The 144179-nt window shown below is 36.6% G+C and overlaps 7 protein-coding genes and 1 non-coding gene across 15 annotated transcripts; 3 read left to right on the top strand and 5 right to left on the bottom strand.

Moving 5' to 3' along the window:
• The first annotated feature begins 12120 nt into the window (after positions 1-12120).
• Positions 12121-46913, top strand: LOC107793918 (uncharacterized). 3 transcript variants are annotated; one of them, XM_075237462.1, is made up of 35 exons: positions 12121-12429; positions 15660-15827; positions 15942-16031; positions 20934-21070; positions 21167-21257; positions 21370-21452; positions 21593-21694; positions 22511-22663; positions 24314-24378; positions 25916-26003; positions 26099-26177; positions 26306-26414; positions 26521-26580; positions 26712-26830; positions 27631-28009; positions 28110-28294; positions 28407-28479; positions 34961-35111; positions 35204-35373; positions 35591-35938; positions 36413-36580; positions 36695-36988; positions 37593-37769; positions 38526-38789; positions 39202-39300; positions 39415-39599; positions 39815-40150; positions 42013-42166; positions 42313-42423; positions 42956-43123; positions 44366-44447; positions 45278-45430; positions 45513-45625; positions 45705-45764; positions 46423-46913. In XM_075237462.1, exons 6-35 carry the CDS (start codon positions 21383-21385, stop codon positions 46624-46626), a joined length of 4719 nt encoding a protein of 1572 aa, XP_075093563.1. In that variant the 5' UTR covers positions 12121-12429; positions 15660-15827; positions 15942-16031; positions 20934-21070; positions 21167-21257; positions 21370-21382; the 3' UTR covers positions 46627-46913. The 3 variants fall into 3 exon arrangements, with proteins under 3 accessions (XP_075093563.1, XP_075093561.1, XP_075093562.1); XM_075237460.1 differs by having other exon boundaries at positions 12122-12429; positions 21588-21694; XM_075237461.1 differs by having other exon boundaries at positions 12122-12429; positions 21170-21257; positions 21588-21694.
• A 443-nt stretch (positions 46914-47356) lies between these two features.
• On the bottom strand, positions 47357-50527 carry LOC107793919 (uncharacterized). Its single transcript, XM_016616368.2, has 3 exons — positions 50108-50527; positions 48079-48211; positions 47357-47655 (listed from the first exon to the last, which is right to left on the bottom strand). The coding sequence occupies exons 1-3, from the start codon at positions 50266-50268 to the stop codon at positions 47599-47601; spliced, it is 351 nt and encodes a 116-aa protein (XP_016471854.1). The 5' UTR covers positions 50269-50527; the 3' UTR covers positions 47357-47598.
• Positions 50528-58704: 8177 nt separating this feature from the next.
• TRNAL-UAA (transfer RNA leucine (anticodon UAA)) lies at positions 58705-58787 on the top strand. The gene has a single exon. It is a non-coding gene; the product is annotated as a tRNA-Leu (tRNA).
• A 2012-nt stretch (positions 58788-60799) lies between these two features.
• LOC107793920 (nuclear pore complex protein NUP54) lies at positions 60800-67356 on the bottom strand. Its single transcript, XM_016616369.2, has 9 exons — positions 66865-67356; positions 65999-66052; positions 65588-65647; positions 65367-65477; positions 62520-62585; positions 62321-62407; positions 61952-62053; positions 61731-61874; positions 60800-61026 (listed from the first exon to the last, which is right to left on the bottom strand). Exons 1-9 carry the CDS (start codon positions 67210-67212, stop codon positions 60916-60918), a joined length of 1083 nt encoding a protein of 360 aa, XP_016471855.1. The 5' UTR covers positions 67213-67356; the 3' UTR covers positions 60800-60915.
• Positions 67357-69190: 1834 nt separating this feature from the next.
• On the bottom strand, positions 69191-76112 carry LOC107793921 (uncharacterized). The gene is made up of 6 exons (XM_016616370.2): positions 75912-76112; positions 75681-75823; positions 74078-74430; positions 71124-71220; positions 70753-71040; positions 69191-70607 (listed from the first exon to the last, which is right to left on the bottom strand). The coding sequence occupies exons 1-6, from the start codon at positions 76045-76047 to the stop codon at positions 69633-69635; spliced, it is 1992 nt and encodes a 663-aa protein (XP_016471856.1). The 5' UTR covers positions 76048-76112; the 3' UTR covers positions 69191-69632.
• Positions 76113-83619: 7507 nt separating this feature from the next.
• Positions 83620-91109, top strand: LOC107826504 (E3 ubiquitin-protein ligase BIG BROTHER-like). 3 transcript variants are annotated; one of them, XM_075237458.1, is made up of 9 exons: positions 83620-83788; positions 85137-85231; positions 85317-85471; positions 86113-86350; positions 88088-88122; positions 88505-88549; positions 89732-89859; positions 90497-90605; positions 90693-91109. In XM_075237458.1, the coding sequence occupies exons 3-9, from the start codon at positions 85331-85333 to the stop codon at positions 90750-90752; spliced, it is 756 nt and encodes a 251-aa protein (XP_075093559.1). In that variant the 5' UTR covers positions 83620-83788; positions 85137-85231; positions 85317-85330; the 3' UTR covers positions 90753-91109. The 3 variants fall into 3 exon arrangements, with proteins under 3 accessions (XP_075093559.1, XP_075093558.1, XP_075093557.1); XM_075237456.1 differs by lacking the exon at positions 83620-83788 and adding an exon at positions 83798-83913; XM_075237457.1 differs by lacking the exon at positions 85137-85231 and having other exon boundaries at positions 83650-83788.
• Positions 91110-96319: 5210 nt separating this feature from the next.
• On the bottom strand, positions 96320-100158 carry LOC107829016 (pentatricopeptide repeat-containing protein At2g22410, mitochondrial-like). The gene is made up of 2 exons (XM_075237459.1): positions 97636-100158; positions 96320-96728 (listed from the first exon to the last, which is right to left on the bottom strand). Exon 1 carries the CDS (start codon positions 99987-99989, stop codon positions 97776-97778), a length of 2214 nt encoding a protein of 737 aa, XP_075093560.1. The 5' UTR covers positions 99990-100158; the 3' UTR covers positions 96320-96728; positions 97636-97775.
• Positions 100159-101064: 906 nt separating this feature from the next.
• Positions 101065-113010, bottom strand: LOC107764512 (zinc finger CCCH domain-containing protein 19). 4 transcript variants are annotated; one of them, XM_075237466.1, is made up of 10 exons: positions 111203-113010; positions 111011-111090; positions 109606-109790; positions 108059-108977; positions 107797-107924; positions 105454-105513; positions 105323-105373; positions 104255-104325; positions 103527-103663; positions 101065-103424 (listed from the first exon to the last, which is right to left on the bottom strand). In XM_075237466.1, exons 1-10 carry the CDS (start codon positions 112729-112731, stop codon positions 101338-101340), a joined length of 5247 nt encoding a protein of 1748 aa, XP_075093567.1. In that variant the 5' UTR covers positions 112732-113010; the 3' UTR covers positions 101065-101337. The 4 variants fall into 4 exon arrangements, with proteins under 4 accessions (XP_075093567.1, XP_075093565.1, XP_075093566.1 ...); XM_075237464.1 differs by having other exon boundaries at positions 103512-103662; positions 104254-104325; XM_075237465.1 differs by having other exon boundaries at positions 103527-103657; positions 104246-104325.
• Positions 113011-144179: the final 31169 nt, after the last annotated feature.

A 144179-nucleotide genomic window follows, 5' to 3' on the forward strand; every position in this document is an offset into this window, starting at 1 on the left:
GTTAGATTTTTTAGCGTTCAATATCTTTTAATTGTAACTTAGAATACACCATATAAGCAGAATGATCTAAATGGCACCTGTACTTATACCACTTTGTCATGCCGGTCCCCAAACTTAGATAATTGCCAATTGAACACTTATACTCATTCAAACTGTGAATAATAAATGCTTATGACAGGAGGCTGCCAATGCGTGTAATACAATCTCCTACACGTAGGCCGCCACGTCAATAAAATAAAATCACGTAGGCTCCAAGTCACATATTATGGCCACAAAGGATAAAAAAACGGGAAAGGATTATTTACCCTCCCCCCCCCCCAAACCCACTTTTTCCCCTCATTTTATAATTATCCACGTACTTAGGGCTTAGATAGTATCGAACAACAGTGAGTCTCTCCTCTCTTCTCCGTCGTTGTTGCCAGGATTTTCATATGTACAGTTGTTATCGAAGTTTGTGGGGGTAAGTTTTTTCTTCATATTTTGTCTTTATTATTCTTCATTTCCCTTAATTTGTGGGGCTTTTGCTCGGTTTAGGGTTTTTAGGGGAAGGCTGAGTTAGGTCATAATTACTGTGTAATCTCCCTTAATATATGGGGCTTTTGTTGTGTTTTGTTACATGTTAGAGTGAAAACCCTTTTTAATATAGTGTCATGCATGTAATGGCATATTTGGTTATTCCGTTTAGTGTTTTGGTTTTTTTTGTCAAAGCAGAATTTCATCTTAGGTTTATGCATTTTTTTGTGAAGTTTGTTGGGTCTCCTTCTTGTTAGTGGTCCACCAAAGTATTTTTGAATATTATAAGGTATTTTGGGGATGAAAAAGGAATCTTGGAAGCTTTTTTACTTAAAAAATATGTCTTTTTGTTGGTTTATTTATGGAGTTGTGTAAAAGTGCAACTTTTGATAACAAATAGTCATTGATAACACTATTTTTTTGTTACTTTGCAGGTATGAAAAGAAAATGGCTTCAAGCCTAGTTAACCTACAAATCCACCACAGTGGTAATTTTGTATCGCACCCTGACCTAAGGTATGCAAATGAACTAACTTGTCCTCAATTAGCTACAGTTGATATGGATGAGCTACATATTATGTTGTTTCACAAGTTTGCTAGTGACTTAGGATTTTTAGAAGTTGATTTGTTTGGATGCAAAGTTAACAAAAAGGGTGGCTATTACATTTTAAAAACAGATGTTGATGTGTTAAAGTTTCTTAATACATTGAAAGGTGGTGACTTTGTTGATGTTTGTATTGTCCATAAAATTAGTAACCCTATTCTTGTTGAGGACATAACTGAACTAGACCCCACTATACAAATAGATGGGCATGATAGTGGCTTAACTGCTAGGGCTGATGTGTCACCTCCCAACTATGATATAAATATGACTGAAAATGACAAAGATAAGGGTAAGGGGGAAGATATAAATGAAGAGATAAAAGAATCATATGAAGGTGAAAGTAATAACTTCTCATCCTATCACCTTCAAATATTAGAATTTGATTTTGATGAGGACCTTGATGATTCTGAAGGGTCTGACTCACTATTTGATATAGATGAGAACATTGAAGAGTGTAGTGATTTGGAAGATGACTTAGCTGAAATTAGATAGTCTAAACTCAACAAAAAGAAGGATGCCCAAGTAAATGTAGATGAGATACCATCCGGTCTAGTTGGTATAGATTCTGGTTTTGAAGATATGCATAAGAACAAAAGGGGAAAATATGAAGGAAACCTAGGAGGGGATGACCAGTATTTTGATGCTTAGATCCAGGTAGTGAGTGTAGTGATGATGAAAGAAAACTTGTTGGCCCTGATGAAGTAATGGATGCACCAGCTAGGAATCCAAGTAAGAAGGTCTACTTTGACACAACTTACAAAAAATATTATTTGAACTGTATATAATATTTGAGAATGTTGTACAATTTAGGGAGACATTGCAGACATATTCTATTCAAAAAAGTGTGAACCTTAAGTTGAAACCTAATGAGAAGGAAAGGGTTAGGGTAAAATGCACAAAGAAAGGTTGTCCATGGCATATCCTTGGTAGCATAGAAGGTAGCACCGATAATTTTAGGGTGATTACATACTACCCTATCCATAAATGCTACAAGAAGACAAGGAACAAGATGTGTAACCCAGCATGAATTGCAAAGAACTTCAAAGATAGAATAATTAGTGAGCCTCAAATTAAGCTTCATCAGATTCAAGCCTTACTTAGGAAATCATATGGCTTGTATGTGAGTAAAACTTCCTATACAAGAGCAAAAGTGATAGTTATGAAGGAGAATATGGGTGATTATAAGAAAGAATTTGCTAGGCTTCATGAATATGCAGAAATGCTAAAGTCTACTAACCCTGGCACTACTGTAGTGATAAGGACATCTAAGGATTCAATTCCTGGCAAGGAGGTGTTTATGGGCATTTATTTCTGTCTTGAAGCATTAAAAACTGGATCATTAGAAGGGTGCAGAAACATAATTAGCTTTGGTGGTGCATTCCTAAAGGGAACATGTAAAGGTGAACAGCTTTCCTGCATTTCCAATGATGGAAATAATCAAATGTATCATGTGGCTTGGGAAGTAGTTGAAAAGGAATCAAAGGATATATGGTCTTGGTTTATCAGATGTCTCAAGCATGATCTGAACTTGACAGAAACTGAAGGAGAAGGGCTGACAGTCATGTCAGATATGGAGAAGGTATGGTTTCTAATACTCTGTCTTTAAAGTGTAACTGTTTTCATTTATGTTTAAGTTATAACAATATAATGTTGTTGATTGTAGGGTCTTCATCTAGCGATAACTCAGTTATTGCCAAATGCTGAGATGAGATGGTGTGCTAGACATATCTAGGCTAATTGGAAGCAAACTTGGCCTGGTGAGGAAAGAAGGAAAAATTCTGGCAGTGTGCAAGAGATACATTTGAAGTTTACTTTAGCAAGAAGTTGGATGAAATGGACCAGTAATAACTAGAGATTTTGACGCATTTTATACTCTTTCTTGCTTACGCTTTGATTATAAATTCATACAAAATAGTCCCAAAAGGTTCATAAGTTGTGCTTGATTGCAGGTTTGATCAACAAAGTGACAAGATGTCAAAGATCAGCTTAAAAGGAGTGAAACTTGCACTAGTACCAAAGACAAGACATACTTAGGAAAAACAGGCCTAGTGCGGCCGCACTACACTTTGTGTGATCCGCTCTAGGCAGATTCAGAGAGCTGGTATTTCAGGCATTAAGGCAGTGCGACCGCAGAAGGTTTTGTGCGGTCCGCACTGAAGGCAATGTGGCCGCACTACCATTCTGTGCGGTCCGCAGAGCCAAGGTTCAGAGAGGGTGAGTTGGAGCTTTCAAGCGTGTGTAGTCCGTGGTCCAGTTTGTGCGGACCGCACTAGAAGCCTCCGCGGCCGCAGTCCATTCTGTGTGGTCCGCAGAGCCTGAGTTCAAAGAGTCAAGTTTTCAAGTTCAAGAGCCTAGTGCGGCCGCATACCATTTTGTGCAGTATGCACTAACCCCGCAGGGGTATTTTTGTCCAGATTTTCCAACTTAGTATAAATAGATCCTTTTTCTATTTTTAGGGTATCAGATATTGTAATACAGTAGCTGCGCTCGTGAGACGACTCTTCTTAGCCATTTTGGGCATTTTTACCTAGTTTTCATCATTGAATCTTTGTATTTAACTTAGCAATTAATTTATATGTGTTTATCTTCATCTATTTCTCTGTTTTTCTCTTCAAGCATGAGTAGCTAGACCAATTAGCTAGGGTTGTGGCTCAACCTTAGTATGGGCAATTGATGGGTGTTGCAATTTAGGGTTAGATTGACTATAGGTGTTTGTTATTTGAGTCAATTTCATCGTTTAATTACTGAATTAGTGATCGCAAACACTAGTTTGTGCTAAGTTGACTTGGGCTCTTCTTGAGAAAGAGAGCCCAAGTCTCCGAAAGTGATCCAACAAGGAATTGGGATGGACTCAAGAGAATTAATAGTCTCAATTAAAGGGTTAAACCTCGAGAGAGTAATACCCGACTTGAACCCTAAGTTGCTTGAGCAAATTTGCATACCCATTGGTCTTGAGAAAGTCAATTGGCAAAAATCACTTGAACCACCGAGAGGTGTAGAGTGGGTAAAATAGTGCAATGGTTATATCATACTCCCCAATCATGTCAATAGAGCCTTAGTTTCAAGTACTCGTCAATTGACCACCTAGGTGGATGCCACTACCCTAGTGCTTTTAGAATATTTGAACAACCCGTAGCATTTAACTCTTAGCTTAATTTACAATTTGTAGTTTGTTAAAAGTAGAATTATAAAAGAAAACCCCAAAAATTATGAGAAGTGCAATTTGGAATGCTACGCAATCCTAGGCTAAATAGACACTCAATTCCAATTTTAGCTCTCTGTGGATATCGATCCCGACCCAAAATCGGGTAAAAGCTATTGCGACCCTCTCTCGCTACTTATTAGTGGTGCGGAGTTGGCTGCGATCAACCAGCTGGGGGGAGATATTGTTCAAGACTTAGTGAAATACAACAAAGAGACATGGTGTAGGGCATACTTAAAAGAACATAGTAAGTATGATGTAGTGGAGAACAACATGTGTGAGGCATTCAAGAGTTGGATATTGGCAGCTAGGAACAAATCTATCATTACTATATTAGAGGAAATTAGAATCAAGTGTATGGAGAGGATGAATAGCATGAGAGAGTTTCTGAAAAATGGTCGGTGATATATCACCCATGGCTATGGAAATACTTGGAGAGAATGCTCAAAGGGCAGCCAAATGTGAAGTCAAATTTAATGGTGAAACAAGATATGAGATCCAGGATGGGCCATATAAATATGTTGTTGACTTTAAGAGGTATTCCTGTACTTGTAGATCATGGCAACTCAAAGGAATTCCATGTGCACATGCAATTACAACAATGCATTATAAGAAATATGAGGTTGAGCCATATGTTGACCATTGGTATAAAAAGGATACCTACCTTAAGGTATGTAGCAGATTCATTCAATCTTTAACTAGTATGAATTTGTGGCCAAAAAGCACACTACCAACTGTTGAGCCACCTGTTATAACTGCAATGCCAGGAAGGCCAAAGAAAAAAAGGAGAAAAGCTGCTAATGAACCAAAGAAGAAGTTTGGTAAGGGTACAAGGATAGAGAGACAAATGGGATGTTCTTTGTGCAAGACTCTTGGACATAACAATAAAGGATGTCCATCAACAGTAAGTATTAATGTTTGTTTTGTTACTAATGTTGAAAGAATTCAATTACTAGTGATAGTTTTGTTATGTATATGTAGAGAAACCAAGGGGGAAGGGCTTGAACTAGTTCAGTTGGAGGTGAAACTGCTGAAAATACTTCATCAACAGTAGCAGGTGGAAGTGCATCGGCAGCAACTGAAAATGCATCAGTAGAAGCAGCTGGAAGTGCATCAACAACAGTTGGAAGTGCATCAGTACCAACAGCTGGATCATCAGCAACAACTGGATCAACAGCAACACCTTCAACTATGGAAAGTGGCACCTTCACTCCACCAATCACTGATCCAAGCACACAACAATCAACTAATGTTGCAGGAGGTCCAAAAAGGAAGACCAATGAGCCTGGAAGAGGTGGTGCAAATGCAGGGTCTATGAGACCAAAGGCATCAGGATATGATGTGCTATTTGATTCAAGTGGTACTGTAATACAGAGGGTAAATATTTCCACTCAATTACACAATCAACATATATGGTTTACTACATAATCTCTCACTCACAACCTTTTATTTTTGTGCAGTCTGAAACTACTAACAGAGTGGTACACAATCCTTCTACACTCATAAGTTCTGCCCCTACCAACATTGAACTTAGGTTCAAACCACCTGGACAAAGTAGAAGGGTTGATATGCAGTTACACAAAAGCAGTTGTAAGAACAGAGTTACATAAGGGCAAACTCTGCTACAACCACTCAAGCAACCACACCAGTTACACAATCCACACCAAGCAGCCAAGCCATAACAGACATTAATTGAAGTGCTCAACTGATATTTACATATTTTGAAGACTTAATCATGTATATTTTTATTGACTGTGGTAGACAATATTTTGTAAAGCTACTTCATTATGTATGTTTTTGTTGACTGCCTATTGTTGCCAATATTTTGTAAACCAACTTCCTTATTTTGGATGTTCTATTAACTGCCTATAACACAAGCCATTATACTAGTACTTGTTGCTGTAATGGAGCCTTTGTCAATATATTCCATGAACAAAATTTTACATAAACACAAAATATGTAGCCTAAACTCAGGAAATAAGAAAGTACACTATCAATCCTAAACATATAACATAATAGCTAACATTAGAACAACTACAACCGCAATTATAATAGTAGCAACTCTGAACTTCGACCTTCCTTGTCTTCTTTGGCAATGACATCGATCACTCTTCTTAATAAGAGCCGCAAGAAGAGTCTTGTAGTGTTCTTCCTCAATCGCAGGATCAACCCATCTAAAAAAGCCACAACTTTCACCAATCTCATATCTTCAGCAGCCCAGGAACTTTCTTCCAAGATTGGTGGGTGTTCGTGACATTTTAAGATATGCAGCAAGTCCACAATAACATAAAGGTTCCTTCTTCATTGTTGAAGGAGAAGAGGCGGCAGTAGCTTATTTGTTGCAGGAGAAAAAGAAAAAAAATCGACTTTCAAAACAAAAGGAGATGGCAAAAATTGATGGGCAATGAAGAATCACATGAAAAAATATATTCTATTTTCACTGTTGAAGCTAACAAAGAAAGAAGAAAGCATCAGATTTGGATAGAAATTAGCTTCTATAATGTTCAACAATGGAGAATAAGGTAGAAAGAAGAAGATGGCTGTTAAATAGGCTAAATTATTACCATTAGGGCTTTTTAAATTGTCTTCACGCCCCTTACAGGCGTGTGAATCATGCACTGAAGCCACATATGACACATAGGATCAACCACGTTGGATAAGCATTTATTATTCACGTTTTGAATGAGTATAAGTGTTCAATTGGTAAATATCTAAGTTTGGGGACCGACATGACAAAGTGTTTGAAGTACATGTGCCATTTAGGCTATTCTGCCTACCATATAAGCAAATATATTCTTTTATTATTTCATTTCTTGTTTATATGATTTTGAGGAGAGCCTCCTCCATCCGACTTCTCTCAGATATTTTTTTTACACGAAAGGACTTGACTAATCCTTAATTAGGTTTTGGATTTCATGTAATTTATTCTTTTTCATCATTAATGTATCTCTTCAAAATTAATAACATACTTACATATAAAACGAATGTTGAAATGAAATATAAATTATTTTTTCAGTCGACGGAGTTAGAAATGGACCCTTAACGAGTGAAGCTAGACAACCTCCACAAAAGCTAAAATCTAAATATATACTAGGGGTGGCAAAATGGTTAAAAGAAAATAGTTAATTATCCATATTATCCACTAAAAAATGGGTTGGATAATTAACTTTTTAAAAAGAGAAACTTTCAGAAATCACTATGTTTGAGTGATTATTACCTAGTTGTAGCTACCATTTACTATATTACTTCATATAGCTATGTTTTTAGATTTTTTAGAGTGTATTCAGTGTATTTAAGTTACTGTATTCATGAATACAGTAGCATTTCTAGGCGTGAAACAGGGGATTACAGCTAGACAAATTTTTGTATTCGAGTGTATTCGACTGTATTCATGGCGTGAAACATGGGATTACAGCTGGACGATTATTGTATTCGACTGAATTCGACTGTATTCACGGCATGAAATAGGGGATTACACTATTTTTAAACAAAAAGTGAATCAATTAACATAATAGACTCCTAATATAACTCAACAAACTCAATTATAAATTCGAATACATAAATACATCTGAATATATAGATTATATTAATTTTAAAAAATATGAATACATCTATGGAACATAGCGAGACAATGAATACAATTGAATACATGGAATTCCGCGAGATACTGTGAGACCCCATGTTTTTTTTTATCTTCTCTTACGTAATATACGTAATGTGGCTGGGTTATATTAGGTATATATGATTGGGTATAGCACATTGGGAGAATAAGACTGAAAATGTGTGGTAATATCAAGGAACTAACTAAAGCTTTAGGTCAAAGGAATCCCTTAAACAAAGGTTCGTGGTTAAAGAAATGGCTCGGGTAGCACCCCGCGCGTTCGGAAGGTTTAAGTTAACTTGCACCTGTGGGATAAGACTAAGAGTGTCTAATATGCTAAGAATAGTGTATTATGAGGTATTATAATATCACACGGGTCACATGTTAAGTTTTGGAGTCAAGCAAGTTGCGAAATAAAGGTCGACAAAAGTTATCGTAAATTTCTCTAATAATTTTTCTAAACTTTGGGTCAAATTTATCAGATCATTTCTCCCAATATATAATGATTTATGGGACCCACAACCTATTAAATTGAAGTTCTACAAGTCTAGTTTGCAACCAAAAAAACCTCACATCAAACGGACATTGGAGTAAAAAGTTATGACTGTTTTACTCCGGACTGTCCAGGCTGAAACCGGGTCGCGAACCGAGTCGGGTCAAACAAGTGGTATAAGTCGACAAATCCGACTTGTAAGACCCCAAAACATTTTATTTTCGTCCCAAAACAGTGAGGGAGCTGAAGAGAGGGTTCCATGGTGTTCTTTAGTGATTAAAGTATGTTTTTAATGATTTCTACCGTTAAAGTTTGTCCCAGTGCTTTGAAACTCAATCTCTACGCTTTGCAATCGTTTCCCCCTTCTATTAGCTGTGTTTGGAGCTATTTTTGGAAGATAGGAATTTGTTGTTCTTGCTGGTTCTTCGGGCTTTATACTTGATTTTCCAAGTTAATCATCTTGGGACTCTTTTATGATCGTTTTTACAAAGTTCTACGGATGTTTCGTCAAGTTAGAGTCATATGGCAAATCTGCCGATTTAAACTCAATTATGAACTGTTTATAGGTGCGTATAAGCTGCATATATATAGTGTTTGCGAAGATTAGGACGTAAGGAACAACTTTTGTGAAGGAATTATAGGCATTCACACGTTCGTTGGAAAGGTATGTTAAGGCTAAACTCCGTCCTTCTTTTTTGCACGAATTCTTAGAAATTCCTAAGACGTCAAATGTGATATTTTACTATTCTATTGCTAGAAAGACCTTATGTGAAAGACATTGGGATCATAGCTGAAGTATTTTCATGATGCTATTAGGTTGATATTCTACTCGTTCGGTTAATTAGGGTATTCGACATCTATATATGTAATTTTGTCGGCTTTCTTATCCATATGTCTATATATATGAATTCTTATTCATCTTTGGGTTGTGTGATTAAACAAAATAAAGGCATTTAGTATTTACAATTAGTCCTTCTTCCTTGTTAAAGTATATTTTAAAATCTCTAAAGTGACACATCGATTTCCAAAAATCTCAAATATAAATTTTACGTTTAAACTATTAAAACACTTGATTTTTGATATACTTTCCTTTACTAATTATCAAGAAATCAGGTATAAGGACTAAGTGAACCACCTTAAGCCTTTTTATGAACATCTTCAGAGTTAAGTTATCTTTCTAAAAGTCGAGTTAAGTTTTCAAGCTTATTTATTCAAAGAAAACATATGAGGTTCCACGAGACAATTGTATGCGATACGAAAGTGATTATGAGATCATGAGGATAAGAGTACCTGTGAGCCAAGATTGGCTAAGTTCTTGTTATGGCCTATTATGTGCATTCAAAGTTCATATCATACATGACATATTATGCATGGATTTCGAGCTATAATCGGAGGCAAGGGGCCTATTTGCCCGAAAAACTATATATATTGTACAGATAGCCACAAGTTGGCAATATGATACTGGTTAGCTACCGGGAGAGACCGCCATTGCTAGCATTTGGTTGGGTATGTCATGCATTTGCATCAATATATATGTATTCACGACATACGCTTACACGAGCATACCATGCATAATTGATTACTATGAGGTCGGATGTCGGCATGGAGGCTATAAGAGTTTCAGTGTCAAGTGGTTTCACTATTATTTTTTTTACATAAGCTATGTATGATTCTACTTTCTTCCTTACATACCAGTACATTTTTATTCGTACTGATGTCCCGTTGCCTGGAGACACTGCATTTTTGTTTCGTGCATACAGGTCCAGGTAGGGACTCTGATCGACCCCTCCGCTAGGATTTCGGGGTTCAACTGTGAGTTGGTAAGCTCCACCTCTTCCTGGAGCTTTCATAGGATGGTTACTTTTGTGTACAGTTTGGGTATAATCGGGGCCTTGTTCCGACAGTGCTTATGACACTCTTAGAGGCTATTGTGGACACAGTATTTTGGGTTTCTTTTTGGAGCTTTCAGTATCCAGCCCATAGGCTTGGCATGTATATATATGTGTGTAGGCATGTATGTTCCCAATCGCGGCCTCGTCGGCCAACTAGTACTTTATTATTTTGGCTCATCTACCTTTGTTTATATGGTTTATTGTTATTCAGGTCATGACTTTAATGGTCCAGGCTTAGTATTTCAGATGTTGTACTGCTCGATCTGTTGGGCCCCAGTTTAGTTAGCTAGTATGTTTAGTGGCTAACTCGATCAAATACAGTATCGAGTGCCAGTCGTGCCTCCCCTATTTGGGGCGTGAGAAATACATTGAAATACAATGAAAAAAAGACAATGAATACAATGAAATACATAGAATACAACGAGATATATTGAAATACAATGAAAAAATCGGTAACAGACTCTTCAAGTTGCTCAGTCCCAAAACTCCGAATACAACGACGTACATTGAAATACAATGAAAAAAAGGTAACAGACTCTTCAAGTTGCTCAGCACCAAACTCTGTCGTCTTTGTTCAAGAATAACCCTAATATCCTCTCGTCGATATCAGATTTCGAAATTAACACAGCGAGATTCTATTGTCGGTGTAGAATCAGTTTTAAGGGGTCATGATTTTTGTTTGAATTGTTGGTTGGTGAATTAAGAAAAACGAAAGAGAAGAAAAACGGAGGGTACGAATGGATCGGTTACGGCGGAAAGGCCGTGGAAAGCCCGATCTAGTAATATGTAAGAATTTCTCAAAAGTTTGTTTTTCTAATCAACAAAACAAACAATTGAAGAGAGAGGGTGGAGAAAGGGATGACAGCGTATTTTATGAGAGAGAGAGCAGCGTATTTTATGGCTTAAAGGTAAGAGGTGACCATAAATAGATATTTGGCTATAAAAATCAAAAGGTAGTTATGAAATATAATTTTTTAAAATGGTATTTATTTAAAATAAATAAGGTATCAACCTTTGCTATAGGAGGTAAAAAAACGAGTCAAATATGGATAAAAACCATATTATCCATTTAGAAAATGGATAACCAATGGATAACTAATGAGTTTAACTTTTACATTTAAAAAACCTTAAATTGGCGGCAAGTTCCCAAAAGTGATCATATTACCCATATTATCCGTCGGTTAACCCATTTTTATCCGTATTAAATATTGACCGAGTCGAATAATTTATCCATTTTTTCATTATCTGTCTTCGGCCCGTTCCATATTCGATCCGCCTGCCCATTTTGCCACCCCTAATATATACTATTAATTTTCACACCCATTAGCACATCTTGGTGCTTGTTCAAACAATTTATGTGAGTTGATAAGTATGAGGGGCGAAAATAATTAGTGACACATGTCTCAACTTCTAAATTGCACTTCGAAATGTTTTCTCTTTTTTCTCTTTTTTTTTTAATTATTGGAAAGAATGAGAGTGAATAGTTAACCACTTGAAAATTAAAAGAAAGACTAATAAGACTGTACCCTTAAAAAAAAGAAAGAAAGATTAAGGGCTCGTTTGGTACGAGGGATAAGGGATATTTAATCCTGAGATTAAATTTGAGATGAGTTTATCCCACGTTTGGTTGGAATAAAATCGTGTTATAACAAATCTCGAGATTAGTTATTCCAAAATTGTAATGTTATTTTTATCCTTATAGGAGGATGGGATAATAATCTCGGATAACTAATCTTGGAAGAATTAATCCTGAGATAAGGTTTCCCAACCAAACAACCCCTAAGGTTATATAATGCAAGGGAATTTCTTCTTTTGCACCAAAGTGGAATTAGCTATCCAATATCTTAGGGGGGTCTCATTAAGTCCAGGTACAATACCTACATCAACCGATCTTCACAAGAAAAAACGAAAGAAAATGGCGGACTCTTCTTCCTCTTCTACAACGACGTCGTCTTGGGCATCTATGCTCACTGGAAAATCAGACGCTGAGATAGAGGAACTCCTTGATCGAATGCTCACAAGGCTCGCACTTTGCGATGACTCAAAACTACAAGACTTGCTCACCAAGCTTCTCCCTCTCTCCATTGCTTCACTTTCCTCGTCTGCCCCTCTCGTCCGCAACAAAGTAATTACTCTTTCTCAATTTTCTCTTTTCAATTTCTGTAATTAGCGGTAAAATTTTATAAAGTACTTAATAATTTGTGTGCATGATAAAAACTTTAGCTTTACTCAGTAGAATTAGGTCGGCAGAGGTAAAGGATGTCATGAACAATACAAGGATTAGAGAAGCTTGTAGTTCAGATAGAATTCTCATAGAGGTATGGAAGTGTCTTGTAGTGATTGGAGTAAGATGGCATACCAAGCTATTTAATTCTATACTTAGAAGTGGTGGTTGCCCGATGAGTGGAAAACGAGTACCCTAATTCCAAGTTATAAAAAATGAAGGTGACATTCAAAGTTGTGCGAACTAAAGATGAAGTTATGGGAAAGAGCGATACAACGTAGGCTATATTTTGCTAAGGAGATTGATGGAAGTTTATGCGAGAGGAAGAAAGATTTGCATTTTGCACGTTGTGTTTATTGACCTAGAAAAGACATAATAGAGTACCAAAAAGGTTCTTTGGTGGGTGTTGGAGAAGAAATGAATTCATATTGAATATATAAATGTCGTAAAGGACATGTACAAAGGAGCCATCACTAGCTTGAGAACAATAGTAGGAGACATAAAGGAGTTTCCCATAGTCGTCGATTTGCACCAGGGATCAACATTAAGCCCGCACTTGTAATTACAACACAGTACAAGATGAGATCCCATGGTTAATGCTAATTGCCGACGAATTTTGTGCTAATTGATAAAATCAGCGAGGATAAGTAGGAGTAAGACTGAATATATGCACTAAAAATTAGTCAATATAAAAAGAGTAAAATTGAGTTAAAATCAGATAGGATTGCAGTTCCTAAATGCAACCAATTTAGATTTCAGATATTTGGCTCGTTATTCTAGGAGAATGGACCTATGGGTCACGAGTTCGGGTCTTGGAATTAGTTATTGATGCTAGCATCAGAGTAGGCTGCCTACATCACGCCCTCTTAGGGTGCGGCCCTTCCCCGGATCCTGCGTGAATGCGGGATGCTTTGTGCACCGGGCTGCCCTTTTTATTCTAGGAGAATGGAATGTAAAATCAAAATCGATTGGTTGAGGTGGGGAAGTACTACTGGGTTGTTACATAATAGAAAGATGCCTACCAAGTGAAAGGTAAGTTCTATAGAACTACTATAACACCAACAATGTTATATGTGAGAATGTTTGGCCGCTAAAGTTCAACATATCCACATGATGAGTGTCCTAGAGATGCAGATGCTAAGGTTGTTGTTATATAATATTAGAACTAACATTCATCGGAAGTTCAAGTAGCACATTTCTAGGATAAAATGAGAGAAACTCGCTTGAGGTGGTCTGCTCATGTTCTGCATCAACCTCTAGATGCAACTAGGGCTGCACATAGTTTGGTAAATACCGAATTACCGTACTGAATCGAAAGTTTTGGTATTTGGTAATCGATACTTTGGTATTTGGTTTAATTTCTTTTTTAAAATTGATATTAGGTATGGTTTTCGGTATCTAAAAATAAAATACTGACCGTACCGAAATATATACTAAATTACACAATTCACATAATATTGATTATAACATAAATATTAAACTTCTAAATTTTACTTTCCGTTAGTTTTATAGTTTTCTTTAAGCTTTACCATCTTTTTTCCCACTATACTTGCCTTTCCCTCTTTTCTTGGGCTGCCTACTTAGGTTTCAATCTTTCTCCCGTCTAGGTTTAGCTTTTTTGCTATTTTTTTCTCTCACTATATTATAGTAATATTTTTATTTTCGTATGTGTGAGTACTTTACTTAAGAATATTACAGTCTATGGCTTTATAGCTGAACAAACCGAAATTACCAGAGCCGAACCATACCGAATTTAATTAGGTATGGTATTGGTATAGCATTTTAAGAAACCGAATACCGAACCGAATGATCCAAATACCGTACCATGGTTTAAATGACGAACATCCCTAGATGCAACGGCCTGTAGAAGTGAAACCACAGTAAGGATGAGGTAGACATAAAATCACATGGAAGAGAGTTGTCTCGAAGGACCTATAATTTCTTGGGATCCCTGCAGACTTAGCGAAAGATACGCCATAGGGTGCAGTGATCTATACGGGTGATACCTATTAGTTAAGAATATGTTTTAAACAATAAACATGTGAGCACTTTTATGTAGGTCCTATTCTTTCTAGAGATTTATACAATTAGGAAATGTAGAGAACTTCTAATAGTTTTCATTTGAATTTGCATGATATCGACATGAGATGAGCCTACATAGAGTAACATGGTTAGTAAGGATTCATATAGCGGATCCTAACTTGTTTGGGATTGAGGAGTAGTTGTTATTGCTGTTGTTATAATCATTCTTTTCCTTTTCAAGACTTATACCCAAATGGGTCTCTCGATTTTCTCCGTTTTTGATCCTTAGTTACATCATCAGCTGTTTTCTGGGTCTCTCAATTTTATCTTTCCTTGATTCTTAGTTGCACCATCGAGCTTTAAATTTTTTGTCACGTGGCAAGATTATCAATCAATAAACTAGCCTCAATTGCAAACTAGAAGCTAGTTGGGATACTTTATTTTCATTCAGCTGCAATCAGGTTTATTTTGTTCCAATAGTAGTAAAAAGAATATTATTTCAGGGCTGAAGCAGTAAGAGTGTATAATTTTGGCTGGTATTGTGAACTCTGGTTATTATTAGAACTTCACCATACAAGGGCAGCATGCTTCTAGCTTGGGATGATTCATGAGTCTTGCACTTCATGGCATGTTGCCCCATTAGCAATCATGTGGGTTATTTGGATGGAGAGAAATAGGAGAGCAACTTAAAGGGGTGGAACACGATTTTATAAAATTGCAGAATAGTCTTTTGTTTCTTGTTTCTTTTTGGTGTACTCATGAGGATCGAGGTCCCTATATGTGTAGAGGATTGGGTCTCTTTTGTTGAGTACCATATTTTGGTGTAGGTTCTGTTCTTTTTGGGATACGGCTTGTAACAGGGTTTCCCCCAATTGTTAATAATTTTGTTTGCCTTACCAAAAATAATGAGTCTTGCACTTCATTTGACGTTGTTTGCATGTATAATCTGTTCTCCTGCATTTTGAACGTATGCGTTTTCTTTAATTGCATTCTCAAATTTGACTTCCATGGTAGTAGGTCTCTTTGTTCCTTAATTTTTTCTGATAATGCTGTTTGTTCCTTCAAATTTTTGAACACATATGAAGTTGTACTTGTGTTCTTTCCATTAGGTACTTGAGATTCTAAGCCATGTGAACAAGAGAGTGAAGCACCAGCATGACATTGGTTTGCCATTATCTGATCTGTGGCAGTTATATAGGGAATCTAATGCCTCATCAATGGTTAGGAATTTCTGCATCATGTATGTTGAGATGGCAGTTGAACGTGCAAGAAAGGAGGTCTGAATTAAAATTTTGGCTTCACATGAAGAGAAGCTCTCAGAAGTTATTTACTTATTTTAGTGATTTGACATCATTAATTAATCGTGCTGATTCCACTATCTGTTGTTTCAGGATAAAGAAAATATGGCACCTAGCTTTTTAGCTAACATTTCAAAGCTACCTATTCAACATCAAGACATACTATTGAGGGTCATTACCAAGGTAGTCCGATCGTCTCTATCTTGAAGATATATGGTTCTTCATTCTCCTTTTAGTGGTGTATGGTCGTCAGGATCTACAAGAAAGATATCGGAAGACCAGTAAGGAAAAAGAGAGTTACCCTACTGGTGGTGTCTAGTTGTCTGAAAAGCTTGTGCGAAAGTTAGAAACTTAGAGGACTACATTTCATAATTAAGTATGTCTGCTAAATACCAGCGCAAAGCGCCCATTACGCATGTGCTCCATACCATATGTGCATAATTTTGATGTATATTTTCGTAAAACAGAGTGAAACATATATATGCAGAAGGTAAACTGAAGATATTATTATATCAATATTATTTCCAGGAAATATGTCTGAAGTACAATATTGTTTCTTGACAAATTTGGCATAAATAATAATGACCATTGTTATTACTTCATGAGTGATTGATAATATACAAGACAACGATGCAGCAATTAAAAAATGACATGTTATGGTGGTAGATGAGATTTTCCTGGAATCTCTTATGAGTTGAGCAAGGAAAACATGGGGAAGTATGGGATAGATTTCTTTCTTAGGGCACTGCAAAGTTACTCACACTTTCGCTGCCCTTTCATGACAGCCAAACATCCTCTTTCGTGTCCTTAGCTTGCATTTTTCTATGTTCTCTATGCTCTGCATTCTGTTTTGGGATATTATTACTATAAAATTAGCTTTAGGTTGGAATATATATATGATAATTCCACTGTAATTCTGTCTGATGAATATGTTCATCTTGCAAGTTTTGTTTGGGGGATGAATGACCCAAACAAAAGGGCCATCATCAAAGTGGGAGTTAGAGAGTGGGCGTGCTAACCTAATTTGTTTTCAGGAGACAAAAATGGAAGTTTTGTCGGATGTGATTGTGAGGAGTGTTTGGGGAGGTAGTTGGGTAAAATATGACAGGGTTCCAGCCGTGGGAAGTGCCGGGGGGCATTCTTCTAATGTGGGATGATAGAAGCTTGGAGGTAAAGGAGATTAAGAAGAGAGTTTTTTCTTTAGCAACACTTGTCAAAGATAGAGTGAGTGGGGTGGAGTGGGGATTTCGGGGAGTGTACGGACCGGTAGGAGAAGGGTCCAAGGTGTTTTCTGGGAGGAACTGGCCAATGTGATGGGGGAATGGGACATTCCATGGGTTCTAGGGGGGACTTTAACACTATTAGATTTCCGGAGGAGAGATTAGGGTGTAGTCTGATTTCGAGGGCTATGGAGGAGTTTTCTGACTTCATCAATGATCACTTTCTCATTGATCTTCCTCTGTCAGGGGAAAGGTTTACTTGGGCCAGGGCGGAGGATTCCAACTCAAGGTCTAGACTTGATAGATTTCTGATATCGCTCTCTTGGGATGAGCTGGTGCCGAATGTGCTGCAGATTCCTTTCCCTAGGCTGACTTCGAATCATTTGCCTATCTTGCTAAATGGATGCAGAGGGAGGGGGTTGCGTGCTCCCTTCCGATTCGAGAACATGTGGTTGAAAGTGCCAGGATTTGGTGACAAGGTGAAAGAATGGTGGACAAGCTACGGGGTATCAGGGACACCTTCATTCCGTCTTTCTAAGAAACTTAAATTGCTCAAGGGAGATATTATTAGGTGGAATAAGGAGGTTTTTGGGAGGGTAGAGGTTAAAATGAGGGAGCTTATGCATGAATTGGGGGAATTAGAGAGGGGAAGGGGCGAGGGAGTTAGATGGATATGAGAAAGCGAGATTGGGGGAGGATAAGAGGGAAATAGTCGAGTTAGCAATAGCTCAGGAGATTAGTTGGCGACAAAAATCGAGGGCGCTCTGGTTTAAGGAGGGGGATTCAAATACCAAATTTTTCCATAGGGTGGCGGTTGCTAATCGAAGGAGAAACTTCATAGAATCCTTAGTTGTGGATGGGGTAAGGATTGAGGGAGAGGGGGAGGTAAAAAGGGCGATAGTGGGGTTTTATGAGAACTTATACAAAGAGGAAGTTAGCTGGAGGCCGACTTTGGGGGGAATAGAGTTCAACCACATAGGGGAAGGAGACAGTGAGTAGCTAGAAAGGGCTTTCGAGGAGGAGGAGGTGCACGAGGCTGTGTCGAGTTGTGCTGGTGATAAGGCCCTCGGGTCTGATGGTTTCTCCTTGGCCTTCTTCCAGCTCTGTTGGGACACCATCAAGGGCGAGTTGATGGAAACCATTGAGTACTTCCATGTGAATGGTGTTTTCGAGAGAAGTATCAATGCTTCTTTTATCACTATTGTGCCTAAGAAAGAAGGTGCATCTTGTATCAGAGACTACATGCCTATTAGTCTCGTGGGGAGCATTTACAAGATTATTTCTAAAGTTCTTTCCAACTGACTCAAAAAGGTTCTTGACGTGTCTATTTCGTCCTCCCAAAATGCGTTTGTGGAAGATATGCATATCCTGAATGCTGCTTTAGTGGCAAATGAGCTTGTAGACTCCAGAAGGAAAAATAGAGAACCCGGCTTACTATACAAGTTGAACCTTGAGAAGGCTTTCGACCATGTCAATTGGGAGTTCCTGGATTTCATTATGATGCGGATGGGGTTTGGGGCAAGATGGAGGGGATGGATCAAGTTCTGCATTTCCTCAGTCAGATTCTCTGTCCTGGTTAATGGTAGCCCGTGTGGTTTCTTTGGCAGCTCCAGGGGTCTCAGGCAAAGTGACCCCTATCCCCCATGCTATTCATTCTAGTGATGGATGCTCTGAGTAAAATGATGGATCGTGCGGCGGGCGGAGGCTTCTTGAGAAGATTCTCAACTCCGATCGGGGTGCTCAGTGCCCGAAGAGTCTCTCATTTGCTCTTTGTGGATGACATCCTAGTTTTCTGTGATGCCGATATGGATCAGTTGACCTTCCTGAAGCAGGTCCTGCAGTGGTTTCAGAGAGTATCTGGTCTCAAAATCAACCTCGACAAGTGTGAGATTTTCCCGATGGGTGAGGTTGCTAACATTAATGCTTTATCTTATGTCCTCAGATGTAAGGTGGGCTCCCTTCCCACTACTTATCTGGGTCTCCCATTGGGTGCTTCGCATAAGGATACTACGGTTTGGAATCCAGTGATCGAAAGGGTTGAAAAAAGATTAGCAGGCTGGCAGAAACGGTACTTGTCAAAAGGCGGTAAGGAAGTGCTTATTAAAAGCACTTTATCGATTATTCCCACCTATTACTTGTCCCTGTTGCAAGCTCCTGTGAGCATCACAGAAAAACTGGAGTGACTCAAAGGAATTTTCTTTGGGATGCGGCGGATGGAACCAGAAAGTTTCATCTAGTGAATTGGCAGACAGTCACTTTCCCAAAGAAGTGGGGGTGGACTTGGAGTAAAAGATCTTAGGGTATTCAATGGGGAAATGCTCTATGGAGGGAGATCATAGTAGAAAAGTACGATTCGACGGGAGGGGGTTGGAGGACCAAGGCAATCACAGCACCTTTCGGGTGTGGCATGTGGAGGAGCATCATGAAGAATTGGGAAGCCTTCAGTGGCAACATCACTTACAGGGTGGGAGATGAAAGGAGAATCAGCTTTTGGAATCATAGGTGGTGTGGAGAGGATACTCTGAGGGTCTCCTTCCCCCACGTCTTCAGAGTTTCAAACCAGAAGGAATTGATGGTCCAACAGATTCGTAAGAAGCATGGGACCTTTCATTTAGAAGGAACATGCAAGATTGAGAGATTGCGGAGCTCCAAGATTTGTTGACAATGCTATATGGGCAACACAGGCCCCAACCATCTTGTGATTCTTGGAGATGGGGTTTGCGTGGCGATGGTTTGTTCACTGTAAAGTCCTTTTACCAGAGTATGTTGGTGAGAGAGGAGGCCACTTTTCCATACTCCTCGATCTGGATTCCTAAGGCACCCACGAAGGTGTGCTTTTTTGCATGGCTAGCGGCGAGGGGAGTGATTTTGACTGCTAAAAATCTGTAAAAGAGAGGAATTACACTTGTTAGTTGGTGCTACATGTGTAAAAGCTCAGGGGAAGAAGTTGATCATCTTTTGTTGCATTGCCCTGTGTCCTTGGCTTTGTGGAGGGCAATCCTGAATCTTTTTGGTGTTCAATGGGTGATGCCAAGCACCGTAAAGGAAATGTTATATAGTTGGGCCGGTTTCCGTAGAAGAAGAAAGCAAAAGGCGTGGAAGTTCGCCCCGTTAGCTCTCATGTGAATAGTTTGGGGGGGAGAGAAATGTGGGAGCTTTTGATGAGATTGGGTCTCCTTCTTCACATCTTAAGAATAGTCTTTTATCTTTGATCGCTTTTTGGTGCACTCATATAGCCTCTACTTGTATAGAAGATTGGGTGTCTTTTGTAGAGAATCATGTTCTGATGTAAATTCTCTACTTTTTGGTATATTTCCTGTTTACGGGAGTTCTCTCCCTTTTGATTAATCCAATTTACCTTTTCAAAAAAAAAACATAGATAGTGTTATGAGGAAAGACCAACTATGAATCAGTGAGTCTTATAGGTAATTGTCCAGACAGTAGCTAAATTTCAGGATAAAAGTCTGCTTTCCTGGTTAAAAAAAAAGCCGGCACATTAAGTTGCTCATTATTTACCTAACATGGCCATACTGTTGGGGAAAATTCCTGAAAAACATTTGCATTATACTAATGATCTCTGTAAATAATGGTTTCAATGCCGTTGAACAAGTTAAACATGTCAACAATTATAGTTAATAGATATCGAACTTCATGTGGTGCTTATGTTGGCATCAATTTTCTCTGCTTGTATCTCTAAAAGTGATCTTTGAGAAGTGCAAAATTTCAGACTTGTTACTTCAGTGAAGATCCTATGATAGAATGTTAATAAGTGCTTTATCAATCATATGGGTTCAATTCACAAGACAAATAGAAGACGTTGACCATATCTGTGCTAGCTTCTAGCTGAAACCTTCTCTGATTTCAGGTGATTGGAGAGTGCCATTCTGCTCAAGTAAGTGATGAAGTAGCTGCAATGTATCGAAGATTTGGTGGTCTGCCAGACCACAAGATATTTCTTGAATTTTGCCTACACATGGTTTTATATCAACCAACTTCTCAAAGGTTGGGCTAGAGTTTATATCAGTATATAGTTTAGTGATTTTGACACTTGAGAAGCTAATTGACTAATTTGTTGTAAAATAAATTTTATCACTACAGCAGCGCTTGCCCTGCTGGACTTTCGATTACTCAATGTGATCGTGTCACTGGGAAACGACAATTGACAAGTGACTATTTAAGAAATGTGAAGGTGATTCGGTAGCTTAACCTACCATTCTGTAAATATTACATGGATAGATTGGTGGCCGTATCTTTTGACCATCTGAAGAGAATTTATTGTTGGTCTGTCTCTCATTATGCAGTTGGGAATCTTGAATGTTGTCCAAGCCATGGAACTGCCTACAGAACTTGTTTATCCCCTTTATGTGTCTGCCTCTGCAGATTGGTACTTCTTGTTTCTTTCAAAGCTGATTCTGTAGAACCTGATGTATTTAGGTTTTGTTTTAGGTAGTTGAATGTTTTCGCTTCCATTTGAGTTTCAGAACAAATAACATCAGCTTCTTTTGTTGTTTTTCGAAAGTCAAGAGTCTATTGTTAAGAGAGGAGAGGAGCTTCTGAAGAAGAATGCTTCTGTTGTGAATTTGGAGGATGCAAACCTCGTGAGCAAACTGTTTGTGCTATTTAATGGTATGATATACATTATGTTAGAATGCAACTTGTTTTACCCTGGTAATTCGACTTGCTAACTGCAGACTTAACTGTCTTAGGCTGCCTGACATGACTTCATAGTCTTCATTGTGATGTTTTGCTTTTCAAACTTAATGCTTCTAGACTACCAGGGAACTGGAAGTAGACTTTCAAGAACCCAAAACCTGGTAATTGGTATGATATTAAAAAGATAGCTTTATCTGTTTTATGGCAGAATAGTTCTGCGCACTATTAACCTATTTCAACACAATAAATAAACAACAACATGCACAATAATAGTTTTGGTTCAAACTTCAAACCATGAAAGCCCTGTAATCCTTGGGTTAAACCATGTAATATAGACTCTTAAAATGAAATATTCACTAGTATAAAAATAGCAGGGAAATGTTTCTCGCCTGAATAACATGTTGACAAATATTAGACAATTTATGGAAGCAAATAGGCATGCAATACGAGAAGGCAAAGTAGCATTTCTTTAACATAAATACTTTTAATTTTCTTCAGATATCATTACTACCATAAGAACAGTATCATTTAGAAAGTAGTTAACATACACGTGAAGATAAATTTGTTGCCCCCCAACGTACAATGTCCAACAAAAAGCTGCACGGCAAAGGGACATATCTACAGAGGCTCTTGGCACCAGTCACTCACTGGTGTAATTGAAAATTATTTCTATAAGTTTCTGTCTTTTCTTGCCTCATGTTTGATTTCTGATGCATATATCTTTGTGAGGAAGGAATTATTTTCCTCTTATCATTTGCAAAAATGCTAATGATGTAGCTGTATTTGTAGGTACTGCTGGAACTGACCAGATTCCACCAGAGTCTAGAGTCAGTCCTGGAAATCCATCTTTGAGAGCAAAACTGGTGTCTATTTTTTGCCGATCAATTACAGCAGCAAACAGTTTTCCGTTGACTTTACAGTGTATTTTTGGCTGCATATATGGTAAAAATCCTCTCTTTGGTTTAGAATATGGGATATGTTCATAAACCATTATTGCGTCTTGTATAAAGCATTCAAATTTTCTCAAGGGGCTATAGAAACATCCAAAAACTTCATTTATGGTTTGCATTTTTTCTTCAAGATTGTGTGCAGGTATTTTGGCTTCTTTTATACACATGATATGTAGGATTTAAGCTCATGATGACTCCTAGACTGAGATTTCTACTAGTCTCGAATGATTATTTTTTAGCATTCTGTGATGTGTCCGTGCATTATTTTTGGTCCTAATTTGGATAAAAAATTGGTCTTTTGGTTATGTTTATATTTTTCTATAGAGTGGGCTACATAAAGGATATGTTTGTGCTTAAGCATTGTTTTGCTTGCGTGGTCTGGTTCTGTTGCAGAAGAGGTACCTTTTGCTTTGGCCCATGGGGTTTACTCTTGGGTTTTAGAAACCTCTCATGGAAGCAACCTTGCCTTTACTTTGTAAGAGCCATTGCCTTAAACTTCATAAGATCCACTGACTTGCTTTATGTATGGAAAATTATATAAGAAATAAGAACTTTCTATTCACCTGATTCTCGACACAGTTAGGGGCTCCTTATACAGGAGTTGTACTTGCAATCTAATAAAATAAGATAAGAGATTTATTCTCCACTAACGATAAGGGAAGTAATTATCTCCTATAACTAAGTAGATATTAAGAATCATAATAGGATATTGGGGTAATTTTAGAGACCTCTCTTCAAGCTTGTCTTTGTAACATTGGCTCCCTCGTGGTTTGAGATATTACTAGTACCCCCTTTATTTTGATTTTCTTGTAACAATACATGATTTAAATAGTAATTTTTTTTTTATAAATTCCAATTTCTAGCTTTATTTACCTCGTGCCAAGTTTTGTGATACAAATATTCTCATATGTGATGCAATGACTATGAAGTTGTTGGCAATTCTTTCAAGCGATAAGAGATGTATAATTTTTTTTTCTTGTATTTGGATTTTTGAAAGTCAAGGGTAAAGCTACATACAATCATTCTAAATAGTGGTTTACCATAAAGTTTGCCTTTGATACTTCTAAAGTAAACGCTTATTGATGTGCTCTTTTTATTTTTGCATGTTCTGGTGTATTTTTCTTTTTTCCCTTGTGCGGATTAACCTTTCCTAATGCGGTACTTTCTTTCTTATACACCAAACGGGGCATAAGAAACAATGCTTAGATGATGGGAATCAAAGAAAGAAGAGTCCACTCCTTCAATTTGGGCCCTTTCCCACCTACTTAGTATGAACTATTTTTTAAGCTCTGAAGGTCTTCACCTGAAGTGCTTCCATAGGAACTTGCGACAAGTAACTAATTTGCCAAGTTTTAAATATTGAGCTACATTAAGGAGAATTTCCTTGTTGTGTTTTACTTCTTCTATATATCGAGCCTCCCAACCAATTTGAATTCTCAGGTGGTGTGCCTTAGCTTTATGTTTCAGTTTTCTACTTATGCTACCTCAAGTTTAAAAGCAGGTTTTTCTGATTTGCTTGTTATAAAATGCTGCATCTTACTTTTATTGCAATAGTATTTATTTAGGATTTTTCTGTCATTTCTTTGAAGTTTCACTGTTACTACTGTAGAGGACAAGTCATTTATACTTCTTGTTTTTATAGGAAGTAATACAACATCAAGGTTGAAGCAGTTGGGAATGGAGTTCACTGTATGGGTCTTCAAGCATGTAAGATTTCATGACCTATAAGAATCTCCCACGATATGATGATGCTCAACAATCCCGTCATGTGCTAATAAAGGAACTCAAGCATTGTCCAACACAGGTTAAAGAAAGATGTGGGAAGTGCGATAATAATTAGGGGTACTTGGGAACATTTGTTTCTAAAAATTAGAAGACTCCTTTACATGACTATTAGAGTATTGGAATGTTTTTACTATATAAGTCGAAGTTCATTTCACTAGTTCACCATGATGGTGCCAAAGTATATGCACAATGCGGCTGTATGGGCTATTCTTGATTTTCTGACCAATCTATCCAATTATATGTGTAAAAAGGTTTTCTATTTACACCAAAAGCATAAATGAAACAGGGAAAAGCTTTTCATATTCCTTTAGTTCTTTCCATTGCATTGGAACATCCTCCTAACCCTTACATTCCAAATTGTCTAAGAACTAAAGGAATATGAAAAGCTTTTCCCTGTTTCATATTCCTTTAGTTCTTTCCATTGAAACAGGGAATATTACGATTGTGAACAATCGAGCCAATGAACCCTGTGGAGTTACCTTTCTCCTTTATAACGCCTTTATGGATACACCACCCATAAAAGCTCGTTACTTAATGTGAATCATCCATTACGTGATGTCCTATTTATAGCAATGATCACTTTCCCATAATGCATCCAACCTATATTAGGATGTTAATTGTTAATATTAGAATAGACTTTTTGAAGAGTTAAGTTATTAGTTAGTGTCCAAAATGTAACAAATATATTGATTCTTAAGTTTGACACTTTTTGTTGATAGGGTAAGTAATTTTATTAAAACAATCAAAAAATTAAAAAATAATTTTATTTATGGTGGGGAAAAATTCCCGTGTACAAGTGGTATACCAAGGGTAGAGAATCCACCACATAATATGAGATTTTTTTGAACAACACCCAATCTTTTATACACGCTAGAACAGCGTGGGTGCACCCAAAAAATAGGAATCAGATGCTATTTCTTGAGATGTACAGTCATTCTCTTCCATAAAAAACTCTCCTCTTCCTTCTGAATCTCTAGCTGGAGAGTGGCACTTTCACTGTGCCCGGCATCACCCATTGCATCCCGAAGCATTTCAAAATTTCACACCACAAGCACACTGCCACTGGACAATGTAGGAGGAGGTTGGTCCACATCTTCACCTGAGCGTTTGCATATAAAGCAGCAGCTAACATATGTAATCCACGTTTTTTCTCAAAGTCTCAACTGTCAATATAGCTTCCCTTGCAGCCAACCTGGTGAAAATTACACCTTTCTTGGTTCCCTAGGAATCCAAACTGAAAAGTGCCGAAAACTTGACTCTTCCCTCACCAAGAGCTTATAATACTCTTATAATACTATGACTTTACAGAAAACAACCATCTCTTCCCCCCCTCCATGAGTTCTGATTAACATGAGATACACTTTACGTGTTAAGCATTTCAACCGAGCTTCAGAATTCAGCTACTTCCCAATTCTGAAGGGTCCTTACGTTCTGACAGTTTGTTATCAAATAAATGCAGGGAGCAATGGACCAATTGAGGCTTATGGGCCCTGTTATACTGACTGGAATTCTGAAATCTCTTGATGGTTATTCAGCATCAGAGTCAGGTGCTATTGCTCATATAAAACTGAACTTTGTTCAACTAGGCCATTTGAGATTGATATAATTGGTTTAGTATAATTTTTAACAAGTATATGCCCAGATACTATTGCACGGGAGACCAAATCATTTGCCTTCCAAGCAATTGGCTTGCTTGCTAAGCGGATGCCTCAACTTTTTAGGTATGTACATTATCTGATACCTCTTTTCTTTTCACTCTCTCCCTCTCCCCCACTCCCGGGGCCTTTCTTCCGTTTTCAGATAAAGTAGATATAATTTTGATGTGCCATTTTCTTTTTAATTTTTACAGAGAAAAAGTCGATGTTGCTAGAAGGCTGTTTGATGCCCTGCAATCTGAGGCCCAATTTCTTCGTCTTACTATTCAAGAAGCTACAAATTCCCTTGCTTTTGCTTACAAGGTTCTACATATCAGAGCTGTCAACACTATATGTTGCTTATTTAAATTTTCTATTGTCTCCACCCTTCTCCTTTTATTACATCTTCTGATGGATATACGGTTTCCAGGATGCACCACAACATGTATTAAATGATCTGGAGTCGCTTCTTCTGAGAAGTTCTCAAGTGGTAGGACCCATTTGTAGCATTGTTTCCTTTAGTTCTATTGTTCTAGTGTTACGGTTGTTCCAGTTAGTAGAGACTATTAAATAGGGATGCAGGCTGTTATTTATTATTTTATTATCTTTCTTTTTTAAAAGGAGGAAAGCGAAGTGCGCTTTTGTGCTATCAGATGGGCGACCTTGTTGTTTGACATGCAGCATTGCCCAAGCCGATTTATTTGTATGCTTGGAGCTGCTGATCCTAAGCTGGATATAAGGTTAGCTTATGAGGTTTACTGGTTAACATTAAGTGGAGACACTTGTTTATTTGGCAACTGTTGGATATCTTTATACAGTATTCTCCTTACGGTCCAGAATGTATTCTTGCATATTTAGAATCTTTGTACTGTTTCGTAGATTCTCTGAATAATTCTATCAATCACGTGGAGTTATTTCTAGAAAAGTATATTTTGGCGTGGGCAGCTCTACTCTTTTTGTACCATTTGTATACCGGAACTTAAATCCCACGACATTTATCATCTTTTCTAGAATGGATTGTTTTAGTATTAGTGCATGCTGAAATTTATCTAAGTTCACTCTGCTATTTTAATATTCTGGCATTTGATCTAATTGATGTGAATCTCCTAATGCTGGAAAAAGAGAGCCACATGGAGTGAAAAGGCATGAAGCTTTTTCTCAACTGAAAGTAAGCTAGCCCATAGATAGTCTGAGGATTCTGGGTCCAGGATTGCAAAGATGAAGCCAGAAGAAAATGGCTTCCATTAGTTCCCTAGGTGTTTATCTGGAAAAACTCTCTTAGACCCCTAAGATTTCGCTGCTGATCTTCTTTATCCTTTCAAGTGAGTGCTGTATAATAGATTAGTAGTAAGTAATGGAAAGAAAGCAGGAAGTAACTCACAAGAAAAGACATGGTATACCTCATTGTTGAAAATAATTTCATCTTTTATGGTTTCTGTTCAAGTGATGTCTGATATATTGTTTGTGATTTCTTGGATGGGTTAGTATCTATCTCCTCTTTCTGTACAGTCTACAAATGTGCAGCTTGTACTTTTTGTAGGGAAATTGCATTAGAAGGTTTGTTTCCTGATGAAGATCAAAGGAAAGCAGTAAGCAAAAGCCTCGACTTGAAGTACCCAAAACTTTCTGACATGCTAGACTATATTATCCAACAGCAGCCAGCTGTGTTGGATTCTGCTAGTGTGGGAGGTCCAAAGCTTCATTTTCCATCTAAAGCTTATGTGGCTATGATCAAGTTTTTGTTAAGGTGCTTTGACGCAGATATGAAGCAAAATAATTTGGTAGAAGGTGCCGATTTTTCAGTTGCAGTTGAGAGATTATGTTTGCTTCTAGAACATGCAATGGCTCATGAAGGTTCTGTTGACCTGCATGCTAATGCCTCCAAAGCTCTTATATCTATTGGATCTCATATTCCCCAGGTAGGCGGACATTTGCCGTGAATGGTAGGAGATATCAAATTCTGGTTTTGTATCTGATATATGGATTCGGGAACTTTTGGTTTACTAATATAATTGACAGGTGATGGCTTCACGATATGTTGATAAAATCACATGGATGAGGCAATTTCTGGGACATATTGACTTTGATACACGCGAATCTATATCTCGTTTAATTGGAATTGCTTCCTGCTCACTTTCTCTTCACAGTTTGTCTGATCTTATAACTGAGTTGATCTCCACAATTGGTGCAGCACCTAAGTTAAGGTTGTAGCTTTGATTTTAAAACATTTAGCTGCCTTATCGCTTCTTGTGAATCGTCTCCCTTTTGGAGCAACTGCGTTAGTTTTCTTATGATGTTCATTATCAATTCTTCCAGGTTTGAGATGCAGCACGGCGTGCTATGTACTTTAGGATATGTTACTGCAAATTGCATGTCAAGAGCTGTTTCTGTAAGTTTTTTGTCCTTCGGCATTTCTCCAAAGTGCATCCAGGTGCTTTTGTTAAATTTCCCTGTCATTTGATGTAAAATGCGTGGTAGAACAATATGCTTACTAATTTGTAGCATCAGCAGTGTATTTGGTTCATATGGATACTCTCTTTGTTACTCGAGTTTAATTGTCATATTTGTCTTATATTTGTGTTAGAAAGTGGACGTTGGGCTGTTACTTTGTCTTTTACATGTGGGGTAATTTGCTTGACAGGGTGATAGCTAGTTTAAGAGGAGAGGCGTTGCAATCACCATAAGAGACACAATCTTGTAGGAACAAATTCAGTACTAGTGTGTGACCATCTTGTCCAAAAGCTTAAGCTATTAGAGAGAGCACATTTTTATTCATTTAATCATGGCTTCAACATGTGGTCCCGCATGTGGGGGCTCGAGTTTTTTCATGGGCCAAGCATGTGAAAATTCTTTTTGATGTGTTGGTGGGACTTGAACCCAGTACCTCTACCTGCACAATACCATGTTGAAGTTTTTGACCATCTCATCTAAAACTTTAAGCTGTTAGAGAGAGCTGAATTTTTGCTCATTTAGTTATCTCTTCAATATTGCCCTTCACGTGTGTGTCTGATTTTTCTATGCACCAGACGCGTGAAAATTCTTTTTGATAATGGATGACGGTGAGACTTGAACTCATGATCTTTCTTGATCTACTACCATGTTGAAGTGTGTGATTATCTCATCTAAAAGTTTAAGTGGTTATAGAGAGCACACTTTTATAAGTTTATTCATTAAATTATGTTTTTAACATAGGTGTCCCACATCAGTGCATAAAATGTGTTGTTTTCTCTTTATATGGTTTTCGGCAATCCTCACCTCATGAGCTAGTTAGGGTTGCGTTAGGCCCAAGCTCAATTTCGTATCATGGCACCAGAACAGACTGTACTTATTCTTGGTTTACTTAGTTTTAGGGCCCCATTTAAGTGGTTATAGAGAGCACACTTTTATAAGTTTATTCATTAAATTATGTTTTTAACATAGGTGTCCCACATCAGTGCATAAAATGTGTTGTTTTCTCTTTATATGGTTTTCGGCAATCCTCACCTCATGAGCTAGTTAGGGTTGCGTTAGGCCCAAGCTCAATTTCGTATCATGGCACCAGAACAGACTGTACTTATTCTTGGTTTACTTAGTTTTAGGGCCCCATGTTATGTTGTTCCCGTCCCAAATGTCAGTCCTGGGCATGTAGGAGAGTTAAGTTTCTTACATTGGAGGAGAAAATGGAATGTTGAGTTAGGCCCAAGCTCAATTTCGTATCATGGCACCAGAACAGACTGTACTTATTCTTGGTTTACTTAGTTTTAGGGCCCCATGTTATGTTGTTCTCGTCCCAAATGTCAGTCCTGGGCATGTAGGAGAGTTAAGTTTCTTACATTGGAGGAGAAAATGGGATGTTGTCTCCTTATATAGTCTTGGCAAACCTCACCTCATGAATTAACTTTTGGGTTGAGTTAGGCTCAAGGTCCATTTCTTATAAAAAAACAAGTTCACACTTGTTAACTTGAGTAACCAATCATTGAAATGAAGACCTAAAATTGACCAATAACTAGATCAACCACAACAACAACTACAACAACAATCCAGTGAAATCCCACAAGTGGTGGCTGGGGAGGGTAGTGAGTACGCAGATCTTACCCCTACCCCGAGGGAGTAGAGAGGCTGTTTCCGAAAAACCCTCGGCTCAAGTAGACGAAAAGAGACAAATACATCAGTACCATCAACAGAAAACATAGAAATAATAACGACATAAGAACCAGAAAATAGATGAAAAGCAATAACAATAACAAGTAAATAAGGCCCTATACTATGGATGACCAATAACTAGATCATGTTGAAGAAATGAATACAGTCATGTGCTTAATGATGATTATGACAATTCTAATTGTGAGGCTTGTCTGGCAAAATGAGAGACCAAGACATTTGAAAAACTGTTATAAATATATTATATTATGGATGTTCATTTAGTACTCCGTTTTAAATAAGCTTCCTGAAGAAGCTTATCCATACGAGACTCCATCGTAAATATGTTTATCTATTTAGTACTCTATTGGAAATAAGCTTCCTGAAGAAGCTTATCACTTCGGTACCCGGTTATGGATAAACATTACCCCGATAGAAGATTATCCATACCGGGTATAATAAGCTTATCCTTTCGATACTCCGTTATGGATAAACATTATCCGCGGTAGAAGATTATCCATACCGGGTACAATGAGCTTATCCTTTCAGTACTCCGTTATGGATAATCATTACCCCTAGTAGAAGATTATCTATACTGGGTACAATGAGCTTATCCATTCAGTACTCCGTTATGGATAAACATTACTCACAGTAGAAGATTATCCATATTTGGTATAATAGCAGCTTACACAGCAGCTTCCTTCCTTCTATAAATAGAAGAGATTTCAGTTCATTATGTACATCAGTTTGAATTCGAATAATATATAGTTTCTCTCTATACTAGTCTTTACTTTACGGTCTTTATTTTATAACACGTTATCGGCACGAGACTCTGCCATCTCGAGCAAATACTTTGAAAGTATTAGAGGTACGAACTTTCTTTTCCTAAATAATGTCAAATCTTTCTAAACTTGAATTTGTAGCCCTGGATATATCGGGCAAAAGCTACATGTCTTGGGTGCTTGATGCTGAAATTCATCTTGATGCAATGGGTCTGGCAGACACCATCAAAGACAAAAATCAGGCATCAAACCAAGACCGTGCCAAAGCAATGATATTCCTACGCCATCACCTTGATGAGGGCCTGAAAATGGAGTATCTTACCGTTAAAGATCCGGTCATACTGTGGAATAATTTGAAAGATAGATATGACCACCTGAAAATGGTCGTTCTTCCACAGGTACGATATGATTGGACTCATCTAAGGCTACAAGATTTTAAATCTATCAGTGAGTATAATTCTGCTATGTTCAGAATTATTTCCCAATTGAAATTATGTGGTGATAATATTACTAATCATGATATGTTGGAGAAAACTTTCACCACTTTTCATGCCTCGAATATGCTCCTGCAGCAGGAATATCGAGAGATGGGATTTAAAAAGTATTCTGAACTTATCTCACATCTTCTTATAGCCGAGCAACATAATGAGCTATTAATGAAAAACCATGAAAGCCGACCTATTGGTTCTTGTCCATTCCCTGAAGTGAATGAGACGAACTTCCACCAAGCTAAACGTGGAAGAGGTCGTGGCCCCAGTCGTGGTCATGGCCGTGGTCGGGGAAGAAACCCCAATCATGGTAATAATAATGCACCAAAGAAGCCTCCTCACCACCAGCAGTGGAAAAGGAAGGAACAAAAGCATGAAGCGGTGCAAACGCCAAATGCAAAAAATACATGCTATAGATGTGGAGGAAAAGGGCACTGGTCATGTATCTGTCGTACGCCAAAGCACCTGGTTGAGCTTTATCAAGCCTCCATGAAGAAGACAGAGAAAAATGCTGAAGCAAATTTTATTTCTGAAGATAATTTAGACTTCATGCATTTGGATGTAGCTAATTACTTTGCTCTCCCAGAAGGAGAAACAAGTCATCTAATTGGTAATGAATCTGTAGAAATGTAAGTATTTTAATTTTTATTGTTTGTAATAGATAGTATGGTTATGTAATTGTTGTACATAAATAAAAGTTATGCTTCGTTAATGATGTTTACTATAATATATTTTATTTATGTCATTTTGAAGAATATGGATAATCCTCAAATTATGTTTGGATCAAAGACAAATCATGAAGATATTTGTGTTATTGATAGTGGAACAACTAATGCCATATTCAAGGATCAGAAATACTTTTCTTATTTGCATAAGGAAAAAGCAAATGTTTCAACAATTTCTGGTAATATAAGTTTGATTGAAGGCTCCGGAAGAGCCATTATATTTCTGTCTAAGGGAACAAAACTTATTATAGACAATGCATTGTTCTCCTCCAAGTCCCGAAGAAACTTGTTGAGTTTTATAGATATCCGCCGAAATGGGTATCATGTTGAGACAATAGATGAAATGAACAGGGAATATCTTTGTATTACAAAGAATATTTCTGGCCAGAAATGCATTGTAGAAAAGTTACTAACTTTATCTTCTGACTTATACTATTCAAAAATTAGTACAGTTGAAGCATACTCTATCGTAAACCAGAAGTTTGCGGATTCAAATAGTTTTGTGCTTTGGCATGGCCGTTTGGGCCATCCTGGATCAATAATGATGAGATGAATTACTGAAAATTCGAGTGGGCATCCATTGAAGAACCTGAAGATTCTTACAAATGACGAATTTTCTTGTGATGCTTGTTATCAAGGCAAAATGATCACTAGACCATCACCAATGAAGGTTGGCATTGAATCCCTTGCCTTTTTAGAGTGTATACGTGGGGATATACGTGGACCTATTCACCTTCCAAGTGGGTTGTTTAGATATTTTATGGTCCTAATAGATGCATCTTCAAGATGGTCTCATGTGTGCCTACTATCATCTCGCAACCTGGCGTTTGCAAAGCTATTAGCCCAAATAATTCGATTAAGGGCACAATTCCCAGATTATCTTATAAAAGCTATTCGCCTTGATAATGCTGGAGAATTCTCATCTCAAGCTTTTGATGATTATTGTCTATCAGTTGGGATAAAAGTTGAACATCCTGTAGCTTATGTTCATACTCAAAATGGCCTTGCAGAGTCATTTATTAAACGCCTGCAATTGATAGCAAGACCACTACTTATGAAAACAACATTGTCCACTACTGTTTGGGGCCATGCTATCTTGCATGCAACATCACTTATCCGTATTACTAAATATGTGTACTCTTTTTCCTTCACTAGGATTTTTCCCACGTGGTTTTTCCTAGTAAGGTTTTAATGAGGCACATTATCTTTTAATGAACATCCAAGGGGAGTGTTATAAATATATTATATTATAGATGTTCATTTAGTACTTCGTTGTAAATAAGCTTTTTCAATGAAACTCCGCCGTAAATATGTTTATTTATTTAGTACTCTATTGGAAATAAGCTTATCACTTCGGTACCCGGTTATGGATAAACATTACCCTCGGTAGAAGATTATCCATACCGGGTATAATAAGCTTATCCTTTCGATACTCCGTTATGGATAAACATTATCCGCGGTAGAAGATTATCCATACCGGGTACAATGAGCTTATCCTTTCAGTACTCCGTTATGGATAATCATTACCCCTAGTAGAAGATTATCTATACTGGGTACAATGAGCTTATCCATTCAGTACTCCGTTATGGATAAACATTGCTCTCAGTGGTATAATAGAAGCTATAATAGCAGCTTACACAACAGCTTGTAGTAGCAGCTTGCAGTAGCAGCTTATACAACAGCTTCCTTTATTCTATAAATAGAAGAGATTTTAGTTCATTATGTACATCAATTTGAATTCGAATAATATATTAGTTTCTCTCTTTTTTTTTGGTAACTAACTTCTTTATATTAATCACCAAAAAGTATTTACATAACAAAGCAAAGCTAACACAGCTTGCTAATCTTTTGCTTACTCCTTATACTAATCTTCCTAGAAACATAAACTACACACATAATGTTTGTTGCTAGGAGTGACTCTAGCACTAACTATATATGCTATATCTTTTGAAATTTGCTCCTCGTTTCTGCTCTTTTTCTCAAATACTCTTCTGTTTCTTTCAAGCCATATATGATAAACAGCTTCTGCATACATCATTCTGAATATCATCGCATAAGCAAGACTTCCCTTTTGCTTGACTTATGGTCCATTGAAGAAACTGCTGCCAGTTGCCATTTCCCAATTTCTGTCTTCCAAGCCATCTGCACATTGTGTTCCACACTTGGGTTGCATAATCACAATGCCAGAATAGGTGATCTCTTGTTTCCTTTTCTTTTTTACACATCACACACTCAGGTTCTACATTGACCTGTCACAAGTCATTAACCTGTCCTGGATCATCAACCACATGATGAATTTTGCTTTTGCCGTTGCTGCATTTTGAAACACCAATGTCTTCCATTCCATTCTTCTGTAATCTCCCAGTAGGTGCAAATTTGCTTCTGGGTCATCAGTTTCTCTCTATACTAGTCTTTATTTTATAACAAAAACCTTATAGTGCATGCTTTTTAGAATAGCCAGATAGCAAAACCATGGTGTATAGGCTAGCACAAAGAAATTTGATGCTGAGATGGGATCTCACGAGCTCTTTGATTGTGTTGACATTGTTGAGAGTTATCTATTGCTTATTAAACTTAGTAATAGAAAATATGCAACCAAAAAATTTGGAGATTTACTATCTTAAATGTTCAACTTGTGGATAAACCTATGCACTAACTGTTTATTTCCTTATAAAATCTTTTATCTATTGATTTCATTTAGATGCTTTTTCATTGGTTACATGGATCATATCCATGCTTTCATTTCTATGTGACAGATCCCAGAAACTTTACTCCAGAGTACACTTAAATGTTTGGTCGATGTTGTCAATTCGGAGACTGCCACACTGGCTTCTTTTGCAATGCAAGCGCTGGGCCATATTGGAATTTGTATCCCATTGCCTCTCCTGCTCGTAGACTCTAGTTCAGGTATGTTTGTATATTTATTGAGGTCACTATGGAATCACTGTATGTGAAGCATGTTGCAAGATAATTTATACTTAACATGTGTAAAACTGCAGTTCCTATATTGGTTGTCTTGCGTGAAAAATTAAGCAAGCTGCTTGCTGGTGATGACGTGAAAGCAGTTCAGAGAATTGTTATTTCCTTGGGGCACTTGTGTGTCAAGGAGTCATCGTCTTCACATCTAAATATTGCTCTTGACCTGATTTTCAGTCTTAGCCAGTCGAAGGTAGGTGAAATTTCCTCCAGCCATGGCCCTAAAAGAGTTTCTCTATATTCATGAAGTGCTCAAACACTCTTGTCTCTTGCTCAAACTGGAGGAAAATACCTTCTTAGTTGTGTTAATATCACTGTTAGCTCACATCTTTCTTGTGCTCCTAGCTGCATACATTGAGTTGTCATTATTTCATTTCCATCTTGGTTTCGTATTTTTGTTGTTAAATTAGGTAGAAGATATCTTGTTTGCTGCTGGGGAGGCATTGTCATTTTTATGGGGTGGTGTTCCTGTTACTGCTGACATGATTCTTAAGAGTAACTACACTTCACTTTCCATGAGTTCGAACTTTTTGATGGGAGATGTGTCTTCTTCAATGCCGAGCTCTAGCTGTGTGGACTCTGAAGCCAATGAAGAAGGCCATGGTACAGTTAGAGATGCAATCACTAGAAAGCTTTTTGACAATCTATTATACAGTAGCCGGAAACAAGAGCGCTGTGCTGGCACTGTCTGGCTTTTGTCACTGACAATGTATTGTGGTCAGCACCATGCTATCCAGAAACTGCTTCCTGACATCCAGGTATGTTGTATTTAACTTGACTCTGACAGTTCCATATCAGAATTTTGTATTACATCTCTGAGAAGAATCTAGAACTGATCTGGGGTTGAGGCGTGAGTTATTGTTGTTATATACCTGGGAAAAGTTTCTGCTCAACAGTATCGCTTTTCAGCTCTGATACCCTTTTCTATATTTAGCTAGCGTGATAAGCTGAACACTCCCTTAATTCTGGTGTCAATCAATCCATTAGCTGCCCGAACAGCTTCTAGTATTTCTCTTCCCCTGATAAATGCAGTTTTAGTAACTAAGCCGCCACAACAGCTTCTAGTATTTCTCTTCCCCTGATAAATGCAATTTTAGTAACTAACTAGTGGAGTATCTTTTTAACCTTGAGGCCTATGCTTCTGCAATTATCTTAAGAAATCAAAGTAACCCTCTTTTACTTTGTTGTTTCCAAAGCAAAACCTTTTATTGCTGACTATTGTTTTATTGTAGGAAGCATTCTCTCACCTTCTGGCTGAGCAGAATGAGCTTACCCAGGAGCTGGCATCTCAGGGGCTTAGTGTTGTATATGAGATTGGCGATGCTTCTATGAAGAAAAACTTAGTGAATGCTCTTGTTGGCACTCTTACTGGCTCAGGGAAGAGGAAAAGAGCTGTTAAGGTTTGATGACTGCTTTTGTCTTGCTAAATTCTTTACCAATCTTTTCCTGTTGTGTCTTTTTTGTCTCTACCCATTTTTTGCTCTGAAATCAGTTTTTTCATTTTGTTTGCCTAGCTTGTAGAAGAGTCTGAAGTGTTTCACGAGGGTGCAATTGGTGAAAGTCCTAGTGGAGGGAAATTAAGTACTTACAAGGAGCTTTGCAACTTGGCAAATGAGATGGGGCAGCCGGACTTGATTTATAAGTTCATGGACTTAGCCAATTATCAGGCATCTTTGAATTCTAAAAGAGGTGCGGCCTTTGGGTTCTCCAAGATAGCCAAGCATGCTGGGGATGCTCTGCAACCTTACTTGCGAGCTCTTGTTCCAAGACTTGTTCGTTATCAGTATGATCCTGATAAGAATGTGCAGGTACTTCTACATAAGTGCTTGTGTGGAGCCGATATTTCCTGTATCCCTAGTTTGGTAGGGGCTTAGCTTAATAATATTCTTGCAATCAATCTTAAAGATCATTTTGGCTGTTCTAGCTGCTGTATGTGAACTATTTAAGCTTGTTATTTTTTCGTTTTTCTAAGAATTAGTGGTAAGAGGGAAAGAAAGGTGGTTGCCATGCAACTTGCTATTGTTAGCCTTTTGTATTAAAGAAGTTGATGTCCTACTGTCTGTGATCGTTTTGGCATTTCTTCTGCTATCTGAGAACTGTATAGTTGGTTATTTTATGCTTATGCTTTTCTCCGAATTTGTGGTAAGAGGGAGAAAGGGTGGTCTATGCAGTTTCTTATAAAATTACTTTTTATATTAAGGAAGTTGATGTCCTACTGGCCGCTGTGATTGCCGTTTATAGTTGACTACGTTTTATTGCTGTTATATAGGTTGCATTTTTTACATATCATATTTCAAAATTTTCATAGTGCTCTCTTATTCTTCTCAGTGTGTATGATTTTTTCTTTGGGGTGGGAAATTGGTGTTTTGAGGCAGTTTGCCCAGTTTTGAACTACATCTTCTTTTCACTTAGGATGCAATGACACATATTTGGAGATCACTGATTCCAGATTCAAAAAAGACAATTGATGAGCATTTCGATCTTGTTATGGATGATCTTTTGACTCAAAGCGGATCCCGACTTTGGCGATCACGAGAGGCTTCTTGTCATGCACTTTCCGATGTAATCCAAGGACGTAAATTTGATCAGGTAAAATCATTGTTTGTCATCTTATGCGCAAGGAAATAGCACTTGTATTTGAGAAACCATTGTAATGGTGATTAAAGTGGCATCCAAGAGTGTGGCCTAGTGTATGATGAAGTGAGTCAAAACGACCAAATCCCAGCAGAGGAGAAATCACTAGGTGATTTCTTTCCTTTACCTAAGCTTTGCGGGGAAGAGTTACCCAGTACGTGTGCTGGTGGGAAGTATCAGGTAACCAGTGGAATAATCGTGGTGCGTGTAAACTGGTAAACCATGATTTAGAAGTTGGTGAAAGTTTTTAATTTTTATATACACTAGGAACCATGCTATATGCAGCCATGCATGATCAAAACAATTTCATTTGTCAGTCTTGTCAAAAGAAAAGGAACGAAGAATAAAAGAAGAGAAAAGAGATTATTTTTATTTAGGTACTTCTCCAAAAAAAAAAAGAGAAGGATTGTTGTTATTGAGGTTATCATACTTGATCTAAACTTGGTCTCATAGAGAAGGTATTTGGAGCATCACAGAAGTACTTATTTTCTGTAGAGAAACCTGGTAATTCCACTCTGCATTGCTTGCGAGGAAGCAATTGATAAATAAGCTTTTCCTGGAGTTTTTTCTGTCTTGCGTTGTTATAATTTGGCATATTGTCCATATAATTTAATTTGGTGTGCTTGTTGCTCTGTTGATTCATGGTATCCCTTATTGCAGAGAGCATTATTGTTGCCTTATCTGACAAAGTCAGCATTGCATATGTTATAGGTTGAGAAGCACCTAAAAAGAATATGGACTACTGCTTTCCGTGCAATGGATGACATAAAGGAGTCTGTACGAAATTCGGGTGACAGATTATGCCGGGCTATCACTGCTCTAACACTGAGGTTATGTGATGTTTCTCTCACACCAGTTTTGGAGGCAACAAAGACAATGGAGATTGTGTTGCCGTTACTGCTATCTGAAGGCATAATGAGTAAGGTTGAAAACATTCGGAAGGCATCCATTGGAGTAGTTACAAAACTCACGAAGGTTCGCTTTTGGTTTTACTTCTAACTAGATAATTGAACTGCTGAATCTGTCTTGTTGACATATACCCGCAAGGCCATCTGCCTTTCCTTCTCTGTTAATCTTTTCAGTTTGATTCATTAGGGTGTTTCTGTTCAGATTTGATTGAGCAGAATTCTCTTTGCTTCGATATGCAATATTCTTGAATTATTGCGCCATTGTTGAATGCGGAAGTTCTTGTCTGGCAGTTGACAATCATCATGTGTATATGGTAAAAGATGTTTTAGATGAAAGAGAAACTTGCCTATTCCAATCTAGGGGCCATGCAAATATTCCGCCTTTTCCCTACTTGCATGAATCCAATAAGTTTGTTTTGATTTCAAGCCTGCATTTTACTTCATCGACTTTCTTTTAACAGTTTGTTCAATAATTGCAGGGTGCAGGTATTGCACTTCGGCCACATCTACCTGATCTAGTTTGCTGCATGCTTGAAAGCTTATCAAGCCTGGAAGACCAGGGGTTAAATTATGTTGAGGTGTGGTTAATACTGTGGTTTCTGATTTTACTGCTTTGGTACTTTTTATTGTCTGGAACATAATTTTATTTCTCTTTTCGTTTTGTATATTTTCCCACCTGTCTCTTATCTCAGTTGCACGCAGCAAATGTTGGAATACAAACAGAAAAGCTTGAAAACCTCCGTATATCAATAGCAAAGGGCTCTCCAATGTGGGAAACTCTTGATCGTTGTGTCGATGTTATTGATTCCCAGTCATTGGAATTATTGGTACCTCGTGTCGCTCAGTTAGTTCGTGTTGGTGTTGGATTAAATACCAGGTATATTGCAGGTTCCATATGGTAATTTACGTGGGAAATGCAATTTGGTTGGATTTTTGTATGCATTTATCAAGTTCTCTCTATCGTATGGGTCACCTTAATGATTATTTACTTTTCGTTCTAAAAAATTGAAGAGATTCCCATTTGTTTAGAGGTCAACTGCCATTGATCTAGTTCTTAAGTCTAATTCACTTTATTTGTTCTCCTATTTATAGGGTTGGTGTAGCAAATTTTATAAGCTTGTTAGCGCAGAAAGTTGGTGTAAATATCAAACCTTTTACAACCATGCTACTGAGACTTCTATTTCAAGCTGTCAAGGAGGAAAGAAGTGGTACATCAAAACGTGCGTTTGCAAATGCTTGTGCTACAGTTCTGAAGTATGCGACTCCTTCTCAGGCCCAGAAGTTGATTGAAGACACTGCTGCTTTACATCTTGGAGACAAGAATGAACAAATTTCATGTGCAGTTTTATTGAAATGCTACTTTTCCACGGCTGCTGATGTTTTGGGTGGATACAATGATGTGATTGTGCCAGTTATATTTATGTCAAGGTCAAAATCTCTCTGTCGTTTCTCTGTTTCATAGTCTGTGATGGTAACTGTTTATGTACATATTTACATTTCCATTCTTTGTTTAAACAAGATAACACGATGATATATAAATTCTTGATAATTAAGTTTGCATCATTTTCTACAGATAGATACCGTGGTGCAAGAAGTGATAACAAGTTCTAACTATACTTGTTCTTGTGTACTCGGACAACGCTAACTTCTCTTGACACCTCAAATGTTTTTTCTTTTAGTTTCTTTGTTACTTATGTTACCCCACAGAAATTGCCTGTTGGCGGCTCCACTAACAGTCTAGCAGTTGACTGGTGTTTCCAAACATCGCTCTCTTCCTTAAAGTTCATTTCTTCACATACACTTATCAGGTTTCAGAGTTAAACAAGAAGAGAATAAATGTTAGGCAGTATCCCTGTATTAAGACACTGCTCAAATGATGCACATCTATTGCCTGATTACGGCTTGTTGAATGTGAATCTTTTGCAAGTTCAGAGTCGTACTTAGATTTTTGCTACTGCACAATAGATTTATCGCAAGTGTTGATTCTATCTTGTGGATTTCCTCTGTGAGATGTCAGCTTTTATAATGTTAGGAGTTTCCTCTTCTTAAAGGGAACTTCTTAGAATCAATGAGTCTTCTTAGAATCAATGAGTCTGCAATGTTTATCTTAGAAAGCAACATGATTTCTGTTCTGCTAGAGTGGTCAAAGCTGAAATTTTGAACTGTCAGAACTACATTAACTCTAGCATCCTCAAGAAAAATGAAATCTGATGTCTAGAAAATTTACAACCAAGGCTAGAAATCATTCCTGAAGCCTTTAGATTGCATAGGATAGCAAACAAAAGAATAATTTAGAGTCTCTGCTTCAAACTTTCTTTTGGTGGATTCTATCATCTGCTTCAAATACATAAAATAATTTTAAGTCCTCCCTTCAAACTGGTATATCTTGGAACCGATTATCTTAGGACCCTATATTCTCACATGAATGGCAATTTTTATTGCCCCACTCTCAGAGTCTTGATCTTTGGGAAAAGTTTGTTAGCTTGAGGTCAGGTTAACACCTGCTTTTAATGTCATTATTACATACTGTTTCTTTGTTCTCTTTTTGGCGAATTTTTGGTACTGGCGGGTTTTGCTGTCAGTTTCTTCTGTCAATTCTCTGTAAGAATATGCCTTCTTGTTTCATTATTTTTTCCACCAAAATTTATACGTTTTCTGTTGTCAAGTGTTGCTCCAGTTAATTAGTGGCATTATTACTTCTTGTTTGAAGTCCATTTGCAATATTATTCAAATAATCCTGATATCTTCTTCCTTTGTGGTTTTGAAGCCTGTGCCTCATTTGTTGGCTACTTACATTGAAAGTCACCTCTTTTCTTTTCAAGTCACAAGCCTCTTAGCTGGTGGACCAGATCATTGAATTTAGCAAATGTTTCATCTTTGTGGCTGTTCTTGCAATTTATCTCATTGAAAAAGGAAGCTATGTGGCTTGACAACTGAGAGAAATGACTATTTGATGATACAAGATATCTAGGACCCCTTTTTAACGAACGTTTTTATATGTTATTTTTAGAAGAAAATTTATGAAGTTCTTAAACTTCTAGTGGCCGAACAGCCTGATGTAGTCAATGTGAACTCTGAACTTACTGATCTTTCTACCTCCACTTTTCTTTTCCTCTTGTTTTTCTGAATTTACTTCAGGGGGTTGAGGATTTGCCTTTCTTACATGCTGATACTTGTACAATATTTGCATAACTGAACCTTGTGCTTGTGCCGCGTGCTCATTTGCGGCTCCTAACTGTATTTTCAATTGTTAGTGCTTATCCGTTGTCACCAATAAATATCTTATGCAGATTTGAAGATGAAAAATCCGTTTCTGGTCTGTACGAAGAAATGTGGGAAGAAAATATGAGTAGTGAACGGGCTACTCTTCAATTGTACTTGGGGGAGATCGTTGAGCTTATCAGTGGAGGAATTATGTCATCCTCATGGTCTAGTAAACGGAAGGTATTAATGATGTTCTTATATTCACTCCTTTACCTAGACGAATACATGAAATTTAATCATCTGCGTTTTTCCCCTTTGCACCTTAACTGAAAAGGTATTTTGGGTAGTCTCTGGAGTTATACTATCCTGCTTATTTTCTCATGCAGGCTGCTCAGGCAATCAGTAAGCTATGTGACACCCTTGGTGAGGTGGTATCCTCACAGCACCATGTTCTGCTCTCATCTCTCTTGAAGGAAATCCCTGGACGCCTATGGGAGGTATGAATTGGTAGTTTTTCTTTTGCGTAACTGGAATTGTTTCCTCTTGTTCTCTCCATCCAAAGCTATGTGTATTGACTATATCAGTACACTCCAAATGAAAAAATTTATTCGAATACTACATGTTACAGTATATTATTGAGGTAGATAAAAGTTTGGGTTGAGATATCAAATACCAAGTCGGACACGATTATTCTAGGGTGGTTTGAATCCCAGAAGGGTTAATTTATCACCTGGATCGTTTTAGTTAAGCTTTATTGTTATTACTGTCACTTTAATCTTTTCCAGAATATTGTGAAAAGTAATCCCACTGCTTATGATACTTCTCGAGTAAATATTCCATTCAGATTTTCACAGTTCTACTTGTACATGACTTGATCGCATACAAGATTTATCTTCTCATTTAGGTGGATTCACAATTGGTGACCATGCACTAGGAATGAATGGACATCACGCTTGTACCGAGTATCGTTCATTGTTGCATTGTTGTGAGAAGTGATGTTTAACAGGAAAATGTGTTGATATGTTGCAGGGAAAGGACGCAGTACTCTGTGCGTTATCTTCACTCTGTATGTCGTGTCATAAAGCAATTTCTGCTGCTGATCCTGACTCTCCAAATGCCATTTTGAGTCTCATATTATCTGCATGCACAAAAAAAGCCAAAAAGTACCGTGAAGCAGCTTTCTCCTGTCTTGAGCAGGTAAATAGGCACTCTGGATGTTTATGCACCTTTATTCATGCAGGCAGGAGCACATGAATTTTTTTGCCTGAAATGTCTAACAGCAGTTGTGTGGATATTTTTCAATGAATTATTTTCATTTTTTGACCACTGATTACATGGAAGAGTCATTTCAAGACATAACACTTTCTTCCCTTTGGGAGTAATAAGGTCAAATAAAAGTCTTAGGACTTGCAAAATTTCGAGTCCCAATTCCCACTTAAAAAGAAATTGAAGATCTTAGTGAAATGACTTATACCTTCATTGTTGATTGCTATCAAATCATTCTTCTTCTTCCATAATCCATTAGAAATGCTAAGATAATGTAAATATAGAAATAACAATTTACTGAGAAGCGGGTATTGAAAAGGTACTGATATGTGTCTTTGTTGCATAGATATACTCCAGTAGCAGTATGTGTGTTCTATAATGGTTCAAATCCTCATTAAAACTTGTGCTTGTAGTGTTGTAGAGTTTGTGGCAGTTTAATTTTCATCAAACCTTCAGCTGAATTTAACTCCCTCCCACATCCCTCTTCCAGAAAAAAGACCCCCAAGAGTTGAAGAATGCTCAAAAACCTTAATCTATGTCTAGAATGTTCAGCAATTTACACCAAAGGGATTAAAGGTGAAACTTTTCTGCTGCAAGAAGTGGATAACCGGATAGATATAGCTTGATCTACTAAAGATGAAGCTATCACTCAAATAGAACACTTGTTTCATTGTTAAGCTGGAGCACTGATTTTCAGCCAAAGGGAGTCTTGAGGACTCCTTGCTACTCAATCATGAGTTCAGGATAATGTTTCAGAGATAGCTCTCTATCTGAAGGAAATTTTAGGTCATATGGTATAGTTAACATGGTCAGTGAGGATTCATGTAGCCAATTCCAACTTGCTTTGGGTTGAGGTATAGTTGAAAAAGCAACGAACCAATATTATACTGCTGTATGAAAGTTACAGCATATTAAATGCTCTTCAGGATATAAGTTGGCCAAGATAGGTGGATTTTAGTACATACGTTGGATGCTGATATGGATGATCTTTACATTGTTCCTTGCTTTCCATATCATTACAAAATAATCTAAGGTCGAAAGCAAATCACTTTTTCATTGTCTAAATTCTGCCTTTTGTTATCTAGTTTAATATTTGATCATTTGGAAAAATGTCTTACCATTCTCGTGTTTCATGGCATCAATACTATTTCCTTTGCTCTACTCTCATTTCAGGTTATAAAGGCATTCAATAATCCAGACTTCTTCAATAAAGCTTTTCCACAATTATTTGACATGTGCAGTCTGCAAATTAAAGGTATTGCATGAATTATTTTGTTTGTTACTGGCCTCATGAAAGATATAAAATAGGTAGTGTTGCATATTTGAGCGTGTTTGAATCCATTTTACGTCCAATATTTTAAATTTCAGTTTCAGCCCATTCAAAACTTTCTTGTTGATTATAAGTCTTCAAGTTAACATCTTTGTGAAACCTCTGGGTTACTTTTACTTTTGGTATTTATTAATATAACCTCTTGCAGAAATGCAAAGTAAGGTTGCGTATAATAGACTACCCTTCTTTGGATCCCGCGCTTAGCGAGAGCTTCCTGCACTAGGCTGCCCTCTCCCCTCTCGTACCCTTTTCTTAAAAAGACAGAACCTCTAAGCATCACAACATGCTTCATTGTGGGGAAAAAAAGGAGTTCTAGTTTTAGAGCTTCCTTGTGTTTTTTTGCCAAATTGTGGTGAAAAACTTTTGTAGTACCAATTGTGCCCTGGGCATTGGGTGCATCAGCCTAGACCTTGAATTTGAATAAACTTTTGCAAGTCACTTTCCATCTTTACCTATCTTGTGGGTTTATCCCCCCCCCCCCCCCCCCCCCCCACACACACACACACCCCAAAAACAATTTTTATAAAGGCTATAGGTCTCAACAACAACATACTCAACGCATTCCCACAAGTGGGGTTTGGGGAGAGTGGTATTTACATAGACCTTATCTCTACCTTGTGAAGGTAGAGAGGTCACAAGGTAGAGAGGTGGTTTCTGGTAGACCCTTGGAAAAGATGGAGACATGATTCCTATAGGTCTCTGAAGGAAAAGATGGAGAAATGATTTATCTGATTATGTCTTTTTATAATTTTCAGGAGACGACGAGGATTTTTCTTCTGCACATGACAAGATAGTAAATTGTGTAACAGCAAGCATTTACATAGCACGCGCAACTGATATTATTCAACAGCAGAAGAACTTGATTGATTTTTTCTTAATTTCACTTTCACCTAACTTTCCATGGGCAGGTATGCCCCTCATAACATTCTTTATCCTTATCAAGAGAGTAATAGTTTTCCCTGTCCTGATATGCTTGTTTCCTTTCTGCAGTTAAAGTGTCTGTTTTTTCCTCAATTAAGGAGCTATGCTCAAAGCTGCACACAGAGACTGTTGATTCTCAGGATACTTCTCAATATACCAGCATAATTGCTTTTGTTCATGAGGTGATTCATATCCCAAAGTTACATTTATGCCCTTACTAGTGTACCTGGATTCTAATTGAAATTCTTCTGTCACTTCCAGTTGTTCTGCAAAACCTCTGTGAAAGTACTTGAAATTATACAAACAGTAAAAATTGCTCAGGTATGTCATCTTCACTATACTGTTAAGCTTATCAGAAAGAAAATGTATTCCCTTTTCAGATGTGTCATTAGTATTATTTCATCTCGTCCACTATCTACACCTGATTGTCCGCTGTTACATTGAATGGAGCTCTCTTCATGTTGGTGTCTCTTCCTACCTTCACTTTTTTCCAGTTGCGAATTGCGATATCATCCTCCTCACTTCACCAATTCAGCTAATTTTCCCTGCTGGTTAGAATCAATTAAGAATAGATCGCGGTTGTATACTTGTTTCTCAGCGGTCCTATCTTCTGGTCCCCCAATCTTATTCTATGGTGATAGAAGTTAGTAACCTTTTTGTGGATTTGACATCCTTTCTGATCCCACAAGGTTCCCACAGCACCATTTAGCAGTTTCTGCATTGAAACAGAAACGTGAGTGATGCTGAAATGAACTCTGATCTCATCATCCATTTGGCAAAAGCTCAATCAAGTTATAGCAGACATTTTTATGACTAGTATTTGCAATCATAGAAATTTTTTTTAAGGGAAAGGAAAGGATATCCTGTGGTTTCTTGCTCAGTTTGTTAGTTCTGGGGGTGATATTTTTTCAATCGAGTTATATATATATTTTGATAGTTGATTGTGCACCTAAAACATTCTATCCGTGCACAAACTCAGGTTCACATTGCAGCTTCAGAGTGCCTTCTGGAAATGGTGAACTTATTGAAAGCTACTGGACAGTTGCCTGGTGGAGAAGTGGCAGTCAGCCGCGAGTTTGTGCAAGTCTATGATGTGGAAAAGAATGAGCATGCTAAGTCTTTGCTCAAGAGATGCATTGACATCCTAGAAAACCTCGAAAAAGAGCACAAAGTTTCAAGTTGAATTCAGTGATAATATCTGGACGACAGGGATACCCTTCGCACGAAATGCAGAACCCATTGCAGCTGCATTGAATCTGCTAGAGGCTGCACTCACCAATGGGGAAGAGAAGATAGGTAGCTAAAAACAAAAATTGAAATTCAAAAGATCTTGAGCTTGTCAAGCAAAGCTGAACTCTACTATACTATAATGTAATGACAAGTCATTTATTAATGATTATTATATGATTGCATGGAGATCAATCATGTAACTTCTAATTTTTTGAGTCAATGAAATTTCTAATTATCTCTTTTTGGTGTACTCATCCTTTCTTTTTTGTTATTTTCAGACTATTGATCTTGAACAGTTAAAATTTATGATTATTTAGGATGTCACATTAGCTAGGTTATATTTTGATAACTATCTAAAAGTTGAGGATCAAGTGAACTCACTGGTAGAATTGCTAATGTTACATTTGATATGTATAAAGTTAAATTCTCAACAGTGAAAATGTCGTGCTTTTCTATATCATTAATCCATTGAACTACTAGTAACTTCAGTTTGAAAAAACTTAAAACTCAAATACTATTTTGAAACAAGATTTAAAAAAAAACAAGATTAATGATAAGAAATAATAATAATAATAATAAATGGTGGAAACTGGTTCAGCATTCAGTCCTTATTTTTTACATCCTTTTCATAGAGATTTCATTCTATACTTCACAATGATTCGGAATGTTCGAATACAGGAGTATTTAGTTTAATTAACCAGAATGGATCATCAAAACAAATACAGAAGAATTCAACTAGTGTAATGGCTTGTCTCTTGCTGTAAACAATTAATGACTCTCCTCTCTCTTGTTGTGAAGTGCTTCACTTCCATGAAACAAGACTGAAATCTCTCTTTCAACAATACCCAACTGCAAAATTTGTCCATTTTGCCTTGTAACAGAAGTCGCGATTCTATTTACCTTCAAGTGGTTCTCAAAGAAAGTCTTAGGACGGCTCATAAAGACCCAACATATGCCCATCCACACACCTCAATGCAGCAACCTACAAGAGCCATGTACGGTTTATGAATGATGGTTGTAAACTAATGCTGATTGCAGCACAAAATTCTGAATCAATATGTAGACAACAAGCGTAAACCAGTAATAGATTGCCAGTTAACAACTATAAGCAAACCATATAGATATGAACCAATCCTAAGCAATAACACAGCTTTATAACACGGGAAAGAAACTTATGTCCGTTCAACTTATAATGGTTTAGAGCAGCAGATCAAATTGCAATCTCTTTTTATGCTAAAAAAGGAAAAAGAAAAAGAATGCCAGAGTCGTGAAACAGAATAGCACAGCTAGCAACTAGGATAAATAGTTCAGATTATTCAATAATAATATTACTACAATAACAATGATGCTAATGACTTAAAGCGACAATAAGAGTAGACGAATAACCTTATGAAATTTTGGTTACCTTTCCATGGATTTCATATTTGATGGGGCCATCCAACTCAGCACCTAAAGCCAATAGCTTAGAAACTGAGTTATTTATATCAGCAACTGTAAAGGACAGGAGGGATGAGTATCCCTTCTGCACAACAACGTCACTGTAAAACTAAAGTTAGCAGCTAACCAGTTGTATGATGTTCATTAACAAAAAAATCAGAATCACAAACAGGAACAGAGCGACCAATTGATACAAACTAATTTTAATCAGTAAGCAAAGACAGATAATTGTCATAGTTGTGCCAGTTTGAGCTGCAGGCTAAAACTTAAAACTATTGCACGCAATATTGTCAATCGGCTACTTAATGAAGTTTTGACAGAAGAACAAAAAAGAAAAAGGACCGTAGGGCCATCACACACATTCTCGGGTCCTGAGATCATATATTAAGATCTGATGATTGGATAGAGGAGCAATGACTTAAAAAGCAGCTGAATACAAGCCACAGAATACAGTAAGCCAATGATATCAAACTACGCTACCATATGTTCAAATGCAAACTAAACAGAATTCTTGACGAAGCTGAAGGCATATCCAGGACTGTAAGGGTGACGCCATAAGAGTTGAGGTTTATCATAACTCGACCTTATCTTGACAAGTACAAACTCTATCAAATGGCAAATCATCCTAATACACACTGAACTGGAGTTATACTCTATCAAAGGAGATTCACTGAGTAGCCTTGACATCAGTAAAAGAAATGATTGGAAGCCAATCTTGTTATCATTAATCTACAATGCCTAGTCCAATAGGAGTTGATTTTATTATTCCTCCTCTTAAACCAAATTTCCTGTCAGAATTGGCCATATGTTATTCCTTGATCAAAAGCTAACACAGCAAATATTTAACTCACTATGATGTAAAAACAAAAGATTTTCTATCCAACTAACTCTAACGAAAGATAAAATTCTTTTTTTTTCTTAAAGTATATTAACCAATGATCTAAAAAGACATGCCAATAGCAAAATTACTAGCACATTAGGTGAAAAAAGAATTCAATCGAGTCAATGTTAATCTCCTTAAACATCATCAACCAAAGCTGCATTATTTTCTTTTTAGGCAGCCAATTAAACACTGTATTATTTTATGCTGGAACTAGTTATTCCAAACCATAAACCAATCGATCCCTTACAGCTGGTTCTAAAAGATCATAATCATCAGCTGTAATGTTTAGAGGATTAATCGAACAAGTTATTGCTATTTTACCCTTTTGGATGGGGCGAAACAGCTGCAATGGAAAAAAATCCTGAAATTCTTAAAAACCAACTAACTTTCAAATCCCAGAACCCAAATATGTGAACTTTAACACAACTTGATCAACAATCAACTGTTTGGTTAAATGGGTGTCCAAGAAAATGAAAAAAATACAGAAATTCTCAAAAACCACTAAATTGCAAATATAACCACACTAAAGTCTAAACTACCCAACCCCAAAATCCAATCGATCCCTTACAGCTGGTTCTAAAAGATCATAATCATCAGCTGTAATGTTTAGAGGATTAATCGAACAAGTTATTGCTATTTTACCCTTTTGGATGGGGCGAAACAGCTGCAATGGAAAAAAATCCTGAAATTCTTAAAAACCAACTAACTTTCAAATCCCAGAACCCAAATATGTGAACTTTAACACAACTTGATCAACAATCAACTGTTTGGTTAAATGGGTGTCCAAGAAAATGAAAAAAATACAGAAATTCTCAAAAACCACTAAATTGCAAATATAACCACACTAAAGTCTAAACTACCCAACCCCAAAATCCAAAATGTGAACTTTAACACATCTTGATCGAAAATCAGCTGTCTGATTACATGGGTATCCGAGAAAATGAAAAAATACAGGAAATTCTCAAAAACCACTAAAATTTCAAATATAACCACACTAAACTACCCGACCCCAGAACCCAAAAATGTGAACTTCAACACATATTGATCAAATAACAATTGTTTGGTTAGATGGGTATTCAGGAAAATTGGAAAAAGGGAGATAAAAATAAAAGACCTGGGTGAATGCATGAGAGCAAGTTTGAGGGGCCCAGATTGGAGCTCGGCCCATCTATGAGTACAGACATTAATGGTGAAATCTAAGCCCTCTGAGTAGAATCTTGCTGCTTTTGGTACGTCCTTGTGTAGCTGCAATACCCATCTCAACGATGCCGCCATTTTTACCTGTGAGTAGGGCTGGTTTGAGAACCGACAAAATCCGACATAAAGAAAAAATAACTTAATTAATTCGGTTTCTTTTTAGAAAATCCATCCAAACCGAAAAATAAATATTGATAAGCGACAATGTTTAGGAGCTTTCGATTACTGTCAAAAGGTGTTTGAACTAAATCCTAAGAAAAAAATTAATTTTTCTTCAAAACTTTTGAATGCAATTCTCAATTTACAATAGTATAAACTTTTTTATGTAGTCCGCTATAGTCCTAATTACAAGAAAAATAACCATGTGTTAGTTATTTATCCATTATTATCCAAATTTTATTTAAACAGATATAGTCAAATTCTTTCATGATTATCTAATTATCATGTACTCCAATAGTTATGCTTTCAAGCTTAATTCTACTTATAGTAAAATGTCACTTATATTCTCAAATACTCAGTCAGTACCAAAACAGTCTCTTAAGGAAAAAAAATTGACTATCCAAGAGTCAAATAAATAAATTACGGTTAAGATCTCTAATTCTTTTAAAAATCTTATAGTAATTTACTTCAAGAAAAGTAGTACTCATTTCGATCCATAATAAGTGACACTTTTGCTTTTGATATACCCCTTAAGAAAATACTAACTCCTGAAGAAAAAAAGTATTTTAACTAAATTACCCTTAATTAAAAATTTTACTTTCATTGATGTCCGTAAACTAATCCTATTATCTCAATTAATTTTAATGCTTACATATTAAATTTAGTTGATGCACTCGAAATTCTAATTGAATAGTAGTATATATCACCAATAATACTAAGTGAACATAAAATTATGCCCAAATGGTCTCCTGACCACTTAAACTTATACCAGTTAGCAAACCTGATACATGAACTTACATTTTTTTCATTTGAACACTCCAACTTGACGAAATAGATACTAATAAACACTTTCTATTGAACGTGTTCGCCAATTGCTGTGACATGAATGTTATGTCACATATTTGGTCTTTATTACATGACATGTGGATTTGTGGGTCCTATATTATTAAAAAAAATAATCCTTAAAATTTTTAATTTCTTTTTCTTTCTCTTTTTCTCCACTGTACGCAGCCAATAGCCCACCAACAACTCCAAACCTCAGTCATTTTCAACCACAATCATCTTCTTCCTCTTACATGAAAGCTTCGTATTCAAATCATAATCATCTACCATTGAATCACATCCCTCCCCCCCCTCACCCACCCTTTTCCAGTAAAATTTATTGTTGTTCCACCAATCTAAATCATCCAAGAAGCCAACAAATATTTATTTCAAAGTATTTCACTAAATGCCACCGGTATCAGAGCAACCTAATTTTTTCTCAATTCACATTTGCAATCTATAATTAGGTGTACTATAGAAGGAAGAAGAGAAATGGAAAAGAAAGAAGAAGAGAAAGGGGGATGATGACAACGAATAATGGATGGAGGTACTAGTTAAAGAGAAATTGAGGGAGGGTGGGACGAGAAAGGTGAGTGGAGAGTAGCAAATAAAAGAAAAAATTATTGAATGGGAAGAGAAAGGGAAAAAGACAGGGGGGAAGGGGAGGGAAAGTAGGATAGAAAATGAAAAAAATTTACGGGAAAGGGGTGGGAGTTCGCTTGGGAAGATGAGAGAGGTGGGAGGGGAGGGAAAAAGAGAAAGGTCTTTTTTCTTTTTCTTTCTCATTTATATTTTATTCTATTTCTAATATTTTTTTAATAAAAATAAAACTATCCACGCGCCTTGGTAGCGTGATTTGCGCACAATTTAACCATGTCAGTTATGCCACTTCCACATAGGCTTGGTCAATGGTCATATGTATTTATTATACCGTTATTATATCACCAATATAAAAATATATGTCATAAATAATTACTTAAAATAAATTAGATGCACTAAATTCTGATTTTGTATGTCAATAAAAGTAGAGTTGGAACGGTAAGATACAATAATTTAATTAGGACTAACAATGATGTGATAAGTCACCTTGTGGCTCACTCTCTACTTGATATTTCTTATCGGCGAATACTGATTTTTGCCTTTTAAATTTCGGATTTCAGTTGGATTACTAGCAACTACGGGTAAATCTAGAAATATTTTCACCTTCATATGGCATTTGCACCAGATTAATACTATAGTTTAATTCTTAGTGTAAACTTGGAAAGAGCTTGGAAAAATTGCAGTTGCCGTAACAACAACAAACCCAGTATATTCTAACAAGTGGAGCTTCTGAGGAGGATAGTGTGTACACAGACTTTAAAGGGAAAGATTGTTTCCGGTAGACCCTCGGCTCAGGAAAGATAAAGGGAAGGGGCAATGACAATGACAAGCAAACCAATCAAAAGACCAAGCGAAAACACAAAACTAACACTAGGTAGTGCAATTAAAAAATCGAACGAAGGCAATAACAAGTGATAATAGAAGTCTAAAAATACAAAAATAAACGAAAGACACTAAGTGATGTACTAAAACTACTGTAACAAATAATGACAAAGCTCGACTACTTAACTCTCTATCTTAATTCTCAACATCCACCCCATTCATATCTATGATCATGTCCTTTGCGAGCTGGAGCAATGTCATATCATGCCTAATCACCTCTTCTCAATACTTCTTCGGCCTGCCTCTACCTCTCCGTTGCCGTCCAAGGAAAACCTCTCACACCTCCTCACCGGTACATCTGTGCCTCTCTTCTTCACATGCCTGAACCATCTTAGTCTCGCCCCGCATCTTGTCCTCCATATATAACTTAATGTTTTCATTCTCAAAAGCTATTGTTATTTATAAATGTCCATTTCTATAATACAACTTAGAGAGGCAGATAGTAGTGGAAGATAATTGAACTAATTATAACACTATCTCTAATATGGTATAATATGAAAAATCAATAAAAAATTACAGAGGAAATTAGTTACACTTGATTATTAGAAAAATATCTTATATTCATCCTTTCCAACTCATTTGTTACATCATGTCGACAATTACATAACCCTACTCTCTAGTTTAAAAGGAAAAAGAAGTGAATTCTTAAAAGAATCTTTAAAGATGCTACAATTTAGTTAACTAATAATGACCGAAGAGCTAAGAATATATTTTTTTGGCAAGAATGTAATAAATCATTATGCAAGAAAAATAAATTTGAGCAAAATTTAAACTTGTACATTGACTAATTTTTCTATAACAAGAAAAGTTTAAATTTAATAATTGGTCCCTGGCGTAGCATGGGCCAAACGTAACTAGTAGGGATAGAAATGTAAATATAATAATTTTTAATGGGTTAACGGTTCACCCCATAAGAAAATTGATTAATCCGCCCCACACCATTAAATTTATAACTATAAAATTTCAATCATTCACTAACCGTTAATCCCATAACCTGATAACAGTAAATCGATAAGCCAATTTTGCATTTGGGTTATCGGTTACTGTTCGATTTTAAACAGCCCTACCTGGGAGGACATAAGATACACTTTGCTCTTGAAATTAGCGGCTCAATCGGGTCAGGTCAGGTCAGAAGAGATGGGTCGAAGATAAAAATGTCAATAAACCTTGGTGATATAAATTAAGAAGTCAACGATTGAAAATGAGTGGTAAAAAAATGGAGAATGAGATTTTTTTTATTGGACCAATAAAAAAATTATTTTTGTGTGACCTATAGGTTACGAGTTCGAGCCGTACAAGTAGTCATTGATACTTGTACTATGGTAGGTTGTCTCCATCATAAGAAAAGTAGATTATCTTCTTCGGACCCTGCATGAACGCGGGATAACTTATGCATCGGATTACCCGTTTTTTATTTTTCACATATGCGAAAATTAGCATATATAAAATTCCAAGGACATCACCAAGGGCATATTTTGCATTTAAGGCCCATAAAACACGAATTCAGGACGATTCACAAATTTTAGTGTGCTCCATGCCATCTGCATGAAATCGGGTGATCGATCCGGAATCTCCAAAAATTTTGCGGACCTATAAAAATGACCTAACGAATAATAATCATCGCTTCTCCATGATTGTTCCTCGTTTTTTGGCGTTTTAGGACCATAAATAGAAAATCAAACGATTCCCAGATTTTCATGTGCTAAGTCCACGCCATCTGCATGAATTCGCGCGACCGACCCCCAATCTCCTAAAATTTTACAGGCCCATAAAAAATTACCTAATGAACAAGTCATTGCTCGCAATGACCTTTCCTAACTTTTTGATGTTTTAGGCCATAAAACAGAAATTGAAGACGATCATCATATTTTGGTGTGCTATAATCCACGCCATATACATGAATTCGGACGACCGTCCCTCAATCTCCTAATATTTCACAGGCCATGAAAATGATCTAAATGAATAATAGTCACTGCTTCGCCATAATTGTTCCCATTTTTTGATATTTTATGATCATAAAACTGAAATTGAGGACAATTTACAATTTTTCGTGTGCTATAGTCCACGCCATCTCATGAATTCGGATGGCCGACCCCCCAATCTTCTAATATTTTACGGGACCATAAAAACGATCTAATGAACAATAGTCATCGCTTCATCATGGTCGTTCCTCGTTTATTAGCATATCAGGGCCATAAACATGAATTCAGGATGATTCCTTTATTTTCATGTGCTATAGTCCACGCCATCAATATGAATTCGAGCGACTGGCCCCAAATATCCTATAATTTTGTCAGTCCATCAAAAATGACCTAATAAACAATAATCATTACGCCTTGATCGTTTCTCATTTTTTGGCGTTTTAGGGCGATAAAATAGGAATTCAGGACATTTTTCATATTTTAGTGTGTTATAGTCCACGCCATCTGCATGAATTTGGGTGATCGGCTCTAAAACTCCTAAAATTTTGTGGCCCATAAAAAATGAACTAATGAACAATATTCATAGCTTTGCCAAGGTCGTTCCTCGTTTTTTGGCATTTTAGGTCATAAATAGAAATTCAAGTCGATTTACAGATTTTTCGTGAGATATAATTCATTCCATCTCCAAGAATTCGGGGGAACGACTTTGAATCTCCTAAAATTTTGCGGCGCCATAAAAATGAACTAATAAACAATAGTCATCGATTATCCATGACCGTTTCTTATATTTTGGCGTTTTAGGGCCATAAATAGGTGCAGGATGATTCTTAGGTTTTTCATGTGATATGTCCATGTCATTTGCATGAATTCGGGCGACAGGCCCCAAATCTCCTAAATATTATGGGTCCTTCATAAATGTCCTAATGAACAATAATCATTGTTTCACCATGACCATTCCTTATTTTTTAGCATTTTAGTGCAATAAAACAGGACGTCATGACGATTCATAGATATTTGTGTGCTATAGACCACGCCATCTACATGAATTCGGGCGACTAGCCCCGTATCTCCTAACATTTTGCGGGATCATAAAAAATGGCCTAATAAAAAATAGTCATCGTTTTCCCATGACTATTCCTCGTTTTTGGCCTTTTTGGACCAAAACATAGGAATACATAATGATTCTTAGATTTTCGTGTGTTATAGTCTATGTCATCTGCATGAATTCGGGCAACCGGTCCTGAAACCTTAAATATTTTACGGGCCCAAAAAATAACCTAATGAACAACAGTCATTGCTTCTCCATGATTGTTTCTCGTTTTTGGGATTTTGGACCATAAATCATGAATTTAGGACAATTCCCAAATTTTTGTGTGCTATAGTCCATTTCATTTTCAAGAATTTGGGCGACAACTCTGAATCTCGTTAAATTTCGCTAGCCCGTAAAAATGAGCTAATGAACAATAGTCGTTGAGTCTCCACGACCATTCCTCGTTTTTTTTGCATCTTAGGCCCATAAAACAAGAAAGCTAAAGATTCTCAGGTTTTTGTGTACTATAGTCCACGTCATCTGTATGAATTCGAGCGATCGTCCCAAATCTTCTAAAGTTTTAGGGGCCGACAAAAAATGATGTAATGAACAACAACCATCGTTTTGCCATGACTGTTCCTCTTTTTTGGCATTTTAGGGACATAAAACAAGAATTCACGCTGATTCGCAGATTTTCTTATGCTATAGTGCACGTCATATTCATGAATTCGGGCGATCTTGCCCCGAATATCCTAAAATTTTGCGGGCCCATCAAATATTACCTAATGAATAATAGACATCGTTTTGCCATAACCGTTCCTTATTTTTTGGCATTTTAGATCTATAAACCATGAATTCAAGATGATTCCTAGATTTTCGTGTGTTATAATCTACGTCATTTGCAAGAATTCAGGCAACGAGCCCTTAATTTCTTAAAATTTTGCGGGCCCACAAAAACGACCTAATGAAGAATAGTCATCACGTGTTTCTCGTTATTTGGCATTTTAAGGTCATAAAATAGGAGTTCCAGATGATTCCCAGATTTTTGTTTGTTATAATCCACGTCATATGCATAAATTCAGTCGATCGGCCTCGAATCTCCTAATATTTTGCGGGGCCATAAAAAATGACCTAATAAAAAATAGTCATCGGTTATCCATAGCCATTCCTTCTTTTATGGAATTTTAATATCATAAAACAGGAATTCAGGGTGATTCACAGATTTTCGTGTGCTATAGTCCACGCCATCTGCATAAATTCGGACGACCTTCCCCGAATATTCTATAATTTTGTGGGCCATAAAAAATAACCTAATGAACGATAGTCATCGCTTCGCCATGATTGTTCCTCGTCTTTTGGTGTTTTAGGGCCATAATACAGAAATGTATGATGATTCCCAAATTTTTGTGTGCTACGGTCAATGTCATGTGCATACATATGGGAGACATGCCCTGAATCTCTTAAAATTTTGTGGGCCCATAAAAAACGATCTAATGAATAATAGTCCTAGTTACGCCATGATTGTTCCTTATTTTTTGGCGTTTTAGGGCCATAAAATAGGAATTCAAGACGGTTTTCAGATTTTCATGTGCTATACAGTTCACGCCATCTACAAGAATTCAGGCGACCGGTCCAGAATCTCCTAAAATTTAGCGGGCCAATAAAAAATGACCTAATGAAGAATAATCATCGCTTCGCCATGGCTGTGTCTCGTTTTTTGGAGCTTTTGGGCCATAAAACAGGAATTCAGGACGATTCTCAAGTTTTCGTGTGCTATAATCTACGCCATCTTCATGAATTCGGCGACCGGCCCCGAATCTCTAAAATTTGGATGACCCATAAAAATGATCTAATGAATAATTATCATCGCTTCGCTATGAATGTTCCTCATTTTTTAGCGTTTAGGGCCATAAAACAGGAATTCAGGACGATTCCCTGATTTTTGTGTGCTATAGTCCATACCATCTGCATAAATTCAGGCGACCGACGCAAATCTTCTAAAATTTTGTAGGCCCATTAAAAATGACCTAATGAACAATAGTCATCGTTTTACCATGACCATTCCTTTTTTGACATTTTAGGGCCATAAAACATAAATTCAGGATGATTCCTAGATTTTCATGTGCTATAGTCCACGCCATCTGCATGAGTTCGGGCGACCGACCTTGAATCTCCTAAAATTTTGTGTGCCCATAAAATGATCTAATGAACAATAGTCATCACTTCTCCATGATCGTTCCTCATTTTTTAGCCTTTTAGGCCATAAAATAGGAGTTGAGAACGTTTCCCAAATTTTCGTGTGTTATAGTCCACGTCATCTGCATGAATTCATGCGACGGGCTTCGAATCTCCTAACATTTTTCTATTACCATCAAAAACAATATACAGTATAATTACTACCTTAATACACAACCAAATAATTACAAAGCATAGTAATTATAATAACATGTTTTTTTTGTACACATGTGTTAAACATATAGATAAAGTCACTTCAAAAACAAATCAATTATGAGCTAAAACTTGATACTTATATAGGCGAAGAAGTAGAAAAAAAATATTTATACGCTAGTATTATCAAATAAATTCAAATAGATGAGAAAACAAAATCACATCTACTCACTTAGATGGAATCATTGTTTTACTCTTTCTATCCGCATGACTGTTTTCTAATATTGAGTAGTCTGCGTCACTCACATCTCATGTCTTATGAAGGAGCGATCACATATAATGATCATTATGAAAAATCCAAAATTTTTATAGATAGAATCAATCATAAATTCCCAAGTGCGGAGTCAATGGAATCCAATACGTAGATCAGCTAATAAAAGAGTAAAACAAAAAGTATGCCATAATATATTACATACGTAGTTTATTTTTATTTTGAAAATGTAATTGCTTTCTCTTAATTACACATAATTTCATGTTAATCACTTAATTATTTGGTCAAACAACAAACTATATCCCATTACGCCTAAATTCAATTACAAAGTGGCTTTACAAACATACCATAAAAGTTAAAAAGTTTATAACGAGTGAAGGTGTAGAAACATTGCTGTTTAATTGTAATATTTTAAATTTGATCATTATATTGTTATTCAAGCTGGTTTGCCCGAGTGGTTAAGGGGGAAGACTTAAGATCTTCTGCACACAAGTGCGCATGGGTTCGAACCCCATAGCCAGCAATTACTTAATTTTTTTGGAAGGCTTCTATTTCTCCTCTCTCGTGAGCTAAACATTTTTTTTGGTTAAACTAACTTGCCTGCTGATTTGACGATAGATTTTTCTTGTGCTCAATGTACCTTCTTTACCATGTGGAGCCACACTGTAATTTAAAAGGATTATAATTCCGAACCCATAAGGTTCAAATCCTAATTTCACCTTATTCTTTTTTGGTGAAAATGATATCAGGTAATCACTTTTAAGTATGTTGTTTAAAATATATCCACATTTTACAATGTATATAAAGACTAGCCAATTTCGCTCAAACTTCAGGACACGGCAAACCTCAAAGTTCAAACTTCAGGACATTGTGTCCTAAAATTCGAAAATTGTGTCCAAAAGTTCGAATCTCATGTCCTGAATTTTAAATTAGTAGTTCAGAAATTCATGACACTTAATCCTGAATTTCAAATTAGCAGCTCAAAAATTCAGGACATAAATTCAAGATACTTAATTTTTGATGTTTGGGTGAATTGGCTAATCTTTAAATACATTGTAAGTTGTGAATATATTTTAGATAGCGGGGTTAAAAGTGACTATTGTTGTACTTCACCCTTTTCTTTACCTTACACTGTTAGAAAATACAGTATCACTCTCACTATATTAACTACACCAATATGCAAATATGTTTCCAATCTAAAATGAAGACTGTCCCCGTGAATTTCAACCAGTCTGGTTTTGATCATGTTTACGTTTACTTTAAGTCCAATGTTTTTTTACTAGAGCCATCAAAATGTGCTTCGACCATGAGGCCAGCCCAACCAAGCCCGCTATTTGGGTAGGGCTAGGTGGGGATTGTTTTAGCCCATTTAAAACTGAGGCTTATAAGTCTGGCCCAAGTCAGCTCGCTGGCCCTTGAGGCTTGACAGAGGCTGGGTCTCGTGGACCAAAAATTAATTAAATTCATATTTAAATATTTAAAACAAGTAAAAACTAAAAAAATATTAACTATAATCCAGATTTTCCAAGAATTCTCATTTATCCTTTCATATCAGCTAGAATTTATATTTTTGATATGCATATAGTATGACAAGATTAGTTTTTCTTTTGTTTAATTAACAACGTACTAGGAAAGTTTTAAGTGGTCAATAATAATTTTTTTCAAAAGAAAATATTACTTTAAGTGGGCAATGATCAATTTGGTTACTTTAATATATTATTAATTATTAAATTGCTCTTCAGTATAGAAAAAGGTCAAGTTTTAATACCCAAAGAATCTTGAAAAACACTAACAAATTTCACGAATTTTTAAAAATTCATGGACTATAATGATGAAATCAACAAATAATGTTAAACCTAAATTAAAAAACCTTAACATATAAACTTATCGAAGCAATTCCTGAATCTAAGGAAAGTGAAAAAAAAGTACTAAATAAATATTCATGTAACGTTAAAAAAAGAAGAGCTCGAGATATAGAGAATTTGCATTTCAATTACGAGATTCCTTATCAACTATGAAGATTCTTGTACGCTCTAAATAAACAGAAGTCGTTCATATGATTAAGAGATTATGTCACGAAAAAATATCTAAAAATTTGAAGAAATATTTTTTCCTAAAAAAGTTGAAGGGTCAGCCCACCCTAGCCCGCAGCCCTCTTAGGGCTGGACTGGGCTAGCCATTTTAAGGCCCATATAGATGGAGGGCCAGTCGTCCTAGCCCATCAAATTTAATAGCCCACGAGGCTTGGGCTAAGCTAGCCCGTTTTGACAGCGCTAATTTTTACGAATCATCTTATAACTCATGCAAAAAGAAAATATAAAAACGTTCTAATTTTTTTTTCTCTCTTTATCTTACTTTATATAGTAATAAATTAAGATGGACTTAAATGGAACAACATTGAAAAGTGATATTTCGTAGCTGACCTCAACTTATTTGAGATCAAGGCGTAATTGTTGTAACTTCAACATCTAACCGAAGTAAGTTCATCGTTCCTCTAAAAAAAAATTGCAACTCTATCAACATAACTCTGCTAGCTGAACAAAATTCGATGTCCTACATTGATTTTAAAATGTTCACTTTTTACCGTCTAACACAAAAAAAAACATGAATATACAAGCAAAACAGAATCAATTGACAAGGTTGTTTTATAATCAGTCTTCCACCATTTCTGTTTCCTCAGCCATTATGATCTCCACATCCCGGATATCTCGCTTCAAAACATTGCCAAGCCTAGCAATAGCCTCAGTTTGCTGTTGCAAAACCTGCCAAATGAAAGATTTTCATTAGTCTACAGAACCACTGACAACCACCACTTGCAGTAGATGTAGGTGATCAGACATGAAGTAAAAATCAGAAGAAACAACAGTAGTGGAAGTCGGATGTGAGGTTGCGTCTGCTAAAACATTACAAATTTCAAGGATGTTCAACTATGATATGTCTGAGCCTCACTAATTCGCTTCCCGACTAAATTCATCCAACTATATAAACAGGGCAAACTCGTGATAGTAATTAAACTCTTCATTTTTTTCTCGTCCTTTTCCCTCTTACCTAATTCGCTTTACATCTTGTTCACTGACAGTCCCCTTGCAAAGCAGATACAATATTGAGTTTAACAAGTACCGTGGCAGGAAGGTGATAGAGGCAAAGTGCACATATTGGGATATAAGCTTAGAGCAGACCTGACATTCTCAATATGGTTACAAAGTGCTATACACAACCACAACTTACAGATAGTCATGAGGAACATCATTTAGTTATTATAGATTTATAGCAGACAGAATGTTTTGTCCATAACTCCTGCATGTAGAGGCAAAGAGCACATATCACACCTTTTATTTTGGATAAATTAAAGCAGATCTTACACTTGACAATATGGTTACCAGGTGCGATTGGACAACCACAACTTACAGAAAGCCATAAGGAACATCATTTAACTTATGTTGTCAACAGAATGTATTGCTCATACCTCCTGCATGTCAGTAAGACTCTGTTCATGAATTTTAGTTGAACCAGGGAGATAAACAGAAGCACTTCCAAGGCCATTTTGAACACGGCATACAGTGAGCAGATTCTGAACCCTCCTAGAAAGCTCTGCTCCAGATCCTTTTAACTGTAAGTAGTGTCTGTTTCTCAGAAGTCTTGACAGCCAAAAAGCGCTCAACAAGATTAAAAGACTAGGCTACTAACCTGTCTAGTGATGGCAGTCAACTTCTCTGCCAATTCAGCTTCTCCTTTCATCAAAGGCAATCGACAACCTTTACCTTCCAGTGCCTCTAGTATTCTCATTACCTGTAGTACAGACGAGCCAGAACAACAGTATAATAAGCATAACTGCATAACCTAATAGTGCAAACAGGAGTCTTACGTAATTATTTTAATGGAAGCGAAAATCAGGATGGTGGTGATCCTTGACCACCATTAAAACGACACATTTCACAGATAGTATGCTTAGCTAATTTGGTTTAAGCAAATGACAAGTTACTAATCACTGCTAAAGAGAAAAGTTTTTACTAATAGAAAATTAAGATTATAAGAAAGGCCAAATAAGAATCGCACCCTCAAAAGGCGTCTTTGAAGACCTTGCTCTTTCTGTCTCATTCTTTCGATCCAGGGAAGGGTATCAGCTTGGAAATGCCTTTGCAGCTGCATTAATTGAAAGTCAAGCCAGCAAGGGTAGCATAATGCACAGACAATAGAAGACACTTATGGGACACCATGTGCAGGCACACAATAAGAGAGGGGAAAGGAGACGAACCGTTTTCACATTGTTCTGTGTCATTCGCAGCCTCTCAGCATCCGAAACTATGACTTCATCTTGCAGCTACACGAATTCAATTGAGAAACATCAATTACCAGGAACCACAACCCATCCCCACCCTAGAACCCAAAATTTAGACGAAAAATCAAAACAAATGGAAGGCCACCATTAAAATGAGAAAGTATGACGCAAGGCCATCTCAAATGATTGAAACGCCTCTCATATAGGGGCTGTCATGAAAAGATGAGAACAAGAAAATCCTAATATTAACCTCGCCGGCAAAAAAGTAATTTAACTAATTAATTATAATTTAACTATATCTATAGAACAGCTATAAGACCGGCAATGTTATATGGTAGTGAGTATTAGGCTGCTAAAGTCCAACATATACACAAGATGAGTGTTCAGTCGTACAAGATTAAATAATTTTACCAATGACCACATTCGCCAGAAAGTATAAGTAGTACGCATTAAGGATAAATGAGAGAAGGTCGCTTGAGATGGTTTGGCCATGTCTTGAGTTGACCTACAAACACACTAGTGAATTAAGGTGTTAAAAAGGGACAGGGTAGACTTAAAATCACATGGAAGGAAGGTGTTTCAAAAGACCTACAAATCCTTGGAATCAATGCAGACTTAACTAAAGATAGGGCACAATGGAAGAAAAATACCCACATAGGTGATACCTACTAGTTAGGAATATGTTTTAGAGTTGTTACAGAATTTTTAATATTATTATTATCATTACTATTATTATTTATAAATACAAATATTTAATTTACTTTTCTCTTTTACCTTATTTTGGTACGGTGATGATATGAGTCGAGTATAAAGAAAGAAGTGAAGAATTATACCGTTGAACGCAATTTCTTTAGGATTGAGGCGTAGTAGTTGGTGATGTTGTAATCAAGAGCTATGATAAACACATGCATCAAGCCGGGATGGTTTTTCTACAGGCTTCTACAAGCATTGTTGGCCGACAATCAAAGATGATCTAATGTGCGCTATTAACCATTGCACATAGTCTGGAGCATTTTGGGAGAAGCTTAAATTCCTCGTATATTGCCATTTGGAATGACGTATCGAAAAGTATCTAATAGGAAATGGCAACACCTTTCTTTAGGTGGTAGAGTTATTTTGATAAACAGCGTTCTTGAGCGCTTCCCACTTTTACAGTCTTTGTTTCTTGACCCTGCTTCAGATTTGAAACGTATGTACTTATGTATAAATTGAGAAGGGAGTGGCAAGGCACAAGCACTCCAAGGCGTTTTGCCTTGCAAAGTGGAATAATGATACGAGAGACAAGAAAAGTGGAGGAATTGGCATTAAAGACTTAAGGATCACAATGTTAGTCTCTTGATGAAATGGCATTGGAGGTTTAACAAAGAGGACAATGCATCTTGGAAGAGGATCTTAGCTGATAAAATACACTCTGATGGACTCCCTGGCGCATTAAAGCTTCAACTGCTCCTCATTTCAGAGTCTAGAGGCTTATACAAGCACCGATATAGCTCTGAATCAAATGTGAGCCTCCTGGTGGGTTGTGGTAGAGATATTAGATTCTGGGAAGATGCTTGGTTGGGACATACTCATCTTAAGGATCTTTTTCAACTTAAATGGAGAAATAAAGATTCATGTAACCAACCCCAACTTGTTTGGGACTGACGTGCAATTGTTGTTGTTTCATAACATCTCCTCTATGCACAATGTTGTAGTTGCTGATACCAATCAAAAAAGATGTTGTAGTTGCTGAACTCTTTCAGATATAGAATAGGAACCTTTTTCTAAGGAGAAACCTATGTGACTGGGAAAATGAAAGAACATGCTCCCTTTTAAGTTCACTTAGCACTACTATTTCAAATCAGCATAAGGGGGACTCTTTCAAATGGAAGGGCCACTCATGACTCAACTGGCAATTTTTTCTGCTAGGTCTTGTTACTATCACTGGAAATAAAAATCTCTGGCCTTGAAGGAAGATATGATATAAGAAGACTCCTTTGAAGGTCTCATGTCTTGCATGGCTCGTGGCCAAGGAAGCGTGTCGCACTCGGTCAAATCTCCAGAAAAGAGTAATGCAATTCTGTAGCAGATGTTCCCTTTGCTAGAGAACCCTGGAGGGTTCTGTCACCTTTTATTGCACCGTAAGATCTCTTGCTATATATGGAGCATGTCTTCGCAATTTTTGGCATGACCTGAACAATGCTCCACTCTATTTTGGACTATTCGGATAGCTGGAGCAAAGTGGTAATAAAGAAGAAGGCATGGAAACTTTGGAACACTATAGCCTTGGTCATTTGGTGGAAAATCTGGACAGAGAGAAACAATAGAATTTTAAAGGAAACGGAGAAATATACACAGCCTTAAGCACAGATGTATTTTTTGCTAGCTTTTTTGTGCAACGTGGTCATTGTAAATGATGTAGATTCCATAATAGCAATGATCGTGGATTTGCACAATCCGTAAGTTTTGATGCACTATCTTAGTATTGTTCATATTCTTATACAAAATAAAATATTCCTATTCGGTAAGGTATAAAAGTATGTGGCATATGGTAATTGCACAAGGTGTAGGATGGGTACCGATATTTTTTGCAGACATTCTTGTGTATTAAGGTTGATAATTGAAAAAAGCGATATCAAATAAGAGTTGGGTATTTATAAAAGAAAATGACTTTTGCGGTGGAAGAAGTCATTTTCCCATTTTAGTTGAAATAATTTTTCTTGAAGAAAACATTTTCCAGATTTCAAGGAAATGAACACCAGAAATAATCTCCCTAAGGAAGATATTTTGGAAATCAGTTTCTGTCATACCAAACACACTCCTAAGTGATTAACTTGAAAGTACCTTGAGCCGATCGGAGAGATCCTTGAAGCCATGAACAAGCTGAGGCCACAGGCGCTCACGATCAGTACTCTCCATGCCTTCAAGTTTTCCCATTGCCTCTGCCCACATAATCTACCAATCCAAACTAATTCATCGTACTTACCAAATATTCCCAGCAAGAAACAAGGAAAGAAACAAGGATACCCATACTGAAATGAAAATTTGAACCATATTGAACTCACATCAGATACACCAGCAGGTTTCGACCTATATTGAGGTTCCGTCACACTGAACAAAAGATGCTGCAAAACCACCATAAATACACATAAATGACGAATAAGTATAACCATCTGTAGACTATACACACCAAAAGATGGAAGCCTTCCAATCATGATTTAATAAAGACTGTAACTTTTCTTTTTTCTTTTATCAGGTACAAAAGACTGTATATTTTAACAACTGACATATCAAAATAGCCAATTCTAAGTTCATATATATCTTCACAACGCTAGCGAACAGCTCCAATATGATAGGTAAATGATTCAGTGAGTACTTCACAAGTGACAATGTACTATTGTGTGATCTAACAATTTCATTTAATTCTGTTACCTCTCCAAGATAAGCTAGCCTAGTAGGAAAAGAGAAAATCAAACCTTGAAAGCATACTTAGTGTTCCCGGCCTCCTCCTTGTATGCATCAACAATTGCCTGATACAAATATAACAAACAAACTGAGTTTAAGTTGCAGTAGTAACTCCGAGAATAAGCATTGAATAAAATGGAAAGCAACCTGCTACGAAAAGGAAAAACATGCTATGAGAGATGAGCATTGGTTCTACAAAGAAATCGACCCTTGGGGAGACAGCCACACTTAAGGACAGCTCCTTGGCGGTGACTCCCCTATCCTTTCAATTTATTGTTTCCCGTGTCTTCTTTATTGAATAAAAGGTCCAAAGTTGCCTATTTTGTATGTCCAAATCAGGACCTTCCGATAATATTTTTTTCCTGTCCCTGGTAGTAGTTTCCGCGAACATTAATGGTTTTAATCATGACATGCTCTTTAGCATCAACCACTTAATGTTTGAAGCCATATAAGGCTTTCTTAAACTACTAAAAGCTTTTTACACAAATCAGCAATTATGTCAAGCGGATTCAAATAAACCTCAGTCATTGGATATTTTGCACTATTTTATATAATAAAAAAAAAAGGACAAGCCGGTGCACAAGGCATCCTGCGTTCATGCAGGGTTCGGAGAAGGGCCGCACCCCAAGGGCTGTGATATAGACAACATACCCTACTGCAAGCATTAGTGGCTGCACACGGCTCGAACCCGTGACCTTAGGTCACACTATTTTAGATAATAGGCAAATTAAAATTAAAGGACAGCTGTATGTTTCTTGTGTGACAGAATTAAGAAATGTATCCGCAAGAATGGGCATAAGGTTTGCATACTCGCCTATAATAGAAACTTCTAAAATAAATATGATTTGAGATTAAAAAAAAGAAAGAAAATTAGTACCTGTAAATCCCTATCAGCGAGAGAGAAAGGGAGAGGAGCAACAGGAGCCATCTGAGTAGTCAATTGAGCATTATTAGCGAAATTAGGTTGTTGACCAAATGAACCAACGGGTGGTGTGGAAAAGCTGAAAGGGGACGCCGAACTCTGAGGTGTTTGAAATAAGGAAGTTTGTTGTTGTTGTGGCTGTTGTGAGAATGGTGTTGAAAATAGTGAGGATCCAAAGCCAGTGCCGAAAGAGGAAGTTGACGGCGTGCCGAATGCTGGGGTTGAATTGGACGGAGTGCCAAATAATGCTGGGGAGGAAGAGGGAGTGCCGAAGACGGAGGAGGAAGTCTGACCTCCGAACATCGTTGTTGGAGTAGTCGACACCGTAACCCTAGTCCTTGCTTTAGCTTATGGAGTTGAGTGTAGTGCTACTGACTTTCCGCCATTTTCTTTTGGAATCCGCCTCTGTCCTTTACTCTCTTAAATTTCTTTTCAAATTCTTATCAAAGAAACAAAATTTTGGTTTCAACTATTTAGGACCGTTTGGCCATACATTTTGCCACAATAAACTTGGATTTTATTTGCCAAATACATATTTGGTCATAAATTTTGCCTATATTTTGGCAAAATCTCAAATCCCAAGACCAGCCAAAATCCTTACAAACACTAAGCTAGCGTTTGGTCATAGATTCTCAAATTTGTTTGAAAAATCTGATTTGGGTGAAGATTGGTTTGAAGATGAAAATGTGTTTGATCATGCGTTTTCAAAACATATTTCCCAACTTTATTTTGGAAAAATATGTATATAATTCCCAAGTTTTGAGATTTTGGCCCAAAATCAGCAATTGGGGTGATTTTGGGATTTGGGGTTCAAGATTTGGGATTTTGCCAAAATGTGGGCAAAATTTATGGCCAAACATGAGTTTGCCAAATAAATTCCAAATTTATTTTGGTAAAACTCATGGCCAAGCGGGTCCTAATAATTATATACATGTTTTTCCAAAATAAATTTGGGAAATATGTTTTGAAAATGTATGTCCAAACACATTTTCATCTTCAAACCGAACTTCACCCAAATCAGATTTTTCAAAACAAATTTGGAAATCTATAGCCAAACGCTAGCTTAGGAGTTTGGATTGGTTTTAAACCGGTCAAATCAGCTTTTAAGTTATTTTTAGCTTTTTCCAATATTTGGCAAAGTTAAAAGGTATTTAAATAAAAGTTGTTTAAAATAAATCAAAAGCAACGAATTAGGCAATCCCCTTATTATTTTTCAGCTTAAAAATTATTTCTGCTGAAAACTCATTTTTTTAAGCCAATCCAAATGGGCTCTAGATAAGCCCGAGTAAAATCTCTCTAATAAAGGTCACTCCACACTTAAACTCATCTGGAATTCACTTGTTAAGGGGAGTCAAAATATAAATAAGTAAGCAATAGCAATATTTTTTTGGTTTCTCTTTCGGTATTTAGAATTCGATTAAATCCAAATACGTGTCGGAAAATCCCATATCGGAGGTAAAGGACTTCCTAACACATACGACTTTATATTCAAAACTCAAATTCGAAACCTCTGGTTAATAATGAAAGAACTTATCACTCCATCATAATCCTTGTTGGTCCACATTGACAATAAAAGACACAATTACATGCTAAAATTATATTGGAAAAAGTTCAAGACAATTTTTTATGAAAAATGGAGTTACTTAAAATCAAATTACATGTAACGATTTACTAGTGTCTGAATCACTTAGAGAGAATTTAATACTTTAATTTAATGTTGATGGATGCCGAGAGTTATACTTTAGAGCTATAGGCTATAAAAATGGATATCACAACGGACTATTTCGGCCAACTCTGTATGTTGTTAAAGAAACTTATGGAATTCAATATTGTTTAAAGGGTAGTTGAAGGAAGGAGGAAATCCACTAATAGTGAGGGTGAAAGAAGTAGGTTTTTTTCTCAATGTCTGTTAGTTTTCTAACAGAAGTGGGTGTTTTCTGTTACTTAATGTGCTCATATTTTATAAACTTAAAGGACAAATGTTGCTCAGAGCTATTTAAACGACAGAGTTAAACTTACCCTCAAGATAATTTTGGCTAAAAACTCTAAAGAGCTCAACAAGAATAAGCTTGAATGCATTGAGAAAGAACTCAATAAGAATAATATCAGTATTGATGATAAGTAAAACAAGTAGGGAGCATCACAGTATGCAATCACTTGGAGAAAAAATTAAAAGCATCTAAAATCCAGTTTTGAATTGATATTAAACAAAGAAGTGAAGACGACCACCGACCTTGCAGCACCTATGATACAGTTGAACTTAGCATAGGTACCATATCAGTAAGTTCATAAGACTCACAGATTATATTAGTAGATATGTAAATTTATAGTAAATCCTTATATTGTGTAGACAACTACAACCAATGAAGTCTGTCAAATACCTAAAATATCAAAGGCAAAAAAAAAGGTCTAGTGTTCAAAGATAAAATGGACCTTGCAGCCACAATGCTAATAGTTCAGACCTAACAGAAACCAGTAACTGAGGCCTTTCCTAATTTGATTAAAGTAAATTTAAGTGCAAACATCAATGCCTCCCAGCCTCCCCTACAACCTTAAGCATGAAAAAGCACAAAAAGCTAAGAATAGATAAATGGACACCTTAAACTCTTCCATGTAAAATTTTTAAGGCCGAGACTAACTTATGTTGTACAACAGAAATGCTAAAAGAATCAGGGAAAAAGAATCCACGGAAACATAACAAAAACCATTGGTTATCTGTCGGATTACTTCCTCGATTTCTTCCTTGATTTGGATGAAGCCTTTGGTTGCTCAGTGCCTGCATTCTGAGAGGCTCCTTTTGGATTAGCTGGCTGGTTTGACTTCGTATCACTACTGCTCGCTGCCTCTTTAGCCACTGCACCCTGAGAACCTCTAACCTGAGCTGCTCTCTTGTCCTTTCTCTTTGGTCTGTAACTAGACCTCTCCCTCTTGGGAAGCCACCTTTCTGGATCAGGTGGAGGTCCTGGATTGGCCGGGTCAAAGCCCTTTGGATATTTTGGCTTTCTCTTCCTCTTTTTCTTCGCCTTATCCTTGTTCTTTGCTTCATATATTTCAGTGGCAGCAGCAGTTGGACCTTTCTCGGCATGCTTGGCACCAGAAGTTTTCTCCAAACTGTCCACATCTATCGCTTTCAAACCAGGTAGTGGTTTTAGCTTCTTTTCGTAAGCTTCTGCTTTCTCAATATCTCCATGGGCAGCAGTCTGGATCAATCCAACTAAAGCTTCAAGACTTCCATGGCTTTTTACTAGCTCCTCGTACAGCCGTGCTGCCTCCTCCTTCCTTCCATGCCTGAGCTTGAAAGCAGCAGCCTCCTGCATGATGATATTGAGCTTATTGTCTTCAGTCATGGCATTTGACCACCACCTGATTGCGGAATCAAACACAGCATCGGCACCATCGATATCTCCCGCTCGTTCCTTGAGAGAAACAAGGGTGGCAACAGTTGCAGGTTTGTGTTGAATGTCGGGTATTTTTGCCAAGGAATCGGCTGCAATCTGGGGGTGGCCAGCAGCTGCAGCTACCTGAGCCCTTGCAAGTAGGATAATATTGGACTTGTCAGGAAACCTATCTGCATACTGTCCAAGTATTTCTTCAGCTTTAGCAGCCTTGTTCTCTCTCACATGTACAGCAGCTTGAAGGAGTACAGGCATCAAGCTACCAGGGAATATCCCAGGTAGAGCACCAACGAGTTCTCTAGCCTGTAACGATCAAATGACAAAAATAAACATCTAAAAAAGAATGTGAGGATAAACAGTAGCAGCTGGGTGTCTACTCCTTGTTTATTAATGCATCAAATGATAAAAGGAGAACTATCATGAACAGATGCAACATCTCAGAATATACCTGATCCATCTTATTAGAATGAAGAAGAAGCAGCACCCTATTGGTGTATATTGCTTCCCTTTGCTTCTGCGAGAGCTTCAAGTCCAGTCCCCGAGCAAGCTGCAACTTCTCTGGTCCATCACTTTTCTCAATTAACTTATCAAGTTTCCTTAGGCCATCAGAGACGTCTTTAGGACCCTTTAAAGCAATGAGATTATTTACTGCCACCGCAAGTGAAGAATCGTCAGCCAAATTTCTTTTGACAAGATCAGTATAAGCTGCAACAGCCTCTTGGGTGTTCCCTAGAATCTGGAGGAGAAAAAAAGAAATTTGCATAATTGCAACTTATCGAAGGAAAAGAAGACTAGCCAAACTCATGTTAAATAATTTACCTGTTGTACATATGCAATTTGAACAGCTATAGGTGCCAATTCAATTTCAACATCATCATCAGCAAAATTCTCTTCCATTAGTGTTTCCTGACCAATTCTGTAATTTCAATGTCCAAAATAAGATATTCATCTTTAGTTATATTTTCATTTCATTCATGCAGAAATTAAGTTTCACAGAGACTGGCAAAGAAGTGCAATGTTTTTCGACATTTGATTTGAGACCTCTAAAAGTACATAACCAACAACTTCTTCCAAAAAATAGGTCCCAACAATTGAAGTAAACCTTAAATAGACGAAGGAAGACAAAATTTCATTCTACGACTATTCCAACTGAATAGAGCAGAATGCAGTTTGTCGGGCCCGGAACCAAAATATTGTAAATTTTGACTCAAGAGACAAAAATAGTTGGAAAAAAATGTTGAGGACCATATTATGTGTAACACATACCTTAACGGCCAGTTATCCCGTTAAGATATAGCGCATGTAATATATGCGCTATACTCGGTATTTGCAGCCATAATAATTGACTGCATAGAGCATCAATTATATGCGCTATGCATACTCCTCCCAATCATCTGGTATGTTCTTTATTACAAGAAAATCACATAAAACGTGGTCTATGAGTTATCTTTTCAGTATAATTAACAATTTAACTTGGAAATTAGCCCATGTAACTCTGTGAATTTTTGTATATTCATGTATTTGTGATATATTCATGTATTTGTGAATTATTTTGCTCTCTGGCAAAATCTGTATTAGGAATTAGTACAAATATTTAAGGGTAAATTGATTGAGATAGGTATGTAGTTTTCAATATCAGAGTCTACTTTATCTTCTAGGGAACATACTTGTCGATAGTATAAAAAGTTAGGCTAATACTTTACATTTTAGAAAGAATGTCATCATTTGTTCTTTGGGAAAGTCATCATTTCTAATTGCCCAATACAAAAAGGTTTTCAAGTCACTCAATTCGACTATTACTGCATTAGATATCAAACACAAAATGATAGTTCCAATGTTCAACCAAAAACAACCCTTAAGTTTAGCACCGATACAAGTATATCATGAAGAAGGGGGAGGGGTATACATAGCGCATATAATTGATGCGCTATGCAGTCAATTATTATGGCTGCAAATACCGAGTATAGCGCATCTAAAACATGTGCTATATCTTAACGGGGTAACTGGCCATTAAGGCATAGCACATGTTTTAGATGCGTCATACATAATATGGTCCTCAACACTTTTCCACCTATTTTTGTCTCTTGAGACAAAAATTACAATATTTTAGTTCTGGACTCCAATTTGTCCCTTGTCACATCTCACAAATATTCAAGTTGCCTGAGATCTCTGGCGACAAATAATAAACCACATTACAATTGTATACAAGATATAGATAGAAAATCATCCTACAAAACACAACTTACAATTTACAACCTGATATGGTAATTCCCCTATTTTATGCTACCTCATCCCCTAAAAAAAAGACATAACTTGAAAGAAAAGGCAAGTAAAAATTTGAACCAAAAGAAAAGGGAATTCGACACTAAAATATTGTAAATTTTGACTCAAGAGACAAAAATAGGTGGAAAAAAGTGTTGACCATATTATGTATAAAGCATCTAAAACAGACGTTGTACCTTAACGTACAGTTACCTCGTTAAGATATAGCGCATGTTCGATGCGCTATACTCGGTATTTGCAGACATAATAATTGACTGCATAGCGCATCAATTATATGAGTTATGTATATACAACCCCCCCCCCCTTCATGATATACTTGTATTGAGGCTAAACTTAAGAGTCGTTTTTGGTTGAACATTGGAACTATCATTTTGTGTTTGATCTCTAATGCAGTAATAGTCGAATTGAGTGACTTGGAAACTTTTTTGTATTGGGCAATTAAAAATGATGACTTTCCCAAAGAACAAATGATGACCTTCTTCCTAAAAAAACTTAGTATTACCCTAACTTTTTATACTATTGACAAGTATGTTCCCTAGAAGATAAAGTAGACTATGGCATTGAAAACTACGTACCTACCTCAATCAATTTACACTTAAATATTTATACTAATTCCTAATACAGATTCTGTCAAAGAGTAAAATAAGTCAAAAATTCACAAATACATGAATATATGACAAATACATGAACATACAAAAATTCACAGAGTTACAGGGGCTAATTTCCAAGTTAAATTGTTAATTATACTGAAAAAATAACTCATAAACCACATTTTATGTAATTTTCTTGAAATAAAGAACACACTAGAAGATTGGGAGGAGTGTGCATAGCAATCAATTATTATGGCTGCAAATACTGAGTATAGCGCATATATTACATGCGCTATATATTAACGGGGTAATTGGTCGTCAGTCAAAATTTACAATATTTTGGTTCCGAACAGAAGAAAAGGTTCCTGATATGAAAGCATCATTTGCATGATCCTGGAAATTGGAAGAGGTAGAGTACTTCTTTGATTACTAATAAAAAGTACAGTAGACAAAATAAGAAGATATAGAAGCTTTATAGACATTTTAACTCCCAAGGTACAAGCACTTTGACTGTAACGGCATGTGTATTCTATTATTGTCAGCATGTGTATTCTATTATACTAGTTCTGAATTGTGAGTCTATCATTTCTAAGAGGTTAACAAACCAACAAAAGTTTAACCCAAATAAGAAAATACAAAGATACTTGAGATTCTAGAGAAGTTCATAGCGACAAAAATATATCAATAGCTAAAGTACATCTTGCTACCAACTAAAACCCTCCAAATACTTCCCAAGTGAGGAAGTTTCTGGTGCTTTTTTACTAGTCATAGATTGTGCATCATCAAGTGTTAACAAGATGGATAAAAGTCTTGCAAATAAAGCATTTCAGGGCCTAACTGAATCTAATTCTTCCATGGTGCATTTATAAGCTATTAAAAGCTTAGTAGGGGCAAACTTACCTTCGTGCTGACAATAACAGTTGTTCTGCATCTTTGTACTTCTCCCTTTCAATTAAAGAGCAGGCAGCGTTGTAAGCCAATTCGAAACTGCTAGTTGCTTTAACTCTCAGTGAATCCAAGGTTCCCTGCACTTCGGAAGCCCTTCCAGCAGAAACTAGACCAGCAACAAGATTTATCTCCAAGGAGTCTATCTTGGACTTCTGGAGCTTTTGATAAATATCTACAGAGGCACCCATCTTTCCTAAACGATATAAAATCTGAGATTCCAACAGCATTGATTCATCACTTCCTTCATGCCCCTTCAAAGACTCTAAAGCCTCATCCAGTTTATTTTGTCGGTATAAGCAATATGCCTTACAAGGAAAATGGAAAATGTTAATAAGAGAAACAAAATCCAAAATTGAAGAGAAACGAACTTATTTTTCTTTTCATCAAGTAGAGGAGATATGCAGTAAAAATAAAGCATATATATGTAAAAGATTTTGCAACAAAACTTCAAAAGGGGATCTGGTATGATCCAAGCTAATTTGGCACTGAAAATAAGCTTATGAAATGGTTAATATCCTAGTAGAGAAGATCAGATCAGGACTGATGACTGCTCTCATATTTCCTATTACTAGAAGTCAATCAACTTCCTAAGAAAGTTGGATTGCCCTTGGGAGGAATCCATAAGGATGTTTCGGTTGTAATCGTATCATTCAGGCATTCGATACAAGACTATAGAAAGAGGGCAGCCTGGTGCACAAAACATTCCCGGTTCACATAGGGTCCAAGGAAGGGCCCACCCCAAGAAGGTACGATGTAGGCATAGCGTAACACAAGTGTCAATCAATGGCTGATTTCACGGCTCAAAGTCGTGATCACGTCATACGGAGATAGCTTTACCGTTGCTCTAAGGCTTCCCTTCAATACAAGACTACCAGAAGAAAAGATCATTGGCGCTAAAATGCTAGGAAATTGATTTATCATAAGAGTGTTCTAATTTGCCTAACAACATACTTTGTATCTTCCGCTCTTTCTCCTCTATTCTTTTCTTAAAGATTGATAATAATATTTGCAAATAGAATAGTGCTCATGATGAAATTTTTGGAGCGATCAAGATTTATAATTTTGTATAAATGGCTAGGGCAACTGGGCAAGTGGTATGGGAGTTAGAAATTGTTGTAAAGTAAAATGACTTCCGCCCATAAGAGAGAGGTCAGTTTTCCCCTTTAACATGAGAGTTTAAGTTCTATGCACTAGTAGTATCCAAAAATATTTGCACAATCAAGTCACTCATCAGGTAATTAAAAGTAAATCTCTTGATAAGTATTACTGAAATTCGTAATATGGTAAAAATGGCAACTAAACTCGCTATCAAAACATTAAAATTCAGTAACAGGGTAAAAAAAAAACTCTCTACATTTACAGTCTTCAGTAGAAAATTCCATCATACCAAGCACACCTAAGCTCCCATTTTCCAATTCCAAAATCAAAGCAAAACCTAAAGCTCCCTCCCCTTCCCCAAACCCCGCCCTCTCCCCCCACACACACGCACAAAATGCCCAAGTGCCAATTACCTTTAATTTATACATAAGGGCTATCAGTTCACAACATACATTACCTTAAAGAAGCTAAGATCAACAGAAGAAGCCTTTTTGCTAAACTCTTTAATAGCAACCAATGCTTCTTCTATACAATCTCCTTTCACTAACGCCACCACTTTACATCGTATCGCGTCCTCATCTCCAGGCGCAGCAGCAATAACTTCAAATAAAAATCATTAAAAAAACAATAAATTTCATTAAAAAATTCATTAAATGCAATTTTGGATGGAAATTCGAATTGAACTGACTTTGATCAGAAACTTTGACGGCTTGTTCATATTCGGATCGTTGGATGTGGCGATTGAGCGAAGTGAAGAGATCTTCAATGGATATAGCTGCGGTAGCAGCTGATGCCTTTGGTTTTTCTTTGGGCTTCGGAGCCATTTGTGAAGCGATTCGAGATCTTCTCCTTCTACGACTGTTTTGAGAATGAAGAAATGAAAAGTCAGAATTGAGGAGGGTTTGCTGACTTGATAATCTAATTTGGGCCTAGCTCGGGTAAATAGGTTTGGGCTTATCTTTGGGCCCAAACCCAAGTACTAGTGAGCTGTTGGGCTGCTCGCCTGCTTGTTGAATCCAATCCAAGTACCAGTGCGTAACTCTTTGCTTTAATAAATTAAGGAAGTCACACATTTGTCTGCTCGGCCAAAAATATTTGCAACACTAACCAAATATACAAAAAATATACATTGATTGCGTTAATATACAAAAAAATATATACATTATCGGCTATTACGCAGCATCTAGGTGGGGTTATCAGAAACAACGCAGGAGATAGGGTGACTGGTTTCTACGACTATACTTATGCAGCATCTCCTATCCTGGATCCGAGGTCGTTGCACGAACCCATATACATTAAATCTTGGATCCGCCTTTGTTCACTATCATCGTGAAGAAGGAGGGGATGAAGACATATAACTAATTAAATGGTAAGTATATTCCTTCATCATTAATCTCAGAGGTTTAGGATATGAGATCTGGGTATAGACTATAGAGTCGTCTTTATTAAAGTACTTTAAGTCTTAATGCGAGACTTTCCGACGCATGTTCAAATTTAATCGAATCTTAATACGGATACCGAACACTAACTAGGAAATACAAAAAAGTATAGAGAATATAAGTGGGGTCCCTTGTATCTAGAGTTGCATATGATATACATGTGATTTCATAACTTTCATACACAGTCACTGCCATGTCTGCCGACAAAAGGAATGAAGGAATATAATGACATGACAAACATTCCTTCCATTGCACGACAGTTTTTGTTCTCTTCCACAGTGACAATGATTCACATTTTCACAGGTAATGCTTTTTGCCTTTTTGATTGTCTGATCTATCAACCACATGTAGGTCACTTAGCTTTTTTTGAAGAGAAGAGAGGAGTTGAATGGAGATGGAAGATAATTCAAAAGAGGAAATCATGCTTCCAATTTTCGTTCGTTTAGTTAATTTTCTGGGGAAATAGCCGGAAAATAATCAAAAAAAATCAGTTTTTGACTACATTCCGACCATTATTTAGGAGTAGTCGGAAAAAACAACAATAACAACAACCAGTAATAGTCTCATTGATGGGTCTGGGGAGGGTAGAGTGTACGCAGACCTTACCCCTGCTCCGGAAGGTAGAGAGGCTGTTTCCAGGAGACCCTCGGCTCAAAGACACAAGATCGGTCGTAAAAACAGAAACCGGACAAATAATATCAGCACCATAAGCGACAATAAATAAGTGGAAGGACAATAATTATGGTAATAATAAAAATTAAAAATAAAAATAAAAATAAAACAAAAAAGTGTGATGGAACAAATACCATTATTAGTACTATACAAAACACTATCACAAAGTAGGTCAAAAATACTTACTGTTTACTGTGGTCGAAACTTTTCGACTCGCACAATTTTATTTGCCAAACGACCAGAAAACAGTCGGAAATCTTTTATTTCAATTTGTTTGTCTTTTAACGAATTTTATGTGTAAAAAAATAGAAAGTATATAGGGAACTAGCTAGGGGAAGTGACAAATCTATGAAATATAATCGAAATAAAGCAAATGATCGATGTAGAAAGTTGGATTATACCAAGCAATTTCACTATTAGAAATTCGCTATTTTTCGTCTATCAAAATAGTCGGAAAAGTACCTATTTCGATTACTTTCCGACTGATTTAGAATAATCGAAAAATGTATATTATTTAATTCTAAAATTTTCGATTGTTGTAGTCGGAAAATGTCAGGACCATGTGGTCAAAAGTGATTTCACTTTCCTGTGTTATATTCCGACTACAATAGTCGAAAAATTATATGCACGGAATTTTCCGCGAAACTTTACGATAATAGTAGCCGAAAACATAATCGGCAAATTTCTAAAAGAAAAAATATAAATATGAATATTCCGACTACTACTGTAGTCGAAAATTTACGACTGACATTTTGTAATCGGAAATGATAGTCGGAAAAAAGTTTTTTTCTAGTAGTAATTACGCGCAAAGTTCATCTCATTTCACCAGTACTCTTTTCTCTTAGAAATATCACTGAATCTCTTAACTACCTCATATTTGCATTTGATCATTGAAAAAGAAATGAAAATTTGAGGACATGTTTCTATAGTTTTTCTTTGTTACACCCATACTTTAAAAAAATTATTCTAGCAGCAAGAAGCATACCTAAAAAAGGCGTTCCAGTGTACGAAATATCACGCATTCACGCATGATTTGAAAAATGGTCGCATCCCATTATATCTTGATACAAACGTCAGTGGTTGATTCCACGACTCGAACTCGTAATCTATATGTCACAAGAAATAACTTTACACAGACAGTACTATACTAATCATGCAATAAGGGTATGATGTAATGGAACAAAATAATGCTAAGGTATCAAAGAGGGAAGAGCTAAAATTAAAGTTTTAAATAAGACTAAAAATAACGTACGATATTCACTTTGTAACACTTGTCACACAAAGGAAATTTAAGAGCACGTTTGGACATATAAAAAAAACACTTTTTCTCGAAAAAATTTCCTTTTTTTTTTCAAATCGTGTTTGGACATAAATTTCAAATTTCACTTAAAGATGAATTTTGAAAAAACTTCAAAAAACTATTTTTCAAATTTTTTTCACTCAGATCACGCACAAAAATTCAAAAACAATCCAAAATTATATTCATGTCCAAACACAATTTTAATTTTCAAATACCATTCACTTGAAAAAAATATTACTTTTTTTTGAAATTTTACAACTCTTATATCCAAACGCCCACCAAGTTTTTTTTCCTTTTTCTTTATTTATCACTCACCCTTTCTTTTTAATTTGTTTTCATTCTCTTCCTTATATTCTAAACCTATAAGGCTATATGACTTCCATGCATGAATTATGATTATGGTAGTTCTTAATATCATAGTTAGCGAATAGGCTATTGCAAAAATAAAATTGAAAATAAAATTAAATAGTGTGTAATTAGTAATTTTTCCTTAAAACTTTTCTTTTATCTACGCACTCAAATACTTTAATTAATTGACATTTAATGATTTGTTGAGTCGTTTTACCTAAAACGTAACTGTTAGAAGTCCAAATCATCACCTCATGATAGTCGAACTTAATCATTTCTCAAATCTCAATAAATAGATATGTGAAAAAACGGATCATGTTAATTAATGGTGCAATAAAAAGCTTTTACACGTCCATTGTAATTTGACAAACTCAAAACATGTTAATTAGCCACTCTTTTTCTAATTAAGTTACAAGCTAATCAAGGTAGACATTTAGCTGTTACTCCCTCCGGTCCACAATAAGTGATCAACTTACTTTTGGCACGCCCATTAAGAAAAAACTAAATTCTATACAAAAATACCTATTATGACTAAACTACTCTTAATTAAATATTTAATATGAAGAGTAAGAATACTTTTTAGGGATACGTACATAAGGGTAATTTTGGAAAAATAAATTAATTTTTTTCTTGATTATATAAATTGACACTTATTTTGGACCAAAATAAACAAACAAATTGGTCACTTATTGTGGACATGAGGGAGTACTAACTATTAGTTTTTTTTATTACATGATTATATAAATGACTTATTATATTGTGAGTAAATAAAATTAAACTCAATAATTTTTAATTCTTAACATCGACCATTGACTTCTAGCTATGCACAAAGGCCAATATATAACAACAATATATATACCCAGTATAATTCGACAAATCGGGTATGAAGAGGATAGTGTGTATGCAAATCGCAGACCTTACTTCTATTTTGTGAAGGTAAAAAGGTTATTTCCGATAAACCCTGAACTCAAGGAAAACATAATCCCAACAATTTTGAAGAGGATAGTATGTATGCAAATCGCAGACCTTGCTCCTACTTTGTAAAAGTAAAAAGATTATTTCCAGTAGACCCTGAACTCAAGTAAAACATAATCACAGCAATTTTGATTAGCTAATATGTCACATCATAATATGTCATATCTTAATTAGGAGATTAGTTACAACTAAGTATGGAAAGTTCCCCTTGAATTTGATTAAAGCATGTGGGGCTAAATTCTCAACGAACCATAGCCAATTGCTAACTCCCTTTTAGGACAAGAATCATTCTTTGGTTATCTTCCTTTTCTACCATATGGCCCATATATCAAAGAAAATAAACACAAGTACGCCAACTACTTATTCGAATCCTAGGATTTATTGTGGGGTCCAAAGCCAAAATAGGGAATGAGAGTCTAGGAGTATCAGTAAAATTGTTTCCGTTTGAATTACTGATCATGGGTTCGAGCAGTGAAAACATTCATTGATACTTGTATTAGAATAGACTATCTATATCACAGCCCTTGGGATGCGACCCTTCCCTGAACCCTTTCGTAAATACAAGATATTTTATGCACTGGACTGCTCTTTCCAAAGGCAAAGTTGTATAATCAAACATTTCTATAACAGTCTCGTTTGTTCTGATAATTTTTGGCAACAATAGTGAAATGTTGTTATAAAGGACATATACTATAACATAACATAATAATCAATTTCGAGAAAAACTTGACTTTTATAGTGAATGACTTTTATATAGGGACACTGTTATAAATATGTTTGACTGTACTATTCTTTAGTTCTTTTTAGGAAATTGTAAGTCAACATTAGACTCTCTAAAATGCAGCTCTCATGACTGAAGAGACAATAACAAGTTCAAAATTGTGAAATTTACATTTAAAAGAGATTAACACATTCTAATATGTTACCATTATAATTAGTCTGAATTTGGAACTGAGTATAAATTTGCAGTTTTTTCGTGAAAAACACAAATGAACTATTCGTGAGTAACGATAGGTTAGAAAATTTCGTAATTCGTAAATAACAATTGCATACATTTGAAAGGTTGATATTCAGAATGTACACTCATTTATATCTAAGATTTTCCTTTTTTAAAATGAATTAGGAAAAATGATTTTCTTATAATAAGTTTTTGGTTAACTACTTTAATGTATTATCGAAGGTTTTTTTTTTTTCTTCATGAATTGATAATCCACAGTAAAAAACTAGTAGTACTATGTTTTATATAGAAGTGTCATTTTCTCTTTTCCTTTCTTCAGTCAATATGAAGTTTAGAAAATCTCTTATTTTTCTTATATATATATTGGACAAACCGTAAAGGCAAAGCCAAAAGATAAAGCTATAGTTTTCCACTATATGAAAGAAGTAAAGTACAAGAAACCGGTAATTGCCTTTTTTCTCATATTCTTCTACTTTTTTCTACTGCTACCGTAAAATAACGAAGTGTAACTAGCTATTTATTTGTTGTGCGAATAAAGTTTTACATTAGTAATTTATTCAAAACTTTTATATAAGGTATATGGATATTTTAATGGCGTGAGTAGAGACAAATCCAGGATGGGTTCAGCTTTTAAAATTTTTAGCATTGAACTCATATTTTACCTATATATACCATGCAATTTTTTGACCACCGTTAAGTGAATGTAACTTCGTCGCTGATATATATATATATATATGTATGTATGTTATTACAAAAATTATATAAATTCTATACATTTTTTCGTCTAACAAATATAAATAGTTTATGGCATGGACTAAAAGTAAAAGAAATCCAAATTAATTTGGAAACCGATTACCCAGTTATGAAATTAGCTCACCCGCTTGTAACAAAGTACATGCTGTTCTCAAAAAGTGACACGTGTTTGTAACCCGTGATTTGATTGGTCGGTGATTTAACAGATCATGCACTGTTGTGCATGGGTTACTTTCTTTTTACGTGGTCGGTAACGGAGTTTACATGCCTCTGTTAAGTCCTATTGTCCTACATAAATATGTCACTATTCACGCACTATGTGTGAGTAGTTCGCGCGTGGAGTTCTGGAGGAAATTAATTTTTGTGAATTTTTATCTACACTTACATTAAATTAATGAATACAATAGATAATTTAAATCCAATGAGGTCAATAGATTTCTTTTATAATTGTGCGTTTGGACATGCAGTTTGTGCGACTTCGACTAATTTATAAATATGTCTACACGCGGAACTTTGGAGTAATGGTAAAATTGTCTTTATGTGATCTATAGGTCTTGAGTTCGAGCTGTGGAAACCTTCACTAATGCTTGCATCAAGGGTCGGCTCTAACCTTATCACATGTAAGGTAGCCTTAGGCTCCCAAATTTGGGGGCCCTATTTTTTTTTAGAAATAATCGGTTCATAGGTATTTAAAAAAAAAAATTTAGAATTTTTAATATAAAACTAGAGTTTTCCTATATTAATTGTCTCAAAAAAGAAGTATTTTGAAATTATACTCCATTAATAATACCTAAGATTAGCAATGTCTCAAGAAAGATTGAATGAGTTGGCTATATTATCAATTGAAAAGGAATTATTCGAAGAAATTGATAATAAAAAAATTATTAATAACTTTGCATCTCAAAAGACTAGAAAAATGTACTTCAAATAAAAATATATATCATAATTTTTTTTTAAAAAAAGTTAGGCCCTCACATTAAACTTTTGTTTTAGGTCACACATGCGTTTGAGCCGCCCTTACCTAGATCCTGCGTAAATGGGAGATGCTTTATGCACCAGACGAATCTCTTGATAGATATGTCTAATCACTTAATCATGGTTGAATAATATTACATATTTTACCTTAATTTTCAATTATTAAGGTTCAATTATTTGAATTAACGTAATCACTGTGTGCTTAACTATTTACAAAAATTCTCTTATATCCTCGTGGGTGCAAAATTGTTTTCCTTAATCTTCCTTTCTCACGTGGACTCAAAACTCAATTTCTCGAGTAGAATGTCTTAAAAGTTGCACTATTGGTGAAGTTTTTGCATGGATTTGACCCTTCATTTACCATATAAATCAGCATCATCAATTAAAGATAGACAAGTTGAATCCAATGGGGTTAATAGATTTTATTTTAATAGCCATGTATTTGGACCAGATTGTGCGCACTTTGATTAATTTTATAACATATTTTATCATGGTAACTATGTCCACCCTGATCCGAACAAGTAAGAAAAAGTCACCTAGTATTGAGAACCAGAGCTTAGATCTGGTTAGTGTTCAATATTTTTCCATATGTTTTAATTTATGTGAACCTATATAATTAGTTGCTGAATTTAAGAAAAATGAGAAGACTTTTGAGGCACATACATTTTGTGTTATTGCATAAAGGCAAATAGTTTTCAAATATAAAAATAAGTCATTATTTTTTATACGGACTAAAAAGAAATAAGTTCACATAAACGGACAAAGTATATATTTATAATCATAACAATCTCTACAAATTCAAATATGAATTTGTGCCTAGCTAGTCACACAAATAATTTTTATATTATAATCCTTGCATAACTATCACAGATCCTTCTTTAAAAATTACGTAAAAAAGAGATAAGATAAAAAAAAATTTTACAGCCGTAGTACACAGAGCTTAAAGGTTGTACTTTATTCCATATCCATCTTTATAGAAGTGATGAGAGAGAGAGAGAGAAAAGGTGAAAAAATAAACTGAATTGCAACGCTGTCTTCATCTTCTCTCTCTCATGCCATCACACAAAAGAGACACAGCAAAACCGGAAAGAAGAGAGAGACTTTGATGAGGAGCTTGACGACTGCATACAAAAGGCAAAGCAAATGTCGGTTCTCTTTATTAATTCTCACAATATATTGTTCCTTTCTTCAACTCTTTATCTTCCTTTCATTTTAATTCGGTTCCATTCGATTTGATTCAGTTTTAGCTATTATTACTTGCTTTTCTATGGTCAGCTCCGAATTTCTCTTCTAAAATGCGGTGTAAAATTCGTTCGAATTGTTTTTTTGTGATCTGTTTAGTTGCTGAGGAAATGTGCCCTTTTTTATGTGCATTATGTGTTTTTTATAGCAAAATCAAGGAATTAATGATAGGTTATGGAGCAGTTTGGTTTTAACTCTGAATTTTCTCAAGTTAAACGTGCCGAATGCGGTGTTAATTTCGTTCGAATTGTTGTTGCAATCTGTTAGGTTGTTGAGAAAATGCTGGAAACTGTTTCCACCGGAAATCGGCAAACTTTTGTTTTTGTGCGTTTTTTATTTTTTGAGGTCCGAAAATTTTCAACGAAATGTGCAAATGCGGTGTTAGTTTCGTCCGATTTTTTTTTTTTTTTGGTTGTGATCTGTCCGAATTTCTCAACTGTAATGTGCCAAATGTGGCTTTTTTGTTAACAGCAAAATAAAGGAAATAACACTAATAGGTTATGGAGCAATTTTGGTTGTTATTCGGAGCTTCTCAAGCAAATGTGCCAAATGTGGTGTTAGTTGCGTCCGAATTGTTGTTGCCATCCGTTTGGTTGCTGAGAAAATGCTGTAAATTCTTCCTCATAAAAAAAGATTAAATTTTTGTGTGCATTCTGTGTGTTCTTTTGCGAAATTTAAAGAATTTTGATTTAGCTGAAATTTGGTTTTGCTCCAAATATTTTCAAATATAATTTGCCAATATGGTGGTAATTTCAGTTGAATTGTTGTTGTGATATGTTTGGCTACTGAGAAAATGCTGGAAATTGTTCCAACAAAAAAAATAAAAACGGAAAATTTCACTGTGCATTATTTGTGTTTTTTGCAGCATTACATTATGACTGCGTGATTTATTTGAAGTTTCTTGATGTTGAGCAGTCTGCTCTTAGCTCTGAATTTCTCAAGTATAATGTGCCATTATGTTGTTAGTTTCAAATGAATTGGTGCTGACCTGTTGCAATACATTTTGGTTCCTGAGAGAGTGCTGGAAAATATTTATACTGTTTTTGAAGAGAAGTATAATGTGCCATTAGTTGTAATTTTCTGCTTTAAAAAGCTAATTATAATCTCTTGATATTAATTGTTTGCTTCTTGGTTTTTCTCTCTCGTTAATCTGTACCTGCAGACATATAGTATATGCATTTTGTCTTCTAATCTTTTTTTGGTTTGGTTTACAGATGATGTTAAAAGAAACTGATTCTTTTGTTTTAATAGGATTGTCAAATCTGAAGAGGATCCACATTGCTTATCTTGAAATCTGAGTTTCATATGTTGATTATTCATCTCTCTGCTTTCCTGAAGAATTAGTGGTAAATATGATTTATGGAGTCTTGTAGTCTTCATAGCTACTTTAACTTAAAGAGTTGATATGGAAAATATACCAATTTGTTGCAGACTATTAATCCACCATGAACTGGAATCAGCAAATGGAGATTCATTATGCAAATGCGGCTATGCCTTATAATTCAATTGGAAGCTTTATGGATTTCTTTGGAGGTGTTACATATGACCATGTAAATTATATATTTGCCGATCCTCCCTATGGTCAGGTACATTCAGTAGTTTTACAGCAATTAATCATTTTTCGCTCTACATCCCTGTGTGCATTCGCCTACTTTCAATTTGACCCTGCATTTCCAACTTCTGCCCTTGACCCTTGTTATGCAGGATTGTGCAAAATAACCTGTACAAATGAGGGTACAACTGGAACAATAATCAGTTTTAAATTTGTAGAATTAACTTTGCAACCCTGGACATTTTTGTAAATCATGATTGGATAAGCAGATATTACAAATAGTGCTCATGAATATGAAAAAAGAAATACTGTGAGAAAGTGGAAATTTGTTTATCAAGTATATGCTGTTATATTATGTACATACATTTGTCTAGTAGTGTGCAAAGAGAAGATCCAGAACCATGCTTTAGTACACATGTACTACATGTATCAACTGCATAATTAGCAACTGTGGAATGGACACTAGCTTTCAAATTGCTCTAGCAAACTGAGGAAATCTGCTAATTTTATCTAAGCATATGAGGGTCTTAGATTTACCTTTGAATATCATTTACCTGCAACCTGTACATTCTCTTCATGCATCTTTGGTTTCGTCTATATCAAATTGCCAGTCACTTGGAAATGTAGAACAAAAATTTAAATAACAGTGCCATATGACTTCTCTGATCCTTGCAGGAGAGTTTATACCCATCGATTAGTACCAATCCATACAAATTTGGGTACTCCGAAGCAGGTAGTTTCTCATATTACGAATATGGTCATGAATATGTGGTGAATGATCATGTATCTGGAATCGAGGAGCATGATAGGCATGTAGAGAACCCTTCAACCACCACTGGTTTCCAGAATGTAGCTGCAAATGTGCATAGAGAAGAAATTTCAGGCTCCAATTCTCGCACTAATTCTGTGGAATGTAAGTTTCCTTTTCAGTCTTTGTACTGTGGCAGATATGTACAAGTTTTAAAAAAAAATCCAACAAAGTAGAATGTTTTAGCACAGCCGTTGTGCTACAAATATACAATATGTTACCATTCTCAAAAAAGTAGAATCTTGAAAGCCTATGTGTAGGGAAACATCTTCCACAGTTTCTCTCTTTATTCTAATTGCATTGTGTATATGACTAAATATTGTTTGGAAAATGCACCGGGAATGATCTAATGATCACTTGCCATGAATATATATTTTTTGATTGCTAATTGATGAAAAAACAACCATGAATTACCTGCATTAGTTAGCACCCTTGCAGTTCATTCCTACTGTATAGATATCTCCATGTTTTTTTTAAAAAAAATTTACTATTATTTTTGACTATTTAACGAACACTAGATTACAGAATATCACAGCCATTTGTATACTAGGATCAACCCTTTAAAACCATAATTCTATGTCTTTACACCTTCCTTCCTTTACTCCTATAGCTCTGAGCATCAAGGACAGGGATTTACTGTTCTTTTGTATCTCAATGTTAGATTTGGTTAAAAAGGTGAAATGACAGCACTCACCTTCCAATTGTCATCTTGCTGTCTTGAAAGCTGTTGAGCTATAGCCTCATGTTTGAACAAGTCTTCCGCAATGCCCACTCAAAGTGCATTAGTCAACCAACAATATTTGACTTGGATGGATTAGAAGAAGGCCATCCAACACCATAAACAAATTCCTCTTGTCTGATAACTCCTTTGAATGATTCATGCTCATCATATGAGATTGGTGGTAGCCTGTGGTCTGCACTAGTTGACTCAAATTGATCCTCTGAAGGCATTGGAATGTTTTTCTGCTGTTTCAGTAAAAGAGACCTCTGCTACAGGATTTCTGAAGACCATCTCTTTTAGTACCGATTTTGTATAGACAATGCAAATTGCTGGTCCACTGCCAACATTCTAGATTGGGCAGATCCTTTATCAAATTGAAGATCTGCCTGTAAATACATGTTATAAGTCCGTGGAGAGTGATAAAATGAGTTTGTTTATGAAATAAACAAAATATTAGCACATTATACGTTCCTAAGTCAAAGTGATGGTGCTAAGTTTTTTTGTTACACTCTCTACATCCGCTTCCCTCTGTTCTCTAGTCTCTAAAACCTTCTGCCTTGCTGCTTCAATGATAAATGTTATTCAGAAAGCTCAGTGGCTTTTTCTTCTTTACAATAACTGGTTACAACTTACAAGTTCTTTCTGTTTTCCATATATCAGTTTCTGAAAGTTATGTGAGTAACAAAAGTAACCAAAGGAGCATACAAGATGAAATGAGCAAAATAATTGGTCGTAATGCCTATAACTGTTTAGCTGCAAATCAGACTGCCCAAAGAAACATAGTTGTACCTAATAATGATAGTATCCTTTTGTAAGGCAGCTTTCTAGAAGCATGTATTCAGTACATTCTTCTATTATGCATTCTGTGCTGCAATCTATATCGATTATACATCTGAAATTTGTGATGGAATAGAGTTTAAGAAGGAAATAGGTCGATCATTTGATCTGAACGCAGCAAAAATTGTATGGAATATGTCAGTGTTGGATCTTATGTCTTTGAGTATTTGCAGTCTCATTTGTTGTCGTTTTTTGCTGCTGTTGCTTGTGCCTATTCATAAAGAGCTTCCTGCTTTTATGATACTTCAGGTTATGACTAAGCTTGTCCCTTTGCTCTTTTTCAGGTCCTAGGGGTCAAATTAATACTCGTGACAGTGAGGTATGAAGTTATATTCCAAAGTTATGTTTCTTCTCTTTCATGCCATGGTCATTAGTCCAGCTGAAGTATAACCACCATAACCTCTACTTTCTTATTCATAGTATCTGCAAACTACGAGAAAACTGCTCTCTCTGTTGTGGTTGTAACTATAATAATGATTTCAAAGCAGACAAATGATATAACATCCGGATGTTTTAAATAGTATTAAACTACTCTTTCGACGAATAAGGAAAGTGTAATAGTAACAAGAGGAGTCTTGCATTTTCTCTTCCTGCTGATGTTTTCAGGAAGTGCTACTGGCTTCTAAGTAAGCATAAGTCATGTCCTCTTGTGATTAGAATTACTGACTAGTTTCATTCATCTATTTTGTAAATTAATGCAGGTTGTTTGGCAAGATAGTATCGACCCTGACAACATGACCTATGAGGTTTGATTTGTAAAATTTCTGTCATCTCCACTTAATAGACTTGTATTATAATTATCTTGTGCATCATCTAATAGTATCATTATCTTGTGATCCATTTGAGACATCGAGAATCTCATGTCGGAGTTCTTTTAGTAATATCTTGAATATTAGAGGCAGAGAATTAGTTGTCAAAGCTATGTAGGTTAATGTGAAATATTTATTGCCATGAGAGTCCTGTAAGATACCGTATATTTTTTCGGGTCTCTCTATCACCTACGAGTCTAGATGGAGCAAAATGGATAGTCAGGATTCATCTAGCTGATCCCAGCTAGCTTGGGATCGAGAGTTAGTTGTTGTTGTAGACATGTGATGTGCATCATTGACGAGAATGGTGGCTTGGTGTCAAATGAAAGATGACACCGACATTTTGTTACAATTTTTCGTGATTCAATTTTGATAGTGTCAACACTGTTTTTTCGAGGTTGAATTAATCATCTTTATAATTCTTTTAAGGTCCTCTAAACAATGAATTACTCGATGCAGCCAATGACCAGCAAAGTGTTGTTTTGAGAGCTTCCCTCAAGCCACGAATTGAGTGAATAAGCTTAGACCTACTAATACCCGAACTAGTGTATGATAAGATTTCCAACTGCATCAGATCATCAGTTGATCTGCAACTTCTGAAAAATCCTTTGCATGAACTACATGTAAAAAGAGAAAAAAATAAGAGAAGGAATATGGAAAATCAGGAGATTATTGAGTTTTTTTTTTTGTTTTTTTTTTTGATGAAAGAGATTATTGAGTTTATTCTTCTTTGCTAAAGAGTGCTTTGATGCTCACGGCTCCCTGTGGAAGTTTTCATATCAGGTCGTTCTCATCATTGAACCGTTTTTTCATATAGAATACAGTCATGATCATGATACTATTTAAGCAAATTGATTTAGATATCATATTAGAAATATTATGGCTGATGAGTAGTGTAACTGACGGGCCTGCATTACATACTGTCCAGTGTTCACATTATTCTCTGCAGATATTCATAGAAGACAATAAATGATTTTTTTCTTTTAATGATTGTTTCCTTTGTTTAAGTGATGATCCGTAAGTAATGTTTTAGTTTTTCTTTGTTTTGGAGTATTTGAAGATTTATGTTGGCGACTTGGTAAAACTTGTAGTTTTAATTCTATGTGGATTGAATTACAGGAATTACTTGAATTGGGGGAGGCTGTTGGAACTCAAAGCAGAGGTCTTTCCCAAGATCAAATCTCCTTGCTTCCGATCACAAAGTTTAAGTGTGGCTTATTCTCAAGAAAGAAATCAAGAAAGGAAAGGTAGAACGAACCCATCGAGAATCTCTTCCTATAAATAAGGGAAACTAATGGAAAAATGAACAATGTCTAATAATCCTATAGCTATGGCATAATAAAAATTTTATTCGTATGCTTCTTGTTCTGTGCTGATTGTTATGTTTTCTTCAAAGTATAATAGGCTGGTGGGTTGTCTTTCTATGTGACTAGTTGTCTTTTATGTTTCTCATCAACAATTTTCTTCATCTGAATAGTGCTTAGATTTCTAATCCTTATCCTTTTGAAGTTAAATATAGATATTTTACCACAGTATTCTATATTACCTAGTTTTGGGTGGTATCACCCTTTTATGTTTCGCATGCACATATTCTTTTCCAGACTTCCTCTGAGAGATGTTATTTTCTGCATATTGTGGAGTTTAATATATGTATGTGTCGGTGTTTGTGTTTATTTGTTTGTTTGGTTTGTTTATTCCCCATAGGTAATTGAATTCTGAGGTAACTGAATGAAAATGTCATCTTTGCCATAATTATCTATTAGTACTAATATCCCGAAAATATTTATTATTGTCTATCATGATTATCTTTGCCTAGTATTGTGGGCAAGGTATTGTATCAAAGCGTTTTCAATGATCACAATAGATTCTCCTTCTTATTTCCAGGTGTGTCATCTGCCAGATGGAGTACAAACGAAATGACCGACAGATCACTCTTCCCTGCAAACATCTCTATCATGCTGGTTGTGGCAGCAGATGGCTAAGCATCAACAAAGTAATGAATTGAACCCTCTAAAAACAATTTCCTTAAATGCATCATTTAACATGTACTCCATTGCTAAGTCATTCATTAATGTGTTAGGCTTGCCCAATTTGCTACTCGGAAGTGGTGATTGATACATCGAAGCGGGGAAGCAAATAACAAGCACCATAGGCAACTGGTGTCATATTTTTCTTCTTGGTCACAGCATTTTCCCTTTTTTTCTTTCCGTTCACGTTCTCCTTATAGATCTTAATTTCCCGTTGCTTCTGTGTTACATTAGAGAAATATAGTCTAGTGGTAAATAAGAACAGAAAGAAACACTGCGTTTGACAGTTTCGTTAGGAGCTTAGTACCACATGTTCTGTTTTGAATATTAGCCATGATCTCAGAACTTTGTCACAGAAAGAGGATGTTTACTTTTATTTTCACTGTCCTGATTCTATTGCCTGGGAGAAATACAAAGAAGAGGAATGAACCATTTCTTTTTCTTCTTCTACCTCAAATATATTCTTGCGAGATCTGTTCTTGAAATGATATTTTGCAGTTGAATTGTTTTTCATATTGGGTAAACTCTGTTGACCTTTACAAGGGCTTGTGTAGATGTACTGAAGCATTCGACAAAAACATTTGTGATTGGTCTGAATGGAATTGGAAAGGCAGCAAAGAGACAACCGTTGGGTATTAGTGAAAGTGTGATTTTGATAGCGTTTGGACATAGATTTGATTGAAACTTGAAAAAAGAGTTTTTGAAATTGTGTTAAAAAATAATTTTTGAAAGTTGAAGTTACGTTTGGACATGCATTTTATTTGAAGAAAAGTTGAAGTTTTGTGAGTGGAAGAAAAAATTTTACCCAAAAATTGCCCTAAACCAGTTTTTAGGAACTTGAAAATTTTTGAATTTTTTTCCCCAAGACATGATCATATTTTATAAACAAATAATGTTTTCAATTTTTTTTAAAAAAAAAAATGAAGCCAAAATCTATGGCCAAACGGGAGAGGAAAGGAAATAAAGCAATATCCGAAATTCACTTCATTTGCACTTGATTTCTGCTCCCCTACAGCTGCATTACAGGTCCACAGCTGAATTAACTTATTTACCACCGAGGGCTGTGGTGGACTGGTGGGATAGTTGAACTTCCTCTAAACTTAACTAGAGTTTTCGGGTTCAAGCCCTCGAAATGCAGAATTTTTATAGGGAGCGATTTATCTCTTTTTTGGACTCAATTGGCACAAATTAGAATTAATCAGATTAGTGAACTTTAGAATTAAACTGAAAAAAAAAAACATCTTATTCCGTTTGCTTATCTAAATCAACAAGGTCAATTCTGCCAATTAGTCCCTGCCAATGAAACTTCACATTAATCACTGTATTCCCCCATTTAAATTCACCTTAGATCAACACTATATAAAATAAACTAGAAAATAAGATTTAAAAGTACTAGAAGCTTGTTATGTTTCCTATCGGCATAAGAATCTGTAATAATGCATAGGATCTACGTAAATACATTATCATGACTAAACTCTGCTCCTGAACTTGTTTACATTGTCGATCCCAAGTCCGAATAAAGAAGGAGGATTGTGATAGAACAGCGAGCATAAAACTAATCAATTCATGATGTATCCTCACAATGTCAGTAAGAAGTATGAAGGGGAAAAATGAGTTCAGACCCAAATTGCACCCAAAGTCTAGTAATTGTTCTTTCTTGTCATTTATCTTGTTCCAAAGTATATGCCTGAATCCAAATCAGTTTGTAGATAGTACCATCTTTGCACGTTAAATTCAGTTCTCTCTGATAGCGATTCAGATCACCTCTCCAAGCTTGTTTGATCTAATTGTATGAGACAATCAATTATGACAAGTCGACTGATACATAATATTGGCATTTGTAGATAGAATTCGTTTGTTTACCGATGAACTCATCCTCAATGTTGTTTAAGCTCTCCAGATGCTCCATTCTGCCAATTAGCCTCTGCAACAATGTCTAAAACTACTAAGCGGATGGAGTGTTGAGAAACATCCGGATAGCTTCCGAACCCCTCTCATCCGCTAGACTTTCTCATCCCATTGTAAACAGAGTCATGGTAAATTCAAGTTCTAATATTGGATTATTATGAAGGGGAGCATTGGTGTAACTGGTAAAGTTGCCTTCATATGACCCGAAGGTCACGGGTCCGAGCCGTAGAAACAGCCTCTTGCAGAAATGCAGGGTAAGGCTGCGTACAATAGACTAAGGCTGTATTGTGGCCCGGGACCGGCCCAGTACCGCGGGCCTAACGGGCCGGTTCAACCGGGCCTGGGCTCTAGTGGTGCAAAAGCCCGTGGTGGGCCGGTTCAAGCCAATTAGCCCGTGAGCCCGGGACCGGCAGGCGGGCCTGGGCCGGTTCAACCGGGCCCAACGGGCTCCAACGGATAATTTTTAATTTTTTTTTTTAAAAAGACCAACGGTCAGATTTTAAAAATCTAGCTGTTGGCCTTCAAAATTTATCTGTTGGCCACTTTAAAAAATAGTCATTTGTCCCCCAAACTTTGCTTTAACCCCAAACTTTTTATAATTATACTTTTTCCCAATTCTCAACTATAAATACACCCCTATTCTTTCATTTTTACTCACAAATTCATTAATCTCTCTCTAATTTTCTTCTGTAATTGCTTACTTTATTATTGCAATTTCGTGAAAAATTGTGAAGTTGGTGAATTGAAGTATTCAAGTCTTCAAGTCTTCAACGATATTCAATTTTCAAGAAGTTGTTCGTCAATTCGGTAAACTCGTTCCAACTCTTAAGTTTTAATATTATAGTTTTGTTAGTTTTATTTAGTACAATTATAATTAATATGGCATTTTCTTTGAAAAATATTTTTGGTGGTAAGGGTAAGGGAAAATCTAAAATTGGTGAATCTAGTAACCAAGCTACTACTCTTCCCCCGGCTCCCCGACCCATACCTGTTACCCGTCCTCCTCCACCTATTATTCTTGATAGTGATAACCCTTGTTTTCAATTTTCCGATAGTCAATTTTGCCATGATGTTGCACCGGGTCAACAATTAAATGAAGAAGTTATGAATGCTCTTTATCCTAATGAAACTATCTTTGAAAATGATGAGGAAAATGATGATTTAGATGAAACGCAACCGGATTTAGATGATACACCTACTAGTCCTGTTAATAACCCAACTGATGCCCCGCCTGACCCTCCTGTAGTAACCCCTACTTTTAATACACAAACTTCTAAATGGCCCGAAACAAGGTGATAATTTTGGTGATAATTCACAACTAAATGAGCTTCAAGTTTATTTGTCGCAGGGACTTGAATCAGAGAATCCCGACGGCTCCTTCGATGTTTTGGAATGGTGGAAGGACAAACAAAAACACTATCCGGTTCTCTCAAGGATGGCTCGAGATATTTTAGGTGTTCAAGCTTCAACAGTGGCATCGGAGAGCGCATTCAGTCAAGCGAGGCTTCAAATCGGTGATCATAGAGCGTCTATGAGGGAGAGCTTGGAAAAATCAGTACTCTTCAGAGATTGGATCCGTTCGGAAAGAAGAAATTTTGGACTTGCACAATCACAACCGGAGATAGATGAAGCTTATGAAGAAATGCTAGCGGAACTTGCGCAGGATGCTGCTTCGCCCGGAAGCGGTGATGAACAAGCTTCTTTTCCACCACCACCGACGGAAATTCCTCCATCTCTTGAAGGATTTATGAGATTTGTTAGAGATAATACATAGACTAACATGTAACTTGTATTTTGGCACATCTTCCTTAGTTTTTTTCCTTTTAATGGTGGTATTAGTACCTTGTTGTGCTCATTCCATTGGGGGGAAGGAAGACTGAGAAAGATATTGCCATTCTTTGTTAATGTCGTAATAGTAAAATATATAAGACATTCCCTTGAATATTTCTTTGCAATTTATTTTGTGTTTAAATTTGATATAGTATATATATTATATATCTAATACATATAAACTATATATATATATATATATATATATATATATATATATATATATATATATGTATATACATACATACATACATACATACATACATACACATATATATAAACATATATATATATATCTTTAATACACATGGCAAAATACATAACTACCCACCTGACCTATGACCCAAATCCCCCTTACACACTTTCTGTGGATGATAATAATATTACACACGCAACCTTTCTAAAGTGTAGCTAGTACACACCACTTTTTTCTTGACCAGCTTTTCAAAATATGTGTAAAGTCACGCGCCAATAAGGTCGCGACACGTGTCCTAACTCAAGAAAAAAAAAGAAAATACTAAATTTACACCAATTGATAATATTTAAAAGAAAACAAACAAAAAAGAAACAAAGCCCCCTCCCCCACGTTTCTCATCTTCTTCTGAACCCCATACCCATCGACCTCTTCCTCTAAACTCCAACAGTCATGGCAAATCCCCACCAGAACAAAATATTAACATGAATCAAGAACCTATCCATATAATTGAAGCACCCAAACTTATCAAATTTTGAAATTTCTATTTACCAAAATTAAAATCAAAATCTGCAACCAAAATCAAAGTCAAACTTATTTTATCCCTTTATTCCGGTCACACGCTCCTCTCATTATAAAAGGAAAAAGAAAAAAAAGGAAAAGAAAAAACTTGAAAATGACTAGTTTACCGGCAAGCTTCTCGAGTAGAGAAAACGATCGAAGTAATTATCCAATGAGATTGAGTGAACAATACCTTGAGAAAAGAAAATGGAGGCTAGAAAGACATTTTTTGGTAAAAAGAAAAAAGATAAAAAGAAAAGAATAATGTAGGCCATCAGATCGACTTTATTAAATCTGAGTCGTTGGAATAAAGCTGCAGATAGGCATGTTGACAAAACATGTATAGATCTGACGTGCTCACTTTATTTGTTAAACACGCACGCCTCATCTGACAAAAGTAGTGTGTCTTAGACACACTTTAGAAAGATTGCGTGTGTAAAATAATTTTTGTTTGCAGAAAGTGTGTAAGGGGGATTTGGGTCATAGGTCAGGTGACAACTTATGTATTTTGCCTAATTTAAAAGGTGCATACATAGATTTGTTGTTATATACATATATGTAAGGTAATATATATTACATAAGGCAATATATAATTATATATACACATAATACACCCTTATATATACATACTATATATACTATATATACTATATATATTTATATAGCTATATATAAGCAATTTATACTAGTATATACATATATAGTTTACAAGAAAGTGCCTTACATAAAAAAAATTAAAAAAATAGCCTATATATATATATATGTGTGTGTGTGTACATACACATATATATATAAGGCAATATATATATCTCTAATACATATAAACTATATATATATATAAGGCAATATATATTACATAAGGCAATAATATTACATAAGGCAATATATAATTATATATACACATAATACACCCTTATATATACATACTATATATACTATATATATTTATATAGCTATATATAAGCAATTTATACTAGTATATACATATATAGTTTACAAGAAAGTGCCTTAGATAAAAAAAATTAAAAAAAATAGCCTATATATATATTACATAAGGCAATATATAATTATATATACACATAATACACCCTTATATATACATATTATATATACTATATATATTTATATAGCTATATATAAGCAATTTATGCTAGTATATACATATATAGTTTACAAGAAAATGCCTTAGATAAAAAAAATAGCCCAAAACGAAAAAGCCCGTTAGGCCCGCGGGCCCGGCCCATTTAGCCCGGGACCATGTGGGCTTAGGACCGCCGCGGGCCGGTTCCACACATTGGGACCGTTTGGCCCGGGACCGCCTCAGCCAGGCCCGTTTGGCCCGGGCCCGGACCACAATACAGCATTACGATAGACCCTTGTGGTCCGGCCCTTCCTCGGAGCCCGCGCATAGCGGGAGCTTAGTGCACCGGGCTGCCTTTAATATTGGATTATTATCCACTTCTGGAAATCCTTGTACCGGGGTTTGTATTTGGCTACTGCCAATATATGCTGAGAAAATGTTCACAGATAAAACCTTTTAGCTCATCCATCATCTCATCATCCTTCTACCTGACCAGCTAACTGTGGTCCTGTGCTCCTGTTTGAAAGAAATTCAAACATTTATTAAGTATATTTCACATTACAACTATTCTTGTGGGATGTCAACATTTGGCACCAACGAAGAGGGAAAAGAAAAGGGAGGGAGAAATGGCGACAGAATACTTAGGCCATGTCTTGGACAGAAACGAAAGGCTATGAGATTTAAACCTTCATATGGTGAATGGTTTGATCATATATTATACTTCTGGACGAAATGATCTTGTGACACTATCTTTCCTTACAACTCTTAGGGGCCGTTTGGTACATGGGATAATGATAATAATCCCGAGATAGAATTTGAAATTGTATTTATCTCGTGTTTGGTCAGAGGTATTAGCTAATCCGGGGATAAATTTTACACTAAAGTGGTGGGATTAACTATCTCATATTTAAGGGGTCGTTTGGTGCAATGGTGGGACAAACGACCCCTTAAGAATGGCAAGTATTAGCTGCTACGATCTTTGAGACCCATTAGCATGTTTTCCATAATCTAGGACGACGATACCCATAATGGCAACTACGAGAAAGAGTTTAAGAATTAAGAAAGCAACAATTGAGCTACTTTAAGAGCTAACTTTTGATAACTTTGTCTCTCCAAATCTACAATTAAGCTACAAGATGTGATATAATAGGAGTAAATTTTCTTCACTGACTTAGCAAGAATAACGACAGGATTTTGATTACATCTTCAGCTTAAAAGACCAGGATGACCACTATATTGAAACAATGAGTTGAGTTGCATAACTAAACTGCCAAAATATGACCTAAGAGTTGGTCAACATAACAGGAACTAATTTAGAAAGAAACAAAAATTGCATCTAGCAAGATACCAACAAATATTCAGATAATATGGTCTTAAAATGAGCCATGCTAATGCAGAAGTGTTCAAATGCAAGTCACAATACCTCAGCAGGACAAGGAGTTGATCAAGTGTCAGGCTCATGGCCTGACGATTGCAGGTCAACTCCTGTCCCCTCCTAATCATTGGAACATCGTCGGGGACCCAAGCTTTTACGTAGCTTAAGCAGGTTTGGCGACATATTTCTTATGTTGCGCAATAAACATCAGTATCATGTAGGAGGTCATATCCGATAAATGGAAAATAATTAACTATTTCCATATGCCTCGTTAAGTGAATCAAACTTTCATAAATCTGATCGGACTGTGGATGTGTCTTGTCTCTAACAATAAACTCAGAAAGTTTTCCATTTACTTCAATGGAGCTGCAACCAGGTGTTTTTTCTAATCCTCTTTCATCCATCATCTTCCTAACATCTCGTGCCTTATGCCGCATATTTGCTTCAACATACATATTACCAAGTAAGACATAAGTTCCACTATCAGCAGGGTCAAACTCAAGAAGTTTCAGAGCTGCCTTTTCCCCTATCTCGACGTTCCCATGAACTCGACAAGCAAAAAACAATGCTCCCCATATTGAAGCATCAGCTGCCATTGGCATTCTCTGGACAAGCTCATAAGCTTCATGCAAAAGCCCTGCCCTTCCCAAAAGGTCCACCATACAACAGTAATGTTTAGATTTAGGAGGAATTTTGAAATTTGCGCTCATTTCAGCAAACAGCTTTCGCCCTTCTTCAACCAAACCTCCATGACAACAAGCTGATAAGACCCCGAGAAGGGTGACATCATCTGGTATCAAGCCACTGTCAACCATCTTTGAAAAATATGATAGAGCATCATGTCCATTTCCATGAAATGCTAAGGCACCAATTGCAGCTGTCCAAGTCAATGAGTTTTTGACGGGCATCTCATGAAATATTTGAAGTGCCTTTTCCACATTACCACATTTGGCATACATATCAACAAGCGCAGTACCCAGTGAAACGGTTAGACAAAGCTTATGTTTTTTGATGTAGTGGTGAATCCAAATCCCAATATCAAGTGCGCCAAGTTGTGCACAAGCTGATAGGCAACTAAGCATAGTCACTTCATCAGGTTTTACATTCAAGGTTTGCATTTTGTGAAACAAAGCCAGCACCTCTTTACCACGCTTAGCTTGGACATAACCTCCGATCAAGGCATTCCACTGTACAATAGCTTTATCTGGCATCTCATTAAAAAGCCTCCTCGCTTCATCCAAAAGCCCAAGTTTAGCAAACCCACTAATCATTGTAGTCCAACTTACCATGGTCCTCTCCTCCATCCTATCAAACAAAGCCTTTGCTTCATGTAGACTCTCATTCTTCATATACATGTCTATGAGTGCATTGCAAAGTGGTATGCTAAAATTCAAGCCTATATCCATAACATAGCTATGTAACTTCCTCCCTAGCTCCAAATTCTTAAGCTGACCACACGCCCCTACTATCCCAATAATAGTAACTTCATCGGGCTCCACAGATGCCATTTTCATCTTCTCAAATACCATCAACGCCTCCCTCGGTCTCCCACTCCTAACATAACCATTAATCAATGAATTCCAAGAAACCAGGTCCCTCATAGAACTTTCATCAAACAGCTTATTTGCATCCTCCAACTTCCCACAGGATACCAAAAAATGAATCATTGCATTGAGCACAAACACATCATGATCATGACCAAACCTCAAAACATGCACAAAAATCTCCTGTCCCATATAATACAAACCCAATCTAGAACATATCTTAAGCAACAAAGGAAAAGTATGATTATCAGGCTTCAAACAACTACATTCACTCCCTTTAGTTATGAACATCTGATTATACGAAAAAATTGAATCTTTGGGGTTTTCACTTTCACTACAACCCCTTATATCCATATTCCTAGAAAATGTATTTGGGTTTTCCATATTAAGCATTTGTTTGTACAAAAAGATTCCATCTTTGGAATTTTCACTTTCACTACAACCCCTTATAGCCATATTCCAAGAAAATGTATTTGGATTTTCCATATTATACAAAATCTTTTTACAATAATGAAGATTACCCTTTTCTGAGAGGGCACAAAAGGCTATTAAACGACTTGAAGCAAACCCATCTGAGAATAGGCCAGTAATAATCATCTGAGACTGAATTTGTTTGAGTTGAGTCATGTATTTGCATTTGGTTTCTAAAAGAGAAAGTAGTGGATTGGTTTGGACAAAAATATGATTTGTCCTCCATTTGCATTGGGATTTTTCAAGTTTGGTTTTGTAGTGGGGTAATTTAGAGCAAGGGATTATAGAAGAAGAATAAAAAGAAAGGATTTTAGAGAGTGGTTTTAGTCTAAAATGGTTTAGTGATTTGTAGCAGTTGATGTTGAGGGATGTAGAAATGATGTGCATCTTGGGAAGATTAAAACTTTCGCCATATTCAGCTGAAGAAGAATGAAGACAGATTTTATAGGACAAATTTGGAAATTTTGGTAACAGATGAACAAATATTCAAAAGGATTGCAATTTGTTGAAAAGGAATCTGGTTAAAAAAGAAAGGGTGTTTTCAACGACATTTTGGTTCTTTGTCCTTAAAAATAAAAATGACATGACCAAAGATGAAAATAGAGGTATTTTTACTCTTGGGAGAATTGTCAAGATACCGTTATAACTCTCTATAACAACATCTTTATATAACAGTCATTTACCGTAAAAGCCAAGTTCTCCTCAGAATCGATTTTTTAAGTTATATTTTACCTATCTATAGCAAAATGCTCTTTATAAAATTACCCTTCTATAACAGCCACAGAGAATCATTAAGATTACTAATAACAGTTTTAAAAATATGCACACAATCTTTTTCATTAAACAAAGTTTCTATCTTGCATAAGATATAAGATTTGAAGATTTGCACATAATATCTTTTCCATTGGACAAATTCCAAAAAATATTTAGATAGAAAATTAAACTATTAAGCTCTTAGATTGTCTTTAAGGGAAAACTATTGATACCTTTTTGCTGAAAATTTGAACGCGAATCTTCGCCAATTCAAACGTTATATTGCTAGTAAGAGAATAAATCTACAAAGCAAGCTACAATTACAATGTTCTTCCATCAATCTTAAAGGAATTTATTTTTCTAGGTAGCTCTAAATTGCCTGTTATGTATTAGCTTTCTTTTATATATAACATTAAAAAGAAGAAAAAATTGATTTTTAGATAATTTTTATCTATAATAGGTAAAAAAAAAATTTTAACATCAAATGTTGTTATAACGGCCATTCACTATAAAAGCCAAAAAATATCAGAACAAACGAGGTGGTTATAGAGAGGATTGAGTATAAGTAGAAATCTAATCAACTAAAGTCGAAAAAGAGAAAGCGGTCTACAATTGCCCTTTTGTGCTAGCTTAAACTTCATGGTTTAACTTGAATGGACTTTGTGCATTAAAGGCAACTTTCCAAGTACAAAGCATAGTACAACAGGGACACAGAAACTAGGAGAATATATTGCATAACACTCACCTGTGGCTTTATTAGAAGCTGATAACATAAAATTAACAAAAAAAAAAACTGATATGGAAGCAGGCTGACTCTAGCTACTGGAAAAGACTGTATCAGATCAGATGAGAGCTGAGCTACTAATCTGCACAAGTTTTACAAATATAGAACACCAAAATTGCCTATATACTAAAAGAAAACTGAGACTAAATCACTGTACAAAATCACCTTTCTCCTACTATTACTACTTGTTCCTCCTGATTAGTTATGAAGAAAATTGCATCTAGGACCCTTTATACATCGACCACTCGGATAATATGGGCAGGGCTTATTCTTGTTGAAGCCACCTCTAGATGAACCTCCAGGCCCTTTATTTCCAAAAGACGATTGCCTATCCCAGTTCCTACTATTGTAACCAGAATTACTACCATGAGATCCTTTGTCCCTCTGACCCGAGAATCTCCCATCTTGATGGTGATCATTATTTCTTGTCCCCCGACTTCCACTAGGTGCGCCCCTACCTTGATTTGAATCTCCTTGAGATGGTCCTTGGATATGTGCTCCAGGATTTCCAGTTCCTATAGCCGCCCACCCATTACCAGATGTAGGCGCTTGAATAGTTGATCCTGAGCTCACTGTTGGAGCGACCCAACCTGGATTGGCATTTCCAGGCGCCAAGCCCTGAACGCCAGGATTCCCTGATTGTGCAACCCATCCGGGGTTCGGATTCCCAGGAAGTGCCCCAGTGGGAACCCACCCAGGATTTGCGTTCCCTTGAGGCATTGCTTGAACAGTCGCTCCCCAGTTCACATTCATGATTGCTGGTACAGGTCCACCCCAGCCCACATTTGGATTTCCTGGCATCATACCCCAGCCATTGTTATTTTCAGGTCTTAACGCTGAAGCAGAACTCATATTCTCTTGCAAACCACCCCATGGAACGTTAGGCATAGTTGTAGGCTGTATGTTCTGTTGGCTGCCTTGAGCTGGAGCTCTCCAATAATCAGGTTGAGGCAAAACTGAGGCACCTGCATTTGAATAATTTCCAGCAACATTCTGAACAGATGACGACATAGTACCCCAGTTACCATATCCCTGGGGCTGCCCTGGTGCCAGAACAGAAACATTTGGCTCTCCCTTGGAAGGTGCAGCTGCAACCCAAGTATTGACATCCACATTAGGGTTCTGCATATCAAGCGATTCTGCTTGGAGAGCTGCTGCATCCCATGCACCAAGTTGGCTATTCATCACTGCTGTATGTTGTTCGCTACTAGCAGCAAATGACTGAGCATTTTGCAAAGAATATCCAGACTGTGCAGCAGTTACCTGCTCAGAAGTGGGCGCTAGACCAAAATCACTACCAGAATTCACATTATTACTATCCGATCCCCTAACTGAATGCACACCAGAATTTTGAACAGAAGTAGAAGTATGAATCCCACCATCTGGTGGAGCGGGAGGAGATTGGAGAACTCTGTTACCACTAGGATACAAATTTGCAGCTGTAACAGCAGATCCATCTCCTCCAACCCAACCGGCAGTATTCTGCTTTGGAGTAGGAGAAGGGAGATTCATAGAATCATTGTTACTCCAACTCTCCGTAGAAAGAGCAGACACTTCACCAGAAGAAGTCATTCCACCTCCAGAGGGAACCAAACGACGAGAATTCTGAGATCCAATATTCTGGTCGACTTGAGGTCTCTCTCCATCTTGTTTTTGCAGAACAGTTGTTGAAAGTATATTGTCAACTGCTGATGGCACTTTCTCAAACCTCCCTGCCAATGCATCAGTCAAAAGAATAGATTCCTCTTGTTTATCCGTAGTTTTCCATATTTTCAATTCAGCAGGGAAGTATCCTGTATTGCTCCATTTACGCAACTGAACCATAGAAAATGGTCCCTGTATTTTACCAGAAGGATCCTTGTAATGCCACATTTTTTCAGCTTCATTGATCTTGATGGAAGTTTCTGCAACCTTACTCTGGAGTATAGCTGGAGAACCTACCGATGACACACCAGAAAATGATTCCGTTCTTGACAAAAATTGGCTATTCCGTCCAGTTGGGTCGGAATTAGCAGCAGACGTCAGCTTCTCCAGATTCTTAGATTCTGTCTCCCTATCTCTTCCTTCATTCCATGTATCTTCATTCAGTCCCCCTCCAGAGTGCGCACCATCTTCACTTCTGCTCAAAACGTTTTTACCAGAGGAACTCCTGTTTAATTCCAAGTTCTTTGAAGAAACTTTTCCTACAGCCCCCCAGGATTCTTTTGGAGAAAAATTGCTTCTTGGAGAAACTGGCGCACGTCCTCTCCGGCTAAAACTTGAATCTCTAGACCTCATGTAAACATCTGCATGCAGAAGCAGCAACTTCCAAATTATACACAGCAAGTTGTATTAACTATAACAGATGAAGAAGAAAAGGGAACTAATAGAACCTCGTCTATCATTACTTTCACTATCCTCATCCTCAGACTCGTAGCTTGGGTCCATTTTTGGATCTGCATGTATTTCTGGAACTTCCTCAAGTCTACGCTGACGCTCATCGGGAGTCTTTAAGAGCTGTAGTTTCTCTACACATTCTCTAAGTGTAATCATTAGTTAAGGAGTATATAAGAGTGACTGATTCAGCCCAAGCGACAAGAAGCAAAGACTAATAGAAGGGGGATGGGATAATTGCTTCTAAAGGTGTCATCTTCTGTTGTGTAGGTGGATCTCTCCATATTAGATCTGGACAAAACAATGTTCAAGGTCCAAAATTCAAACAATGCCAAAGTGAGGATAAGTTTATTAAACAACATAAAATAACAATTAAAAGGAAACGTTTTTAAAAAAAAGGAAACACATGAATTACTGCAAGAGCACAGAACACTCATAATCTAGGGATTGAATCCTAATGCAAACCCAGCCATGACCTGAAGTACATATGCTTAAAAAAAAAGCAATAATAATTTTCATAAGCAAACTTTATTCCATCCTATGATATCAAGGAAATTTTGTTATCAGGCCCTAGCAGGATAGCACTACACACAATATTTGGCCTAACGGTCCTGCTCCAGAGAAAAAAATGAAAACCAAAGAAGAATTTATCTGTCAAGCAAATATTGCATTGCAGTTTGATATTGGCAGGAGGGAAAGGGAAACAAATAGAAATGACAAAATTTTGGCAAACAAAGGATATTCCTTCTTGCGTCCTTTCTCACTTGCTCGATCACGAAGATGACTGAGACGGAGTATCTCTGACTCCAGCCACTGAACATGAGCAAAAAGAACCAGGCAAGATATATTAGAACAACTTGGGAACCCATTAGAGGACGGTTAAAAGCAGAAAGAATCCATCAGAAGTGCAAAACCAAAGAACAAAATCAGAACAGAGCATAACCTGACACAATTCTTTTCACACCAAGTGGAATAGAACTTTTTATGCTAAAGACCCTCAAAAAATAATCAACTTTTAAAAAGTCAATAAAAAGATTTTGACACCTAACCATTATCGTTTGTTAAACAGGTTGAAACTGGGTAACTGAACTCCATAAGGTTTATGGTAGCCAACAAATGAGTGTATCTCTGAATTCTTATAGAGGTCAATAACCATGGCTGGTATATGTGTTGACGAGACTTCTCCAATCCTCAGAATGCTAAAGGGTAAGTACAAAGATCTAAAACCTACAAATTTCCCACTTCCACTTACAATATCGCATTCAATATGCCTTTCTATTTTCTATCCTAAATGTCCTAGCACAATAGTAGCATCTCCAACGCTTAATCTGCAAAGTGCTAACTGCCAAAACTTCTTTTCTTTGATAAGGTAAAGATTTTATTGATAGATAAGGGCAAAAATCCCAGTATACAAGAGGTATACAAGAAATAAAGAATACTACGCTAGTACCGATTCGTGTAGATAAAAATGCATCTAAAGAACCAGGCACTGCAGGTCAAATAAACAGTCATGACTGAATAGCTAGTCCAAAAAGGGACACATAGCTTATACATAGAATTTCCACAAGTTAACTCATGAAGATTGCACGTGTATCCAGGGACAGAGGAGACAGCCACATAGAAGGAAACGGAAACCCACTTCATTCCAAGTTTTAAGAAAGCAATAGAAGCAATAATCTGCCAAAAAGGAACTTCACTCCAACTGCAGATTTACTTTCTTTCAACCTTATTAATCACTGGCAGATCTGTAAATGACAATCCTATGCATATTGATAGAACTATTCAAATGAAACTATTCTGTTTAACTTACATCATTAACTCTTGCTGCATGTATTTCCATGGCCTTGTCAAGAATATCACCCTGTGAATAAACCAATTTAATCAGCATAACGAGAATAAGTGCAACCCAGAAGTATTTATCGATATCAAGCTGCAGCATACCACTTTTGGTCTATCAATGAGTCCACATCTCATACTCTGGCGCAGACGCTTGCATTCTTCCTAACAAGTCATAAGAGATACGTGTGAACAGCTTGAACAGCAGACAATACTTTTCTTCCGATAAGTACAATTTCATTAAATGCATCAAGAAGGTGCTAATATGTACGAATAGAAGACAACCAGCTTTAAGATCATTGCCTTTTTTCCAAGGGGGACAGGTGAAAAATATTAAGAATATCACGAACAAGTATAGCATGGATGAAGCAATACCGTCAGTTTGGCAAATATTTTTTTCCCTTATGGGAGCCGGGGCCGGGGGGTCAAAAGGATACTTTTGTTGGATAACAAATCAAACCTGGAGTATCTAAACCCTTTGCTTTAGAATTCATGAGCATTAATCGTGTTCATACTCCAAAGCAACCCAAACACCAATGCAGTAGGCAAACTCTGGTTGAGCATAACCCCTTCCCTCTTGTTTCCACGTTTTCCTTTCTGGATACAAAACTCCTTCCCTCATCTTCAGTGTTTTCTTTTATGCGACGTCCGGTTTCCAGGGTTCTACTGAGAATGGAGAAGTGATTGCTCCCAACAAATGGTCTTTATGTGTTTAGATGATATAGGAAAATAGAAAAAGGCAGGGAAAACAATGGTTGATTCCAAGTACAGCATTGTCCATACAAAGCATGAGGAGAAAGGATTTTTTTTTTTTTTTTTAAATGGTAAGGTATTATAGATATAAAAAAAATCAGCACTAAGAGAGTTTTCTGTGGTTACATCCCAGAAAAGAACAAAAAAAGAAAAGAAAACCCTCTGTGTCTATACAAAAGACTATGAATTCTAGTAGGGCGAACCTCAAAAAAAAAAAAAAAAGGTATGCGTACACATTACCCTGCCCATACCCCAGTTTGTGGGATTTTACTGGGTAGTTGTTGTTGTTGTTGTTTCACTATCATCTATCCAATCCTGTTTACACCAAAAAGATATCAACAAAATGCAGTCTGATTTGATCTTCAAGAATGAATTCTCCTGTCCTTCAAAGCATCTAGTAGGGTGAACCTCAAACCCTCTAGTACTCCAATAACCCCCTCTCTCTTCAGTCGCCAGTCAACAACGCAAACAGCAGTCGAACTCCAATGGTGACCTTCCAAGCATTGGTTTTAACAAGCTTCACTATATTGTGATAAGAACTTCAGTCACCTTAATTCCATTGCTTTCACTTCTATCATAGATAAATTTTTGGCTTAATACACAAAAATTCTTCTAGACTTTGCTCGTTTGCAACTTGAGCACTTAGAGTATCCAGGGCTTCTATTACACTTGAATTACATTTTTTATCTCTATTACTACTTTGGACAAAAATTTGGTGGGAATGTCTCCACACATGTGGAATTTTTTACATTGAACAAAGTTCTAATTTTTTTTAACTCAGATATTTGGGAGCACTTCTATTCCAGCCAGAACTATTAAAAGATTGGCTGATAATCCATTTTTTAGGGCAGTAACAGTTCTAAATTTTAAGCACATCGCGTGTTACTTCAAATTAACTTATTTCTGTTTAAGCTCACGCATTTTTGGGAATCCATGTAACAAGCATGGAAGCTCTATTTTTCCCACCATAGTATTTGTTCTGTTTAAACTTGCTCATTTTTTGAGAATCTGTTTGCTCGAAATCCATTTATTTTCTGGCATAACTACAGCTATAAATTTTTTACAAGCAGCATTTATTTTTATTAAAATTATTCTTTCTGTTTATAGTTGCGCATTTTTGGAATGTAACAAGTTTGGTTGCAACTCTTATTTTTGGGCTTGATCCAATGTTCTAAACAAAAAAAAAAAATGAGAGGAAAAAATAGCATATAAAAAGAAATACAGTCAAAACAACTAGTAATGGTATATGATCATGTGACAATTAGTTGTTGGAACAAAAAGCCACAAAGAACTGAAACCACTCTTCGAAAATAGACACTAGAAATTGTAATTAAGGGGATAACCAGAACCTCACATAATTCAGTTGTGGCAATGCAAACTGAGCCAACTTAAGGAATTGTTTTGTAGTAATCCCAAAATTTACCAAAAATTGTGTTTCTAATAACTCTATTTGTAATGAAAACCTTTTTTTTTTATAAGGATTTGTAATGAAAACCTTGTGATATGAAAACAAGAAAAAACAGTTTTGTGAGAATTTTCTTTCTTTGTTCTTTTGAATTATTTATCAGGATTTCATTTATTTTGATATGTGTTTCTTTCCCACGGCTTTTCTCATCTTCACCAATTTCATAATGCCAAACTAGGTGTTTCAAACTATATTTCATGATGGAGCACATGAAGCGTATATTCAATCACCTCTGTGAAATCTTGATTTGAGATTGTATCAATTGATAAAATCTCTGTCTTGTTCAGATTTAAGATCTCCAGCACAATATCAGTTGTCCTCTTCCCAAGTTTGTATGGTTCGGCAGCTTTGCTTGTACCTGCAGCCAGAACCACATTGTTCAGAAAAAGAAGTTGAGCTTCAAATAAAATGCATGTACATAATGATAACATAAAAGCAAAAAGAACAAAAAAGGTACAAGCAAGCAATGTCCTGAAAGCTACATGTAATTACCTACAACTTGCACCAGCCTATAAAGGTCCTGCTTCTGAACGTTACCAGAAATTCGTATTCTCACAAAGGTTCCAATAATTTTATCACGGAATTTGTCATCCTCTTCAAAGAGGTCCTCCACCAACTTCCGTCGTAGGTAAATTAAGCTGATGTTATGCACATCAATAGCCGCATAATCATCAAGATTTGACTGAGGTCCCCTGTTTTCACCTTTCTTACGTTTACGCTTCCTGTCTTTGACTGCTCTTGTAGGAGTGTCAGCACTTGCATCAGCTTCAAATTGATTAAATTCTGTATCAACTACACTACCTTGAACATCATCAGTCTGAGAATCCTCTTTCATAAGAAAATGAGACTCAAGTAGTTTTAACATCTCAAAGTGCCCAACTCGTGGCTTTCCAAATAATCTTTCAAGTCTTGAATCACATATAATTTGACTTTTACGACGAGGATCACGCAGTTTGTTTGTTTTGATATATTCGAGCAACAGAGCTTGCACATCAAATTGAGAAAGAACAGAAGTGTCACCACTTTTCATGTGCTTAACAAATTCAAGCATCTCTTTTGATGCCCACTCAGTGGTGCCAGCAGTGGAGAAGCCTTCGCTAAGAGTGGCAGCCATAGTTGTTGCATCCTCTTCCTTTCTGACAGATTTTGAACGCTTTCTTAGTTTTCTTCTTTTAGTTTTACTGGCTTCCAATCTCTCAGCGGAAGCATCTGAACCAGAACCTGCATCATCATTATTGTCAAATTGTGCTTCAACCAGTTCTTGTTTAGAAGCTGACACATTAGCCCCTTTCCAAGGACTTTTGGCATCAGCTATTTCATCTGAAGATAAAGATAGCTTCGTTTTTAAATCCACCAAGTAGTCCTTGAACAGATACTCAAAGCTACTCTTGTCATCAAAATCTACCGGACCCTGGGCCAGCAAAGAGTAACAAGATCAGAACTGTGCTACAGGTTTAAACTAAAAATCGCTACCATTTTAAGGAACAAATTAGAATCATCAATCAATTACCACTAGAAAAACAGAAACGAGAAACACAGAATTGTTCGTGTTGCTAGCAACCATATAAAAGAGAACTTTGATATTCTATTTATATATATTAGATGATATTTTAGATATTTAATTTAATCAAACAAACCAAAATTGGTCTCAATGTCTATATCACCATATGCCTACTACACCACTCATAAACCCAACCCCACTTAGAGTATTAACTTGGTCTCTCATTACTATTCGATATAGCATAAAAGTTTATAACCAAAGTTTCTATGCACTTAAATGGCTCGGATAATGGATATGATAGGCTAACTGTCCCATGCCCAACTTCCTTACTTTTTAACCAATGTCGCCAATCATTATGTTCTTTAATCTTCTTCGAATCTTTCTTTAAGCACTCCAATTACAGCAACTAATATTTAAATTGAACGTTAAACAACGTCAAAATATGCACATCCATAGGTTGTGCAACGACCTCGGTTGTGAATAGCTTATATCCAGTCAACAGCTCAAGAGGATAGCAAGGTATAGTAGAACTACATACATCATTGTCTTCTTTACCGAGGCCTTCTATTAGCTTGACAGTTCTCATGCAGATCTTGCAAAAACCCTTGCTTCCTCTTACACATAGGATGACATCGTCTTTGATGCACCCCTTGCATAATGAAAATGTACATGTGTAGCACATATAGTAAGCATTCTTCTGACAAATAGTACACTGATGCCAACCTGAAAAAAGTACAAAAAGAGCTGAAATGTAAAAGCAATAGGCAAGTAGACGAAGAAACATGTTTCAAAGTTCTACTAAACTATGATAGAAGATAGCAGCTTATTCTTTCACATCCTGAATAGTATAAATAAGAAGGTGCAAGTAAATAAAGAAACATGTATCAAAGTTCTAATAAACTTTGATAGAAGATAGCAGTTTATTCTTTCACATCCTGAATAGTATAAAGAAGTACTAAACGTGATATTTTAGTTCTCAAAGATTGAATTTTTTTCTAATGAACTTCTCAATCTAATAGCGTGTTAATGAATTTTTTCATCCAGTACTATAAAAAGCACAAGCCAATAGAAGTTTCCGTCAACTGACAGAAACGCGAAGCTATGAACCAGATGGCAGAAGTGAACAATACAACTCTAACAACTTTACATGTTGCCAAAAGTCATCATTTCTCTACTCGACTCAGAGTAACCATTATTGTTCACTGCCCAGCGGAAGTAAATAGCACCCCCAGCTATGCTTAAAAATTGACACTGGCCCCACTCTAGTTTAATGAACTTCAAGACAGCTCCATTCCATCTTAAGATATTTACAATCACCTCGTATAAAAATGGAAATATTTGATTAATGCATCCTAAGTGTATCAGTTATCCACACTTCCTTTATATCATATACAGGATTCAGCTGCAACTGTACAATCCTCTGTCGAAGGAAAAATCCACCTTTCTCTTTGCTCATTCCCTTCTATTCCATTGTATTTGACACCAAATACCACCTCTCTTTCTTTGTCATTCCCAATCTTCTGTATTTGTTTTCATATATTTCTAGGTGTGCAGAAGATTCCTACATGTATAAATGACTGAGTAGTTTGACAGATACTTGTGGTTAAATCACTTTCACAACTCCACAAGAAAAAAAGGGGAAAAGATTCACTTTCACAACTTGTATATAGTTTTCGCACCATCTTGGGATGTTATTAATGAATGAAGTTTGATTTATAGTCGAAAAAGTTATCCCACAAAGCATTTATATGTAATTTCCAAATATTGAGTCTTGTTGGCTTAGATGTTCAACTTCTAGAGAAGACTTTGGAAATAAATCAAAGTGCGAAATACATATCAATGTGTATTTCTATATTTACAAAACTAATACAAGAGAACTTTGTGGTACATGTTACTCAATAAAGTCAGATGAGTTTAGCAAAGAGGTAAAATAGAGCACTCACCACAATTCCAGCGTCCCTTGGCACGGAAAAATTCCTCGTCCCTATCAATACATGAAGGATGATATGCTTTGGTACAACCCCTAGAAATTAAAGAGCACCATAGAGGCACCACGTGAGCAAATTCCATGAAATGTGAACAAAGCAAAATTATATTTTTAACATACATATGTTTCTAAAACAAACAATCTTTACCTACGGTCACATAGCACCAAAGCCCCTCCATCAAAGCAAATGAAGCAAACATCCTCTCCAATAGCTTTCTTACTTGAAGTTCTTCCTCCAGACTTGGACTTCCCAGTACTCTTAGTAATTTTTCTCTTCCTCTTTCCTCCAGAAGCTTTCCCTGACTCTGTCATGTCAGTTTCAGTCTCTATTTCAGTAGTAGTTGCATTAGCAGCCTCGTCCTCAGCACCCGTCTCTTCGTCCTCCTCTTCGTCTAGAGAAACATGTTCCACTTCTTCATGCTTCATTTCATCCGTTTCCACATCTTTCTCTGATTCTATTCTAGCTTCAACAGTTGTAATATCAACCCCTGATGCCATTTCATCATCTCCCTCATCTCCCTTGTTTCGAGTCACAACTTTCTCCCCATTAGCAGCACCCGTCCCTTCATCCTCCTCTAGAGGAACAGGTTCCCCTTCTTCATGCTTCATTGTATCCATTTCCACATCTTTCTCCGACTCTATCCTAGCTTCAACAGCTGAAGTATCTACCTGTGTAACCATTTCATTATCTCCTTCTTTTTGAGCCACAACCACTTTCTCCCCAGTAGCAGCCTCACCCTCAGCACCAGTACCTTCGTCATGCTTTGTTGTACCCATTTCCACATCTTTCTCCAACTCTATTCCAGCTTCAACAGCAGAAATATCTATCCCTGATGCCATTTTATCATTTTCCTCATTTCGAGTCACAATCACTTTCTCCTCATTAGCAGTTTTCTCATCATCAGCATCCATTGTTTCATCTTCATTTTCTAGAGTGACCCCTCCTAAATCATCTAACACAACAGGAGGAATTTTCACTTCCTCGCTCTTTATTGCCTCCATTTCTCCAGCTTTCCCTAACCCTAGACTACTACTAGCTTCAACAGTTGAAACATTTGCCTCTGTCACTATTTCACCATTCTCCATATTATCGTTTCTAGTCAGAATTTTTGTTTCACCATTCTCCGCGTCCTCCAACTTTTCTCTGTCTTCAACAATTGAAATATTTGCCTCCCCCATTGTTTCATCATTCCCATTCTCATTCTCATTCTCATTTCTCGTCATAGCCACTGTCTCATCAACAGTACCAGCTGGCAAACAACTGCTAGCTTCCTCCACCGTCGCAATCACTGCCTCTGCCACCTCATTTTTCTCCAACGCCGTTACATTTTCCTCTTCCACTACTTTGTTCTCCTCATTTTCCGTCCCTGTAACCGTTGTTTCTTCCATACATGGGCCCGCCTCGGCCATTACTTCTCCTTCTACCACTGCTTCGTCATTCTCCACATTTTCAGCTACTGCAACGTCATCATCACCACCGCCACTGTGCTGACAACTGTCTCCGGCAACCTCTGATTCTACCACCGGTGGTCCCACCTCCGGCACGGGCAAAATCGTATTACTCTCAACTACCGGTGTCGGTGACGTGGCACTCGATTCAATAACAGGTTCGGATTTTAGCTCGTCGGTCATGATTGGGTTATTCACATTGGAAATTGATTCTTCGTCTTCCGCCATGAAAGTGGATTACAACCAAACCCTAACCCTAGATTTTTTTCTACTCTTCTTTTTTTGTCTGTGATTAAATAGAGAAAAAAGTATTACAAATTGCTGCTGATGAGAGTACTACATATATGTTTATGAATGTATAAAATCGGATTTAATTGTATTGAAAAAAAAAGTGAAATTGGATTTGTCTTTTTATCGGCGTTATATGAAGAACTGTTTTCTTGACAGAGGGAGGGGGAGAGAGGGCTAACGGATTAAACAAGAAAATGTAAATGACAGATGAAGCCCAGTCGAAGGCCCAACTCGAACTATTTCTTAAATGTGATCTTTACACAAGTAGCTTTTGAATTAAGTATTTACTTTTTCTAGCCGATATATATATATAAATTAGATTATACACGTATTATATATGGATTATTCATATGTTATATATTTTCCGCCTATTTTTAGTTTACATATTAGGTAAGCAAACTATTTAGGTTCGTTTTTTTTTCTTCTAAATCTTATGTTTTGGTAAGTAGGTAATTCTTGCGCTTGCTGGTCATAACATATTTTTGTGAAATTACCAGTTATGCTAGCCCATAAGAAAAATATTACAAAAATTAGCCAATTCGTAAAATATTATTCATATTAACTAAATATTAATCAATTACCTATTTGTAGCCAAAAAGAGTTGATTTTTTGCTTTCTTTTGAGTGGGTGTTGATGGAATATATTGAATACATCTTAAGAAGTTTGAATCTCAGTTTTGGGATGATTTAGTGGAGTTTTGAGGTATTTTGAATTGAAAATTCGAAGTAGAAGATGAACATGGAAAAAGATGATTTGTGTATCATTTGTATATCAAATATATATCACGTGTATATCCATATATACCTATGTGCAAGATACATATGTCGCATAATAATTTTTAAACTTGATTTTAACTATGAATTTTGATACTAAACCAGTCCAAGTAACCTCCAATCTTGCTATATCCATATACTTTCAATGAATTTCAACCATATCCGTTTTAAAAAAAAATAAATCGTTTCCCTAATTTTTTTAATATTGTATATCATTGGTAATGAATTTTGACCCTAAACTAGTCTAGCTTACCTTCAAGCTTTCTCAATTTATGTACATTGCTTCATCTATGTGTATTCAACTACTCATAACACTATAGAAAAAAAAAAAAACTTTTTTGCCTATATTTCTGAAAGTTCTATATTATTCATAATTTTTTGGGGTTATTTTCAATAGCATAAATAAAATGGTTAGTTGTTGGTAAATAGTGTCTTTTGTTGGTATATTTTCGTAAGTTTCCCAATATTTTTCTACTAAAAAGAAAAATAAACGTTCCTCATTTATGAGGGCGGAAGCCATTTTCCTTTAGAGTTATATAAACCTTTAACTTTTTGTCATTACTCTAACCAATATTAACTTTGTTATTTATCTTTTATTTTGGACTTTATTATCAATCTTTAATAAGCAAATACGCTTGCAAACATTGTCCAATTTTTCAATATTATTATAAATATTTGATAAACCTTTTTAAGCAAATATTTTCACCTAAAAACAAATTCTTCTTTTCCCATTCACGCAGACTATATGGTTAAACTAATAAATTCGCTAATATTCACGCAGAATATATGTTTAAACTAATAAATTCGGTCAATTGATTATAGTATAATTGATTATAGTATATTACGCTAGTGACACTCAGTTCCGTTAGTTAATCTAGATTGATTTTGATTCTAATCGTAAGAACATGAGTTGGATCTAGTGGAGCAATCTTCTCGAAAAATATTAAAAAATCCAATCATATAACATGAAGAAAAAAAATTACTAGTTGGGATGATAGTGTTAGACCCCCAAAAATGGAACTCGACGGGACAACAAGAGTGTTGTCATGAGGCAGTAAGAGTGTTGCAAAGCTTGGTGCATGAGCAGCACCAATGTCAAAAATGGGAAACGGGCAAGTGATGGCCAAAGCTTTGACGGAGGCGAGGCAGCTTGGCATGGACTTGACAATGAGTTGCGGGCTAAGGATGGCACTTAATCATGGCAAAGGCATCAAGGCATGAGGCAGTGATGCCAAGACAAGGCAAAAACGGATGGGCAAAGGCAAGCAAATGTGCAACGGAAAGGCAGTGCGCGGGCAGACTTGTCATGCCATTGAGTTGCGGCAAACGGGCCAAATTCGTGGGCGGATGGCAAGGCTAATTGCGGCACAATGCAGCTGGATACAATGGCATTGGCGCCTGGTCCAGGCCATGGCACGAAATTGGGCAGCAAGTCTTGGATTGACAAAGTCAAAGGCGGTTATCGGCACATGCTGTGCACATGGGCAGCAGTTGAGCATTGTCCAAAAAGCTGGCAGGAGTTAGCACGTTTTTGAGGGCCATGATCTCATTACCTTTAGCATGATTTACATGATCCTAGTAGTTGGGGGTGTCAACTACACTAAGCTAAAGTAGTGGGCTGACTAAGCAAGTGCCTAAGCCTAAATATAGGCAACTATTGTGTAAATGGGGCTGGTTCATATGTTATAAATGGACAGCACCCTTCCCTTTTTGAAAAGAGAGAGTGAAAAAACGTGTAGAGTGCATGTTTTGAGTTAGGAAGGAGTCCTAAACCTGTTTTCAAGAGTGAAAACAACCTAAGGCTAAGAGTAGTCTTGTGAGGGTCAAGAGTGATCCTTATTTTGTACACGGATGTACTACGGAGTTTGAGTTTTCTTTGTATTCTCGAGTTAAATACAAAGTTGGGAAAAGAGTTTCCTGTATATTGTGCCTTTTGTTCACTTAATTTTCTGTCCCTTCATTCAATTTTCCGTTGCCTAAAATCAGTATCTACTTACTACGTTGAAAGCTGCCTAAATAAATCTAAGTCCAAAGTTGCAGAATTTTGGCCGAGTGTTGGAACAGGCTGAAGTCAAGTAGAGACTTGGCTGCCGCGCAGGCTGTTTTTGTGGAGCATAAAACACCCCTGTGACAGATAGCTTGATTGAAGAGGAGGGTAATAATTTAAATATAATTTCCCGCAATAAGAAGATAGTACGTTGTTTCTGTCATTTTTTGCCTTACTTCAATTCCCTTCTACTCGTGTGCCATTCCTGCATAATGCGGATTGTGTGGTATTTGGATTCAACTTGCGCCCATTTCTGTATCTCGGAAATTGTATGATCAGAGAGTTCAACTGAACCCATAATTTTTGACGCGGGGTAAAAATTCGTTAAAATTGTAAATATAGTAGATTTGAACCCATAACTTTAAAAATATAATGGGTTCAATGCTAAAAACTTTAAAATTGAACCCAGAAAATTTAAATCCTAAATCCGCCTCTGTGTTTGATACTTGGGATTCAGCTTGTGCAACACTCGTGTAACGTGGGAACTATTGGAGTTCCTCAATTTTTGTTCAATTTCATTCCAAATGTTGCATTCTACAGTTATATTGCTCAATCATGTTCAAAATGAAAGTTAAATCACTATCAAAATATGTATGAATATGCTAAACATCATTGCCTTAGAACCAGCTATCTTCTTATCCACGTCAACTAAGACACGAGTACAAGCAAGTTGCTCATTCTCCGGAATTTAATACTCAATTTCAACGCTAACTCCTATTTCATACTATATTCTTTGATCGCCAACTTTTCCACTCCATTTTCAGTACCTACAAATTCTCAACTTTTGCAATAGGATGCTTAATATTAGCTTAAGATTAAATTTTTCAATACATTGCTTTATAAAATTTTATGTACCTTTTCAAATTTTGATATTATAAGTCAAAAAAATACCTCATTTTATTTGACTTCGTATATGAATTATGGTTACTATTTAAACATGTATGCACGTAAACAACTTAATACACATCATAACAGATCCATCCGTGTATATTTAGTCGATGTTGAGTTTTCAATCAACATCTTTATCATTGCTAAATTGCCATATGCTTCCGAATCTACTGGATTTGCTCTTCAATTTCAAATATTATACTATGTCTCTCAAAAGTTCAATCTATAATGAGTTTGTATATGCTATTAGTTTCTAAGTTCATGCTTTTGTAAAGATGTTACTATATTAAGTTTGATAAAGTATCCTTTGATTCCTAGTGACAGTGTCACGACCCAAAATCCCTCTAAATGAGTCGTGATAACATCTAGTCTCTAAAACTAGGTAAGTCTAACATTAACAAAATTAACGAAAATATTTGCTAACATCGAACAATTTCAAAATAGAAATCTATGTACAATTTACTATCCCAAAATCGGTAGTACAAGTCATAAGCCTTTCTATGAGTAGTGTGAGCACCTAATTTTTGATCATATTTGATTTTTTCACTCACTTTTAGTATTTAAATAGATTTTAAGTTTAATTTTAATATTGTAGTTTTATTTCACCTTTTTATAGGTTTATTTTAGATAATTTAGAAATTACAAAAAAAGAGTTACATATTTTTAAAGTATTAGTTTTATTTTTTGTTTTACGAAGAAAGAAAAGTTTTAAAAAAAAGAAAGAAAAAGAGATATGATTTTATTTAGCTTAGTTTAATTTTAAGTGGGAGATTTTTGAGAAATAAATATTGAATGTAGTAATTTTACCTTACTTTTTATTTACTTATTTAGTAGGAGTAGATTTTTAGTAATTATCAAGAAAAGAAAAAAGAGTCAATGGAAAGTTGTCACATGGCAAAAGATTTTCTCTTATCATCTAATTCACATGTAATTTCCTAGCAATTTGCTACAAATAACACCTATCCTAGACAATCCTACTCTCAATCCGTATGTCTTCCACCAATTAATCCATGTACCTACACCTATATATCTACCCACAAAAAAGACCTAAAAAGGCTACACCCTAAGATAGCCGCACACCCCAAGAAAAAGAGAGAGGGCTCCATCGTCACTCATTCTCTCAACCAAGAACGACAGTCTTTCCCTTGGATTCAAATTCTTATTAAACACACACATAGGGAACGCAGGTAGCTACAAGGATATGTTCTTCTTCTCCTTTCTTGCACATTCACAACCTTAAATAACCACTTAAACACCACCCAAAGACCATAAACCTCCATTAAACCAAGAAAAACACCAGTCCCCTTCAGCCCATCCTTCAAGCTCGAATTCGATCCGTTAATCACCCGAAATCCACCCAAGGCCCCCGGGACCCAACCAATCATACCAACCAGTCCCAAAATATATTACGGACTTTCTCAAGGCCTTAAATCACATCAAACAACGCTACAATCGTGAATCGACCTCCAATCCAAGCTTTATGAACTTCAGAATTTCAAACTTCTACCTTCGATGTTTAAACCTATCAAATCACGTCCGATTGACTTCAAAATTTGCACACAAGTCATATTCGACATTACGGACCTACTCCAACTTTCAGAATCGAATTCCGACCCTGATATCAAAATTTCCCTTCCATCAAACTTCTCAAAAACCTTCAAATTTCTATCTTTAGCCAAATGACTCCAAAATGACCCACAGACCTCCGAATTCACTTCTGATCGCGCTCCCAATACCAGAATCACCATACAGAGTTACTCCCAGACTCGGAATCCCAAAAGGACATCGATAACACTGAAATGCACTTCAAGCCAAACTTATGAAATTTCTTCCAAAATGCTAACTTCCACAATAGGTGCCACAACACTCCCGGGTCATCCAAAATCCGATCCAGGCATACGCCCAAGTCCGAAATCATTATACGAACCTACTAGAACCTTTAGATCCCGATTCCGAGGTCATTTACTCTGAAATTCAATCTTAGTCAATTCTTTCAATTTAAAGCTTCTGAAATGAGACTTCTCTTTCCAAATCAACTCTGAATTCCTCGGAATCCAATTCCGACCATGCGTACAAGTCATAATACCTGAAGTGAAGCTGCTCATGGCCTCAAACTGCTGAACGACGCGTTAGAGCTCAAAACGACCGGTTGGGTCATTACAGATGAATCTTTCTCCTAAGATAGAAGACCTAGTCTCATGAACTTTCTCCTGGGATAAAAATCTTAGTCTGATGAATCTTTCTCCTAAGATGCAAAGAAAAAACCTAGTCTGATAAATTTTCTCCTAGGATAAACGTCTTAGTGTGATGAATATTTCTCCTAAGATACCAAAAAAAACAACCTAGTCTGATGAACTTTCTCCTAGGATCAAAATCTTAGTCTGATGAATCTTTCTCCCAAGGTAGAAAACCTAGTCTGATGAATTTTCTTCTAGGATCGAGGTCTTAGTCTGGTGAATTTTTCTCCTAAGATAAGAGCCCTAGTATGATGAAATTTATCCTAGGATAGAAATCTTAGTCTGATGAATCTTTCTCCTAAGATAACAAAAAATAAAAAAAATAAAAAAACCTAGTCTGATAAATTTTCTCCTAGGAACTAAAAAGAATAAATAGGATGTCTGGATTAAAAAGAGTCATTTGTTCATGCCCTCGGGAAAAAAATCATTGGGGCAATTTGTTTAAAAATATTTTTCTCAAAAAAAAAGTTCCTTCTTGGTTCGTTTTAGCATATGGTACATAATTCCCTAGCCTCCTTTTCCAACATAGGGTTTCTTCTCCCTAGTTGATGCCAGCATAACCTGATGCCAATATGGGGTCACCACTCCCTAGTTGATGCCAACATGGGATCCCCACTCCCTAGTTGATGCCAGCATAACCTGATGCCAACATAGGGCCACCACTAGGGGTGTTCGTCGGTCGGTACGATATGATATTTAGATATTTCGGTTCGGTATTTTCGGTACTCAGTTTCTTAAAATCCTATACAAATATCGTACCTAATTAAATTCGGTATGATTCCATTTTTCTCCTTTCGGTTTTGATTTATTCGGTTCGGTAACTTCAGTTTATTCGGTTTGAATACTAACTAGTGCATAGAGCCATAGACTCTAATATTCTTAATTAAAATACTCAAAAATACAAAACTGAAAATGTTTATTGACAAAAATTTTGTCCAAAACTAGCAAATATAGACCCAAATAGAGAAAATTATACATAAAAATATATTTTATTATTAGAAATGTCTTGTTACTTTTTTATTGATGAACTTAGAGAATAAAGGAAAGTAAAATTTTAGATTTTTTATATTTTTCTTATAATTGATAATATATGTTTTGTGTAGTATAATATATGCTTCGGTACGGTACGGTATCGGTATTTTCAAGCAAAGAGGGGCAGCTATGAGCACCTAATTTTTGACCATATTTGATTTTTCTACTCACTTTTAGGATTTAAATAGATTTCAAGTTTAATTTTAATATTGTAGTTTTATTTCACCTTTTTATAGGTTTATTTTACATAATTTAAAAATTACAAAAAAAGATTTACATATTTTTAAAGTATTAGCTTTATTTTTTATTTTACAAAGAAAGAAAAGTTTCAAATAAAGGGATATAATTTTATTTAGCTTAGTTTAATTTTAAGTGAGAAGTTTTTGAGAAATAAATATTGAGTGTAGTAATTTTACCTTGCGTTTTACTTACTTATTTAGTAGGAGTAGAGTTTTTTTAGTAATTATCAAGAAAAGAAAAAAGACCCATGGAAAATTGTCACATGACAAAAGATTCTCTCTTATCATCGAATTCACATGCACTTTCCTAGCAATTTGCTACAAATAACACCTATCCTAGACAATCCTACTCCCAATCCGTATCTCTTCCACCAATTAATTCATGTAACTACACCTATATATCTACACACAAAAAAGACCTAAAAAGGCTACACCCTAAGATAGCCGCACACCCCAAGAAAAAGAGAGAGGGCTCCATCGTCACTCATTCTCTCAACCAAGAACGACAGTCTTTCCCTTGGATTCAAATTCTTATTAAACACACACATAGGGAACGCAGGTAGCTACAAGGATATGTTCTTCTTCTCCTTTCTTGCACATTCACAACCTTAAATAACCACTTAAACACCACCCAAAGACCATAAACCTCCATTAAACCAAGAAAAACACCAGTCCCCTTCAGCCCATCCTTCAAGCTCGAATTCGATCCGTTAAATCAAGGTTAAATGGGTTGTATGACTAGTTATAAGAATTAATTGTAGTTTTTGTCTTATCTTTGGATAGTGATTTGCACATAATTGATTTAAATCTTATTAGCTAGAGTCTTATACCTTTCCACAATAATTTTCATAATCAGTGGCCTCACAACAATCTCAAACAGAGGAAATGAACAATTCTGAACATCGTAGCTTGCTTTAGGCGCGATTAATAAATTACTGTGGCCATGGGTATGGTTCCCGTGGCATGATCACGCTACGTAAATCTCAATTCAAGTATGTATTTCATATGACCCGACCATAACTTCAAACGATAATAAAAACAAACATATTGTAAATCACGGGTACGGTACCAGTGACGCGATTCACAGTGCGTACCAAACAAACGACTGCACGACATCGCGACTTGTTCAAACAAATTCCATAAATAAATAAAAGTGGTTATAAAGTTAAAAATTCATAATATGTTTAAAACATGTATTAAATCAGATAATTAGGCCAATTATTAATAGTTGAACGACCGTGCTAAAATCACAGAACTCGAGAGTGCCTCACACCTTCTCTCGGGTTAATAGAATTCTTTACCCGGTCTTCTGTGTTTGCAGACCATAAATAGAGTTAAATTTCCTCGATTTGGAATTTTAAAATAAACCGGTGACTTGGGACACCATAAATATCTCAAGTGACGACTCTAAATCTACTAAATAATCCCATTTTGATTAAATGTCACTTCAATTGAAAAAACTCTCTATCCTCCTGCGGGAAAAAGGAGGTGTGATAAGTAGTTATACATAATGAATACATCACCATTCCAGAACAAAAGAAAATAATAAAAATAAATACAATAGAAGGTGACTTCGGTGCCTGCGAATGTCCAGCAGGTGTACCTTGAAGTCTCCAGCCACACCAAGCGTAAGTCTCAAAACCAACCCGATCCAAAGAACCTGGTTTTGCACAAAAAAATGTGCAGAAGTGTAGTATGAGTACACCACGGTGGTACCCAGTAAGTATCAAGCATAACCTCGGTAGAGTAGTGACGAGGCCAGGTCAAGACACTACTGAATATATAACCTGCAGGATATCACTTAAATCTAACAAGAAAGGATTATCAGAGTATTACTGTCACGACCCGTATTTTCCACTCTCGGGAGTCGTGATGGCACCTACTAGTGAAAGTTAGTAAGTTGATTAGTTCAATTATTTAGCTATTTTCAGTTATATCCCTTAGCAATTCCAAAACAACATAACAAAAGCAGCGGAAATAATGATAACAAAAACAGTGCGGAAGACGAAATGTGATAATTTAAATTAATACAAACTGCAAAAGTCTTAGACCATCTATGAATACTACAAATAAAGTCTGAATAGAAATACACGAAACTATCTCTGAATAAGTAAAAACAGAAAGGAAATGATAGAAGGAGAAGACAAGACCTGCGGACGCCTGTAGGACTACCTCGGGTCGCCTGAATGGACTGAAGACAGCACCCTCACTACGATCCAAAAGCCGTAGCATTGGGATCTGCACACAGTGCAGAGGGTATTATCCGCACAACCGACCTCATGTGCTTGTAAGTGCGTAGCTTAACCTCGACGAAGTAGTAACAAGGCTAGGACAAGACTAAATAAACTTGTGCAGTTAAATCATATACAACGGAAAATAAAGGCAGAAATATACAGTAACATTAAGTAATAACTGAAGAACAATAGATAAATATAAGGAACACCAAAGTTCAATTATCAACAAGAATCAGAAATAAAAGACAAGTGCGGCATCACCCTTCGTGCTTTTACTCTCGTCTTCACTATAAAATCAATAAAATCGGCACGACATCACTCTTCGTGCTTTTACCTCACATAATCATGGCACGAAATGATCCTTCGTGAATTATCACACATATCATGGCACGGAATTGTACATCGTGCGGCACGACATCACCCTTCGTGCTTTTACCTCACAATATCGGCACGGCATCACCCTTCGTGCTTAACACTCTTCCTCACCCAAGCAACAATCACAAAGCAATTTGGGCAAGGAAAATCAATGACATTTCAATAAAATCCCGGCAAGGGAACAATAGCATAACAAAAATATCGCGGGAAGGGAAACAATATCATGAATAATAACATTCCGGCAAGAGAGATAATATCAAAAGCAATAATATCCCGGCAAGGGAGACAATATCATAAACCTCTTCTCTTTTCCACATTTACTTCACAACTCAATTCTCAACTTGTGCCAACGCTCTACAATGTTCAATTATCAATAATACTTCCACAAGCCTTGTTTCACAATAAAAATCATCATATAAAGCATGAACAATACAAAAAGGAGTCACATTAATCATAGTATAAGACTCACGGGCATGCTTGACACCAATGTATAGATACTCGTCACCATGCCTATACGTCGTACTCAACAATTAACACATAGAAATTAAGACACGACTCCTAATCCCTCAAGCTAAGGTTTGACCAAATACTTACCTCGATGCCACGAACACAATTCAAGCCTCAACTACCGCTTTACCTCTTGTTTCCATTGCCAATTCGCTTGTATCTAGCCACAAGTTACTTAACTATATTAATAAATGCTAAATGAATTAATTCTAATGCATAAAAATAAGTTTTTCAATGATTTCCCCAAAAAGTCAAAAATCGAACCAGGGCCCACATGGTCAAAACTCGAGGTTCAAACCAAAACCCAATTACCCATTCACCCACAAACTCAAATATATAATTTGTTTTGAAATCGGACCTCAAATCGAGGTCCAAATTCCCAAAATTTTAAAACCTAAGTTCTACCTAAAACACCCAATTTCCCCCATGAAAACTCTTGATTTTGAGTTGAAATCATGTGAAAAGATGTTAAAGATTAAGGAAAACGAGTTAGAAATGACTTACAATCGGTTGGAAGAGTAGTTGTCTTTGAAAAATCTCCCAAAGATGTTTAGGTTTTGAAAAGGTTTGAAAAATGCATAAATTTTCGGCTAAGTTATGATTTAGCAGGTTGCAGATGTCGCAATTGCGAACCCTTTAGAAACCTGCTATCTTCGCATTTGCGAAGAATAAGTCGCATTTGTGACTCTAGCCCCTTTCGCATTTGTGATGAAATGGTCGCATTTGCGATCAAGGCCTGCCCAGGCCATCTTCGCATTTGCGATACAACTTCGCATTTGCGAGTGCGAAGCCTGCATGACTGCAACACACCAGCAATTTCCTAAGTCCAATTTTACTCTGTGGCCTATCCAGAACTCACCCGAGCCCTCGAGGCTCTAAACCAAACATGCACACTAACCTAAAAACATCATACATACTTGCTCGTGCAATCAAATCATCAAAATAACATCAACAATTATGAATTAAACACCAAATTCATGAAATCATTCAAGAACACCAAAATTGAAAATTTCTCAACTTTAAGTCCATTGTATACCAAACCAATTCCGATCTTTACCAAATTTTACAGATTGAACATAATTATCATTTCAAACTTGTACCGGACTCCAGAACCACAATACGGGCTCGATACCATCAATTCCAAACATCTTTCATTTCCAAAAACTCTTATATATTCCAGAAAACAAATTTCTTTAAAAATTCATTTCTCGGGCTTGGGACCTCGGAATTCGATTCCGAGCATGTGTCCAAGTCCCAAATTTTACTATGGACCCTACGATACCGTCGGATCACGGGTCCGGGTCCGGATCCATTTACCAAGAATGTTGACCAAAGTAACTTTTATTCAATTTTTAAAAGTAAATTTCCTTATTTCACTTAGTTTTCACATAAGTGCTTTCCGGAAACGTGGCAGAACTGCGCATACAAATCGAGATAAGAGAAAAAAAGGTTTTTAAAGACTCAAATCACAGAATTTACTTTCAAAACGAGTGGTCATCACAAATACCAATAGTAGAAGGATAACAAATTGCAAACAATAGCAACGATAAGAGGAAAACACGAATGACAACGAGAATTAACCAAGTAATTAAGATACAACATAGTTGGGGTCCAGATGAAGCATAAATGAGTTCAAGTAGGGAAAATGATGTTAACTCAACCAATTGAATCATTTATAATACACAATTCCAATACCCCAATCCTCGTAATCTCATATCATAATCACAACTTCCAAATCTTTAACACACATGGCACCTTGTTCTCACATATTTTCATCTCACTTTGCATGGTAAAATCCACGTGTTACTCAGTACATAATATCCATGTCACGTGCTAATTAAGGTGTCCAATAGATTTTTACTTATATATCATAAAGTAATAGTATAGTTTCTAGATCAAGTAGGAAATCAGTGAGAAAGATGGGTTTACTTCAGAAATCATTTGCGTGAAGAAGAATAACATTTCCAAATAAAATACAACATCGAATAAGCTATTGAATTTAATATATGGTTTATTAAATTAAGATATAATAAAGATTCCTTTTTAAGTGAAATAAAAACCTCAGACAGGTTAAGGATATTAAGTTGAGAAATTAATTGAAGTAAAATATAACAACTGTTAGAAATAGTAAATACCAAAATATACGACGAGTCTTAACCTAGAAGTCACACGAAGTAGCATGATATTAATTCTTTTATTTTAAATCACTATATTACTAACAGCTAAGCAGGGCAGGAGGTAATGACTCACTGTAATAAATTCACTTTGAAAATCAATTCACCAAAATAATAGTATTAGGAAAAGAGCTTAGGAAATGACGGCAAGACAATAAGTCAATGACAATAACTCTATCCTTAGAACACAGTAAAAACCAGAAATACAGATTATTACAGTCTCGTACGAAGGAAGTGAAGCCAAAACAGTAAAACAGGGGATACCAAAATATAAGATATGTTGCGGTGTGTAACCCAATCCCACCATATAATATCAATATCATAAGTCACCCTTATTCATACATATCAATTCACCCTTCTTTCACTTATTGTGGCATACAACCGGATCCCACCTTACAATATCAATATCATAACAATAAACATAACATGTTACGATGCGCAACCCGATCCCACCATATAATTTCAATATCACAATATGAATATCCTCCCTTATTCCACCACCTCCTTTATTTCACCTATTGCGCGACATCCCGATCCCCCATACAATAACTTAAATCAACAACAACAGTTCAATAACTAAATATACTAGAATCTCTACAATCAAGGGTATGAGTACACGACAACAAGAGGAACCACATGAAATTAAAGGAATACAATAACCTTTACAAAATAACAAGACATGTAAAGCACATGATAACTAAGCAGGCAATCACAACAATTTGAACATGTAGCAGATATGCACATAGTCATAGAAGAACTCAACAACTAAGAGGTAACAAGACAATAAGGAAGGCAATGACTTCAACCAAGGCATATAAGGGCCAAATAACGTGTAAGAGGTAAATAAGTTCTAACAACATCATATAGAGCATGTAATAGTAGTCTAACAACGAGATACCACATGTTATGACAATTTAATCAAAATCATGGAAAAAGACTAGACAATCTAAACCGGTCAATACCACATATAGGTTGTGTACCCACTCGTCACCTTGCATACATGACTTTCACATAACAAGAGAACACAATTAACTCAATTCCTAAGGGGTGGTTTCCCCCCACAAAGTTAGACAAGACACTTACCTCAATTCAGCCAACTCAATACTCAATTTAGCTTTTCCTTTACCCATTCACCATCGCTCGTCCCAATCTAGCCAAAGAAAACTTAAATACATCAAACAATGCAACAGAGAAAACAATTTCAATTAATAAAGCTATGTTCCTTATACAATTTACAAAAAGTCAACTCCTCGAGCCCGCACCTCGGAACCCAAAAAAATTTACAAAACTCGAACACCCATTCAATTACGAGTCCAACCATACTAGTTTCACTCAAATCCGACTCTGAGTCGATATTCAAAACTTAAAAATTCACTTTATAAAATTTTAGACAAAACCCCCAAAGTTTACTTTAAAATCATCAATCAAATGCCTAAAACTAAGATGGATTTATGAAATATAACCAAAATCGAGTATAAAACACTTACCCTAAACCATATAGTAAAAGTCACCTCCAAAAATTGTCCAAAGCCGAGCTCCCCAACTCAAAATATGACCAAATGAACAAACTTTCGATATTAAGTATTTTTGCCCAATTGTTCTATCTCGTTTTTCATGCCAAACAATCTCAAAACTCGCTTTTGATGCCTCCAATGAATTCCTTGTAAAATTTCAGTTAAGTTAAGCTTTTGAATCACTCCAGTTGACCTTATAATGATGGAGATATGTTGGTTTCAATATTTGGAAACAATGCAGATTTTTAAATACGAAGTCGGTGGCAATTTAATAATTAATCCGAAAAATCTGGCATCCCAATTCTGTAACGACCTGGCGATCGTTTTAATAATTTATGCCTCGATCCTCTATTAACTGCTTTCCCCGTGTTTGTTTCTGCTGTTGTGAGTTGTCGGGGGGAATTATTGGGAGTTTCGGAGAGTTTTGGGACACTTAGTCCCTAAATGAGAGCTTAAGTTTTGGAAATTTGATCGTAGTCGGAACAGTGTGAAGACGGATTCGGAATGGAATTCTGATGGTTTTGTTAGCTCTGTTGGGAGATTTCGGGTTTAGGAGCGTGTTCGGATGGTGTTTTGGAGGTCTGTAACTAATTTAGGCTTGAAATGTCGAAAGTTGAATTTTTGAAGTTTCCGGCTCGATAATGAGATTTTGATCCGAGGGTCGGAATAGAATTCCAGAAGTTGGAGTAGCTCTGTATTGTTGAATGTGACGTGTGTGCAAAGTTTCAGGTCATTCGGACGAGGTTTGATAGTCTTTTTGATCGAAAGCGTATTTTGAGAGTTTTTGAAGTTCTTAGGCTTGAATCCGATGCTTAATTGGTGTTTTGATATTGTTTTGAGCGTTCCAAAGATTGGAACAAGTTTGAATGATGTTTTAGTATTAGTTGGAATGTTTGGTTGAGGTCCTGGGGGCCTCGGGTGTGTTTCGGATGCTCAACGGGGCATTTTGGAACTTGTTGAAATTGCAGAAAAATTTGTAGCAGCCCAGTTCTGGTTTCCTTCTTCGCGTTCGCGAGTAGGGTCTCGCGTTCACAAAGAGGAGCTAGGCTGGGGAGGATTAATGCTTCGTGTTCGCGAAGATTCTCCCGCGTTCGTGAAGCTGGGAGGTTTCATACCGACGCTTTCGCGATTGTGTTCCCGCGGTCGCGTAGGAGGAAGAGGCTTTGCATCACGTTCGCGACTTGTGTATCGCATTTGCGATGAAAGAATCTGGACCCAAGCGAATTTGTGCTTCGCGAACGCGAGGGGCCTTCCACGTTCGTGAAGAAGGGATATCTGGGCAGTATTTAAATAGCCCATTCGCGACCCTTCTTCATTTTTTCAACATTTTTGAACGGGATTGAAGCTTTTGAGGAAACCAAAGGGGAATCACTTGGAGGTAAAATCTTTGACTTCATAACTCATTTATATATGATTAAAGGCCTAATTAGTGTTGAAAAATTTGGGGAAAATGGGTAATTAGGGCTTGAGATTAAGAGACCTTAACATGGGTATTTGAGGGGTCAATTGAACTACGATTTCAGTATTTTTGTTATGTATAGACTCGTGAGAGTATGAGGATTCTGAAAATGTAAATTTCACTCGTTTCCGAGATGTGGGCCCGAGGGGAATTTTGGTCATTTTACTTAATTTCGCGTATTAGCTTAGAATTTATTTGTAGAATCAGTTACTTGAAGTGCTATTTACATTATGCAATTGAATTGAATAGATTTGGGCTATTTGGAGTCGAGTACTCGTAGCAAGAACGTGGTTTTGGGTTGACTTTTGAGTCGGTTCGAGGTAAGTGGCTTGCTTATCCTTGCGTGGGGGACATTCCCCTTAGGATTTGGTATTGTAGTAATTGAAATGCCTTGTACGTGAGGTGACGAGTGTGTACTTGTGCTAATTGTTAAAAATCCTATTTTCACTTGAGTAGTTTTAATTGTGTTTTTTCCTTCCCTGCTTACTCTACTTGAAATTTAAATCTGTTGTTAGCTTAGAAAAGCATGTTTAATTTACTTAATTGCTTTATTGCTTAAACTGCCGTAATTGTATTATGTGAAGCATGTTAGGTTAGAATTACATGTTTTACTTGGTACGAAATTTAGCTTAATTGAGTATTCCTTGTGTTGTTGCTGTGTGTTTTACTTTGGGACTATGGGACGTATCCCGGGAGATCCCCTGTATGTATTTATGATCTGAGTTGAGGTGCGGGATACCGAGAGATCCCTAGCACGTATATTGAGGATACCAAGAGATCCTCGGGATACCAAGAGATCTTAGCATATATTGAGGATACCAAGAGATCCTCGGGATACCAAGAGATCCCTGGCATGTATTGAGGGTACTAAGAGATCCTTTGGATACTGAGAGATCCCTGATTATTATCTTTGAGAAGAGTGGTATTCCTGGTGATTGTTTCTTTTTCTTTTTCAGTTGTAGTTATCCTTATTATCCGGTATTGATTCTTATTGTTATCTTCCAACTGTACTGCTTTATCTTATACTGTCGCACCTTATATTTCATTTAATATCAGTAGAGCCCTGACATTTCTTGTCACTATCCGACCGAGGTTAGGCTTGGCACTTACTGAGTACCGCTGTGGTGTACTCATGCCCTTTCTGTGCATGTTTTTCATGTGCAGATCCAGGTACCTCCACTCAGACTCATCACGCTTGAGACGAGGCGCTTGTAGAGACTCCGAAGTATATCTGCCGCATCCGCAGGCCGATAAGTCCCTTTCTACTCCCCCTTTTTAGTATTGGTCCTTCTGTATTATCTCTTCCTTTGTTAGATATTCTGGAGTTAGATACTTGTAGACATTCAAAGGCGTATGATCATGAGATTCCGGGTTTTGGGAAATGTATTTAGATTTCTAGAGTTGTTATTGTGTATGCAGAGCGGCACTTTTAAACACTATTTTATTTCACCATTTTGTTTTTATTATGTCATCCGCAAATTGGTTTATTTTCCGCATTGTTAGGCTTACCTAGTCGTAGAGACTAGGTGCCATCACGATGATTCATGGAGGGAGAACCGGGGTCGTGACAAATTCTTAGTAAAATGACCATAAAATCCACATATGATGTCCAAATTTGATGACTCCTTTTGTGATCCTTAATTACGATACAAATCTAGTGCTTCGATAAAAATAGAAATCTTAGCTCATTTATTTAATGTGATACCATTTATGCTTGAAGAAACGACATCGAAACATAAGAAAAACGAGTGCAACACAACCCAAACCTATCCGAAACTCACCCGAGCCCTTTGGAACCCCGTACGGACATACCAACAAGTCCCATAACAAAACACAGACCTACTCGAGGCCTTAAGTCACGCATATCAACATCAAAATGATGAAACACACCTCAAATCAAACTTAATGAACTTTCGACTTTCAAAAACTCGCGCTGAAACATATCAAATCAACTCGGAATGAACTCAATTTTGCACATAAGTCCTAATACATCATACAGAGCTACTTGTTCCCTTAAACTATCGAGCGAAGTGCAAATTCTTAAAACGATTGGTCGGGTTGTTACATTTTCCCCCACTTAAACATACGTTCGTCCTTGAACATGCCAAGAGTTGTTCCAAAGCCATCAAACCACTGCATGAGCTCACCATACATACACCCGAGGTTGATTCCTATCACCCAAACCTATGTAGGACCGACAACGCAATTTAACTGAAGATCTCACTTCATCCTTAGTCCATAACCTTAGGACAGAACCCAAATCTCAACATCTGAAATTCATCGTAGGACCCGAATCTCACATCATCTCACTGTATAAACCTGAACAAGCTGAATCGAGCCATAATTCCAACCCAGGGTACAATCACACGATGTTCCACACAACTCAAATGCTCATAGCAATAACTTTTGACCACCATAGCTGCCCAAATAACATTCTGGACGTCGATAATACACTTCACATTAAATAGAACCTTGTTCTGTACCTCCACAACGCTGCCTATGATAAAGAAATATGCGGGAACTCATAACCGCCCATGAAGTCAATAAGTCAATAAGCTCTCTCGTTTGTCAAGGGCCATTGCCCAAATCTTAGCAGAAACATCCTCGTACTTCCAAACACTCATCACCCCAATATGATAGTGGGAATATCAGGTCTAAGAACCTCATCTTAGCCAATACAAGCAGTGCAACTAATAACTCATCACTGAACCACACAGATTCTCACGCCACACATCTCGTACACCAACTCAGCAATAACTCAGTTATGCAGTACAAATAGAAGGAAAGTAAGGTATAAGGATTATCTAACAAGTACAACATGTGTAACAAAAAAAGTTCAGTTTCATTAAATCATCCCACATAGGGAAAACAAAACACCAAATAAACACAAGGAAAGGGTATCCCACATAACATTTGTTGCAGTGTGCAGCCCGCTCCCAGATACTCATCAAGCCAAAGTGCTTGGGTTCTCTAATCAAATGAATACTGATATCAAACATAGTAGAGTGCACAAGTATAACTATGGGAAAATTGAATAAAATTAACAAAACATGGAAGGAAGCAAGCATAACTAAGGTGCAATGAGCCAATCAACATCACGAGAGCCATTTTGCCCACATCGCCATAAGGCCTGAACAGAATTACAACATGCATGGAGAATAATCATACAACCTCATAGTCCATCACAACATAAGAGAGTAGCACATAACATAGGCCAGGGGCACAAATAATATCCATTCTGCCTGGTAACATAACCGTGATAACAATCTCACATGAGCACACAAACTTGACTTGATATAGAATACATATTCCCGTTGAGCTTTGATATAGCTCTCAGCCCATATCCTGATCATTCCCAAACAGGTAAACATCCTCCCAAAAGTCCATAGCAACCTATCGATAATATATGCTATCAGTTATCCCATTCTCAATATGCCTTCACAATCCGCAAACAAGAAATAGCCCGCATATGGGGACATCTAGCCCCAAAACATCAGGAATACCAAAATTTCCATACCCGAACTCAACTACGTAATCAAATGGCTGATACATCACTCACACTTTATCATCTTACTGAAGCACCCATATAGATTTTTCGTCCGCGTAACAAAACCTGAACCTTAAAAGCCTCAAAACCCAATAATCACCATGCCACTAGCCACGCACCCGCAAACCAAAACTCAAGGATCTTTCCTAAAATGCACGTTCTTCACATATGATATCCAATAATAGAAACCTTCTATTAACTTCTAATATCCATACAGGAGAAAACCATAATGTACAACATATTCCTTATACCCATAGTAGCCATCCGATTCAAGTCGTTGCCGAAACCATCGAGAACTCTCTGAGATCCGTCCGTACACCACTAGACCATTAGGACAACATCTCCCCAACTCAACCGAGCCACACAAATCATCCCAACCTAACCGAGCTACACAAACCTTCCAACCCAAGAGTACTACTACAAGTGCCGGTAGGGAATTCCCATTCAAAAAGGACCAATTACTTCCATTGCTATGCTGACCCAATACCACAGAGGTGACCCATTTCTTCGGTTACTCATAGTCTTTCCTCTGAGGTAACACTTCTCCCTGTCGATACACAACTACCCCAACCAAAACTCAATGCAGAAAATACTAGTACAAGCCACGTAGCTCAGCAACTCATAAACCACCATATTTCTCCCAAAGCATCCCATGATTACCCGACCGAGATGACCATGCTAAATAGACCTTCTGTGAATTTGAAGCTATTTCTACGACCCCCTTTTGATACTGAAATGAAAATACATTAATGACGCAGAAAACACCGTAAGCCCCAACATCATCCCATGTAAGATCTCAAATCTTAGTCATATATAAATTTCGGGAACCTTCCAATACCATCTATATACACTTCTCAGGCCAAAACTGAGGTAACACCTGACTGTGCAATCTGAATGTCGCTAGTGGACTCCCTCACTTGGCACGAAGACAAAGAAAACAACATCTGATGATCCACAGAACTAACCTTCACAGCTCGTACAACACCAATCACAAGGTACTCCAGTTCATCCACTAAGCACATATCCATTCTCATGACCGCCAAACTAGCTTCCTTCAGTGCCTTAAATGACAATATGTACCTTTCACTGAGTAGAAATCTCATACGAACCACATAGTCTCCAGTACCACCAACTATCCTCAATCAACATCCATCTCGTGACCCTAACATGATCGCGACGACTAGTCAACCAATTAAACCTTCCCAAGCTCGTACTTGTCAACCAGATGCCGAGACCCATTGCACCCCAAGTGAACAATTGAATAGTACTTCAATACCTCCGCATCTTCAGTCTGGATGACACGTTGAGACAATGTCTAAGCATCCCTGGCTCCCTCGTAGCCCATCTGTAGCATCACGAACCACTGGTGCACAACAGACACTAAGAGTGCAATATAATATGCGAGTGGATGTAAAGGAACATAAGATATATATGCTTCAAGCTGAATCAATGTCGTACGACAAAGAATGAATGAAGTAGAATTTCCTAATAGTTTCCGTAGCCCCTCGAAAATAAGTACAGATGTCTCCGTACCGATCCATAAGACTCTACTAAACCTGCTTATAACTCGTAGCACCTATGAACCTAGGGCTCTAATACCAACTTGTCACGATCAAAAATCTCTTGGAAGGAGTCGTGATAGCACCTAGTCTCAAAAACTAGGTAAGCCTAACATTAACAGAAATAACAATGGTATTTGCTAACATCGAACAATTTCGAAAAAGAAATATCTGTACAATTTACAATCCTAAAACCGGAAGTACAAGTCATAAGCCTTTCTATGAGTAGTTATATATAATGAATACATCACTATTCGCCCAGCAGGTGTACCTTGAAGTCTCTAGCCACACCAAGCATAAGTCTCAAAACCAACCCGATCCGAATAACCTGGTTCTGTGCAAAAAGATGTGCAGAAGTGTAGTATGAGTATACCACGGTGGTACCCAATAAGTATCAAGTCTAACCGCAGTACAGTAGTGACGAGGCCAGGTCAAGACATTACCGAATATATAACCTACATGATATGACTTAAATCTAACAAGAGAGGACTATTAGAGTAATACCGAAAGCAGAAGGATATCAAATTGCAAACAATAGTAACGATAAGAAGAAAACATGAATGACAATGAGAATTAACCAAGTAATTAAACTACAACATAGTTGGGGTTCAGATGAAGCATAAATGAGTTCAAGTAGGGAAAAACGATATTAACTCAACCAATCGAATCATTTCTAATACACAATTCCAATAACCCCAATCCTCGTAATCTCATATCGTAATCACAACTTCCAATCCTTTAACACACATGACACCTTGTGCCCACATATTTCCATCTCACTTTGCACGGCAAAATCCATGTGTTACTCAGTACATAATATCCGTATCACATGCTAATTAAGGTGTCCAAGAGATTTTTACTTATATATCATAAAGTAATAGTATAGTTTCTAGGCCAAGCATGAAATCAGTGAAAAAGATGGGTTTATTTTAGAAATCATTTGAGTGAAAAAGAATAACATTTCCAAATAAAATACAACATAGAATAAACTATTGAATTTAACATAGGGTTTATCAAATTAAACATAATAAAGATTCCTTTTTAAGTGAAATAAAAACCTCATACAGGTTAAGGATATTAGTTGAGAAATTAATTGAAGTAAAATGTAACAACTATTAGAAATAGTAAATACCAAAATATATGGCGAGTCTTAACCTAGAAGTGGTTGATACCCAATTTTTCCCTATATATTTTAAATATGCATAAATACCTTCAAAATAGCATATATATATGCATACATAAGCATGCACAAGGTTTTTAAATTTTTTTCCATAATTCTAAGGATTTAAATTGATTTATTTTCTCCCCTTTTATCCATAAAATCCCCAATAATTATTTTTTAAATTATTATTATAATATTTTATTTATTTAATTTCTATACTTATGCAAACATATGTCTAATATAATTTTTATGTATTTTTTTTGATTATATTTAGTATTTTACAAGCTAAATTGCATATAATTGCAATGTTAGCCCATTTTAAGGTATAATTATATTTTATATGTGTAAACTTTGTCCCTATATTTTTAAAATGTTAAACCATTTATTTTAAATCATTTTTGCATATTAAATTATTTTCCAGAAATTACCTATTATTTATTATAAATTAAAATAGTGAAAGTGGCTATTTAAATAATAGCCAGCTTTGGCTTTCAATTGTAGCCCAAATCGAACCCAATCCCCAACCCAATTTCTTATTAAATAACTAACCCAGACCCTATAATCCCTTACCCAAACCCGGAACCCACCTACCTGGTTGAATCTTAATCGTTGATCTCCCAGATCAACGGTCCACACATACCCTTTCCTTTTTAATTCCTAAACGACCCCCTAACCCTACTCATTTCCAAACCCCCGCCGCCTTCAGATGCTCTCGTCTCTCTTCTCTCTTAACCTAACCCTAATCATTCTTCAACCACCTCCTCCTTCTCCAGTCATCTCCGACGACTACCTTTCAACCCCAAGCCTCCAATGGTCACTCCATCGACTTGCTCATCATCTATAAAGTCTTCAAGGGTCCTGGGCCATGCCGATTTGAATCTAGGGTTTCTGTTTCTGTTATTCATGGTTTCTCCTGTGTGATTTTAGGCAAAATCATACCTTATATGTTACGATCGGTGAAGTTTACAACAGGTTCTTTCATTTCTATCTGTGTTTCCTTTGAAACCCTAACTCTCGTCTGAATCTCTCAGATCTGTGCTATTTTTATGCTTTAAGTCTGTTTCTTACTATGTTTTGCACTATTCTCGAACTTCTTCTGAAAGAACCTCAGCTTTAAACCGTTTTACTTTCTTTAAAAATTAAGGTTTCTCGGAGTTTCTTCTACACTTGTTTTAATCGATTTTTCCTTATGATTAAACCTCTTTCCTTGCTTATTTTGACTGATCTTATGTTCCAACCGCTTTTTAACTCGACTCTATTAAAAATCCTTAATTTTTCTAGATCTTCTTCGCTTTGGTTCTGTGTGTTAGCATGACTACCTGATTTTGTTAAGTTTCTGTTGGTTACCATGCTTCAAATGGGTTTTCTACTGAGTCTTTAGCCTACCGATGTCACTTCTGTATGATTGTGTTCATCTCTTGCTTTTTTTTGTCGATATGGATGACCTTGCCTGTTGCTACGCCTGTTCGTTCCCCTCTATTTATATGTTGAAGTACATAATCATGACTCCCTTTTGATTGATTCTAATTTACTTAATTTATGGTTTGATTGCATGATTTCCTTTCAAAACCCTAAAATTCTACTCATCTAGTTAAATTGACTAATTCCATTTCCTTATTTGCTGTGGTACTTCATTCTTACTGAATCTTTTTCTTAATTGGTATATTCTGTACTTAGACCCAATCATATGCTCTATACTTTTACTACCCCTTATATGGTAAAAATCAGTCTTTCTCAACTGATTTTCTTTTCTTGATTATCCATGATGGTATCCGTTTAACCTGTGATTCCTTGATTAAAGGGGAGTACTTGTATTAATTGGATTCTAATTATGATTACTTCCATAATTGTGCTAAACCTTTACTTGTTACCATATTTTCTGCCTATTTTCAAAACTGTAAATACCCTAAGTCTTTCATTAATAGACATGAACACTTGGTTTTCAAAAACTACCTCTCTTGCTAAAAAGCTCTGCTCTCCCCTCTCTCTTGTGCTATTTGCTGCTATTAGTTGGCTGCAAGCCAAGGCTAATCATCTGTGCTCTCTTGTTCTTTCATTATGCTTACTTCTCTCTTCACTGGTATATCCTAGTTTTAATTTAAAGCCTCAACAACAACATGCTTCTCTTATTGTTTCAAATTCTCTTATTTCTAGTGTACTTCTACTTGTGGTTCTGTTGTGAAACTTGTAGTTAAGTTACATTATCAACATGTTGTTATGTCTCCCCTTCCCTTTAGATTAATGTATTCTCTTATATGTGTTTCAAAGCATGCCTTGTCACTTGTCTTTTACTTACTGTGTACTTACCATTTTATGAGCCCCCAAATCCCTATCCCCCTCTATGTGTTTGTGTTTCTTCCTGACTGGGTTGTGATTATGCCAGTGTCAACTATTTCTGAGCATGTCCAAACTAGTCCTAAGACCCTTGCTGGGTTATGTGTTTGCAGTCAAATGTCTATGTGTCCCAAACCCTTTGACCCATGTGTGATTACTGAATTTATTTGGATTCTGTAGACTAGCTGTGTGTGATCCTATCTTAAGGTGTTTGAGCTTTGTTCACTACTCCAACTTCTTTTCAAACAATCTCTGTTGCTTTACTAATTGCTTTCAAAAACTGACTTTCTGATCGAGTCCTTAATAAACCTTTTCAACTTGTGTCCTACACTCCCACTTTACTCTTAGTCAATAAGTTCTGCCCCCTCTAGTATGTGTACTGCCTTGGGATCCTCTTGAGAGCCCTCTGAACTCTAGCATACTGAGGCTGGCCTTTCCACACTGCACTAGTTCAATTCTTATTTGCTAAGTCTAGGTGTAAGCATTGCCCGGGGTTCTCGAGACCCTTAGGGAACTTTGATGCACCTAGACTCTGATTTGTCTATGGAAATGAGGCTTATGAGACTATTGGAGGCTTTGGGAAACTTGGGCCTAATTGCAGGTTCCCTATAGAATAGCTTCTTGATTTTATATTTTACTTATGTAATTCATTCATTGGCTTGTAAAAATTTGTAAACATATATTTGGGGTATTTAGTAAAAATGTGGATAGATGCATACTTTAAAGGGTAATACAGGTAGAAATCCTGCACTTAGGACCTTATTTTTGAAGTCTGACTGCTTGCATAAGTAGAAAACATGCTCATAGGTTTGCTCTTTTGAATCTGATTGCTTTGCCTAATAGAAATCTTACCTATAGGATTTCACTCTTAATTTTGTTTGCATCAGGTAGAAATCATGTTCATAAGGTTTTGCATTTTGACATGTTAGAAACCATGTTTATAGGTTCCAAACAATCATGTCTTAAATAAGTAGATGCAACGCCTATAGGACTCAATTCCAATTCAGTTTTAACGAGTATTCCTGTATGTTGCTGCAAATCGATTAAAAACAGTAATCCACCTAGATATCATGCCTATAGGGATACTACTCATAATACTATCTGATAATTTAGTTCGGTCCAATAAATCAATTTCATTACGCCTAGTTCATTTTTAAAACTGGTCTTAGTAAGTGTTAAACATTTCCTGAAACAAGTTCTTTCAAAATTGCTTAATCTCATTAGATATCATGCCTATAGGTATTAAAGGAGTCTATTTCAAAAACTTGTTTGCTTCTGCATTAATATAGACACCAATATTCTGCATATAGGCAAGCCTTAGGGCATTTTCAAAAAAGACTGCATTTTCCTGAAGCCGTTTCTGTCGTTTAACGTTTTTGATCCCAATAAGCTTTTAAAAAAAATGTCCCTAGGCAATTACTAGGTTATAACTTCTGGGTATAAAAGTTTTTGTCTAATTCTGCATATTCACTTAGATATCCTGTTTTAGGACATTAATTGATAAAGACCTTAATTGTGTTTGAGTCATGCTGCTTGTATATTTACTTGAGGAGGAAACTGTGAGCCTCTTATTTGCTCTCATTATGTGTGAAAGTCCTAAATGTTTTAACTGTCGCTTTAGAGTTTTCGCCTTTCTAATACTTAGGGGTACGTCTAGAACTACCTATAGGTAGAGGTCCTAACCCCCTGCCGGGACCATTAAGAAGGGACGGGTAGCAACAGCAATAGTAATCAGTGACCAAACACCCGCTTTGCATGATCAATAAGGGGATGGGAAAGGTAGACATGGGATATGATGACTACGCGTTAATATCACGTGTAGCCCCTCATTGAGGAGTATTTACAGGATATTGCGTGGGGTGATCCTATAGGATAAACAACCTAGGACCTCTCTTTACCAAATCCTCTCTCTCTATTTAAGCTTGTTCAAACCTTTATCTTGCCACTTGAGTTATCTAACGTGCTTACTTGCAACTTATTTGATTCAACTATTTATATGGACTAATTTGTAAATATAAGTTCGACTGGGACCCACAGTTGTGGACCAAGAGGGGTGCCTAACACCTTCCCCTCGAGGTTACTTCAAGTCCGTCCCCTAATCTCTGGTAATGCAAACCAACTCAGAGTTAATCGCTCTAGGTGACCTAACGTACCATAACCCGTTAGGTGGCGACTCTTCAAATACCCAATTACCAAAAGGAAATGAGTCATTACACCCCGTGAATGTCGAAATCCGTACCTCTTCCCCGTCAAAAATGGGAGAGAAAAGGGGGTCCGACAGCTTGGCGACTCTGCTGGGGATACCTTTAGGCTCTTACCATAACGAACTTGTCTTTTACAAATTAGTCCAAGCATGCTTATCCCGTACCCTACTCCCTTATATGAATTTAACTGTCTATTTTTTCAAGCATTTGTGATTTCTTTATTACCCTGAAAATTGACTTGTCTCTTTGTTTTCCTTTTTCTGTAACTGTCTTTTAAATTATTTAAATGCTGCATTTATTTTTTTCTACGTGAAAATACTTGCCTACATGTTATTAACTACTGCATAAATCATGCTCCACATCATATTCCACTCGTGCGTCTCAAATCCTATAGCAACGCTATAATGAGTGGTTGCGCTTTTCCTATTTATTACCCTTAAATTCGGAAAGGCTTATTTGTGGTAACACCAGTCGATCAGCGGTGCAGTCGACGGTTCCGTGTCTTCCCTCTCATGTTGTCCGCTTGAGGGTACCAGTCTAAAACCCCATAGAAATCTTGCTCTGTTTAAATTGTGCATGCATCATGGTCAAACCTAGTCGGGTCAGTTATTCTATCCACATAATGATCTTTTAAAATAAGCCATATCCAAAGTCTATCGGGTTTTCCATAATCCCAACGGACACTACCACGTTCTGTGCATTAATTTAGGGAATTAAATGCCGATATGCTGATCATAAATGTATAAATAGTCGAGTCTGGTAGGAGTAAGGCCTAACCATTTTGTTTTGCAGAAAATAAGGAACGAGATCCCTAGCTTCGATATAGTTAGCACACCTTCACTCTTGCTAGACTGGTGGAGGAATCTGATAACTAGGAATTTTGACGTGTTTTATGCTCCTTTCTGCTTACGCTTTGATTATAAATTCTTACAAAATAGTCCCAAAAGGCTCATAAGTTGTGCTTGATTGTAGGTTTGATTGACAAAGTGACGAAATGTCAAAGATTGACTCAAAAAGAGTGAAACCTGCTCAAGTACCAAAGACAAGGCAAACTCAGGACAAAAAGGCCTAGTACGGCCGCACTACATTTTGTGCAGTCCGCGCTAGGGGATTCAGAGAACAGGAAAATAAAGCTTCAAGGCAGTGCGACCGCATTCGATCTTGAACGGTCCGCACTGAAGGCTCCGCGGCCGCACTACGATTTTGTGCAGTTCGCGGAGGAGAAGATCAGAGAGGTGTCCAGTGCCAACTTCAAACACATGCGGTCCGCGGTCATGTTTGTGCGGACCACATTAGTTGCCTCCGCGGCCGCGGTCCATTCTGTGCAGTCTTTGGAGCCTAAGTTCAGAGAGCCAACACTTCAAGTCCAAGACCCTAGTGCGACCGCGGTCCATTTTGTGCGGTCCGCACTGACCCCACAGTAGCATTTTTGTCCAGTTTTTCCAGCTTAGTATAAATAGAACATTTTTTCCATTTTTAGGGTATCAGTTATTTCCAGAACGAAGTTGCGCTCGTGAGAAGCTATTGTGTAGCCATTTTTGGCATCTTAACCTAGATTTAATGATAGATTCTCTATATTTACATTAGCTTTTAATTACTATGTCTTGTTCTTCATCTATTTCTCTATTTTCTTCTTCAAGCATGAGTAGCTAAACCTATTATCTAGGGTTGTGGCTCAATCCTAGTGTGAGTAATTGATGGGTGTTGCTATCTAGGGTTAGATTGACTATGAGTATTTGCTATTTGGGTCAATTTTATGGTTTAATCTATGAATTGGTGGTTGCAAATACTGGTTTGTGCTAAGTTGACTTGGCTTTTCTTGATAGAGAGAGCCTAAGTCTCCAAAATTGATCCAACAAGGAATTGGTATGGACTCAAGAGAATTGATAGTCCCAATTAAAGGGTTAAATCTCGAGAGAGTAATTACCCAACTTGAACCCTAGTTGCTTGAGCTAATTTGCCTACCCATTTGGTCTCGAGAGAGTCAATTGGGCAAAATCACTCTCTCTACCTAGAGGTGTGAGAGTGGGTAAAATTTTGCAACGGTTATAGCATATTTCCCCAATCATGTCAATCGAGCCTTAGAAGCATTTACCCGTCAATTAATTACCTAGGTGAAAGTCACTACCCTAGTTCCTTTCTACCATTAGATACAACTCTAGCAATATTCTTATTAGCATAATTTAGTTCTAATTAGTAGTTGATCATATTAGTTTGTTAAAGAAAAATCAAAAGATGTTTGGAAGTGACATTTGGAACAATTACACGAATCTAGTCTAAATAGATACTCGACTCCATTCCTAGCTCCTTGTGGAAATCGATCCCGACCCTCATATCGGGTAAAAGCTATTGTGACCCTCTCTTCCTACTTCTTAGTAGTGCGAAGTAGGTAGTGATCAGAATCTTCCATCAAATGACCAAATCAATGAATGGAAAGAGAGGACTGCCAAATCTAGCGAGAAGTTGGAATATCTGGAATACAACCTGTTGGAATTGGAAGGAAAAGTGAGGAAGAGAGTCACCGACTGCCAGAACACTGGGGGAAATGAAGGAGAACATTTGGCAAAGGCATTTTTACTGGTGAACCTACGCGAACTGGAGGATTTGATCAATAAGAGAATTCAACCTGAGGAAGGCCCCTCCGAGACTAAATAAATTAGGTTTACTCGCTTTCCAAATGTAATAAGGCCAAGTGCTAGTAATGACTTGTTTTATTATTATGTTAGTGTCATTTTGGATTCATCTACTTTTATATTATGAAATGAAGCATTTATCGGCATTTAAAGTTCTCCAAAATTATTTGTCGCTAGGCCTACCTCGGGCACAACAAGGCACCTAATTAAGATATGAGTTTATATTTCGCAATATGTGTTTAAATACTGCAAACATTTCAGGATCCCTACTAACTTGTTACCTTTTTATTTTGTTTATTTTTTATTATTATTCCCATCCCCATAAGTTGGTTCATCCACACTGGCCTCGTCAGTATTTCATACCAGATCTAGAGGCCCTCCACCTCCTCCTCCTCCAAACAACACAAAAAGCAGAGGGAAAGCAAAGATAGACGAATTAAGTGGAATACGAAATGAAAACATTGAGAACGCAAAGACCTCCGACGGCCGTAGTACTCCGGCCCCGAATGACCTGGTTTTGAGCCTTGAACAAAAGATACTAGAACTGCAAGGAGAACTTGAGCAGGTCCGCAACCTGGCAAACTTGTCACTCACCCTCAATATCTCTGATATCCACCAACAGAATGCAAGAAAACCAACACCTCCTCAAAACACACAAAACCAACAGCCGCAAAATCCTACCATACCAAATCAATACGTAACTCCACCACAAAATATCAATCCATTGCCGATACCAACTCCACCACAACATCATCAACCAATCCCGTACCCACCAACCACCACTTACCACACTCCCCAAAATACACCACCACTCATTCTCGATCCACAAAACTCCACCAATGACCATCACTATACCCAAGTTCCTAGCACCCATTAGATCAACTCCATGTACGTGGAAACTATACCACATTCTACCCAGCCAATCTCTTGTGCATCGGAATCCTACGAAAAGGACCTGTTCATTAAGATCTTTGCATACAGCCTGATGTGGAATTGCCAAAAGGGTACAAACCTCCCAAGTTCGAAATGTTCGATGGTACAGGTGATCCCAGGGTCCACCTAAGGACCTATTGTGACAAGCTTGTCAGGGTTGGAAAAGATGGAAAAATTCGAATGAAGCTCTTTATGAGGAGCCTTACCGGGGACGCATTATCTTGGTATATCAGTTGGAATCCCAAGAAATGGTCCAATTGGGTAAGCATGGCATCAGATTTCATGTACCGGTTCAGGTTCAACACAGAAAATGCACCTGATGTCTTCTACATTCAAAATCTCAAGAAGAAACCTACTGAGACTTTCCGCGAATATGCTACTCGTTGGAGGTTGGAAGCCGCCAAGGTCAGGCCTGCTTTGGACGAAGAATAGATGAATAAATTCTTCGTCAGAGCACATGATCCACAATATTATGAGAGATTGATGGTCATCGAAAATCACAAATTCTCTGATATCATCAAGCTTGGGGAAAGGATCAAGGAAAGAATCAAGAGCGAGATAGTAACAAATTTTGAGGCATTGCAAGCCATGAATAAGGCACTCCAATCAGGTAGCATATCGAAGAAAAGAGATATTGGGGCAGTAATGGTGGCCCAAGGCCGAAAAACTCCACTCACATATCAAACACCTCTACCCACATACCAGACACCTCCACCCATATACCAGACACCTCCACCTACATACCAAACACCTCCACCCACATATCAAGCATTGCTACCCATATATCAACCTTTATCTCCCAGATATTCCCAACCAGCCGTTGTTCATCATACCTATAATTCCAAACCATCCCACTTCCAGTCACTACTAACTCGCCAAAATTATCCAACACCAAGACCCAATTTCAACCGCAAACCACCCAGACCATACACCTCCATTGCTAAGCCTATCGACCAATTGTATGAGAGGTTAAAGGCCGCAGGTTACATCACTCCTATTCCCACCATGGAGCTAGAAAATCCATCCCAAATGGGTTAATCCAAACAAAACCTGCGCATAATACTCCAGTATGAAAGGGCACACCACTGCTGAGTGCCGAACATTGAAGGATAAGATCCAGACACTTATTGACACTTATTAGACACTTATTGACACTTATTGACACTTATTGACAACTTATTGACACTTATTGCAACAAGGTCATACAAGCGAAGGAAGCCACACCTAATGTCCGCAACAATCCCCCTAATCATAGAGGTGACGCTATACATGTTATAGAAACAAATAAGGAATGGGACCCGAGGGGTCAATCGGGATTATTCGAGAAGGCGATGACTTCAAGGTTGCAGTTACACTCACTCCTATCATGGTTCAGACTCAAGCACCTACTGATGTTGAGATAACTGCATTAGTTCCATTCGAGGTGGAAGTAGCTCCGCTCGCGGCCACCTCCGCTCCATTTGAAGCAGAAGTGGTCACACCTTTTACTGTGATGGTGTCAACCACACCCCCATTCAACTAAAAAGCGATACCC

This window comes from Nicotiana tabacum, chromosome 18 (assembly GCF_000715075.1).
Source record: "Nicotiana tabacum cultivar K326 chromosome 18, ASM71507v2, whole genome shotgun sequence".
In the NCBI taxonomy this organism is placed as follows: domain Eukaryota; kingdom Viridiplantae; phylum Streptophyta; class Magnoliopsida; order Solanales; family Solanaceae; genus Nicotiana; species Nicotiana tabacum.

What these genes read in the sequence shown, in the direction of transcription:
- LOC107793918 (XM_075237460.1), top strand. Translation starts at nt 12,220, where the DNA reads ATGGCGGACTCTTCTTCCTCTTCTACAACGACGTCGTCTTGGGCATCT. An exon ending in TTATTCAGCATCAGAGTCAG is followed by an intron (nt 26,004 to 26,098) that starts GTGCTATTGCTC and finishes GTATATGCCCAG; the next exon opens with ATACTATTGCACGGGAGACC. An exon ending in AGGGGTTAAATTATGTTGAG is followed by an intron (nt 39,301 to 39,414) that starts GTGTGGTTAATA and finishes CTCTTATCTCAG; the next exon opens with TTGCACGCAGCAAATGTTGG.
- LOC107793919 (XM_016616368.2), bottom strand. Translation starts at nt 50,268, where the DNA reads ATGGCGGCATCGTTGAGATGGGTATTGCAGCTACACAAGGACGTACCA. An exon ending in GCTCTCATGCATTCACCCAG is followed by an intron (nt 48,212 to 50,107) that starts GTCTTTTATTTT and finishes TTAGTTTTACAG; the next exon opens with TGACGTTGTTGTGCAGAAGG. An exon ending in AATATGAAATCCATGGAAAG is followed by an intron (nt 47,656 to 48,078) that starts GTAACCAAAATT and finishes TGGCTCTTGTAG; the next exon opens with GTTGCTGCATTGAGGTGTGT.
- LOC107793920 (XM_016616369.2), bottom strand. Translation starts at nt 67,212, where the DNA reads ATGTTCGGAGGTCAGACTTCCTCCTCCGTCTTCGGCACTCCCTCTTCC. An exon ending in ACACTAAGTATGCTTTCAAG is followed by an intron (nt 65,648 to 65,998) that starts GTTTGATTTTCT and finishes GTGGTTTTGCAG; the next exon opens with CATCTTTTGTTCAGTGTGAC. An exon ending in GTCTTACTGACATGCAGGAG is followed by an intron (nt 61,027 to 61,730) that starts GTATGAGCAATA and finishes TTCATTTGGCAG; the next exon opens with GTTTTGCAACAGCAAACTGA.
- LOC107793921 (XM_016616370.2), bottom strand. Translation starts at nt 76,047, where the DNA reads ATGGCTCCGAAGCCCAAAGAAAAACCAAAGGCATCAGCTGCTACCGCA. An exon ending in CGTCAAAGTTTCTGATCAAA is followed by an intron (nt 75,824 to 75,911) that starts GTCAGTTCAATT and finishes TTTTATTTGAAG; the next exon opens with TTATTGCTGCTGCGCCTGGA. An exon ending in TTGATCTTAGCTTCTTTAAG is followed by an intron (nt 74,431 to 75,680) that starts GTAATGTATGTT and finishes TTTCCTTGTAAG; the next exon opens with GCATATTGCTTATACCGACA.
- LOC107826504 (XM_075237458.1), top strand. Translation starts at nt 85,331, where the DNA reads ATGAACTGGAATCAGCAAATGGAGATTCATTATGCAAATGCGGCTATG. An exon ending in TTAATACTCGTGACAGTGAG is followed by an intron (nt 88,123 to 88,504) that starts GTATGAAGTTAT and finishes AAATTAATGCAG; the next exon opens with GTTGTTTGGCAAGATAGTAT. An exon ending in AAGAAATCAAGAAAGGAAAG is followed by an intron (nt 89,860 to 90,496) that starts GTAGAACGAACC and finishes TCTTATTTCCAG; the next exon opens with GTGTGTCATCTGCCAGATGG.
- LOC107829016 (XM_075237459.1), bottom strand. Translation starts at nt 99,989, where the DNA reads ATGCACATCATTTCTACATCCCTCAACATCAACTGCTACAAATCACTA.
- LOC107764512 (XM_075237463.1), bottom strand. Translation starts at nt 112,731, where the DNA reads ATGGCGGAAGACGAAGAATCAATTTCCAATGTGAATAACCCAATCATG. An exon ending in TAGGCTGGTGCAAGTTGTAG is followed by an intron (nt 107,925 to 108,058) that starts GTAATTACATGT and finishes TTCTGGCTGCAG; the next exon opens with GTACAAGCAAAGCTGCCGAA. An exon ending in CGCAAGAAGGAATATCCTTT is followed by an intron (nt 103,658 to 104,245) that starts GTTTGCCAAAAT and finishes GATTACACTTAG; the next exon opens with AGAATGTGTAGAGAAACTAC.